A 144,179-nucleotide genomic window follows, 5' to 3' on the forward strand; every position below is an offset into this window, starting at 1 on the left:
GTATCTAATTCAAGGAGGACTTTCACTATTGGTTTTTACAACTCGCGGTGAGATAATCAACATACACCAATGAAATACGAAATGTGTTACCTAGCACACATCTAAAACGACAACTCCTCGAGCCTGCAGGCATTTTACAGCAGTACCGTCACATACATAGACAGTAATACACAACCAAGTCGGTACCATTGTAGATTGGCCTACAGCATATTTAGGAGCACAGATCAATGGCTTTCTCTTCACCGGAATCTAAATAGTCACACAGGCTCTGCAACTTATTCAAAAGTAGTAACAGGTGGCGCTGAAATGGCAGTGAATTTAACATCCCGTTCGACCATTAATAAAGGCAGCCAATCACGATGAGAAACAGCAGCAATGCATATGACAACAGGGACCACTAAACCACATTACAGCAGGTTAAAAAAAGGTACAGAAAAATGTAAAGTTTTAAGAACATATTCAAGTCTTATAGCACAAAGTGGTACATGTGTCGATGGAAACAATAAGCACAATTGTTCTAGTCTAGAAATATCATACACAATACAGAAAGTCGAACCATGGAAGGAGATGAAAACAAGGGGTGTCTCACGTGTCTTATTTTTCACATTATAAAAAAAAATTAGCGTTCGCTTTCCACTTTGTAAGGCTCCTCTCATCACACCCGCTGATCAAGCTCGCAAGCATCAGTCAATTTTAACATCAGAGACTATAGGGTGCCCTGAGTGACTCGCTCTCTGTAAGGATAGGCTCCTCTCCACACTAATATGGCGGAGTTGGAGAAGCAGTCACACAAAAATGACAAGCACAAACATGCATCCCACGCTGGATAACGTGCATTGCACCGTACTGTCCAGAGAACCACATTTTGAAGGCTCCTCTTTTGTAGTCCTGTCTGGAGTACATGAAAGCTTGAAGGAGAGCTGAAAGGACAATATTAGTGGTACATTTCTGGATTTGGGAGGGGGGTGCGTAGTCTCAGGCAGGCACCCCTGTAAAATGTAGAAGTTTTACATTGAGTGATGCATTCTGGTTAATTTTAAGCGGGTAATATCCCAATTTACAGACTTTTAAATCTTACAAAATACAAAAAAAAACAGGTGATATTTCCACTTTCAACACAGCAAACATATCATTTATCCCAAAGTTCTCAACAATTCTCCCACATACAACCTCCCCATCCCAATTCACAGGCATTTAGCCCCTCCAGCTCGACATTATACCCTATTTAGTTCCCCATCCTTTTGCAGATACACTTTGTCCTCCTCAAACCCTCTCCATGTTTGCTAGCATTCTATCTCAAGAGGCCTGGAAGTTATGTTAGTTATATAAAGCTCTGGTCAGACCCTATTTAGAGTACGGTATTCAGTTCTGGGCACCACACGTCTGGAGTTGCAAATCCTTATCCTATAAATATCGCATCTTTAGAAATGTAGTATTGGTGGGAAGCAGAAGATTGAATTCACTTCTGATAGGATCACACAATTGAGCAAGCAAACATTTGGTGAGCCAATAGACAGGATATGGAAGGCGGTCTGAATGGTTCCAGTATGGTTTGGTCTTGTATTCGGCTGCCCAGCAGATGGTTGCCATTCTAATTAATCTTTTGGAAAGGATCCACTAAGCTCCCCCAATAAAGTAAAAAGGTACTAAGTGTGTCGCACGAAGACATAAAAACAACAAGATCCCTTTACGATTCTTGGTGTGCTGAGGTAGCTCACCTCAGTGGGGGCAGCAGTAGTGCTGCTGGATTGAGCCCAGGCCCCCAGGTTAGGAAAGGTGAATTGGCCAAGGTTTATAATGCTCCTGATTGCTATTCAGTGACCCTTGGAAGGATGTGGATGGTTCAGGAGGACTGAATTTAGGTCGGGTGTAAAGCCTCCTGCTCTCATGGTCAAACAAGCTGCTGCCACTTGCCATCTAGGTTTCTGGATATTGGCCACCTGGATCAGACACCCTTGGAACCGGGAACTGTATCCCAGCAGGACGTTGGAGGGTGTGGGGGCGGTATAGGCAGAGGGTGGTAAAGATTAGTGCAGCACTTCTTTACCCAGAGTTGCGAGAATGTGGAACTTGTTACCGCATGTAGTAGTTGAGGCGAATAGCCTACATGCATTTAAGGGGAAGCTAAATAAACGCACGAGGGAGAAAGCAATATAAGGCTATGCTGATAGGGTTTGATAAAGGTTGGAGGTGGTTCACATGGAGTATTACCAGGCTAAATGGCTTGTTTCTGTGCCGTTAACTCTATGTACTAGATATATTGGCCTTGGAGGGGGTGCAGCGCAGATTCACCAATGATACCTGGGCTAGAAGGGTTAAATTATGATAGTTTGCACAGACTAGGTTTGTATTCCCTTGAATATAGAACATGATCAAAGGAGTCGATGGGTACCACTTTGTCACACAAAGGCAAATGGAAATCTGGAACTCCCTCCCCCAAAAACCTGTTGAGGCTGAGGGTCAATTGAAAATTTCAAAAGCAAGAGTTTTGTTAGGCCAGAGTATTAAGGGTTACAGAACCAAGGTGGGTAGATGGAGTTAAGATACAGAACAGCCATGATCTAACTTAATGGCAGAACAGGCTCAAAGGAGAGAATGGTCTACTCCTACAAGAACTTAAGAATTAGCAGGGAGTAAGCCATACGGCCCTTCGAGCCTGCTCTGCCATTCAATAAGATCATGGCTGATCTTTGACCTCAGCTCCACTTTCCTGCCTGCTCCTACATGAGCTGCAGCCTCAAGACTGGATGTGGCCGGGGAGGGGAGGGGGGGAAGTTTAACAGTAGGCGAGATTACAAAAATAATGCTTTCTGACCATCAATAATGTATTACATTTGTTACCTATGCCTATTTCCTACATATATACACTCCTTGTATTATCACCATTCTGAGAGTCATTTCTGTAGTTGTATTCTTCTACCACTAGATGGAGCTTCAGAAGCTCAAGATCCCCACACACTGATGTATTCAGAGGGAAATCTGCTTTGGCCGGACTTTGAGGTCCACTGGTATGAAGCTGCAGTGGGCTTCACAATAATGGTAAATGTACTGGTCTGCCGCTGAGACACTGTAGAGAAGTGAATATAGGCAGTGGGAGTATGATACAAATCTCCAAAAAAGTTTGCCTTTTCAAATAAACTGGAAGCATACTCTTCCAAAGGCTCAAGTTGGTCTACAGAGGAGCTGGTCTATAAGCTAGGAAGGAGCCAGGTTTGATCTTGGGTTTGTGCTGACTTAGCTAACGAGTCAGTGGGATACGATAACATAGTGGTTATGCTACTCGACTAGTAATCCGGAGGTCTGGACTAATTATGACCGGTTTTCAAATCCCACCACTGTAGCTGGGGAATTTAAATTGTTAATTAAATAAAAATCTGGAATAAAAAAAATAGTATCAGTAATGGCAAGCATAAAGCTTGTCGTAAAAACCCATCTGGTTCATTAATGTCCTTTAGAGAAAGGAAATCTGGCCTATATGTGACTCCAGACCCACAGCAATGTGGCTGGCTCTTAACTTTCCTCTGAAATGGTGGTTCACTGCTATCTTCTCATGGGCAATGAAAACTGGCATTACCAGTGACGCCCACATCCCAAAAATACATTTTTTTAAAACTGATCTTACTGTCTCTGGGTGAAGAAAATGGGAATTGGCTAGGCTTCCCAAACTTGGACAAGTTAGAGACCCCTGTTGGAAGTGCACATGTAGCCTGGGATTGGGATCATCTGCAATGGGCCACTAATATTGAATAGCCTGGCAATAAAGATTCTTGTGAATAGTTGCCCTGGTGAGATACCCAAGGGCTACAGATGCCAAATGGAACCATACTCCAGAAAAGGAATAAACGCCTTCAGGAAAAATGTTGGGGGGGAGGGGGGGTGGTAAATACACAACCTGGTCCAGAAATCTTCAGGCACACCTGTCATTAAGATTTCACAAACAATCCCAAAGCTCTGACCACAAGCTTGACTTAATCCTTTTTTGCAAATCTTGGTCAAGATCAGCCATGACCTTATTGAATGGTGGTGCAGGCACAAAGGGCCAAATGGCCTACTCCTGTTCCTATTTCTTACGTTTTGTCAGGTACACTGTAAACAAAGATTTTTTAGCCAAATGGTAGTAAAACTAAATGTAGTTAAGAGGTTTAAAAATGGTTATATTTCTTTAAAAAAACATACCCGTCTACCCATGAGACCAGATTTTAAAACCATTCCAGACAAAACGGGATTAAAGTATTATTGTAGGAAAATTAATTCAGGTGTCTCAATTCAATTGCCAGTGGACAGTCCACACACACAAAACTACACTCTGATTTGACATAAAAAGACAGGTTCTTTTATCATTTGTTTTTGCATTTTTGAAAATCAGCTAGGTTGTCTATTGTAAATGAATTCAATTAGTGCAACTCAAAAGCACAGCATGACATTCGATGCAACAGCAGACTGCTAAAATAAAATAACCTTTTGCAAATTTAAGCCGACATCAAACAAACAAAATCAAAATGTGCTGCTCGTGTTGGAGAAGAAACTGATCTTTATTTTGTGCAACTTTCATAATTTTGACCAGCATCCAAGTGCTTTACACAAAATACCCACTGACTATGTACACTGGGAAAAAAAAATAATGTGCAAAATTCCAGCTAACTGGAGTACAACAAAACAAATTTCATGGCCACTTTAAATAACATTGTTCAACTTAAAGAAATTCTCACCCACATGACCAAAAAATATTTTTAAAAACAAAAAAAAAATCACTTTTGGCACCTCAATATTTTACATGCATTGATACGATGTTTAATAATTATATACACGGTAAAAAGGGATGCACAATTCTTCAGGTGCTGCCAAAGAAAAAGCTATAATAGAAGTGTGTGCAAGAACACTCGTCAAGGTCGTGTGCAGCAGCCATTTATCAATGAAACTCATCTCAAGTCACGCAAACCCTTTTGTTTAGTTTCGGCAAACACAAATACAGGCGAGAGTCACGAACTCTGCAGTTTTTTTTGGTGCAAGTGTCAAATTAATGAAGCAGACACAAAACAAAATACAACACAACAGGAATTAGTAAAATTACGTCAGTAATCAAAAACAAAATGGTGACATTCCTCGGTGCCAATCTTGCCCCCTCCCTTTCAGCACGCACTAGGTTTGGCTCTCTGTTCCACAGATGCCAGCAGCTTATAACTTTGGCCAGGTGGCTGTTCCTTACATGCAATCCTAGATGTTTAATGCCTGAGGAGTCGCCACTAAGCCTGATCCCATCCTTAACCAACATCGCCACATGGGCCATTCCAAATAGAGTGCCTGCTCAGCAATCAGGAGTGTGAACAGTAGTTGATTTCCCCCCTCCCTAGCCCAACAACGCCAAAACTAATTGTGTCACCCCAACCGAGATTGGCTAATAAATTTCAGACGGCGAGCCAAACCTAGGATGGGTAAGTTTGACTTGGTGTTATGCCACATAGTACCTTTATCCACCAAGACATCAGGAGAACATCACAAGGAAGAGTTTGTGAATGGGAACGATACTGAAAGTGTAATGTCAAGAATATTCAAAGATAGGTAATCCACTGTAAGTTTTGTTGCCATTCATAAATTGAAGGCAAATTTATAAAGTAACATAAGTTACCTACCAACTAAAAATAAAAATCAGTGGCATTTAGCCCACTTCAGGAGGATAGCCTGCTTCAGCCACCAACAAATGGACATCCTCAAACAAGCAATCCTAATACATTCCAACTAAATATATGGGGGGAAAAAAGAGAGTGCACTTGATACATACTATATGTACATGAAGTACGAGAAAGTGAACTGTATTATTAAATTATTACCCACAAAAAAAAACTGCAATTTACTTTTTCAGTATAAAGTTTATTACTTCTGCAAGAGCAGAGAATGGTGCAAAATATGGAACATATGCCAGCATTTAAGAACAAGGGCTACAAGCTGTACAAGGCAAATTACCTCACCATTCATTAAACAATCACACAGAAGCAACCCATCTCAGAGATGAGTGCACATGAGGTGCATTAGTGAGGACAGAGCAGGTCAAGACGACAATGCTTAGTTAAAATGTGCAGGTTACACCTCAAGACAGTTACGCCAGGGTGCTGTAAGTCGACACTGCAGTGATTAATCCAATAGTCACTGTGTGCTGAAATGGCCGTTAATGTTGCCACGATTGCTGTAGCTGGAAACAAGAGCCAATACTTTGATCAATGTGAAAGCAGTTTCTTTCGACTGCCAAACTCTATTCCTAAACCTGGAAATAAAAGGGATTTAATTCAGGTGTTGATTATTTCAGTGAAGAAGGGGATTCAAAATGTTCACACTATATTTCTCCACTAGGATTTCAGTAAATCATGGGTGCAAGAGATTATGGTCACTTGAACTAAAAAAAAACTGAGCAGTTTGTCTGGTGACAGCATTTTAAACGTTATAATACAATGATGAAGTACTGGTGGTTACAGGTATTGGTAGTGATTAATATTTAAAATTAATTAATTAAGTGTCACACAGCAGTGTATTGGCATCAAACGTGTACTGACTGGAGTACTGTTTTACCGATAGTGTTTTGGTACCAATATGTGAAGTAGGACTAATGACAACAGTATAACCATATACTAAAGAGCAGCTGAAACAGTTAATTCCAGAGGCCACGTATGTCTGAGCTTGCTACGTACTTAGGAATCAAACTGATAAAAACATCAATTCAACACATGGAAGAATGAAAGAAGCATTACTGAAAATATTCTAGCACATCAAATGCAGGGTGATCCTTGAAACACAAATGCACACAAAAACTTACCAGGTGTGCAGGTATATTGGCCAATGCAGTGGAACAGCTATTTTTTTAAAAAAATAGACACAAACTTAGCTCCCTCATCACAGAGACACAAACCTACACTTAGCATTGAAAAGCAGCACAAATACAGGCAATGTCAGAGTGTGCAGTCTAGTTTTTGGTCTAAACAAGTAAACAACTTGAGAAAATGAATGAAATACACACCAACCAGACACAGCTCCAGGAAGCTAGCAAAATGTAGAAAACAAAAAGGAAAATTCAGAGATACAGAGTTACAGCCAGGACTTTGTGCAATACAGAGTTGCAGTCTCAGCACATTTCACCAATGAGACAAAAAGTTAAAGAAGCTTCAGAAGTTAAGCTAGCAATCCAGTTTGTGACATGCACTTGAAAGAGAGAAATCCAAGACACTGACCTGGGTGTTGTTTACCGGTTCCTCAACTGGGAAGACAGGTGCCCAAGACTACCAGAACCGGCAGCTTTGGAGTCATGAAAGGGCTTTTTACCTCCACCACCCAGTCTCTGCACCATTCCCACCCACAGATTTCACCAGGCAGGAGACATTTAAAGCTTGGTCTACTAAATCTGTCCTTGAAAAGGGACTCATTATACCCCTTAGGTGAGCACCTTAGGGTTTCTAAGCGGCTTTGAAGCCAGGAATCACATTTGTGGCTTGCAAGTTATTTTTGGACATTGTCTGCAAAATTCAGATAGGACAATCCAACACACACAACCAGATTTGTGCAGAGAACCTCCACAGATAGCACTTTACACTTACAAATGGGACCCAGACATCTCCAGTCACTTGGTAGAACCAACTCATCTATTCATGGCATGCACTTGTGTTCCTAGTTCATGACATACATTCAGTCCTGTGGACTATAAAAATGTAATGGTGATTTACTCATTTCCTAGAATCACCAATTCTGTAAGATTACTTGGAGCAGTTCATCGATCAATGCAGGGATTGAGGCCAGTTTCCAGAGAGGCTCCTGGTCACGTTCGAGCTCCATCAAATTTAACATGCAGGCCTAGAAAACCTCACTTTTCAAAAACGCAAGAGATTGTAAATAGAAATCAGAGTATCCACCTGGGAGCCAGAAATACACAAATGTAGAAACTGAGATACGGGAAGATTAAAATTAAACATTTTTCCTGGGATTCGGGCAGAAAGATTCAGTCAACAAAAAGGTCTCCCTTTCCCCTGGAGAATTAATTTAAGCTTGTGTTCCAAAAAGGTCTCAGAAATTACTCAGTGACATAGCAAGGGCACAGCGGCATATATTATTTGGTCTGGGTCTGGAAGGGACCCCATCACTTTCAAGGAGGTTCCAAGTACTCATGATGTAGGCTGGATTTATGAAGACTCAAGTTTCCAATACTACTTGATCTCCATTTCCCCCAAACAGGTGCCTTGGTACTTGGGTGAGAATAACTTTCATTAACCTTACTAGTTAATGTTGTAATGTGGTCAAGCTAAAATCACAGCCAATAGTTATAGAGCCCAATTTCAAGCCCTGGGCTGAAGCATCAGGGAAAAATAATACACTGCAAGAACGTGGCATTGTTGATCAGACTAACCAGGCGCAATCTTGTCCACATACTCGTGCTTTGCGGGTGGAGGGAAGTATTTCTTGACCAATTATAGCCCGCTTTAACTGATCGATAGCAGCATTAAAGGTTGGGCCCTCAGAGCTGAGAATTCTTTGCTCTAAACCCAGGAGGACCCCCACACATAGTTCAATAATGTTACTGATTGCTTCATGTCTACCTCCTAAATTTTAATGAGATAAAAATAAATGAAACTTTTTTTTTTGCTTTATCCAACTTGAAATAAAAAGGAGCAAATGTAATCATTGAGTGAGGGGTAATGCGCTTGGTCTCGTGAAATTGTGAAGCGATTTCCAACGATCCAGGGCATGAAACCCATCCAAAAAAAATTGTTTTACAAAACATTATTTGCAGGAATAATTCAAACCCAATTGACAGACAGACTTGCATTTATACAATATCTTTCACGACCTCAGGAAGTCCCAAAACACTTTACAACCAATGAAATACTTTTGAAGTGTAGTCACCGTTACAATGTAGGAAACTCAGCAGCCAATTGCACAGCAAGCTCCCACAAACAGCAATATGATAATGACCAGATCATCAGTTTTTTGTTATGCTGATTGAGGGATAAATATTGGCCAGGACACCAGGGATAACGACCTTGCTCTTCTTCAAAATAGTGCCATGGGATCTTTTACGTCCACTTGAGGGCAGACAGGGCCTCGGTTGAACGTTTCATCTGAGACGGCATCTCCGACAGTGCAGCGCTCCCTCAGTACTGCACTGGAGTATCAGCCTAGATTTGTGTGTTTAAGCCTCTGGAGTGGGACTTGAACCCACAACCTTCGGATTCGGGAGAGAACGAAAGGGCCAAAGTTGTTACAAACGCAAATTCAGCAGCTTCTGATAGCAAACTAACAAAGAATAACCACCCGTGGAGACTTCCACACTGCAGGACTGGGCAGTAGGAAGATCTTTAGTGTCTTGGAACGTCACATGTTCCAGTTTTGTTTTGCAAAATAAAAGTTTTTCACTAATTTGGTCATGTAAAATAACTATAATCCAAGTCATGCCACAAATAACAGGTAGCACAAAGTGCATTAAAACAATATTCCTGCTGGAAAGAAGTACAGGCAGTCACTTCTGTTCCAAGTTTTCTCTCAGCACGGTGTTAAAAATACTCAGCTCCTCAATAGCTCAACATGAAGCGAGTCGCTGAATCACACACACACACACACATACACACCAGCACAGTCCCAACTTCAGTCTGCGGCTTGTGCTCCCAGCAGGGGCAGTGGCACGACAACTAGCCTCAGTGCCACAAGATTAGGCAGGGGACAATCAGCAGGAGCTCCGGTTTTCAAGGGCTATCCAGCTAATCTTGCTCAAAGTGCATGTGTGGACATCAGCCAAGACCAGATTTGGGCTCGGCTGTGATGAGGTTTGCCAACCCTTCAGGATTGTCCTACATTCTCCAGGAATGAAAGAACAATCTCCTGGGCACAGATGCAAGCAACCCAGGCGAAAAAACATAGGCGCATTAAAAACATTTTTTTATTGATTATAATATTGGAGTTGGGATGCTGTTTGACTGAGTGCGATGGTTGGAAGCAGGTGGTCATGCGATGAAACCTCCAGGAATATGTCCAACCAGAGTTGACAACTCCAGCCACCATGTTCCTTCTGGCTGAAGAGCTCGTCTATACAAGCTCACAAAGGCCCCACGTGAATAAATAACACTTGGACAAAGTACCAGAGGATGCCTGGCATCCATAAAACTCCTAATGCAGAAAGTGGCCAATACCTTCAAGGCCAGGGGCAGGGGAGAAGAGAAAGAGAAAGAAGATTGCCAAACAAAACAAAAAATTGGTAATATTGTACAATGATGCATCAACATGCAAGGGTGACCGATCAAGGCAGACACTGCCTTACATTTGAACATGTGGCTCTGTAGTCATCCTATAGCGTTTGCAAATCTAGCAGTGTGTCCGAGGATGATGCCAAGAGGAAAGCAAAAATGTCAAACTGGATAGGGGAGGCGGGAGGCTACTCATACTAAAAAATGGTGAATCACAGTACAGCATCGGTCGAAGCCCAAAAATATCAAGCCTAGCTTTTTTTTTTCATCCAAAAATATATGAAACTAAAGGGGGAGGAAAATTTGCATTTATATAGCGCCTTTCATGACCACTGGACGTCTCAAAGCGCTTTACAGCCAATAAAGTATTTTTGAGTGCCGTCACTGTTGTGGTGTGGGAAATGCGGCAGCCTATTTGCGCACAAGCTCCCACAAAAAGCAATGTGATAATGACCAGATCATCTGTTTTAGTGATGTTGATTGAGGGATAAATATTGGTCCAGGACACCGGGGAGAATTCCCGAGGAAGACCCTGGTACCTAGATCAGTTTTAATATCTGGAATTTCTTTGCCATTCTCTTCCCACCAAAAATTAAATCCCCCGTACACTGCTACCAAAGGAGGTGCACGGCCTCTTAGCACTGCAACTTAACATGAAAGTTTGGCACTTCCCACACTATGTCAAAGCTGAAATTCATGTTCCTTTGTTGTCTTGTGCACTTCAGTCGCTGCTTTTATCGGTGTGTCGAAATAAGGAAAAGATTTCATCGCATGTTTGTGTCTCAACGGAGCTGAAGTGAGACTCCATGGTGTTCCATGCCATATCTGCCAAGAGGAAGTCATCCATTACAGTCTGTGTTTCATTGCTCGTGCAGAATAGACTGCCGAGGTTCTCAAAGGAGCTGCTGGTTGTCTGCGTTTCAGCGCAGTTTAACCGGACCTGGCTTTCAGTGGCACTACTGTAATTATTTCTGCTGCTCACGTCATCATTCTGGGTTTCTGTACCAGAAGCCTCTGTACTTAGAGAGAAACTGGACGGTTTCAAAATACTGTCTAGAGGTAGATGTGGACTACTATCCAATAAGAAATTGAAGTCCGTTTGAGTCTGTGTGTCAAACATTTCTAGTCCTAAATAATTGGACTGCCCCCTGCCGTTGTAGATTTGGGCAGGATGGTCTGAAAACAAGTCGTCTGTCTGAGTCTCAATATCTAGAAATTCCAAGGCAGACTCTGTCTGCAAAGCACCAAATTTATTCTCTTCTGTCTGAGTTTGTATGTTGCTAGCAGATAGAAACTCTTCAATGTCAAAGTCAATACCTGCATTGTGTGTCTGGCTGCTGGTCAAGCTCTCTCCAGAGACATTGCTGGCATCGGACAAGAGAACACGGTTTTCTAATGAATGACCAGCCATGCTTTCAGATAGGATATTTTCCAAGTCATTAAATAGGTTAATTGTCTGCGTTTGATTGTCGGTCATTGGGTTCTGTTGAAGTAAAGTGGATTGAATGTGAAAATCAACAGATGACTTATTAGAGTTGTGTAAAAGATCATCGTGGGTAGTTGTATGGGATAGTCTTTGGTCAATGTCCATTGCACCCAGAGGAAAAGTAGTTTGAGTCTGTCTACAAACGCTGTAAGAGGGAACTAAAGAATGGTCAAAAATGTCTTCATGATTATTTGCATTCATTAGTGCTTGAACTGTGGGGCATTTAGCATGAGCAGAAGTTACCAAACCAGTTTGTGTTTTCCTAGAAACACCGCCCAATGGAAAACAAGACTGGCCAAAGGAATCTGTCTGAGCACTTATCGATGTAGTGATTTTGGCGCCAGGTTCAAACGTTTGCGTCTGGACACTTACAGGTAGCAGCACTTGAGCACTGAAACTCAGGACAGTTTGCGCACAAGCTGACACAGTGCTCTCCGCAGAGCAGCACGAGGCCAGAGGTTCTGGCACAAGACAAGATATGTCTGTCTGAACATTCATGGAAATAGATTTGTTCTTCTGGCCCAGGTCTCCGAGTGATGGCAATCCTTGATGATTGGCAAAACCTGAATCCATGTCGACTTGCACTGCAGCGCTGACGGGTTCAACCATCATGACCTTGGAGACGGGCAGGCCGCATTTAAAATTCAACACTTTCGCCTCCAAAGTTGGTATCAGAGTTCCCACTGAGGTAGGCAAAATATGCATCGTGCTCATAACACATCCTTGATCGTCAACCGCAACAACAATGGATTTGACAGAACTATCCATGGACGTGCCTGAAGATAAGAGAACGGGCAAGTTTGTCAAGTGCATAATGGGGAGTTTGACAAGTGCAACCTTGGGCTTTGGCAACAACAATTTCTGGATTTGTTTTGCAGGAGCTGGAGTCTGATTATTGCCGTCACCTCCACAGGAGTTTTCGATGCAGACTCTTTTGTTCATCTCCACTGGCTCTTGGACCATCTGGATTTTCTGCTCCTCTTTTGCTACCTTGTTCAAGCGATTCTGATTTAACCACTCACTTTTCCTCTTCTTGCGTGGCGGATCCCTAGATGGTAGATTAGATAGGTTAGCTCATTAGAACCCCAGCAATAAAAACATAAAATAGCTCACTTCTGTTGCAAAAACCTGTAACCTTTTATTGTTTGAAAAAAAAAGTTGGTAAATCTTGTATCCATGGGAAACTGTATCAATTATTTGCCTGAAAATATACAATTTTTCCCATCTCGAGGGCATTCAAGTGGTTACTCCTATGAGTAAATGAGTACTGCATACTATTACAACGGGGGTTTTAAACCCGGCCCAGATACAGCATCCACACCTCCTGCAAACCTACTACCCGTAATGCAACCACGTCAGAACAATGGTTGATTTTCTAATCCAGAGGCATCGAGGTGAATTGTAGTGCTCCTATAATTCTGAAAAATTACTTTCTGCAATTTCTTTTCCTTCATTAATCGCTAGCCTTCCCAATATCTTTGGCATCACATCCTTTAGTAACAAATGGATACGAATTTAGGATTAGTACTAAACACATTAAAGAGAGTGGTTAGAATTGTTTTAATGCAGTTATTAGATAATGGAATGTGCTACAAGTGACGATTTAACAAAAGAAATGATCAAAAAAGAAAAGTTGAAGAATATAGGGAACGAGCAATGAAATGGGATCAGAATAAATATTTCTGAAAGGGAGCTAGAACATGCATTGGAAAGGGCACAGCTCAAATAGTTTCCTATCATTTTGTTGCTACTTGGTCGAGATTAGCAAACCTAACACACAATACAGCAGGGAATGAAACCAGGAATCAACTGGTCTCTACTGTCTTTACCAACTGAACAAAAATACCAATCTAAAGCTGCAATTAACAGAACAAATCTTTGCAATTTCTTTACCAATGGAAGAGGACGTGTTACTAGAGGTATGGGGGAGAAGGGAACATACAGGCATTAGCAAAATGTTTTTTTTCACTTTTAATTTGTTTGAGATAGACAATGGTAAGGTAGCTAGCAATCTTACTAATTATTTCCGCCCCCCCCCCCACATCAAGTTTAAGAAAATCTTCATGTTTTTCCCCCCCCCTATTTTTAAATAATTTAGTAGGATTTAATAATATGCAATATTGGATTACTTGCACAATTTAGTATTTTTCGGACTCAACTGCATCTTTGTATGTTAGCCGTACTGACAGCGTTTCTGCTCGGGCATTTCTTTGAACCAGTCTCCAGTTTAACCCAGGTACAATTGTTTGACTCTTAACCGGGATTTCACTCACATCACGGTCTCGTCTTGACAGCACAAACCAGCCCACTTCAGACATGTTTCTCATCCACATGTTGCAAGTGGAAATATTGTACTTTATGAACAGATAAACTAAGAAGATTGAAGCCAGGCAAACATCCAGGCCCAGATGGTTTCCACCCAAGAATATTAAAAAGGAATAGGTGAGGAAATTGGGAATGTGTTTGTTATCTCCCAAAGCTAGTTCGATTCAGGGATAGTAACAGAGGATTGGAAGATAGCAAACTTTCCACTATTATTGGAAAAAAAAAGGAAAATCAAACAACTACAGACAAACATGTTTAATAGAGTAGGAAAACTGCTAAAATCCATCACTGTGTACAGAGTGAGTACTTGGGAAAGTACAAACTGATTTGGTAGAGCTAGCATGGTTTTGTAAAATTGGCAATCCCTTCATCCATCTCATTTCTGGGCACCGTCTGCACGCTGCCCATTTAGATTACACTGCATGACTAGTTCATAATCAATCAAATGTTCAAAAATGCAAAAAAGGTCTCAAGCCCTTAAAATACAACATTTCCACCTCCAACATATGGATGAGAAACAGATGTCTGAAGTGGGTTGATTTGTGCTGTCAAGACCAGACCGCGATGTGACTGAAATCCCTGTTAGGAGTCAAACAATTGTACCTGGGTTAAACTGAAGACTGGCTTAAGGTCAAAACCCAACTTTGTTTCTTAAACTTGATGGGGTTGGGGGGGGGGGGGGGAAAAAAGAGGAAAGAGGGAGAAATAATTAAGATTGCTAGTTTGGTAGCTACCTTACCATTGCCTATCCCAAACAAATTAAAAATGTGAATAAAGCCAGTGAGTGCAGAAACCAGCGAACAATTGAAAACGGTGAATATCACACCAACATTGTTGCAGTTGGCCACTATTAGTTCTTTGGATTCTTGTCAAGTCGGTTTTTTTGGTGTTAAGTCATGTTCTCCCCATGATGTGATGGAAGGGGCAATTTGCTCCCAGGCCATCAAGCTAGGGTTGCTCGGAGTAAACTGCAAGAAACTTTGTGAGGAGTCGGCAGAGGGTGACTGCCCTCCCGCCCCTGATTTTTCTGCCTCCCAGTGAGGAAGTGGCTGGCTTTCACTCAGTGCCTGGCCACAACTGTTGCAGCTGAAACTATGGAGGGAAAATTGCGGTCGGAGGCTTCCTTTGGACGAACGCTTCTGACCCGAATGTTTTTTTTTTAAAAACGGAACTACCTGGTGGTCACGGATGCACCTTCGATTCCAGTTGGAGGCCTTCATTCGATGCGCAGCATACGGGGAGATGACTTCCCCATACGTACGGAAATGCTGGAGTCACATGGGCCTGGACCACCAATCACTAGGTAGTATTCTCCATGATAAAAATGGGATCTAAGTTTGTACGGACTCCCATTACCATCAATGCGAAAACCCTCTTAAGAAACACAGCATAATAAATTAAAAAAAACACCTCATTTAAAATTAAATGTAATTAAATGTTTTAGAAAAAATATGTATCTTTTGGAATTTTTTTTAAATAGGGTTAAAAATAAACTTCTTAATGGACAGGGTTTTAAAAAACATAAAAATGATTACATTTAATTTTTAGATGTTTTAAAATTCTTACGCTGACAAAAGTAAGCTATGCGCCTGCTTTTACCAGGCGTAAGAGTGTGAAGGACATTCGCTGGGCAAGAGTTGGGCAATCTCTCCGGCAATGTTCTTCCTACGGGGATGCAGAGAATCTGTCAAGAGAAATCCTGACAGATCAGAAAAGCCAGTTTTCGGCGCATGCGCATCTCGCCCCAAAAACCGGCTTTGGTGAGGCCTTGCCGGGTCTGTGCACACTTCGTACGGACCCAGCGAGGCCGGAATTCTCGGCACTATGTTTGCAACAGTTTCGGGGAAATCACAAGCATGAGTCTATGTCCTGTGCCTTGTGCTCCAACCTGCATTTGTCCACTCTGATTTGAAACAGTCAATGATAAAGTCTAACCTATCAATGCTTCCTAGCTCGTGCTATTTTTATGAACGCTGACAACATAGTCTAAAAATGTTGAACCTGGGGATGCATTGCCGCTGCCAGCACTTGCAACAGATGAAAGCAATCAGCACAGGACTAGTGTCTGCAGGACAGAAGGATTACATACATCACAAGACAAGTGATTTACAGACACCAACAGCTAAATGATTGAAATTTCAAAGCTGGGTGAAGTATACTGCAATACACTGGGGACTCGAGAGCTACATGCAGCTATTGGGATATCCAAGGGAGGGAGGAAAAATAAATTTCAGACTTCGATGGATTTCTTCTGCATATATTTTCCTGGGTTCTCAGTCAAATGCCAATAATGGCAGCCAAGTAGCTCTTTCAAATGTTTCACTTGTGCCTATTTAAACAGATTCCTCCAATTAAAAATTAGGCTGCTTATCAAATTAGGAGCAGCAGATTTCAGCAGTTGGCAGAACATCCCAAGATGTGTTTTACACTTTAGTAGTCTGGGCAAATGCCTGAGCTGAAACACTTACCAAATGTCTGTCAGTACAGCTAACATACAAAGATGCAGCTGAGGTCAGTAAAATACTAAATTGTGCAGGCAAGTAATCCAATATCGCATATTATTCAATCTAACTAAATTATTTTAAAATGGGGAAAAACCTGAAGATTTTCAACTACAGGTTGGATCTCCCTTATCCGGGACTCCATTATCCGGCACCACCCCTCGTCCGGCATGATTCTGGTGGCCGGGAGCGACTTTGGGCCGTGCCGACACTCGGGCCCGCCGACACTTTGGGCCCGCCCGGGGACTGACCTCCCCCCACACCCCCTTCCTAGGCTGCCTCCCCTCCCTCTCAGGCTGACCTTCCTTTATCCGGCAAAATCCCTTATTCGGCACAGGCCATGTCCCGAGGGTGCCAGATAAGGGAGGTTCAACCTGTATAAAGTTACAAACACATAATATTACGCAACAAAGGACAGACACTAAACCACAGTGCGTTATGCAAGTCTATTAAAAAAAAAGTGTTGAAATGTTACAAATATATTGCAGACAGGAGGTGCAGCAAATAGTTTCATTCTGTACAAAAGCAAAATACTGCGGATGCTAGAATATTGAAATAAATAAAAAAATGTTGGAAATACTCAGGAGGTCAGGCAGCATCTGTGGAGGGTTCTGACAAAGGGTCATCGACTTGAATCGTTAACTCTGTTCCTCTCACCACAGATGCTGCCTGACCTGCTGCGTGTTTCCAGCATTTTCTGTTTTTAGTTTCATTCTGTACATCGGGTCATGGGCTCATTCACATTTTGTACCCAAGGATGAAGTAATTCAACCCAGGAGAAGTAGAGATTATTATTTCATCGGTGAATACGAGAGGAGCATTGGGTCAGAAATCGGGACTCCTAAGCCTAGAAATCCTATAAAGCCCGTAAACCAGCGGCAGCACCGCGAGGCGAGGTTTGCTCACGCCCATAAAAAGACCACAGGCAGCACCGGAACTTGGTGCTGCCTGCTGATTATTTCTGGGACCTTCAGCCCAGCACTGAACATCCAGCAAGGACTCTGAGGTAGGTCAGGACTCGGGGTCAGGATCCCAGGAGGGTGGGGGCATCGGGAAGTTGGGTCAACACCCAGTTAGGCCCAGTAGTCAGTCAGGAGGGCGGAGAGGATAACGGTAAGTACTTTACCTTTCTCCCCCACCCCATTGGATGTTGTTTAACGTTTGTTTACCCTGGGAAAACAATCACTGGTGCCGACAGCCTCAGACACAAGCCAAATTTGCAAGAGGGAGCAGAAGCAGGAGTTAGGCCCCTTATTTAACACCTGCTTCAGATGAAGCTAAATAGCTCCTCCTTTTTCTTGTTGCCCTCATCAATATGGCAGTGGGCAGAAGTGAGGCGGACGCCATTTATTCTACAAAACTGGCCTTAACAGCCGGCGCCAAGGTACCAATTTCATGCCCCCAGCAGTTGTTTCACTCCCAGGTTGTACAATACTAAAATAAAGGTGTGTGTCTCAATCGCACACTTGCGATTGCCATGTTGCAAAACATGCACATTACAGAAGCAATTGTGGTGAGAGCATTCAGATTCATTGGTCGGTGACCAGGAGTACGTGTATTGCTGGAATTCAAGAAATTGCCTGGCCAGTATTCTGAACATCTGCAGATGGGGATGTCATGTAATAAGTATAGGAGGCATCTACCAAATCACACAGCAATTAGAGAAAGGTTGATTTTATGCAATCTATGAAGTGTATGGTTAAGCAGGGCCTGCATTCGACTGAAAACCTGAACGGGCCATTTGCGGCTAAAGAATAGGGCATGTGGAAAGGGTGTTTGAGACCAATTAGCACAGTGTTTGAAACATACACAGAACAAGTGGTGCTGAACTGAGAAGCATGGAAGCAAGCAGGCAAGGCGTCCCTACTGACAAAGACATCAGTATTAGATTTCTCAAAAGTAAAATTCTCCTGTTGTGTCAACATTCAAGGTCATATGTACTGTATTGAACTTGCATGACTGGCTTCTTCACAAACAACAGACAAAACAGAGGTCCAAGGCAATTAGGGTCAGCTTTCTCTAGCTTTAATTTAATTGTGAACACAAAAGGTGAGCGCCCATGCACAAAACAGACAACACCACTCGTATACACACACCCAGCAAGAGCCTGTGCATAAAATAAGCAAGACCACACGTAATAAGTTCCAAGCCCTCGTCCATAAACAAAACTTCAAACTCTCCTCGTCTCTTCCCTCATCCTTTTGTCCTGCATGATGTTTTCTCCCATCCTTCTGCCCCCATTCTTCCCTTCCCAGCAAATGTGAAGCAGCTTCAGCCTCTGCTCCTTAAACCCACCTGGGATGGTGGACTGATGTGCAAAAAAACTGCTGCCACCAATTGGGTATCAACCTTTTAAAGTCCTTCAGGCCTGTGGAAGTTTAAGGAGCTGCAGCTGAGCCATAGTGCAAATCACCATTTGCCATTAATTTTGAACCTCTCGAACATCTCATCCTTTCAGGACCTAGTTCTTCAATCTATGACTACGGCCCCTTCCTGGCAGAAGCTGTGTTACAGTCTCCATATAAAATCAGCCGACGGACACTAGTTCCAATGGAAAAAGGTCAGAAGTTTTCCCGCCTCTTTCTGAAATGCCTCAGTCTCCTGTTAAGTAAACAGCTCTTCAAGCTGTCCGAGGTGATTGAACAGGTTTCCAGATATGGCAATTTGTGCACTACAGGACCCTGCAGACAGCTGTCTGCTCAACAGAGCTCTATTTTCAAATGATATTTTCATGAACCATTTCTCCAAAAAGTACTTTCCAGAAAATGTAATTTAATAAGGGAATTTATCCCTTAATCCAAGAGTGCCCAACGTGTGTCCATAAAATGTAATTTAGTAAGGAAATTGAGCCTTAAGTGTCAACACACAGCACATGGGCCAAATCTGGCCCACAAGCTCCTTTAATTCGGCCTTCACTTCTTTTCATATTAAGCGACAAAGCTGATTTGCACTATGGCTCAGCTGCAGCTCCTTAAACTTCCACAGGCCTGAAGGACTTTAAAAGGTTGATACCCAATTGGTGGCAGCAGTTTTTTTTTTGCACATCAGTCCACCATCCCAGGTGGGTTTAAGGAGCAGAGGCTGAAGCTGCTTCACATTTGCTGGGAAGGGAAGAATGGGGGCAGAAGGATGGGAGAAAATATCATGCAGGACAAAAGGATGAGGGGTGAGGAAGGAGAGAGACAAGGAGAGTTTGAAGTTTTGTTTATGGACGAGGGCTTAGAACTTATTACGTGTGGTCTTGCTTATTTTATGCACAGGCTCTTGCTGGGTGTGTGTATACGAGTGGTGTTGCCTGTTTTGTGCATGGGCGCTCACCTTTTGTGTTCACAATGATCTGGCATTTTTGTGTGAATGCGAGTCTAGCTTTATGCATTGAGGGAATCACATTTGTGTGGGTGGGGCTGACTTGTGTATATGGGCCGTTTGTTTTTTTTGAAATGGGGTCTCTTGATTTTTGTGTACGGAGTCTCAGGTTTCTGCATAATCATGTTATTTACATAATCATATGTAAACTTGTATTTAGTCTGTACAGCTCACCCCCTGGAGTCCCAAGGGATCCCATAATCCCTTGGGAGCACAGGTATTTAAGGAGGCCTCACAGGTTGGCGAGGCACTCTGGAGACCTACAATAAAAGAGTACGGTCACATTACTTTGAGCTCACAGTAGTGTTCAGTCTGACTCTTTCTCCATACATAATACATGTAACCTCCCCTTGCTCAATTTAACAGAGGTATCAGACCCCCAGCTCAAAGGTTATAGACATCCCTGCCTTAATCCAATTTCCTCTTCCTCTCTCCAGCCTATGTCGGAGCTAGCTGGAGCACAAGACACAATACAGAGTTTGCCAAAATAATCTACATTTCTTGGAAAACCTACAATATGTTTGCATCAAGCTGAAGTTGATGTCAGAATCACATTAAACCCAACTTAGGATCCATGCAAATTTTAAAATGCTACATTAATAAAAGATCATATTTCAAGTGTCCGACTGTTATTGGGAGTGCTGGCGTTCTGCATCATGAAATTCCACGACATTTACATGCTTTACAAAAAAAATTTTTAAATTATTTTTTAAATGATTTACACGAAAGAGTTCCCCCAATATCCATGAGGTAGGAAGTATTGAAAAAGCATATTATTGGCAGGTACAGGCAGATTGCAGATACAGCCCACCTCTCGTCATTGTTGTCCATCAGACCCATTGCTTTGCCTCCAGAGGGTCCTCAAAGTCAACTCATTCTAGGAGTCTCAGTGCCTCCAAAAGGCAATGCAACAACACAAATGCCAGCCAAGGCTCAGTACCTTATTTATAGGCGACTGAAATTCTCGCCACGAGATCTTGATGGTTTTAATACAAGATATATTTTTCTTTAAAAAATGTTTAAAACAGGGGTGGGGGATCTGCTTGAATAGTTGGTTATGATGCATGATACAGCAGAACAGAGCAAATGTTGTGCCAATACTTCAGCTCGCCTGGAGATAATTTACTCACCGGTGTTCAGCAGGGATTTCATGTCCAGTTCTGTAGATGTGAGACAGCAGTGCTGGCCTGCTGGCATAAGGACAGCCACAAGTGCACTGAAAGATCCTCCCACAGTCCTCAGCATGTCGTTTCAAGTCCCATTCTGTGCCATACGAGTTATTACATTTCTCACACTTGTGTTTCTTTTCGGCATGAATTTTCATAAAGTGCTGGAGAAAAAGAAAATTGCAAACAGCAGCTTAAGTGGACAGATAGCCTCCACTGTGTACAACCCTCAACCCTAACCTAACCCTAACCCTAACCCATGCCTTGGTTACCTCTAGACTTGACAATTCTAATGCTCTCCTGGCCAGCCTCCATAAACTTGAGCTCATCCCAAACTCTGCTGCCTGTATCCTAATCTGCACCAAGTCCCATTCACCCAGCACCCCTGTGCTCACTGACCTACATTGGCTCTTGGTCCAGCGACGCCTCAATTTTAAAATTCTCATCCTTAATTTTAAATTCCTCCATGGTCTGGCCACTTCCCATCTCAGTCACCTCCTAGAGTCTTACAACTCTGCGTTCCAATTCTGGCCTCCTGCGCGTCCCCTTTTTTAAAAAAAATGCTCCACCATTGGTGGCCGTGCTTTCAGCTGCCTAAACTCTGGAATTCCCTCCCTAAACCTCTCTCTCCTTCTTTAAGAAGCTCCTTAAAACTTAACACTTTGACCAAACTTTGTCATTTGTCCCAGTAGCTCCTTATGTGACTCGGTGTCAAATTTTGTTTTATCAGGCTCCTCTGAAGTGCCTTGGGACAATTTGCTAAGGCACTATATATAAATGCAAGTTGTTCTTGTTGTAGTACAAGAACAGACTAGCAAACGTCACGTTCGTTCAAGAGACGAATGTTCAGTGCTGGTTCCAAGATTGCAGATAACGAGTACAAGATTTCCCCCCCCTCCCCCCTCCATAGAAGTTAAAATAGTCTATGAGCAAGCAAAAGATGGTCAAGGCTAAAAATATTAATAAGCTCAAAATGCTCTTAAAAAAGCTGGTCTGAATTTGACAACCTAACATTTTTAGATCCATAAGCATTAAATATTCTCCTAAAGTTCCACGAAACCAAAAAAAAAAGAGAATTACTCAACACAATATACTACCCTGCCTTATTTATTACACATTTGATATTTTAAATAATCTTCCATTTATTATATAATAAAAGCATTGAGTGGTCTCCGAATTGTGATGAAACTTGCACCGCCAGTTGGCGTGGTAAACCCAACGTTATTGGACATATTGAAACAGTGGGGTGTCATCTATAATTACAGAACAGCTTTCTACTGAGGGTGCTGAACCATTCCTCAAACTTTTTCCCCTCCGCCAAAAAATTGCAATACAAGGCTCCAAAATCACCAGCGGCCGAAGCGGTTACGCATGATGCAGAAAGTGTACCCGCACAGAGGAGGTGGAAAGATTCAGTGGCTGAAGGCATCTGATGGAATCCCATTCCCCGTTAGGTGCGGAAATGACCGTCAAACACAAAACGCTCAGTGGAAGAATAAAAAATCTTCTGATGGTCCCAAACACCTCTGGCACACTGAGGATAACCTGTTCTATGAGCCTACTCCAGAGTGAAAAAATGTTCTCTGAAACCACACCTACCTCCCCACTGAGCCCAAAATCAACCACTGGCAAATTCACAGCCAATGAAGCACTTTTTTGAAGTGTGGTCATTGTTGTAATGTAGGAAACGCAGCGGCCAATTTGTATGCAGCAAGCTTCCACAAACAACAAATTGATAATGACCAGATAATCTAGGTGTTGGTTGAGAAATAATTGTTGGCCAGAACGCCGGGGAGAAGGCCTCAGTTCACCAACTGATCAATGACCTAAAAATAGAAAGACTTGCATTTATCCTTTCACAACCTCAGCATGTCCCAAAGCACTTTACAGCCAATGAATACTTTTGAAGTGTAGTCACAGTTGTAATGTAGGAAAAACAACAGCCAAATGAGAAACATAGAAAATAGGTGCAGGAGTAGGCCATTCAGCCCTTCGAGTCTGCACCACCATTCAATAAGATCATGGCTGATCATCACCTCAGTACCCCTTTCCTGCTTCCTCTCCATACCCCTTGCACAGAACAGCAAACTCCCGCAAACAGCAATGTGATAATGACCAGATGATCTGTTTTAGTGATGTTGAGTAAGGGATAAATATTGGTCAGAACAATGGAGAAGAACTCCCTTGCTCTTCTTCGAAATAGTGCCGTGGGATCTTTTACGTGCATCTGGGAGAGCAGACGGGGCTTCAGTTTAATGTCTCATCCGAAAGACTAATCACAGTAACAGCAATTGCCCGTCTACAAATTCAACGCAGACACCCAGTGCAATTTCTGCAGGACTCAACATGCTACGTAAACAAGTTCAAATAAAAATAGGTCTGCAGATTAGCAGTGCTTACCTGCTTCACGAAGGCAAACTGAGAAAACGGTCTGTTCGGTCCTCTTGGACAACCTTCAATGGGGCAGCAATACAGTTTCTGAACAGAAGACTTCAAATTTTTCCTGACCGTGGGATTAATGCTGCAGTCCTGCAATTGGAAGCAAACACCAATAAATTAAATGCCCTTGGTCAGCGACCTCTTTCGCCACACCGTTTTATTCAGGGGCACACACCACTGGGGCACAACTGCAATATCCCTTTCAGCACCTGCAACAATTATTGTACCATCTGGAAGAGAAAGAGATCATTTAATGGTATCAGACACACAAAAAGGGTCATTTAGAGATGAACAAGTTCATGTATAATGAAGCTACTGACTGACCACGCTCTCCCTGGATCAGAATGGAGACCAAGTTTTAACACATGTATTTTACCAGTATGAATAAAAACAATTAAAACCGTAAATGCAAGAATATAAAGATTAGGTAAATATGGTTGCAGTAAGTGTTAAATCCTGCTTATCTCCCTTGATGTTGCTCATACCACAATGATAAAATTGTGATTCTACATTTTTAACCTTTTCCTGCACCTCCCCCCAAATTTTAATATCCAGCATCAGCAACCGCCTAGGATAGAGCTATCCACACCGGCGATTCCATACCGTCCCTTTGCATCAACTTGATTTCTCAAACATTCTCCTTGCCATGTCTCCAATTCCACCTCAAACTAGTTTGTTCAAATCTCAGCTGCCAATATCCTGTTGCACATTATGTTCTGCTGGCCAATCATTCCTTCATCGTCGCTGGGTCAAAATCATGGAACTACTTACCCAACAGCACTGTGGGAACACTTTCACCTCACGGACCAGCAGTTCAAGGTGGCGGCTCACCACCACCTTCTCAAGGGCAATTAAGGATAGGCAATAAATGCTACCCTTGCTCGCGATTCCCATATCCCGAGAATAAATGTTAAAAAATCTTTGCTGATCTTTATTGGCTCCTTGATCCTCAGTGCATTGAATTTAAAAATCTTCATTATCACCTTCAAATCCCACTATAAGGCTTTTGCTGCCTCTCACACCCTACGGTCCTCCAAGAGAGACTGGGGAGTACACCAAACACCAGAGTTAGAGGACCAGATGTTTTAACAGAGGGCATTACACACTACAAGATATTATTTCCAGTTTGCCCTCGTGAAGCAGGTAAGCACTGTGAACCTGCAGTCCCATTTATATAATAAACTCTCAGATCTTACAGTACAGAAATTCACAATAAAGGCAGACATAGATAAAGAATAATTTATTGGGAAGGAGCTATTGTTCCATATGAACAAGCGACAATTGTGGTTGCTGTTAGCTTTATAGTCAAAACTGTATCTTAATATTCATGTGCACAAAATGCCAGTTACAGGACCAAAGAGCATGGGAGGAGATATAAAGTTGGAGGAAGTTGCAAAAAAAGTAAGAGTGGGACATGGTCTTAGTGGGACTGGAAGATGAGAATTTTAAGTCCAACGCAGTAAGGATAGAAAGCCAACGCAAGGCACAAGAGTGATGGGTGAAAGGGACAAGATTTGGGCAGCTGATTTTTGGAATGATGGTTTATGGGGCTGGAGAGAGAGGCATTCAAGGAGGGTATTGGCATTTAGTTATAGGAAAAAGCTGCCTTGGGTTGTCCCGGAGGAACAGAAGATTTGGCTGAAGAGAACAAGGCACAGTAATGGTCAAGATGGCTGAATCAAGTTTCAGCCCAGGTATTGTTAATCACATCAGATGCAAGGGGAGAATCAGATCTCAAGTGCTCACCTGATACTATTCGCAGAAACAAATGACAGAAAGTGATATTGTTCAGGAAGATATAATCTGAGTGATCTTTCAACAAATATTAAAAAGTGAACATTCACCCAACATCATTAGGGAACGTGGGCAACACAAGCAAGGTCACATCAACTGCCAAAGGCTACTGGCCAAGAAGGGGGCGAAGCTGCCTTCTAGAGCAGTAATGGTTTTCACAACTGAGTGAGTCGCTAGGCTCTTTCAGAGGGCATTAAGAGCCAACCATGGGACTGGGCTCACACGTAGAGATGACTGGTTCCTTTCTCTGTGGGGCAATGGTGAACCAGTTGGGATTTTAACAACAACGTGGCAGCTTTCATAGCCATTTTTGCTGCTGGCAGCCCACAAATGATCAGACATACTGAATTCAATTTCACATCTTGCCGCGGAGGGATCTGAACGAGTGGAGTTTGAAGCTAGGCTCAGGGTCCAACAGGACGTGACGGCAGTGTACATTCAGCTTCAGTCTGCACGAGTGGCTGAGGGAGATGGAGTTAGTGACTGATATGTAAAGCTTCTGCCAGAAACTGAACACGACGTTTTCAGGCTTGCTTACGTTGAGCTTACGAGTGCGCCATCACATCCAGGATTTAATGTCAGACAGTGTGGCGACAGTTGTGGAGTCGAGGGTGAGGATACACAAGCAGACTTGTGTATCGACATTCATGTTTATAAAAGATATTGTTGAGCGAGTGCATATGGAGAAGGAATGGGAGTTAAATTTTAAATTAAAATTGTTTTGGATTATTGCATTCAATTGTTATTAAAAATATGATATGATTGGGAATTCCCAGAGGCACTTGCCACAAATGGATTCTGAGCCCAACGAGAGAAGGGATCTTGTCTTTCAGCAGCTAATAGACAAATTTAACCTCACCCAACAGGACATTAGCTATCCCCAAATCATGCATTTCCTTCAGAAGTCAAATATGCTCCACAACACTCGTGAAAACTGGCCACCGAGAGCTCCACATCCCAAAAAGCACTCAAATATGTATGTAATTCTAGATACTGCTCATCTCTACAGCAACAGATTCCACAGAAAGCTCGAAGAGAGCCTAGGATAGCAGCAAGATCGAGGCCAGCAAATAACAACAGAATAATGAAAAATTTGGGAACAAACCTGCACAGCTACCACTTGCAGCAAAATGCGCAATGACCCACTCAAACTGATACACTGAATGTACCACACCCTACATTAAATACATAGATTCCTCCACTCCCAGTCAGACTAATGTTGGGGGAAGATACGATCATCCTGGATAGCAACCCAATGATATCCCCTCAGACCAACTCCCATGTCCACTAGTTTTGAGTCATCCAAGATTCAGACTAGCACATCTCTCACTGCTAGCAGCAAGACAACCCCTTCACTGTGAAAAAATTATACACCCAATCCACCACCACAAATGTGTGAGGGATAACTTGTATTCATGTAGCCCCTCATTGGGTTCTCGTTTGTCCCAAAGCAATCCACATCATTTACTTACTTTTGAATTCTCATGTGGGTTAAAGCAGCAGCCAATGTGCACATTTTAACTAACCAAAACAAGCAGCTCAATGAACAGCCAATTTATTTATATTGTTGTTTAATTGAGGGAACACTGGGGTCAATTTCTTGTTCTCCAAATAGTCCCATGGGATATTTACACCTGAGCAAACAGATGGGGCTGCGTTTTTACATCTCAACTGAAAGATGGTACCTCCGACAATGCACCACTTCCTCAATCCACCACCGACATCTTAGCCTGTATCATGTGCTCAAGTCCCAGAGTGGAACTTGAACCCAATAACCTTCTGATTCAAAAAGATGAGAATGTTACCAATATATGTGGTGGTGGGTCAGAACCCCTTTCTTGGAGGTCTACATAACCCGCCCCCACTCCCCTCTCACAATGTTCCCCCTACATAGGGAGGAGCTGGCTGATCAGAGATGGAAAATGAAAGCACATCACCAACCTCTCCCGTGCACAACAGTAATGATCCACTCTAATAATGATTCCATACAAGATAGAATATCCCCTGTACACCTGGAACCCAAATGTTTGACTACTTCCTTTGATTTATAATGCTTGTTTTCATGAAATAAAAATTGAACTTAAAATTAAAAATTGATAGGATTTTTACAAAATACTATAATTGCTAAGCTTCAACTAAAATTACAAACAGATTGCAGCAATTTTAAAAGTTTTCCAATTTTCCAAAAATTGCTTCAAGGTTGCTAAATTGAGACACATACAATCCATGCATACACAGAGCTATGAACACTTGCTTAACTTCAGTTTTTAAACTCAGATTTTCCATCCTTTCCAGAAACTATTCATTTATCTGAAACCCATTCAACAATCCCACATTTAGCTCTTGGATCTAAAATAAGTTTCAGATTACCTTTCATAAAAGGAAACGTCCAAGAATAACTCGGAACAGTTAAATCTCTTTAGAATGCGGGAAATATGAGAAATGCCGGACTGTTGAACTACACATCAGAAGCCCTGAACAACCCCTGGAAATCCTCAGAAAATGAAAAAGCAGTATCCACTTTCTTGAATTAGTATACTCTCACTCTTAAAGAAGTTATTTTTTTTTTTAAAAAAAGGATGCATTTCCTAAAAATTAAGGAATCAACCTTCCAATCCAATCGGTACTGTCTCCTGTTTGAGTCAGTTAAAATGGCAACCTCACATCAGACAGGGTATGACATAGTGTAAAGTAATATTTCCCTTTGATCTTCTATCCTTAATTTGTGTTTTGCAGGAAAGAAGCCATTAACTATCGAACACAATTACAATAGTCGACTCCGTGAGGCCCTTGACAAGAATGGCTTCAAGGACAAGGTCTTTGTGGAAAGGCGCCTTGGGTTAGAATTTGCACTGCATCTCCACCCGGTTTCTCGGCGGTATTGGTCGTTTTGGGTGAAAACTGGGTCAGTGGAAATTTACATTAAAAAAAAGAAAGAGAGTTCCACCGGGGGTTTGGAAATACCACTGGGGAGCGGACCGCTGGCGTGTACCGTCCAAAAACCGCTATTGCCAGAGTTTTGACTCAGCAGTGACCCGTAGGCAAGTAGAAAAAAAAACGCCTACGAGAAGCAGCGGGAACTGGGCGGTAGCCAAGTAGCCCTGCAAAATAAGATCAGTTCTTGGGCTTTTAATTATTATTTTAAAGTTATTTTATAGTGTTCAAGTTGAAAAAAGGGTCCAGAGAATGTTTTCTGATTTTTTATTTTTTTGAAAAAATATTGTGTGTTTCCCCCCTCCGAGGCCCAACCCGCAGCCTCAGTCTAAATTTTAGTAATTACCGCTCATTTTGTATAAGAACCGCCCAATCGGCCCAAGATTGTGTTTTCCGCCGAGAATCGGGGTGTAAGGTCCATTTTTTTTCCCGCCGGGTGAAGTATTTTCCTTTTTTGTGGAATTTTTCGCCCGCGGTAATTTTTAAATCTTGGCGGTAATCCGGCACTGGTGGATTTTGGGGAAATTCTAGCCACTTGTCTTTAGAGTCAGATAGGTTAATGGACATATGGAGACAGCTATTATAATTATGCTTGCTAGTTAATGCTCCCTGTCTGGAAGACAGTCACAAAAGAGAGAAGATGGGAACAGATCATGAGATTGTAAAACGATAATTCAATCATCAGCAGAATGAGGCAAAGCTCAGACAGCCATCAACAAGGAATGTGACTAATGCATATTGAAGAAAGATATCAGAAAGTTAACTTCCAGACCCCCTCGCCACATGGAGGAGACGACTTCAAGGAAGGAAGAAGAGAGGATGTCCAGTGAAATAGCCCACGTCATCGTCTTCTCGTCCTTGGTAGAATGGTATTTTAACCAAGTCATTATTGTCCAAGTGTGTATAATACATGCTGTTTGTAATGCATGTGTAACAAACTCTTCTAGTTTACGAAAACGAGTACCCTTGACGTTGTCATTTATGCCAGTCGAATCTAAGCAAATAAGGGCATTTAAAATCCCCTGCAGAGGGACAACCAATTGCAATTACCTGCTTGTAATAGAGCTCCACCTCATGGACTACTGTGGTAATGCAACTGCTGCTGTAAATACAATAAAAGGCATGAAGCTATCTTGACTGTGCTTTAGTGATGTCACAAAAAAGATATCAGGGCCAAGATGTCAGGGCCAAGGAGAGGCGTGAGTTCGGGGCCCAGATGAAGCGAGGGCCCAGGAGCAGCACAGGCTAGCCCACACTGCGATATGTGCGCGCACTAGAGCTGGTCTCCAGTCGTCTTGGATAATCCTTGCCACTGGACCAAGACCTAGCTCTGTCAAGCCTGTGGGGTGGCTGGTGTGCAACGCCCACCACACATTAAACAAAATCCACGCGCAGGCATCTTCCATCCTTCAAGATTTAGTTCGGGACCTGAAATATTAGGTCCTTCACTGAAACACCTGTGAACTTTTTGGCGTGGAAGCAAGTCATTCTCGACTCGAGGGACTGCCTATGATGATGCTGCTCAATTTATGCTCTCTGGGTCACCAACTCAACAGACAGCAGTCGTAGTTTTTTCATCGATGAAAACCTCTTCTAATGTCAATACCCACCATAGATTTTAGATTAGAGAGAAAATGAATAAATTAGTCATATGGGGGGGTTGGTGAGGGGAAAAAATTAGCTTACACGCAAAATATCACAAAGACAATTTGTTGCATCTTTGTACTTTACAGCAGAGAGCACTGAATACCTTACGCAGGTTGGGAATCTTGACTGATCCACCCCAGGGACACTAACAAATTGCAGCATTCCTTACAGCTACCTCAGCACTGAACTTGGGAGTTTCATGGTCTGTTTGATTTAGGACCACAATATACAGTATTTTAATCGCTTCTCGGCCTTTTGGCTAAGATCATGCGTAACTGACCTGACAGGGGAGTAACCATGACCAGAAAGTGGTTCTCCCTGGATCAGGAAGGTGGTTCTCCTATGCTTTTTGGAAATAGGAGGTGGGTAGGGGGCACACATCCACCTCCATGGCACGAACCTGGTATTGCAGTACTTCCAGGAACAGTGCAGTGGCTCTAGGCCTTTTGGCTAAGAGCATTGGCGCAGAGTGATCCTTGAATGGGCCCAAGGTGACCTCTGGCGTTTGTAATCTGACAAAGAATTGGAAAGATTGGCAACGAATAAATTTTTTTTTTAAATAAAAAAAATATACAGTATTTTAATTAAAATGATGGCATTTTACACTGAAGGATGTTTTTCTGCTCATTTCATATGCACCAGCAATGCCCAAGTGCCATCGATTGCTTCATTTCCCTTCCCCCTTTCCCATATCCTTTTAACTTTAACATTCACAAATATTTACCCACTCCCTTTTAAAAAAAAAACCTATTATGAATTCCACTGTTTCTGAAAGGATATTTCATGTCCCAACAACTCTCTGCAAACTATTTTTTTAACTCCCAATGTCTCCCTTTGTTCTAGTATCCTGAATTTATGCTCTCTGGGCCACCAACTCAACAGGCAGCAGAAAAAGATTTTTCACCATTCACCTTATGAAAACCCCTTCTAATATCAATACTATTTTAAATGAGAGAGAAAATGAATAAATAAGCCACATGGGGGGGGGGGGGGGGGGAAACACACACAATGAGCCAAATTACATTTTCTAACTTAAGTCACATAGAATGTACAGCACAGAAACAGGCTATTCAGCCCAACTGGTCCATGCTGGTGTTCATGCTCCACAGGAAGCTCCTCCCATCTCACCTCATCCAACCATATCTACATATCCTTCTACAATAGCAAAATACTGCGGATGTTGGAACTCTGAAATAAAACCAGAAAATATTCAGCAGGGCAGTATCAGTTCTGACGAAAGGTCATCGACCTGAAACATTAACTCCAATGTTCCCTTTAAACTGTGTGGCCGTGCAGAGCTCTGCAGCTCCCGCACAGCTGGCTCTTAAATAGGAAAAACCGTGCATGCGTGTTATTTTGAATGAGTAGCGCAGCACACAAAAAAATTAAAGGGAACATTGGTTAACTCTATTTCTCTTTCTCTCTCCACAAGTGTTGCCTGACCTGCTGAATATTTTCAGTATGCTCTGTTTTTACCGCTTCTATTCCTCTCTCTCTCTCTCTTTCGTGCTTATCTAACTTCCCTTTAAATGCATCCAAGAATAATATTTAAATTGAGCCTATACTCTCTGGAGTTTAGAAGAAGAGAGGCGATCTTACTGAAACAAGATTCTGAAGGGGATTGACAGGGTAGATGCTGAGAGGTTGTTTTCCCTGGCTGGAGAGTCTAGAAATAGGGAGTATAGTCTCAGGACAAGGTCATTTAGGAGAGAGACGAGGAGAAATTTCTTCACTCACAGAGTTTGAATCTTTGGAATTCTCTATCCCAAAGGGCTGCGGATGCTGAGTCATTGAGTATATTCAGGGCTGAGATAGATTTTTGGACTTGAGGAATCAAGGGATATGGCAAAAAACTGAGTTAATGTAGATCAGCCATGATCTTACTGAATGGCAGAGCAGGCTCGAAGGGCCATATGGCCTACTCCTGCTCTGAATTCTTAAGTTATTACTTAAAATTAAAAATGTTAAAAAATAAGAGCTTGCACACAAATATGTCAATAAACCAGATAGATCCATTAAATGCATCTAATAAAATTAAAAATGTTTAAAAATTATAGTTTGCACACAGATGAACACAAGGAGACACTAGCTTTCTAAGAAAGGAATAGAGAAAAAAAACTTGCATTTATATAGTATCTTTCATGACCACTGTTGTAATGTAGGAAACACGGCAGCCAATGTGCGCACAGGAAGCTCCCACAAACAACAATGTAATAATGACCAGATGATCTGTTTTTAGTTGTGTTGGTTGAGAGATAAATATTGGCCAGTACAACGGGGATATCTCCCCTGCTAGTCTCCGAATAGTGCCATTGGATCTTTTACGTCCACCCGAGGGTAGATGGGGCCTCAGTTTAACATCTCATCCGAAAGACAGCATCTCTGACAGTGCAGCATTCCCTTACTACTGACTGGAAACACTCAGTTTTAAAAAAAAAGCAAGGCCGTCAGTCAGCGAGTGTGCAACGATTGGCTGGAGATGCTGTCAGTCAGCGAGTGCGCGCGCGGATGCACACACACACACACACACACACACACACACGACAGGCAAGACTAGGCGAGGCGTGAGCTCCTGTGGCCCAGAAAATTCTCTGTTTCGGCACCGGTCAGGTCCCGAGGGTGCAGGACCAGAGGTCCAGCCTGTAGTGCATTCCAGATCACAATGACTCACTGCGTAAAACAGGTTTTTCCCCCTCATAATCGCCCTTGGTTCATCTGCCAAATCACCTTAAATCTGTGCCCTCTGGGAACAGTTTCTCTGTCATCTAAAACAAAAGCAAAATACTGCGGAGGCTGGAAATCTGAAATGAAAGCAGAAAATGCTGGAAAGACCCAGCAGATTAGGCAGCTTCTGTGGAAAGAGAAAAACAGAGATACCATTTCGTCATCGACCTGAAACATCAACTTCGTTTTTCTCTCCCCAGATGCTGCAGTATTTCCAGCATTTTCTGTTTTTATTTCTCACTTATCTACCCTATCTGGACCCCCCTCATGATTTTGAGCACCTCTTATCAAATCTCCTCTGACAGAGTTTCCATACAAATGTGTGCACAGACCAAGAAAGAAAGACTTGCATTTATAGAGTACCTTTCATAGCCACGGCAAGTCTCAAAACACTTTACAGCCAATGAAATACTTTGAGCATAGTCACTGTTGTAATGTGGGAAACACGGCAGCAAGCTCCCACCAAACAGCAATGTGATAATGACCAGATAATCTGTTTTTGTTATAACACATGAAATAGGAACAGGATTCAGCCTCTCAAGCCTACTCCGCCATTCAATAAGATCATGGCTGATCTGATCATGGACTCAGCTCCACTTCCCGCCCGCTCCCCATAACCCCTTATCGTTTAAGAAACTGTCTATTTCTGTCTTAAATTTATTCAATGTCCCCCAACTTCCACAGCTCTCCACAGAATTCCACAGATTTACAACCCTCAGAGAAGAAATTTCTCCTCATCTCTGTTTTAAATGCGTGACCCCTTATTCTAAGATCATGCTCTCGCGTTCTAGTCTCCCCCGTTGATTGAGGGATAAATATTGGCCAGGACACCGGGTATAACACCCCTGCTCTTCATGACTTCATCTCTCTTCAAATAGGATCTTTTATGCCCACCAGAGAGGGCAGCCAGGGGCCTCGGTTTAACATCTCATCTGAAAGATGGCACCGCCGACAGTGCAGACCGGCCAGCCCACACTGCGATCTATGGATAGTAGGAGCAGGCGGCGCACCAGGTCGGAGCTTGGTCTCCAGTCCTCTTGGTTAACCCTTGCCACTGGATCAAGATCTAGCTCTGCCAAGCCCGTGTGGTGGCTGGTGCGCAACGGCCGCCCCACGTTAAAACAATCCACGCACAGGCATCTTCCACCCTTCAACATGTAGTTCGGGATCTAGAATGTCAGGTCCCTCAATTGAAACACCTGTGAACTCGTCCCTTTTTGGTGTGGAAGGGAGTCATCCTCGATGGGTACCCTGGGTACTGCACTGGAGTGTCAGCCTTATGTGCCCAAGTCTCTGGAGGTGGGACTTGAAGACAAGAGGGAGACACTGGTTTTCTAAGAAAGGGACAAGAGGGTGCGAGGGGCCAACCTGGGGATGGGTGGGCGAGTCAGCCGGCACCTACCTGCACCCTGTGCGATTTGACCAGGTGCATGCCGAGAGCCGGCGTGTTCGGCAGGATCTTGCCACAGCCCGTCACCGTGCACAGGATGTTGGTCCTCACCGCCCGGCTCAGCTCGCTGACGGACGGCCGAATGATCTGGCAGCTCGGGACCTGTGCTGCTGCTGCTGCTGCGGCTGCGGCTGTTGTTGTTGTTGTCGGAGGTCGCGGTTCCTCCGGCTGCGGGTGAGACGGCTTGTCGCCCGATCGGCATCCTCCCGCCGCCGCAGCCGCCATCTTGCCGCTCCTCACACGCACCCAACACGTCCTCCCCTGCCGGCCGTCAATCACATTTAACCCTCCTCCCCTTCCTTCCCATTGGCCGCCTTCCGCCGATCGCCCCGCCCCCGTACCGCGGTGAACTCGTTAATTGGCTGATCGTCACGTCAATTAACTCGCTCATTGACCCGCCCCACCCCGTCAGGTTGTCTTGACCTTATGGACTAACGTCCTTTAAAAATATACATTTTCAGATTGAGCCCACTTTAATTATTAAATCTGTTTTAATCTATATGGTCTTAAATATTGTCTATTCAAGCCATATTTATGAATTGAATTTGGAAGAATCTGGTTTTCCCTAAAGTTTTTTTTACTTTAACAAAGCCTTGTTTTGAATTCGTTGCTTTCACTACAAATCCCTTCCCTGCCCCGAGCAACACAACCACTCCAGCATAGTGATCATATATCACTGCGGGCATGCACAAAGGCAGAGAGATGTCAATCCTTGAAGAAAGAGAGAACTGGCATTTGTATCGCACCTTTCACAGCCTCATGATGTCCCAAAGTGCTTCAAATCGAAGTACTTTTGAAGTGTTGTAATGGAAGAAACGCAGTAGCTAATTTGCCATAGCAAGGTTCCACAAACAGCAAGGAGATGATCTGTTTTAGCCATGTTGGATGAGGGGAAAAAAATCAATTTATATAGCATCTTTCATGACCATCATCATAGGCAGTCCCTCGGAATCAAGGAAGCCTTGCTTCCACTCCCTAAGTGAGCTCTTTGATGGCTGAACAGTCCGATATGAGAGCCACAGACCATGTCACAGGTGGAACAGACATTCGTCGACAGAAGAGATCGGTGGGACTGGTTTGCCACGCGCTCCTTCCGCTGCCTGCGCTTGGCCTCTTCATGCGAGCTCAACGCCCTCCCGGATGCACTTTCTCCACCTCGGGTGGTCTTCGGCCAGGGTCTCCCAGGTGTCAGTGGTGATGTCGCACTTTACCAGGGAGGCTTTGAGGGTGTACTTATAACGTTTTCGCCTTTGGCTCGTTTACCACGAAGGAGCTCCGCATAAAGCATTTGCTTAGGGAGTCTCGTATCTGGCATGCGAACTGTGTGGCCTGCCCAGCGAAACTGATCGAGTGTGGTCAGTGCTGCAATACTGGGGATGTTAGCCTGGTCAAGGACACTGATGTTGGTCCGCCTGACCTCCCAGGGGATCCGCAGGATCTTGCGGAGACATCGTTGGTGATATATCTCCAGCAACTTGAGGTGCCTTCTATACATCGTCCATGCCTTAGATCCATACAGGAGGGTGGGTATTACTACAGCCCTGTAGACCATGAGCTTGGTGGTAGATTTGATGGCCTGGTCTTCAAACACTCTTTTCCTCAGACGGCCGAAGGCTGCACTGGAGGCGATGTTGAATCTCCGCATCAATGTCTGCCTTTGTTAATAAGAGGCTCCCGTGATATGGGAAATGGTCCACATTGTCGAGAGCCGTGAATCTTGATGACTGGGGGGGCAGTGCTGTGCGGCGGTGACAGGCTGGTGGAGGACCTATGTCTTACGGATGTTAAGCGTAAGGCCTATGCTTTCATATGCCTCAGTGAATACATTGACTATATGCTGGAGTTCAGCCTCTGAATGATCACCAGGCATCCCAAAGCACTTTACAGCCAATGAAATACTTTTTAAAGTGTAGTCACTGCTGTAATGTAGGAAATGCAGCCAATTCACATACAGCAAGCTCCCACAAACAGCAATGTGATAATGACCAGATAATCAGTTTAAATGATGTGGATTGAGGGATAAATATTGCCCAGGACACTGGAGAGAACTCCCTTGCTCTTCTTCGAAATAGTGCCAAGGGTTCTTTTACATCCACCTGAGGGCAGAAGGGGCATCAGTTTAATGTCTTATCTGAAAGACAGCACCTCCAACAGTGCAGAGCTCCCTCTGGACCAAGGCTGACACCTAGTACAGTTTATTAACTTTTGTTCCTAACTGTAATTGTACAACACATTCTGTTGCACTCACCTGTAGACAACTTTTAAATGTCAGTCTGGTCCATTTCCAAACAAACCTTATGATTTTTTGCCACTTACTTTTTTTTTTAAGTTGATGAAGCGGGACTGCCTGACCCTGACTCCAACTCTGCTCCAATTACAATGCTCTGCGCACCTGTTCCAAACAGTCCAATGGTCTCAACATAAGTACCTCAGCCGAACCTCCCTTTCTAAACCTATATGGACTCACGCTACAATTAAATTAGTTCATTTTCTGTTGGTTTAGTGGACATTTAAGTACAACTTTGAGATGGACATCAAATCTGTTAGGCTCATGGATTATCTGAGAGAATCGACATATCTGCACAAACAGGCAAACTTTAAAACCTCTATTCAGTTAGTGTCTCCTCCTTTTATTATATTAAACTTATAGTGATAATTAATCAAAATTCCCTGGATTCTGGGGAGGTCCCAGCAGATTGGAAAACTGAAAATGTAACACCCCTAATTAAAAAAGGAGGCAGACAAAAAGCAGGAAACTATAGACCAGTTAGCCTAACATATGTGGTTGGGAAAATGTTGGAGTCCATTATTAAAGAAGTAGTAGCAGGACATTTGGAAAAGCATAATTCAGTCAGGCAGAGTCAGCATGGATTTATGAAGGGAAAGTCATGTTTGACAAATTTGCTGGAATTCTTTCAGGATGCAACGAACAGGGTGGATAAAGGAGAACCAGTGGATGTGGTGTATTTGGACTTCCAGAAGGCATTTGACAAGGTGCCACATAAAAGGTTACTGCACAAGATCAAAGTTCACAAGGTTGGGGGTAATATATTAGCATGGATAGAGGATTGGCTAACTAACAGAAAATGGAGAGTTGGGATAAATGGTTCATTCTCGGGTTGGCAATCAGTAACTAGTGGTGTGCCGCAGGGATCAGTGCTGGGACCCCAACTATTTACAATCTATATTAACGACTTGGAAGAAGGGACCGAGTGTAACGTAGTCAAGTTTGCTGACGATACAAAGATGGGAGGAAAAGCAATGTGTGAGGACACAGAAAACCTGCAAAAGGACATAGACAGGCTAAGTGAGTGCGCAAAAAATTGGCAGATGGAGTATAATGTTGGAAAGTGTGAGGTTCTGCACTTTGGCAGAAAAAAATCGAAGCACAAGGTATTGTTTAAATGGAGAAAAATTGCAAAGTGCTGCAGTATAGCAGGGGTCCTGGTGCATGAAACACAAAAGATTAGTATACAGGTACAGCAAGTGATCAGGCAGGCCAATGGAATCTTGGCCTTTATTGCAAAGTGGATGGAGTATAAAAGCAGGGAAGTCTTGCTACAATTATATAGGGTATTGGTGAGGCCACATCTGGAATACTGCATACAATTTTGATTTCCATATTTAAGAAAGGATATACTTGCTTTGGAGGCAATTCAGAGAAGGTTCACTGGGTTGATTCTGGAGACGAGGGGGTTGACTTATGAAGAAAGATTGAGTAGGTTGGTCCTCTACTGATTGGAATTCAGAAGAATGAGAGGCGGTCGTATCGAAACGTATAAGATTATGAGGGGGTTTTACAAGGCGGCTGCAGAGAGGATGTTTCCACTGATAGGGGAGACTAGAACTATGGGGCATAACCTTAGAATAAGGGACCGCCCATTTAAAACTGAGATGAGGAAGAATTTCTTCTCAGAGGATTGTAAATCTGTGGAATTCGCTGCCTCAGAGAGCTGTGAAAGCTGGGTCATTGAATAAATTTAAGAAAGAGATAGACAGTTTCTTAACCGATAAGGGAATAAGGTGTTATGGGGAGTGGTTAGGGAAGTGGACGTGAGTCCATGATCGGATCAGCCACGATCGTATTAAATAGCGGAGCAGGTTCGAGGGCCGTATGGCCTACTGCTGCTTATGTTCTTTACCAATCCAGTTGTGAGACATATACTTTGTCTTATTTTTAGCTCTTATTTTAAACCATGTATTAGGCACCTACAACTGAATTCTCTCATTTTTGGTAAGCAAGAAAATATTAAAATAAATTGCTGCAGTTACAACAGAGCTGTCAACAAGCCCCTGAACCTGATGGCTGACATCCTAGGGTTTTGAAAGAGGTGGCTATTGTAATGTATTTGCTTCATGGGTTGTTTGCTTAAGAATTCATAGCAACACATTGCTATTAAGAACTAGTTGGTTTATTAACAAAGGTTTAACAATCATACTACACATTACCAGTTCACCCACTAGGCTCACTACTGCATACCTCATCGTGGATGATCGAGACCCAACTGACTGGGGTTTTATTGAGTCTGTGAACATCACATGACTGGCCAAGCCACCAACAATGCAACTCTTTTAAAGGAGACAAATAAACATTAGGTCAAGTGACCCCCGATCTGGGGGACACGGCAAACATTTTCGAGGCCCTTTTTTTGTTTTTTTGGGCACTAAAATCAAAATTTTTTTCCAAGTGCCCCCTATAAAAGGGGAGGGGGACACTAAAAACACCAGCAATTAAAACAAATTAAACTTTAAAACATAAAATCAAATTAAAATTTTGTTGCCGGGGGTGATGATGCACTCCAGTCCCTCCGGCGCCCACCTCTCACGGAAGGCCGCCCATCAACAATGCAACGCAACACCCGTGAGCATACTCACAGGTGCCGACATTACAGCTCGAGTACGCATTGGTAGTCCACTTCCAAAATTACATAGATTCGAGAAAGGTTCCCGCAGATTGCAAGTTAGCAAATGTAAAAAAAGACTTGGATTTATATAGCACCTTTCATGACCACCGGATGTCTCAAAGCGCTTTACAGCCAAAGGAGTATTTTTTTGGAGTGTAGACACTGTTGTATTGTAACCCCACTATTTAAGAAAGGAGGGAAGACTGAAAACAGGGAAGTACAGACCAGTTAGCCTAACATTAGTAGTAGGGAAATGCTAGAATCTATTATTAAGGACATGGTAACAGGGCACTTAGAAAATAATATGATTGGGCAGTCAACACAGATGTATGAAAGGGTAATCACATTTGACAAATCAGTTTTTTGAGGTTGTAATTAGCAGAAAGATGAGGGAGAGCCAGTGGATGTGGATTTTTGAAAGGCATTCAATAAGGTGCCACATAAGAGATTGAACAAAATTAGGACTCATGGGATTGGAGGTAATATACTAGCATGGATTAAGGATTGATTAATGGACAAAAAACAGTAGGAATAAACGGGTCATTTTGGGGTTGGCAGACTGTAACTAGTAGGGTACCACAAGTATCAGTGCTTGGGCCTCAGCTATTCACAATATATATCAATGATTTGGATGAGGGGACCAAATGTAATATATCCAGGTTTGCTAATGATGCAAAGCTAGGTGGGAATGTAAGTTGGGAGGAGAATGCAAAGAGACTTCAAGGGGATATAGACAGGTTAAGTGAGTGAACAAGAACATTGCAAATGGAATATAATGTAGAGAAATGCAAAGTTATCCACTTTGGTAGGAAAAATAGAAAAATCAGTATTTTGTAAACTGTGAGAGATTGGGAAATGTTGGTGTTCAGAAGGACCTGGGTGTTTTGTACACGAATCAAAGTTAACATGCAGGTACAGCAAGCAATTAAGAAAGAAAATGGTATGTTGGCCTTTATTACAAGAAATTTTGAATACAAGAATAAAGATATCTTACTGCAATTATATAGGCCCCTAGTGAGACCTGGAGTATTGTGTACAGTTTGGGTCTCCTTGCCATAGAGGGAGTGCAATGAAGGCTCACCAGACGGATTCCTGGGATGGGGGAATTGTCCCATGAGGAGAGATTGAATAGACTAGGCTGAAATTCTCTTGAGTTTAGAAAAATGAGGTGATCTCATTGAAACATACAAAATTCTTACAGGGCTTGACAGGGTAGATGCAGGGAGGATGTTTCCCCTGGCTGGGAGTCTGGAACCAGGGGTTACAGTCTCAGAATAAGAGGTCAGCCATTTAGGACTGAGATGAGGAGACATTTCTTCACTCAGAGGGTGATAAATCTTTGGAATTCTCTACCCCAGAGGGCTGTAGCAGCTTAGTCTTTGAGTATATTCAAGACAGAGATAGATTTTTGAATATGAAGGGAATCAAGGGATATGGGGATAGTGCAGGAAAATAGAATTGAGGTAGAAGATCAGCCACAATCTTACTGAATGGCAGAGCAGGCTCGAAGGGCTGAATGGCCTATTCCTGCTCCTAATTCTTATAACATTAAGGTGAATGTTAGGGTCAATAACAGTGAAAACTGCTGGCAGATGTATATAAACGTGGAACTGTGTTTATTTATTTTAAAAAGAGTGAGCTGCATCAAAATAAATCACTGGTAAACCAATACAAGTTAATTCAAATGAGTGAAACTTGCCCGTAGCGTCCCGACCTTTTGCCAAATTTTAAAATCAGTCAGGGTAAAGAGGTGAAAGAAATGCGGCATCAGGCAAACCCAATTGATGCCAACAATGTACATGTTTGACATAATTATATTTCATTTTTTTATCAAAAATAATTTCAGATGTGCATAAAGTAGAACTCTGAACAAAGATGTTTATTAAATGACAGAACACATCACAACCAAACTATTTACAAATATCTTTTTACAATTATTCCCCAATGTCATGTCTACCAACATTCTGCTGCTATTTGAAGTGATTCTGACCGCTGCATATTCTTATGAGAACAGACACCTGATTTAAAAAAAATTGACAACCTGTTGCCCATTTGGATTAAGATTTACTTATTTTGGTTTAAAATATATAACCTATTTTAATGCATCTCATTTTGAAATTAAATAAAGCTTAGTCTCTAGTTCTGATCACAAGTAAAACAGTTAAAGTAAAATTGTAAATGTGGACCATTGCCCAACGTGGATCTACCTTGAAGTGTCACAATAAAATGTGACCTGTGCATTCACAGCGCCCCTGCCCAGATGGTTCTGTTGGCAAAGATATTGCCCAGTCTAGAACTGACCAATGGAAACAGGTGCTAGGCACAATTTCTGGTCAGTCCTGTGTTAGCCAATCTCAAACAGATGGCAATAGGGAATTCCAACTGATCTCAGCATTCCAGGAGTTTAAAAAAATAAGACCCGCTAGATTGTGTATGTATATATATTATATACACACACACACACACGTGAACGTTGAATGATGCTTGGGTGTGAAGTCTCCCCCATTGAATAACCAGTCTACATAAAAAATAGGAGCAGGAGTAGGCCATTTGGCCCCTTGAGCCTGCTCCACCCTTCTATGAGATCATGGCTCATCTCCTACCTCAACTCCACTTTCCTGCACACATCCCTTGATTCTCTTAATATCCAATGATTCCCTCATTTGATGAATGACTGCTTGGATGAGGTATCAAAAGGTTGCTGGCAACTCTGGAAGCAAACCCCAGTATAAGTCACCAGCTTTTGCAGTGGGGCAGGAAAAAAAATAACTGTTCCTCTCTTTCCTCCTTTAAGACGCTTCTTAAAACCTACCTCTTTGGCCAAGCTTTTGGTAACCTGCCCTAATTTCTTCATGTGGCTTGGTGTCAAATTTTGCTTTATAATCACGCCTGTGAAACGCCTCGGGGCATTTTACTATATTAAATGCACTATACAAATTGTTGTTGAACTGTACAATATATGGGGTTTATAAACACAAACAAACCAAGTAGAGATCAGAAGTAACCACAAAAATTTATTACACACATGTAAACAAAACTTTTAAACAACTTTATATTGTGCAAATGCATGTCAAGCACATCCAGAGCAAGATTCCCAATTTCACAAGCAAGACTGGACTGCAATTCAGCCCCATCAAAATTGGAATGTCAGTCCTGCTCCAACAAATCTCCTTTGGACTGCATGTAGAAACCTTTAATGAGGTGATTATAATGAGGCTATATTATTCATCCAGTTAGATCTTCGTCATTAGTGACTTGGATAGCCCAATATCTAAACAGGTTTCCGCATCAAGTAATTGAGGCATGGAGACCAGCAAGGCTCGGGTTCAATTCCCCAGTCTGTGCCGAGTTAGTATTTTCAGTCCGGGTGATACAATTTATCTCCGCACCCCAAGGATTCGAAAGGAAAATTGGTTAAGAGTTTCCATTTCTGATTGCTATCCACTAAGTGAACATATGTGGATTGTATTGGGCTCACCGTCAAGTCTCGCATGAATTTACACTTGGGTGGAGCACTGGAGGGCACAGGGACACCCACAGGACAAAAGCTCAAACTCAAAAGTGTTTGCACGGTTTCAGTTTTAAACTGAGCTCAAGAAATGCAAGACAGTGCATTGAATTATTTCATACAGAAAACATCTCCTGGTGGAACAGGACTGGAAACAGCAGACTCGAGTACTGATTATTGGTTGTGGAGATCCAGTACCTTGAAGTAATTCAGATATTTGAAACTAGATCCAAAAATCAAGTAAAACGCAAGATTTCAGATAACGAAAGGGGAGCAGTGACCTATATGGGCTAAGAGCAAATGAATACGATGGAAAAATTTCACACATATGCAGTTTTCTTGCTAAGAAATTCTACCTTAAACCAGAGCTTACAGGTTAAAAACTGGTGGAGCTGGACCACTTTAGCACCCCAATCTCCCCTCACCCCAAAATGAAACTTAGCTACATGCTTCGCTTCGGCAGGCATGTAGGATGACCCTGCTTGCAGCAGAATGTTAATTATGCCCAATGATCTAATAGTCTGCTAAATTCTCATTACTTCCCTGCCTAAAATGGGAGCAATCATTGGCAAAAAAAAAAATACAACCTGGCAAGTGCAAGTCAAACTTGTTTACTAAGTGAAATAAAGTCCAAATGATAGTCAAAGCAGGGATTTAAACAAAAAGCCTCCCTAAACTTGACACACAGTCATTGTAGAGAGCCTGGCTTTTTTGGCAATTAAGGAATTAGTGGGCCTTGTTTCAAAAAGATCTGCAACTATAATATTGCAAGAGTAAGAGAAGATATACCCCCCCACCCTAAAAAACACAATGGCCTAGAAATTAGTCTCGACCCTGTATCGGATTGGCCCGGCCGCCGGTTATACACAGCACCTGATATTCAGGTCCACTGCAGTCAATGGAATTGAACATCAGTCACTGCATATCACAGCCGGCCGATGCAATACATCCAGAGACGAACTTCTAGGCCAATAGGTTTTCTTATGAAAATAAAAATACATACAATCTTCCAAAAAATATAAGAAAAGGTAGCTATTTTCTTGAACTTTACGGCTGACTTAATTCTTTCCAACCAAAGATTAGAAATAGACATTTATTATTTAACATTACATTACATCCCACTGGTTAAATACAGGAAGCTGACAGTATGCATGCTAACCCACTAACTTGGGCTTACATTAAAAGGTAAAGTTCACTGTAATGAAGCTTTGGTTGGATATCCCAAAATTATTTTATGTGCAACATTACCCGATTACGTTTCAATTTTTAAATATAAAACTGGACTGATTGTCAGAACTTAGAATTTCACAATATTGTAGTATACAAGGTGTGCCTGTTGGGGGAGAAATCAGATCTTAATGGGAAATTGATGGGAAAAGTAGACTTTTGGTATTCCTAAAGACCAACAGTAACAAAAGTAAAATCAGACAATTGCAGGAGGAGGAGCAAAGAAAGGGAAGTGAAGAATATTTTAAAAGCAAAAAGGGAGAAAAAGTACAACCTTCCTTTCTAGCCGTTTCTAAGAGGCAATTTGCTAAATGTCTAGAATAATTAGGAGTTTAAAATCCCTTGCATTTCTTTAAAAAAAAAATGTGTGGTTGGCAAAGCAGACTAGTGAAGCATAATTTTGATCAACTGGCGTCAGCAAGGGGTTGCCATGGGGTGAGACATTTGCTTTCTCAATGCTATTGCAAGAAAAAACTGCAATAGCACCATATTTCCATCTTTTGCAAGCCAAGATTGCAGGGATTGGGGGTGTTTCAGTATATGCAGGGAACCTCCCACACAGAAAAATGTTCGAAAACCAATGCTTTAAAGTTAATTTCAGAGCTGGATCAAGTATTCGGAGATATCACGACCTTTGTGGGGGTGGGGGAGGAAAGAGAGAGGGAGAGAAAATAACCAAATTTGTTAGTGAATTCTTTAACTCGTTGGTAGGTTATGGTTCCATGGATGCCACACTCTTTCGGCTGCATAGACCAATGGCTGTTATGTACCTTTAAGTCCAGACAAATAGTGTCAACAGGATATAACACCGCAAGGGGCAGCACAGCCGACCAAGCTCAATTCCCCCACTCCTGTAAAAGGAGAACCGAAAAATAGTAAGAAAAAAAATAAAATTATTCCTTTCCAATGTATAAACTCCCTATCCCCACAGGACATTATGCCAAAGGATATTTTTTTTTTTAAATTTAGAGGAATACGTGAACTGCTTCTCCTGAATAATTAAGATTGAAAGGTCAAGAAATAATGTCAACAATGCCACACCATTCACATTGTGCAAAATTTTGGTCAGCAGACATGGGGGAAATCTAAAGCTACATTACAGCACAGAAGAGGCAAGTTTTCCACAGGAAACATACAAGCATTTACAGAATGTCCTTGGACTATGGAGTCAAGGGACTGGCGTATCATGCCAGGCAGCCCTTTTGTCTGTTATTTTGAAATAGTTCTTCCCCTTTTCTGGAATACTGCTGAACATGGTTGAAATGGGAACGTCAGCAATCCCTAAAAAAAAACACAAAAATTGCCATGGTTATTATACCAGCAGAATTACTGCTACAAGTCTTCCATTACCAAACCTTCACTTTAGATATTCTACAAACTTTTGCCTTGTCACATTCAACCTGAACAAGCCAAACGTAGCAAATTAGAAGTGAGCTTTGCACCAATTTTAAAATCTAGAGAGACTCATTAACAAGTAGCAACTCAATAAAAGATCAGCAATAGAGCATCACTGATGCATAGCAGGTATTTTTTGTGAGAAATTCACAAATGAGGGTACTGGACATTTTCACGATAAAACTAGACTCTATATTTATGATTCTATACTAGTGATTATTGTAGGGATGACAGGAAAAATATAATAGGCAGACACAAGGCAATGAATAGGAGCACAGGATATACCTACCTAATGCTGGCAGTGCTCTCAACGATTCAAGAATATTTGGACTGGAAAATTTTGCAATACATCGGAACGGTTTTTTTCTGTCTGATAAAATCCCCATGTTGTGTTCATCCTTAAAGACCGTTTGTAACTGACCAGAAAAATACATTAGGTATTATAGTAAGTGATACAGTAACAATTGGCAAATGAACAGCAGTACTAAAATATCTTAAATCGATAAATCCTTTTCAGATTGAAACGGACTATTTCTGTTTTTTTTCATTTATAAAAGCTTTCCTCCAGACTGCACTAGAGGTGGAAATGAATCAGTCAGGGATTCCTACTCCTCATCACCCGTCAGTAATCCCTGCTGGAAACACATGTGGACAGAATTGACTGCGATGGTCCCCGTGGATGAATGGTTTGCCGCCAAGGATTACACCCAAATGCTCAACTGCACCCCAGCAAGAAATAAATGTCATCAGTGAAGTCGGGAAAAGAGAATAATAGAATGATTCTGTGTCGGTTGTTTGATCCAATTAGTCCCGCTCCCCTGCCCTTTCCAATAGCCATGCAAGTTTGCCGACCTTCCAGTATTTATCCAACTCCCTTTTGAAAGTTATTATTGAATCTGCTTCCACCACCCTTTCAGGCAGTGCATTCCAGATCACAACATCGCGCTGCATTAAAAAAAAATTCATCTCATCTCTGGTACTTTTGCCAATTACCTTAAAACCTTACCAGAAAGCGGACAAAAAAATAAAGTGGTGGTGGTGTTGGTCGAGGAATAAATGCTGGCCAAGACACTGGTAGACTCCCCTGGTCCTCTTCAAATTATGCCATGAGATCTTTTACCCTCCACCTGAACAGGTAGAGGAGACCTCAATTTAATGACTCATTTGAAAGACAGCATCTCAGGCTGTCAATACTGCCCTGCATTGAAGAGTCAGATTATTTGCTCAAGCCCTGTTGGGCCAAATGGCCTAATTCTGTGCTGTAAATGCTATGTAAAAAATGAGCGCCATCACTGACTGAGCCAAGCTGACAATCTCTAGAAATTATATTCTACAAAGTATATTATACAGCAGAAGGTTACATGGTTTTCCAATTGAGAAAGACTCACAGCCAAGCAATATATTGAAGGTCATAGTATATCAAATCAAAGCGAGACACTGCAGTGTCGTTCAATACACACCCTGTAGTGAACTTCCTCCAGTTTTGGTAATGACCCCTCTCCAAATGCTGCCAATGATAATCTTTTGACATCTTCTTTCTCTTTGAGATTTTCTACAGTGATTCTCTGATCTTGATTGGAGGGAAAAAGAGAAGGAAATGCTTAGATGAATATATAAACGTTAGTCAACATTCTGTCCAGATTAGAGACCAAGTGAATCATTTCTGCTATTCAGCAGAACACTATATACAAACCAGTTTTATCAGAGGAGCAACAAGCAGACTAGTTAAGAGCTGAAGTCCAATCTTGCTAAATGTTTGTTTTAAAAAGTCAATGGAAGCCCACTATGCTGGACAGCTGCAAGAAAGAAAAACTTGCTTTTATATAGCGCCTTTCACAACCATCGGACGGCTCAAAGCGCTTTACAGCCAATGAAGTACTTTTTGAAGTGTAGTCACAGTTGTAATGTGGGAAACGTGGCAGCCAATTTGCACACAGCAAATTGCACAATCCCACAAACAGCAATGTGATAATGACCAGATAATCTGTTTTTATGTTATGTTGATTGAGAGATAAATATTGGCCAGGACACCAGGGATAACTCCCCCACACTTCTTCGAAATAATGCCGTGGAATTTTTTAAGTCCAGCCGACATTTAAAGCCTCATCTGAAAGACAGCACCTCAGACAGTGCAGCGTTCCCTCAGTACTGCTTCTCCAACAATGCAGCATTCCCTCAGTACTGCACTGGAGTGTCAGCCTAAAGTTTTTGCTCAAGTCTCTGGAGTGGGACTTGAACCCACAACCTTCTGACTCAGAGGAGAGTGTAGTACACACAGAGCCACTAGCTGGCACTCAAATGTGGGGCCACTGCAAAAAAGAAAATCATCACACGCCTCCTACCCAATGTTCCCCATAATCTTTTTTTGGCTGTGCAATCCTGTGAACGGACTGTGTTGCCCACACAAAATTTTGCACATGTGCAAAATGTCCCATTGTGAAGCTGGCAAGCGACCCGTGTGGAACAGTAACATAGCTTCTAACCAATAACTTGTGTGGATGGATGTGCAGCATTCCACTGTTGCGTATACTTGATCTGTTTCGTCATAGATATATGGTATATAAAATTAACCCAAAGCTCAAGCTTGTCAGGAAGAGCATTTAATAAATTTACTGCCAGACTAAAAACTTCCATCCCCCAACGGCCAATAAACAGAGATTCTGCATAAAATAAATCTGTTGTTTACATGGCTAAAACTCTCCTCCACCACCTTCCCCAAAGAAAGCTTTTCCACAACAAAATCGCAGGACTTATTGCAATCAAGAATGAGGGTAAGGACACCTACAAATACAGAATTATAAACAAGCAACTCCTGCCCCAAAAAGTGTCAAACCTAAATACAACATTTTGAGCAATAGTAAAATGCTACCACTGCCTCCAGTGCAAAGCACTTCTCAAATGGCAAACCATCACATTCTACTTAAATCATTAGATTGCTGTCACAACATACGTGATTGTAACTGTGTTGAAATAATAAAATAAAACATTACCAGATTCCTGGCTGGTGTTTAGCGGTTGTAAAGATTTTCTGTGATGTGTAGAAAGTGCCTGAAATTAAAATAAATTAGAAGATAAAGCTCCAACATCCCAAATGCAACCACACCTTTATTTAAATAGCAACATTAACATAGAACAACTTCCCAAGATGCTTCACAGAGGAAGAAAGGTACAAATGCCAACTCCTTGTGGGAGAGATGACCAAAACATTGGTCGATGAGTTGGGTTTTGAAAAATCTTTTAAAGGCAGAAAGGGAGAGTTCTGGAGAATAGGGGCAAGACAGCTGAGAGTTTGCCAGTGGTGGTGGGAGGAAATGACGAGATATGGGAACTTGGCGGACAAATGTGATTAGGACTATTTTCTCACGCGGACAGTAAATACTGACAGACACTAAGGCAACAGGTCTGTTGGACTGTGGCTCTAACTGGAGGATGTAATAGCTGGCATCCTCCCTAATCTTGGACACTATGGTCACTGCTCCAGAGCAGAAATCAGTGCAATCCAAGACTACACGTGCAACGCTTGACTCACATCGGATAATTGGGTGGGAAAGGGAAAAAGGCACAACATTAACTTCCAAGTAATCAATCCAGCTCAAAGTCAAGGGACAGAGTCTGGTTTGCAATAAAAGTTTTACTGAGGGGAAAAGAATGCTTTGTGTTACCGGATTAAATCGTTTAAGAGCGATGTCTCGGAGGGAGTCCAAGCAACGGCCCCGAAGATCCATCTCTTTGAGCATGTTATGCTCAGTAGCAACAACCAGTGCCTGTAAAGCAAATGCAGCCAAATTAGAAACTTCCATTTTTAACACCGGTTCCTAGTAATAAGCACAAACCAAATTCTAAGCAAGGAGTGACACATAGAAACATAGAAAATAGGTGCAGGAGTAAGCCATTCGAACCTGCACCACCATTCAATATCGTGGCCGATCATTCCCTCAGTACCCCGTTCCTGCTTTCTCTCCATACCCCTTGATCCCTTTAGCCTTAAGGGCCATATCCAACTCCCTCTTGAATATATCCAATGAACTGGCATCAACAACTCTGCGGTAGGGAATTCCACAGGTTAACAACTCAGTGAATTAGTTTCTCCTCATCTCAGTCCTAAATGCCTTACCCCTTATCCTTAGATTATGTCCTCTGGTTCGGGAACATTCTTCCTGCATCTAACCTGTCCAGTCCCGTCAGAATTTTATATGTTTCTATGAGTTCCCATCTCATCCTTCTAAACTCCAGTGAATACAGGCCCAGTCGATCCAGTCTCTCCTCATACGTCAGTCCTGCCATCCCGGGAATCAGTCTGGTGAACCTTCCCTCAATAGCAAGAATGTCCTTCCTCAGATTAGGAGACCAAAACTGAACACAATCTTCCAGGTGAGGCCTCACTAAGGTCCTGTACAACTGCAGTAAGACCTCCCTGCTCCTATACTCAAATCCCCTAGCTATGAAGGCCAACATTTGCCTTCTTTACTGCCTGCTGTACCTGCATGCCAACTTTCAATGACTGATGTACCATGACACCCAGGTCTCGTTGCACCTCCCCTTTTCCTAATCTGCCGCCATTCAGATAATATACTCAAACTGTTTAATGCAGTCCAGCCAAACTCATGCCAAAGTTACATGGAAAGTAGAATACTGGAGTTTAGTTGTTTGAAAAGATTAACCTTTATTTTTTAAAAAAAAAAGCTGAGTTGGAGCTCCTTCAACTTAAAAAAAAAAATAATAAAAAATTCATACCCACAGGGAGAGCACACAAATCAGTTCAACAAATGGGTTAGGAACAAACAGTAAAAGTAGGAACCTTTTCAGCAAGTGCACTTGTAACCAATTCAAATCCAATTCTTGGATCATACACAAGCAATACAGGAAGAACCAAGGCAAACCTTTTCAGTCCAGGGCCCGTTGGAAGGCCACAAGAGGGTGCAATTCTTTTTCATCCATTGACTTATTTGCCCGATATTTCTATTGCAGTATACCAATTAACATTTTCTGCAATTTTCGCACTGCATTTCCAATACTACCTTTTAGAATATTAATCAGGGTCCCCAGGTGTGTCAGTATTTGCAGTAGGCTCCCCCCACATATCATCATAGGCAGAAGCGAGGATGTCTTGCTTCCACACCAAAAAGTTCACGGGTGCTTCAATGAAGGACCTAATATTCCAGATCCCGAACTACATCTTGATGTGTGGAAATACCTGTGCATGGATTTTTTGTGTGTGTGATGGCCGTTGCACACCAGCCACCACATGGGCTTGACAAAGCTAGGTCTTGGTCCAGTGGCAAGGATTACCCAAGATGACTGGAGACCGGCTCAGCTGCACGGACCTAATGCGCGCACATATCGCAGTGTGGGCTGGCCCATGCTGCCCCTGGGCCCTCGCCTCTCCTGGGCCCCGGTTACAGATGGTAGAGGAAACTAGGGGATCACACAACTCAAGTAGTTGGAGATAAGGAATAATAAGGGGAAAAAAGTCACTGGTGGGTGTAGTCTATAGGCCCTCTAACAGTAGCAACTCTATTGGTCGGAGCAGAAACCAGGAAATAGTGGAGGCTTGTAAAGGGAACAATAATCATGGGTGATTTTAACCTCCATATCGATTGGACAAATCAAATTGGTCAGGGGAGCCTTCATAGAGTGCATAATGGACGGGCTCCTTGAGCAGTATGTAACAGAGCCAACCAGGGGGCAGGCTATCTTAGATCTGGTCCTGTGTAATGAGACAGGATTAATAAGCAATCTCCGAGTAAAGGATCCCCTTGGTATGAGTGATCATAACATGGTTGAATTTCAAATTCAGATGGAGGGTGAGAAAGTTGGATCTCAAACTAGCGAACTAAGCTTAAATAAAAGGAGACTATGAAGGTATGAGGGCAGAGTTGGCTAAAGTGGACTGGGAAAATAGATTAAAGCGTAGGACGGTTGACGAACAGTGGCGTACATTTAAGGAGATATTTCACAACTCTCAAGAAAAATATATTCTAATGAGGAGGAAAGGGTGTAAGAGAAAAGATAGCCATCCGTGGCTAACTAAAGAAATAAAGGACAGTATCCAATTAAAAACAAGGGCATACAAAGTGGCCAAAACTAGTGGGAGGACAGAAGATTGGGAAGCTTGTAAAAGCCAGCAAAGAATGACTAAAAAAATGATTAAGAAAGGGAAGATAGACTATGAAAGTAAACTAGCACAAAATATAAAAACAGATAGCAAGAGTTTCTATATGAAAAGGAAGATTGGCGAAAGTAAATGTTGGTCCCTTAGAGAACGAGACTGGGGAATTTGTAATGGGGAACATGGAGATGGCAAAAACTCTGAACAAATATTTTGTATCAGTCTTTACGCTATCAGTCAGACACTAACAATATCCCAACAGTGGATAGTCAAGGGGCTCTTGGGGGGGGGGGGGGGGGGTAAAGAGGAACTTAACACAATCACTAATGAGGTGGTACTCAGTAAGATAATAGAACTAAAGGCGGATAAATCCCCTGGACCTGATCGCTTGCATCCTAGGGTCTTGAGAAGTAGCAGCAGGGATTGTGGATGAATTGGTTGTAATTTACCAAAATTCCCTGGATTCTCAGGAGGTCCCAGCAGATTGGAAACTGCAAATGTAATGCCCCTATTTAAAAAAAGGAGTCAGGCAAAAAGCAAGAAACTATAGACCAGTTAGCCTAACATCTGTGGTTGGGAAAATGTTGGAGTCCATTATTAAAGAAGCAGTAGCAGGACATTTGGAAAAGCATAATTCGGTCAGGCAGAGTCAGCATGGATTTATGAAGGGGAAGTCATGTTTGACAAATTTGCTGGAATTCTTTCAGGATGTAACGAACAGGGTGGATAAAGGGGAACCAGTGGTTGTGGTGTATTTGGACTTCCAGAAGGCATTTGACAAGGTGCCACATAAAAGGGTACTGCATAAGATAAAAGTTCATGGAGTTGGCAGCAATGTATTAGCATGGATAGAGGATTGGCTAACTAACAGAAAACAGTCGGGATAAATGGTTCATTCTCGGGTTGGCAATCAGTAACTAGTGGGGTGCCACAGGGATCAGTGCTGGGACCCCAACTATTTACAATCTATATTAACGACTTGGAAGAAAGGACAGAGTGTAACGTAGCCAAGTTTGCTGACGATACAAAGATGGGAGGAAAAGCAATGCATGAGGACACAAAAATCTGCAAAAGGACAGACAAGCTAAGTGAGTGGGCAAAAATTTGGCAGATGGAGTATAATGTTGGAAAGTGTGAGGTCATGCACTTTGGCAGAGAAAAAAAAATCAAAGAGCAAGTTATTATTTAAATGGAGAAAGATTGCAAAGTGCTGCAGTACAGCGGAACCTGGGGGTACTTGTGCATGAAACACAAAAGGTTAGTATGCAGGTACAGCAAGTCATCAGGAAGCCAGTGGAATCTTGGCCTTTATTGCAAAGGGGATGGAGTATAAAAGCAGGGAAGTCTTGCTACAGTTATACAGGGTATTGGTGAGGCCACACCTGGAATACTGCGTGCAGTTTTGGTTTCCATATTTACAAAAGGATATACTTGCTTTGGAGGCAGTTCAGTGAAGGTTCATTAGATTGATTCTGGAGATGAAGGGCTTGACTTATGAGGAAAGGTTGAGTAGGTTGGGCCTTGACTCATTGGAATTCAGAAGAATGAGAGGTGATCTTATCGAAACTTATAAGATTATGAGGGGGCTTGACAAGGTGGATGCAGAGAGGATGTTTCCACTGATAGGCGAGATTAGAACTAGGGGGCATAATAGAATAAGGGGCCACCCATTTAAAACTGAGATGAGGAGGAATATCTTCTCTGAGGGTTGTTAATCTGTGGAATTTGCTGCCTCAGAGAGCTGTGGAAGATGGGACATTGAATAAATTTAAGACAGAGATAGACAGTTTCTTAACCGATAAGGGAATAAGGGGTTATGGGGAGCAGACAGGGAAGTGGAGCTGAGTCCATGATCGGATCAGCCATGATCGTATTAAATGGCGGAGCAGGCTCGAGAGGCCGTATGGCCTACTCCTGCTCCTATTTCTTATGTTCTTATAAGTACCTACACTATACTTAGTTTTTAACCTTTTGAAATAAGAAACCAGCTAGTTCAGTGAAGGAACAAAGATCCATAATGACCTAACTTGAGCTCAATGGGCTGTTCCTATAGTTTAAGTTATATTCTTTGGGAGACGAGTTTAAAAATAAAACTTTAGAAAACTGCATGAACTGGCTTACTGGCAGAGATGGGTAGAGGCAAGGGCAGAAATGGTACAGTATAGGATTTGTTTTTTTTTAAAAAAGGGGCAGGGGAGGGGGTGGAAATGGAAAACACAACAGTCTACTGACCAACATAATGCAGATAAAATCAAAGCAGTGCCTTTTTACCTGAGAAATAAACACTCTGTACTGTGCAGCAAGATTAGACATGAAGACATAAGGAGTCTGCGGGTAGTACACTGCGTATGTTGCCCTTAGCTGGTTAGGTGGGGAGTGCCGTTTGCCCCAAGCGATTCGGATCCAAACTGCTTCCCCACGTTGTAAAATGTTGACTGTGACCTATGGGAGGAAAAATAAATTGTAATTCAAATTAAAATATAGTTAACAGCACTATTTAAAATCAATGGAGATGTTACAAAAATGACAGTCTGCAATACGCCAGTGAGCACAGCATAAACCTAAATGGATAGGGGCCAACAGCTTGCTGGAGTGAAACAAGATCGAAGTTCATAGGACATTGTAAGAGCTTGTGCTTTGTAAAAGGAAAGCGACAATTTAACCCATCTGTTATAGCTTCACCCAGTCATCCACTTGTTCCAGGATCTTGGGTTATTCAATGCATCTGCAAACAACCCAGAACATTGGACAGAAGTTTGATTTGACAATAATGCTAGTTAGGAAGTTTTATTTTTTTAAATGCTGGAATTACACATTGAACTGAAAGTTCTGATGAACCCCACAGGTTTTTAAAAATTACTGACAGACCTGCTGTGTACCGCCAGCATTTCCTCTTTATATTTTGAAGGTTTCTGGCAGTTACTTCTCCCCGACCATTGTCTCAGTTTTAATTTCATCATGCAAATGTGCATTGGGCTGGATTTTTGCGAAAATGGTAGTTTTACGGCAAAATTATCGTTTTCGCTGCACCACCATTCTTCGGCCTAACTTTTGGCATTTACTGAATCAGTAAAATAGGCGTTGCATGAGGATTCACGGCGCAAACCGCGAGTTTCGGCAACTTTAGTCCAGGGCCGGTAGCGTTGCAAGAGAGGTCTTTGGGTGGGGGGGGGGGGGTGGGGGAATTTCCCTCCCCAAAAAACATTCACAAGACTCTCAGAAAATACTTACCTATATCGCTGCAAAATAATTTAAAAATAAAAATGTTAACGTGCCTTTTTGTAGGCCTTCATACTTACCGCTGCTGGCAGGGCTGTACCGACAGGTTTGACCCGGTCGGTATTCTGGGTGCGGCAGAAGGGTTGGGAGTGTGCTGAAAGTAGGACGCAAACGCAATTTGCATCGTTGCACGTCGGCGCACCTCTCCCCGGCGGTACGTGGAAGCACCGCCACAAAGAGGTCGATGATCGGGTTTTCACCGCGGAGGGTCAAATCGCGGCAAAAACCCAGTCGCAAACACGGCAAAAATCCAGCCCCATCGGCTTGGTTCAGTTGGGAGCACTCAGATGGATCAAAAGATCATAGATGAAGTCCCACCCAGGATTTAACATAAAACCTAGAAACTTCCATGCAGCACTGTCCCTGGAGTTGAGGAGAATGCTTTTAAGATTCCATGCCACTATTTGAAGTGCAGGATGTAGTGTCTGCCCTCAACTAACAATCAAAAAATGATGTTGATTAGTCATTCACCTTTTTGCTCTTTCTGGGATGGTTACTGATGCATAATGGACACCGAGTTTGACTGCATAACAGTGACCACCAATGTTCCCTCCAAGTTGCGTGGCCGCGCAGCTATTTGCCGGTTCCGCACAGCCTGGGACCAGCTTTCTTAATGTTAAGTTGCGCAAACTGTGAATTGGCCATGCAGCCCCTTAAAAAGGGTGGCGCAACCAAAAACAAGACATTGGTCACATTTCCCAAATTACAACAGTGACTGCACCCGAAAAATACTTAATTGGCTGTAAAGCGCTTTGAGTCATCCGGTGGTCGTGAAAGGCGCTACATAAATGCAAGTCTTTTTTTATATATAACATTGTGGATATGTTACTGGACTAGTAATCCAGAGGTCTGGACTAATGATCCATAGGAGCTCAAATCTCACCACAGCAGCTGGGGAATTTAAATTTTCAATTAAATAAATCTGGAATAAAACATTAGTATCAGTAATTGTGACCATGAAACTACCAGATTGTCATAAAAATCCATCTGGTTCACTAATGCCCTTTAGGGAAAGAAGTCTGCCGTCCTTACCCAATTTGGCCTATACGTGACTCTAGAACCACAGCAATGTGGTGGACTCTTAACTGAAATGGCAGCTCACCACCACCGTCTCAAGGGCAATTAGGAATGGGCAATAAATGCTGGCCTTCACAGTGACACACACATCCAGTGAAAGAATTTTTAAAAACATCTCAAAAACAAGTGCTTTACAAAGAGAAAAGACTAAGTGTAGTCACTGTTGTAATGTAGGGAAACGCAGTAGTCAATTTACACACAGCAAGCTCCCACAAACCGTGGGATTATGTGATAATGACCAGATAACGATTGAGGGATAAATATTGACCAGGACACCGGGGACATACAAGATTCATAGAAACATATAAGATTCTGACGGGACTGGACAGGTTAGACGCGGTTAGAATGTTCCCGATGTTGGGGAAGTCCAGAACCAGGGGACACAGTCCAACGATAAGGGGTAGGCCATTTAGGACTGAGAGGAGGAGAAACTTCTTCATGCAGAGAGTTGTTAACCTGTGGAATTCCCTGCCGCAGAGAGTTATTGATGCCAGTTCATTGGATATATTCAAGAGAGATCCCCTTACGGCTAAGGGGATCAAGAGGTATGGAGAGAAAGCAGGAAAGGGGTACTGAGGGAATAATCAACCATGATCTTATTGAATGGTGGTGCAGCCTCGAAGGGGCGAATGGCCTACTCCTGCACCTATTTTCTATGTTTCTATGTAATTCCCCTGCTCTTTTTCGGAAAGTGCCATGGGATTTTTTACGTCCATCTGAGGGAGCAGACGAGGCCTCAATTTAACACCTCATCCGAAAGATGGCACCTCCAACACTGCACTGGAGGATCAGCCTAGATTTTTGCGCTCAAATCGCTGGAGTGGGACTTCATCCCACAACCTTCTGACTCAGGAGAGAGTGCTACCAACTGAGCCACAGCTGACACGCTTTGACAATGTAATAATATAAATTTATATAGTCTCTTAACATTGCACTTGCTAAAACATATCCAAAATTGTGTTCTGGCTGAGGGAGGTAAAGACAGTTATTCCTCAATTTTTGCAACTTACATTTCTGATGAGCATTTTAAGATTTCTTTCAAATGTTTTTCTGAAGTCTCCAAAATCAAATAAGTTTGCTTCCTTGCCACCTGAAAAGTAATTAAGCAATTTTGAATCAGCATACTGCAACAGAAAGGAAGCAGATACTAAATGCTGTGAATTGAAGTGGGCATAGCAAAGTGAAGGATGATTTACGTACCTTTTGAGCTAAACATTTGATAGGAATTCCATTTTCTCTTCTGAGGGTTCGCACTATTATCTGAAGACGGATACCGTTCAGAAAATAAAACACAACTTAAACATCTTGTGAACAGAATCGGAGAAAGTTGAAATTTTGGGTTGTAATGCTATCGTCTCGTCAGGTGCTCATGGCCTGTGTAATTCCTGCATTTTCTGTTTAGATTTTAGATTTCCAGCATCCAGTGTTCCTGGATTCTCTGGCCATATTGATTAAAGTTACTAGTTCTTTGCAGATGAATAGTCCCACTCTACCAACAAGTTTCTCATCAAATTTCACAAAGAGATGTAGCACCTTGACGATGAATGGTATTCAATCGTTCTGCTAAAATATAGCAATCATTGGCTTGTAGACATCCATTTTTGCATAACATACAAGCCATACAAAATGAAACAAGTTTAATGAATTAAGCTGGAAATATAATAAATCTTATGATCGCCAGCATGTCTGCCTGACCTCAGGTTTGGCCAACAACTATTCTGAATGTAAGTTAGCATCAAATTCTATACCAATTTCTATTACATTCTTACAAAACACATTATACAGAGCAAGCATATTAATCATTCTTTGTTACTTCCATTCGTATACAATTACAGGCAGATTAGGAAAAGGGGAGGTGCAACGAGATCTGGGTGTCATGGTTCATCAGTCATCGAAAGTTGGCATGCAGGTACAGCAGGCGGCGAAGAAGGCAAATTGTATGTTGGCCTTCATAGCTAGGGGATTTGAGTATAGGAGCAGGGAGGTCTTACTGCAGTTGTACAGGGCCTTGGTGAGGCCTCACCTGGAATATTGTGTTCAGTTTTGGTCTCCTAATCTGAGGAAAGACGTTCTTGCTATTGAGGGAGTGCAGCGAAGGTTCATCAGACTGATTCTCGGGATGGCTGGACTGACACATGAGGAGAGATTGGACCAACTGGGCCTTTATACATTGGAGTTTAGAAGGATGAGAGGGGATCTCAGAAACATACAACATTCTGATGGGGCAGGACATTTAGGACTGAGATGAGGAGAAACTTCTTCACAGAGTTGTTAACCTGTGGAATTCCCTGCCGCAGAGTTGTTGATACCAGTTCATTGGATATATTCAAGAGGGAGTTAGATATGGCCCTTGCGGCTAAAGGGATCAAGGGGTATGGAGAGAAAGCAGGAAAGGGGTACTGAGGTGAATGATCAGCCATGATCTTATTGAATGATGGTGCAGGCTCGAAGGGCCGAATGGCCTACTCCTGCACCTATTTTCTATGTTTCGATTAACAACGGTCACAAAAGCTAAAACCTCAAGATTGCAACCTTCATTTCACAAACCTTTCAACATGAACAACAAACAGATTCAATGTCTTTTTCTATTAATGTGAAGCTTTCTTAGATACTTCCCCCACTCATGTTTCTTTTTTACCTGCTAGTATTACCCCCGCCCGCCCAACCCACCCAAAAATGTGGACGCTTCTTGATGGAGTGATGCTCCATGGGCAATGCCAGTTATCCTGGAAGATATACTCTCAAGAGCTCATTTGTGAGGCTAAATAGTGAATGTTGACAGGCTATTTAACATCAACGCCACCTTCCTGAACCCAGCTCAGCGCTAAAGCCAATTGTGGTATCCAAATTACAAAAGGTGAAATCAGCCAGCTGCAAAAAGAGACTCAGGAGTGAATGTGAAGCCTACTGATCTAAATGGTTCTTCAACTCAAGTCTTAACCAGCCATTGGGTGATTTATTCGCGTTCTAACACGTCAAATGGTTTAAACATTTACATAAACTAACTAGTAATATCAAAACTATAAAAACAAAATTCAAAATTGGAACGCTGAATGTCAAGATCCTTTCGAAAACTACAATTGGATTCTTCACCTATTTGGATTCTGTGCTTATTCCTCCATTAAACAATTAACATTTCTTTTGATAACATTTCAAACAGAATGCAAAGCTAGCATCTTGCATGAGTGCGAAGCAGAAACAGATCCCCGTATGTTAATAAGTATAGAAAGGTCTGATCGCGACTGTTAAATTTAATCATTGAATAGAATCACAGAAATTTACGGCACAGGAGGTCATTCGGCCCATTATGTCTGTGCCGGCCGAAAAAGAGCTATCCTGCCTAATCCCACTTTCCAGCTCTTGGTCCATAGCAGATTATGGTTCTTCAAGTGCATATCCAAGTACTTTTTAAATGTGATGAGAGCTTCTACGTATACAACCCTTCCAGGCAGTGAGTTCCAGACTCCCAACACACTCGGTGAAAAAGGCTCTTCAACTCAATCCTTCTACCAATTACTTTAAATCTATGCCCCCTGGTTATCGAGCTCACTGCTAAAGGAAATAGGTCCTTCCTATCCATTCTATCTAGGCCCCTTAATAACAATAATCTAGAATTTAATAGTAAAAGTTCTGCTGCAAATTGGTTACAAAAAAAAAAGCCATTCCTAATGTGCAATGAAAAAGATAGCAATACTTACAAATAATCTCTAAATCTGCTACTTGTTTTAGGGTTACTCCATTGTCCTAGAATAAATTTTAACAAATGCATCAATAAACATTTTTTAAAAAGCTATAAAATGTTCAAAGCCATCGAAAAACAGCAGCAAACTATTCTGTTCTGTAAACCAAAGAAGTTAGCATGCAATATTGTGTCACCATAAAATGTACATGCGCTCGCTTAAAAAGAAACAGCACTTTTCAATATTTTATAAATGGGCAAATTCAAAATGCTGGTTCTAAAATATTCAAATGTATTCTCTGCCAAAAGTGCAGTCAAGGTTTCCTGAAGAGACTGCTAAGGGGTTCCTTCCACTGAGAAGAGGAGAAAATCAAAACACGAGTTAATGCCAGAGAAGCCATGTATTGATGAGGAGATTAACAAGGCACACAAATTAATTTGGTTAAATAGATCCTTTGCTCCAGACTCAGCGGTTCAATTTTTATTCTCTCTTGTACAAAAGTTATGCTTTTGCAACAAGCCTCAACAGTGGCAATTTCCATTCGTACTCATTCTTTGACCTGTTGTCTTGACTATGATCACAAGGAATCCTGGAGTGCAGAATGGATTTGAGAGGTGGGAACGCAAAAACTCCACATCATCACACTGGCCTGTACTCCCAGTTTAAAAGCAAGTCAAATTGAACATAAACAAAAGCACATTTCAGCTTCAACTCATCTTACTAATGGTTTTAGGTTATCTAGAATACATTTTTAATTGTCTTCTCTTCTCTGCTGAAGGTAGTGCCTCATAGTAGGGCACAAGTTAGCAGCCCGCTGTTAACTGCAACCAATGGCCATCCTCAATGTCTGGTAGGCCATTTTACCATGGGAGAATACAACAATTAAACCTGATCCTTGTCTCACCCAATACAATCAAGAACAGGACCCTTAATTAGTTTTTCTGTTCCTCACTCAGAGAGCAAGTTCAACTACAGTGTGTCCTTGCCACTGCTCTTGCAGGCAGCAACTATCTCATCACAGATAAGGGATTGTTCTTGTCTGGATAAGTCAACACCACACAGTACAACAAATTTGCATCCAGAACCACTAAAGAAATGCTTGCAAAACAATTTTCAATGTTTGATAATACAGCACTGCACATCAGAGTGGTAAATTCCCTATTATCCACAGCATGTTTCAAAACTCAAGCCATTCCATTAAGAGAGGGGCCATGCACACAAGCCATTCTTGGTCACTCTTGTGCATCTCCCAACAACTAATCCTGGGCAGCATTGCTGGAATCAATTTCTTGGGAAAGGCGTGAAGAATGAGATGTCAAAAAATAAAATACACAACTACTGTAATCGGCCCATGTTTGGTTAGGAAAGGCTAAAGGACAATTACAGAAATCCCTGCTATCTCTTACTTATAAAATCGGATGCTAATTTATCAGTCGCCCACGAGTCATTTTGTAAACATTGTACAATACCTTACAAAGTTCAACCAACTGCAAAATCAGTTCTTTGCGTGTATTTTTGTGGAAGCTCACTCTCTGTAGTTCTCTTTTGGATAGAAAATCCCAGGCCTTCAGCAACTTGGGGAAATCAACCATTCGAATCCACGAAAGCACCTTAATCAGGTATTCAATCCCATCCATCTCCAGGCACCTTTATAATAGTACATTAAAAAAACATTACTGAAATTGTATTGTGGAGGAGAAAACAAACAATAGGCCTTAAGGTGTCAGTCGTGGCTAAGTGGCAGCACTCTCACCTCGGAGTTAAGAGCTTGTGTGTCAAATGCTATTCTATTAGCTATTGAAAGTTAAAACCACACATTTAAATCATAAACTAGCGAGGGGGGTATGGATGACTGATAAACTGTGCAACTATTGATAACCTGCTACACCAGAATCGAGTGGTCCAACTATGACACAGCCTTTCCAAGGAGACAGTGGAAGCAGATAGTTCTGATTAATTCAAATTAGATAAGATTTCTTTCAGAAAATATATATTTTGGATACAGTACAAGTAATTTGAGACAGGAAGTACATCATGCTTGGGAGGAACAGGTGACTTTGGACCCCAATGCTCTCCATCACTGGAGTTTTCCTCACACCATGTCTGGGTTTGTTTTAGACTATGATAGAAATCGATTAGTATGATTTGTCAATAACTCCATTATCATTGTAGCATGTGACAACTAGAATAGTAAATGGGGGGGGGGGGGGGGGGGGTAAGAACATAAGAAATAGGAGAGAGTAGGCCATATGGCCCCTCGAGCCTGCTCCGCCATTTAATACGATCATGGCTGATCCGATCATGGCTGGGTGGAATTCCAGACAAGAGGGCTCAACATTAAAATTAGAGCTAGGCCAGGGGTGATGTCAAGAAACACTTCCTTCACACAAAGGGTACTGGAAATCTGGAACTCTCTCTCCCAACAAATTGAGTCTAGTGAATTGAGATTGATAGATTTTTGTTAGGTAAGGGTATTAAGAGATATAGGTATCCCACTGGGAACCTGCCTAAAGTATGCCCATATAACCCAACTGCAGAAAAATCAGCACAAGTCATGGGTCAGGTGCAAAGTCCATCTGATCAACTGCAGGTTGGGATTCCACCAGTGAAAACCACAGCCTATTTTAGCTACCTGGAGCTACATGTATACTCAAAAGGCACAGTTAAGAAGATATCCTTGTTATAATTACATTTCCTAAAGCATATATAATGGACTGACTATATCATTCAGTAACTTTCTCTTCTCTCAGGAGACAAATATGTTTAACATTAACATTTCTCAATGTCTCAAGTAGGCAGAGTCATGTGTGCCCCTGTACTTTTCTCTGCTTCAAATATTTATTAAATTTCTCCTTAAAAGATGCCATGCTCTCTGCTTCAAACACTCCTTGTGGCAAAGCATTCCATACTCCAACTCTTTGCATAAAGAAATTTCACCAACCTCACTCAATGATATGAATACCCCTCATCACTAACTCCCCAACCAGAGGAAATAGTATTTTCCTCTTAATTATCAAAACACTTCATAATTTTAAAACCCCTTAAATCTTCCTTTAGCCTTCTCTGCTCCAGTGGAAATAGTCTCAACAGCTCATGTTTCTCCTCATAACTATAGCTGGAAGTCATTCCAGCCATCATGTCTGCACTAGCCAAAGAGCTATCCAGTCTAATCCCATGTTCCAGTTCTTGGTTTGCAGCTTTGTAGATTACAGCACTTCAAGTGCATATCCAAGTACTTTTTAAATGTGCTGAACATTTCTTGCCTCTACCATCCTTTCAGGCACTGATTTACAGCCCCCCACCACCCTCTCAGTGAAAAAGGTTCTCCTCAACCCTGCTCTGAACCTTCCACCAATTACTTTGTTCCAAAGCACCACACAGCCACTGAAATGTTCTTGGTGCAGTACCTGCTCTAATGTAGAGAAACCTAACAGCATTTGCACACAGAAAGCTCCCACAAACAGAAATGTAATAATGACCAGATAAATCATTTTACCAATGTTAGTTTATAGATAAATATTGTCCCAAACATCAGAGAGTACACCCTGGATCTTCTTCACATGGGACCTTTCACCAGAGAGAGCAGACAAGACCTCGGTTTAACATTGAAGGTTGGCATGCAGGTGCAGCAGGCGGTTAAGAAAGCAAATGGCATGTTGGCCTTCATAGCAAGGGGATTTGAGTACAGGGGCAGGGAGGTGTTGCTACAGTTGTACAGGGCATTGGTGAGGCCACACCTGGAGTATTGTGTACAGTTTTGGTCTCCTAACCTGAGGAAGGACATTCTTGCTATTGGAGGGAGTGCAGCGAAGGTTCACCAGACTGATTCCCGGGATGGCGGGACTGACCTATCAAGAAAGACTGGATCAACTGGGCTTGTATTCACTGGAGTTCAGAAGAATGAGAGGGGACCTCATAGAAACATATAAAATTCTGACGGGGTTAGACAGGTTAGATGCAGTAAGAATGTTCCCAATGTTGGGGAAGTCCAGAACCAGGGGTCACAGTCTAAGGATAAGGGGTAAGCCATTTAGGACCGAGATGCGGAGGAACTTCTTCACCTAGAGAGTGGTGAACCTGTGGAATTCTCTACCACAGAAAGTTGTTGAGGCCAATTCACTAAATATATTCAAAAAGGAGTTAGATGAGGTCCTTACTGCTAGGGGGATCAAGGGGTATGGCGAGAAAGCAGGAATGGGGTACTGAAGTTGAATGTTCAGCCATGAACTCATTGAATGGCGGTGCAGGCTAGAAGGGCCGAATGGCCTACTCCTGCACCTATTTTCTATGTTTCTATGTAACATTTCTTTCAAAAGACAGCACCTCCGGCAGTGCAGCACTGTCAGCCTACATCAAGTGCTCAAATCTCTGGAGCAAGTCTTGAACCTTCTAACTCAGCGGCGAGGGTGCTGCCAACCGAGCACAGCTGACACCTTATAAAAGATATAAAATCAGTGATGCACTATATACAAAGATAACCAACACTATGAGACACCTTTATGTTACAAAATAAGCGGGCAGCACTCTCAGCTCAGTCAGGTGATGAGTGCAGAGACTCCACTCCAGCGACTGGTGCACAACTACCGAGACTGACACTCCCAGTGCAGTGCTGAGGGGGTGCCACACTGTCAGAGGTGCCGTCTTTCAGATGGGACGTTAAAACTATCCGTCTGCCCACTCAGATATAAAAAAAAAATCCTGAATAGTGGGAACTAGTCAAGAAAGGGAGGATGGGGGAACAGTGACCCTCGGAATTCTGGGACACAACATTTTATCCCTGAAATCAACATCACTAAAACAAAAAACAGATGATCTGGTCATTGTTGTGGGATCTTGCTGTGCGCATATTGGAAAGGGGCTTTGGGGACGTCCTGTGGTGGTGAAAGGCGCTATAGAAATGCAAGTCTCGACAGATGTCACAAATCTCCACAACAGGTCGGCCCTGGGGAGTTTTCCCGTGACAAGGACCAGGAGAGGCTGAGGATTTAAAAATATATTTTGACCTGCAATAAGTTTAAAGCGTGCCAAGGGAAAAACAAACAGTGCCGAAGACTGGAATTTATCGCCATCGCCGCCGCCCGCGGGCTGTATTGTCTGTCACGACAACCCGGGAGCACAGTGCCTTACCTCACAACGCGCGCCCCGAACCACCCGGCCCCGCCAAAAGCCTTTATTTAAAAACAGCCAATCAGCGGCGCGGCCGTTAGCCTGGCCCCTGCGCCCCTCCTCCCAGCACAGCGCCACCCGCCTTGGCGAGGCGGGAATGCAGCTGCCTGCTGCAAAACTTAACAATGAAACAGAAAATTGCAGCAGATACTCAGCATCTTGTTGGGGCAGCACCTATCTCTGAGTGGTGGTGAGGATCAAAGACTTGTCATTTTTTTCTGTGTGTGTGTGTGTGTATTTGTCCCTGGGATATCACCCATCCCTGATTGCCCTTGAGAAGGTGGCGGTGAGCCGCCTTCTTGAACCGCTGCAGTCCGTGTGGTGAAGGACCATGTACAGCAGACGCCTCAAGTCGCTGGGGAAACGACACCAACGATGTCTCCGCAAGATCCTGCAAATCCCCTGGGAGAACAGACGCACCAACGTTAGCGTCCTCGACCAGGCTAACATTCTCAGCATTGAAGCACTGACCACACTCGATCAGCTCCACTGGGCAGGCCACGTAGTCCGCATGCCAGACACGAGACTCCCAAAGCAAGCGTTATACTCGGAACTCCTTCACGGAAAATCAGCCAAAGGTCGGCGGCGGAAATGTTTTAAGGACACCCTCAAAGCCTCCTTGATAAAGTGCAACATCCCCACTGACACCTGGGAGTCCCTGGCCAAAGACTGCCCTAAGTGGAAGAAGTGCATCTGGGAGGGTGCTGAGCATCTCAAGTCTCGTCGCCGAGAGCATGCAGAAACCAAGCGCAGGCAGCGGAAAGAGCATGCAGCAAACCAGTCCCAACCAACCTTTCCCTCAATGACTGCCTGTCCCACCTGAGACAGGGACTATGGCTCTCGTATTGGACTGTACAGTCACCTAAGAACTCATTTTTAGAGGGAAAGCAAGTCTTGCTTCCGAGGGACTGCCTATGATGATATGATGATTAAGGTACTCCCACAGTGCTGTCAGGGAGGGAGTTCCAGGATTTTGACCCAGCAACGATGAAGGAACGGCCGATATATTTCCAAGTCGGGATGGTTTGTAACTTGGAGGGGAACTTGGAGGTGATGGTGTTCCCATGCACCTGCTGCTCTTGTCCTTCTGGGTAGTAAAGGTCGTGGGTTTTGGAGGTGCTGTCGAAGAAGCCTTGGCGAGTTGCTACAGTGCACCTTGTAGGCTTACATCAAGTGTCAAGGTCGCGATGTGTTTGATTCTTTTTTCCCCTCTCCGAGCAGCCATTTCTTCTTCCTTTTTGGCTCCTTCTCCTCCATCGTGTGACATTGGCACTGAAGGTGCCGTCGTTCATTTCCACTCGCTCGGCTGTCCTCTGCCATCTCACTCTGGCGAAGAAGCCTAAAAGTGCGCAGGTAGTGACATTGGCCAGTCGGTAGGTAACGTTGACGGCGGCCCAAAGACCCCACAGTTTACAGAAGACCTTTTTCGCAGGCTGCCATCGATGAAAGAAAAATGTTTTTTAATCAACAGAAAATAAAGCAATTAACTGAGACTGGTTACCTCATGCAAGTCTTTCTATTTGAATTTAAAACATTTTTAAAATCTCATAATACTCCTACGAAACGTCTTGGGATGTTAAAAGCCCTATAGAAATACAAGTTGTTGTTGTTGTTGAAAATCTAATAAGCTTGAAGTAAAGTCTCCATTGATTATTTGTTAAAGAGCAAATGTAATCCTATATATAAATAAATAGTAAAAATTCTATTTATATAGTGCTTTTAACGTAGTAAAACATCCCAAGGCGTTTTACAGGAGTGTTATCAAACAAAATTTGACATTGAGCCACATAAGGAGGGGTCTTAGTACCTCCCTCCTTCTGTGGCTCGGGGTCCTATTTTGTTTTGATTCGCTACTGTGAAGTATCTTCGAGCGTTTTACTACATTAAAGGCCGTTAAATGTTTTACCTCATTAAAGACGCTACAAAAAACTCTAAATGCTGGTAATGTACGACCAGTGGATCACTATCTGATAAGGAAGATAGGCTTAATATAGGATCACATAAAATTGTTTCTTTCGTAAAGAAAGACTTGCATTTACATAGTGCCTTTCACGACCACTGGACGTCTCAAAGTGTTTACAGCCAATGAAGTACTTTTGGAGTTTAGTCACTGTTGTAATGTGAGAAAAGCAGCAGCCAATTTGCACACAGCAAGCTCCCACAAACAACAATGTGATAATGACCAGATAATCTGTTTTTTTTTAGTGATGTTGATTGAGGGATAAATATTGACCAGGACACCGGGGATAACGCCCCTGCTCTTCTTCGAAATAGTGCCGTGGGATCTTTTATGTCCATCTAAGAGAGCAGATGGGGCCTTGGTTTAACATCTCATCCAAAAGATGGCACCTCCTACAGTGCAGCACTGGAGTGACAGCCTTGATTTTTGTGCTCAAGTTCCTGGAGTGGGACTTGAACCCACAACCTTCTGACTCAGAGGTGAGAGTGCTACCCACTGAGCCGCAGCTGACACTTAGATGCTGATTTTTAGTACGCTTTACTACGTTAAAGGCACTATATAAATGCAAGTTGCTGTTGATTGAACTACAGTGCATTTACAGCATTTACTTTTATATTTTTGGAGTTCCAGCGTTGACTGTTTTTCTTTTTATCTCTGGTGAAAAGAACCCTATTTTAATTGCAGTGACAAAGAGTTATGCTTACACAACATATCTTAAATTTCTAGCTGTAGGACTTAGTGGCAGAGAAAGCATTTTCAGGAAAAAAAAAGGAAACAAATTTGTACGGCCAATTTGTGCACAAGCAAGCTCGCAATATAACGACCAGATAAGCTGTTTTTTGTTATGCTGATAGAGGGATAAATATTGGCCAGGACACCAGGGATAACTCCCCTGTTCTTCTTCAAAATAGTGCCATGGGATCTTTTACATCCACTTCAGAGGGCCTCGGTTTAACGTCTCATCCAAAAGACAGCACCTCCGACAGTGCAGCGTTTCCTCGGAACTGTAGTATCAGCTAGATTTTTGTGTGCTCAAGTCCTTGGAGTGGGACCTGAACCCATAGCCTTCCCCCACGTCAGAGGTGAGAGTGCCACCCACTGAGCCACAGCTGATACTGTATGATAAAGCAGAATAATAACATTTAAATGTACCTGAGAAAAGGTCTTGCAAATGCAGAAAATCTAAAATAGAACTGGCAACACGTTGTAGGTCAGTCAGCATCTGAAAGATTGGTGCTACAGAAAGGTCTCACTCATCATCAGAAATCAGAGAAAGGCAGACCTGAAAAGTTTATTTTTCTATCATTTACAGATGCAAATTAACCTGTTAGACATTTTAATAACAACTTGTAATTATAAATTGCCTTTAATGCAGTAAATCGTCCCAACCCACTTCACAGGAGTGGTTATTAAACAAAATTTGGCACCCAGCCACATAAGGAGATATTTGGGCAGATGACCAAAAGCTTGGATAAAGAGGTAGATTTTAAGGGGCAACTTAAAGGAGCAAGGAGAGGTAGAGAGGCGGAGAGGTTTAGGCAGGAAATTCCAGAGTCGAAGGCTTTGGCAGCTGAAGGCACAGCCACCAATGGTGGAGCGATTATAATCAGGGATGCTCAGGAGGGCAGATTTAGAGGAGTGCAGATATCTCAGATGGTTGTGGAGCTGGAGGAGATTACAGAGTTAGGGAGGGGCAAGACCCATGGAGGGATTTGAAAACAAGGATGAGAATTTTTAAATCGAGGCGTTGCTTAACCGGAGCCAATATAGGTCAGCGGCATAGGGGTGATGGGTGAGCGGGACTTGGGGCGAGTTAGGACGTGGGCTGCCGAGTTTTGGATCACCTCTATTTTACGTAGGGTAGAATGTGGGAGGCCAGCCAGGGTGCATTGGAATAGTTAAGTCTAGAGGTAATCAAGGCATGGATGAGGGCTTCAGCAGCAGATGAGCTGAGGCAAGCGCGGAGACGGGCGATATAAAGGTGGAAATAGGCGGTCTTAGTTTTGCTGCGAATTTGTGGTCGAAAGCTCATCTCAAGGTCAAATATGACACCAAGATTGTGAACAGTCTGGTTCAGCCTCAGACAGAAGTTGGGGAGAGGGTTGGAGTCAGTGGCTAGGGAGCAGAGTTTGTGGCGGGGACCGAAAACAATGGCTTCGGTTTTCCCAATATTCAATTGGAGAAAATTTCTGCTCATCCAGAACTGGATGTCGGAGAAGCAGTCTGACAATTTAGAGACCGTGTTGAGAGAAGTGGTAGTGAGGTAGAGCTGGGTGTCATCAGTGTACATGTGGAAACTGACGCTGTGTTTCTGGATGATGTCGCCAAAGGTCAACATGTAGATGAGAAATAGAAGGGAGCCAAGGATAGATCCTTGGGGGACACCAGAGGTAACGATGCGGGGGCAGGAAGAGAAGCCGTTGCAGGTGATTCTCTGGCTACAATTAGATCGATAAGAATGGAACCAGGCGAATGCAGTCCCACCCAGCTGGACGACGGTGGAGAGGCGTGGGAGAAGGATAGAGTGGTCAACCCTGTCAAAGGTTGCAGACAAGTCAAGAAGGACAAAGAGGGATAGTTTGCCTTTTTCACAGTCACAAAGGATTTCATTTGTGACTTTGATGAGAGCCGTTTCGGTATTGTGGCGTGCACGGAAACCGGATTGGAGGGATTCAAACATGGAATTGCGGGAAAGATGGGCACGGATTTGGGAGGTGACAACACATTCAAGGACTTTGACGAGGAAAGGGAGGTTGGAGATGGGGCGGTAGTTTGCAAGGATGGAGGGATCACGGGTTGTTTTTTTGAGGAGAGGGATGATGACGGCAGATTTGAGGGAGAGAGGGACAGCACCTGAGGAGAGCAAACCGCTATCAATGTCAGCTAGCATGGGAGCCAGAAAAGGAAGTTTGGTGGTCAGCAGTTTGGTGAGAATAGGGAATAGGCAAAGGAGCGGCAAGAGACTGTAGAGGGACGTGATCGGGGCCCAGGAGAGGCGTGAGTTTGGGGGCAGCACGGGCCAGCCCACACTGCGATATGTGTGCACACTAGGTCTGTGCAGCAGAGCAGGTCTCCAGTTGTCTTGGGTAATCCTTGCCACTGGACCAAGACCTTGCTCTGTCAAGCCCGTGTGGTGGTTGGTGTGCAACGGCCATCACACATTAAAAAAGTCCACGCACAGGCATCTTCCACCCTTCAGGATGTAGTTCAGGACCTGGAATATTAGGTCCTTCATTGAAACACCTGTGAACTCATCCTTTTTTGGTGTGGAAGTAAGTAAGTCACCCGCATGTCGAGGGACTGCCTACGATGATGATGGGAATAGGGTCATGGGGGAAGCAGGAAGTCTCATGGACAGGATGAGCTCAGAAAGGTCATGAGGAGAGATTGGAGAGAAACTGGAGAAAGAAGATGTAAGGTCAGGGCTAGGGCAGGGAGCTTCCTTCGAGGAAGTTTGGCCCAGGAAGGGAAGAGGCAGAGGCGGCCAAACGGATGGTCTCAATCTTAGAGACAAAGAAGTCCATGAGCTCCTCACACTTTTTGTCGGAGGTGAGGGTGGAGGAGACTGGGGTGAGGGCTTTAAAAAGATGGTTAGCAGTGGAGAATAGAAGCCGGGCTTTATCTTTACATTCTAGAATGATTCTGGAAAAGTGAGCAATACAGGAAACAAAATGATCATTTGAGAAGTTTTTCAGTAGTTTTATTATAATTTGCAACTGATTGTTTGTGCCCCTTTGTGCTTCAAGTGATTAAGCTCTGGAATTCCTTCCCTCAATCTCTCCGCCTCGCTATCTCTCTTTCCTCCTTTAAGATGCTCCTCTTTGATCAAGCCTTTGGTCATCTGCCCTAATTATGTGGCTCGGTGTCAAATTTTGTTTGATAACACTCCTGGGACATTTTACTACGTTAAAGGTGCTATATAAACACAAGTTGTTGTTGTAAGTGTTTCTGATTGAGGATTTAATAAGAACGTAAGAAATAGGAGCAGGAGTAGGCCCCTCAAGCCTCCTGCGCCATTCAATAAGATCATGGCTGGTTGATCATCCTAAGTGAACGCTTTTTCATTGATGTGCCTGCCCCTTTAAATCCCCAATGCTTGCCCATTGAATGCTCTAGCAAGGCACATGACGTCATTCCCACCAGCTCCCGCCTCCCCTCTTGGCTGATTGGTGCTTTGAGGGTGCACCCGCCCCTTTCTTGCTCACCTATTGGAGGCTGTCATTTGACAGACAATGGAAAGCCATTACCTGAATGGCCCATCCGCTTGTCGATCATAAGCAAAATGTTACTTCCGGCCCTGAATTACACAAGGTTCTGAGAGCAGCTGGAGACAGAAGGTGAGTTATTGGAGAGGCAATGGACTAAACCCTGGGATTTAGAAGTAAATTTATCGTAAAATGCCAAGAGTTATTAATAAAATGCAAATGTTGAAGCAATACACCTGGAATTATAGGTGTAAATGTATAAATTAATGTCTTCCCCCTTGTGTGACCCTGAGCTCCTGTTCAGTGCCTCAGGAGACTTTATGCAGTTGTTAACTTTTTATTTATCTCCTTGCTACTCAAGGGTTATTGCTGGTGCATCATATCTGTCACATTTGCCTATGTAACAACAATCACTACCTTTACTCAGTGGTAGCACTCTTCACCTCTTGTCTCAGAAGGTTGTGTGTTTAAGTCTCAAACACATTCAAATTCGACACTGGAGTATGTATTGGGTAGAGTATCTGCTTTAGGCGCAGTCGTGAAACTGGGTGCAAATTGTACTGGTTTTACAAAGTGAAGTTATGGTTCAAGTTTCTGACCAAGCTCATCTTTGATTAATCACAAATGTAAAATCTTCTATGAACCGGCGCAATCGGTCAATATTTCCACCTCCGTAACATTGCCCGTCTCTGCCCCTGCCTCAGCTCATCTGCTGCTGAAACCCTCATTCATGCCTTTGTTACCTCCTAGACTTGACTATTCCAACACACGCCTGGTTGGCCTCCCACATTCTACCCTACATAAACTTGAGATCATCCAAAACTCTGCTGCCCATGTCCTAACTCCCACCAAGTCCTGCTCGCCCATCACCCCTGTGCTTGCAGTGGCCCCCAGTTAAGCAACGCCTCGATTTCAAAATTCTCATCCTTGTTTACAAATCTTTCCATGGCTTCACCCCTCCTTCTCTGTAATCTCCTCTAGTCCCACAACCCCCCCGCCCCCCCGAGATTTCTGCGCTCCTCTGATTCTGTCCTCCTTGAGCATCCCTGATTATAATCGCTCAACCATCAGTGGCCGTGCCTCCTGTTGCCTCAGCCCCAAGCTCTGAAATTCCCTGCTTAAACCTCTCCGCCTCTCTACCCCCCCCTTGCCTCCATTAAGACGCTGTTTAAAACCTACCTCTTTTCTGCCCTAATTATTTCTTATGTGGCTCGGTGTTAAATTTATTTGTTTTGTCTTAAAAAAACTCCTGCGACGCGCCTTGGGACGTTTTACTACGTTAAAGGTGCTACATAAATACAAGTTGTTGTTGTCAATGTAATTTTTTTTGTGCATTAAATAATATTCCTTGAGGTAATTGAGAGCGGTAACCTGGTGCAGTTTTATTAATCCAGCTGAAAATGGATTTATCAGAAAAATAAGTATTTTTAATAAGAGTGTCGAGTCCACCACTTAAAAATGATTTTTTTAAACCACCGTTAAAGATCACGGAAACTCGATTTACACCTGCGTTTAAAATTCCACGATCTTTTGCAATGGTTTGGCCGATTTCACGTATTTTGCGCTGATAATACTAGTGGAAACTCTACCTCGTAATCAAGGCCGAGGGAGTGCTGCACTGTCGGAGGTACCGTTTTTCAGATGCGAATGTGAAACGGAGGCCCCCCTCTGCTGTCTCGGGTGGATGCAAAAGATTCCACAATACTATTTCGAAGCAGAGCAGGGGAGTTACCCTCGGTGTCCTGGCCAATATTTATCCCTCAACCAGCACCTAAATCAGATTATCTGGCCTTTATCACATTGCTGTTTGTGGGAGCTTGCAGTGCGCAAATTGGTTGCCGCATTTCCCACTTTACAACAGTGACTACACTTCAGAAGCACTTTCTAGGCTGTAAAGTGTTTTGGGATGTCCAGAGGTTGCTATATAAATGCAAGTTGTTCAGAAGTAATGAATCCTGTGAAACTTTGAGCTGTATAAATGATCGTATTACTGGCAGATCTCCGGTGGCATTGCCCATGGTGAGTTGGAGGAATGTTCGATGCATGACGGGAAGAAAGCATGCACTGCATGTAAGAATTCTAATGTATTATGTTATAATAAATATCCCAAATTGACCATCAAGAAAAGAGAAAGCGCTGTGAGTGGGATGATTTATTTTCTTTTAAAGGAGCAACTGAAGTTGAAGCAAAAGTCTGTTTGTCATTCTGTCATCTGTCATCAATCTGTCTTGTCTTAGTTGTGAGTGGAATTTGCTCATTGTGGTGTAAACTTGAGCAATTCTGCTGATATTCTGCTGATATGTAGCATGTGCTGATCTGTATCTAATAAACCTGACTTTCAGAGGCAAGTTTTTACCCCTGACATCAGCATTGAGGATCTGCTTGCAGATTAGCAAAGAATAAACGACAAGCGGACATGCACCCAGATCTGTCTCCACACTTGCATACAGAGGAGTGCAACATTGTCATTGAACGTCTCAAACAGTGCCATAGAGAAGTGAGTATGAATTAAAATGGTGCACTTACTTTCAGTTCTGATATGCTGTGTAGTATATTCTAATGAATTTCTGGGCACTGTTGCTGATCCAATTTTGGGAAGGTTAATTCCAAATTTTGTACTGTTGTCTTTTTTCCTACTGGCGCACTGAGCCTTTCTCGTGATCACACAGATGCCCTGTGCTGTTGTCGTCATCATCATCATAGGCAGTCCCTTGGAATCAAGGAAGACTTGCTTCCACTCTTAATATGAGTCCTTAGGTGGCTGAACAGTCCAATGCGGGAATTAGTCTGTCACAGGTGGGACAGACAGTCGTTGAGAGAAAGAGAGGGTGGGACTGGTTTGCCACGTGCTCTTCCCGCTGCCTGTGCTTGGTATCTGCATGCTCTCGGCGATGAGACTTGAGGTGCTCAGCGCCCTCCCGGATGCTCTTCCTCCACTTTGGCCAGTGCTGTTATATTCACAGTGTAACACTGGGATAATCTGGGGAAAGGCAACAGACATCTTTTGCTTTGCCGAATGTAGCACAGGTGACGATTCACGAAGTTGGTTCCTAGGGCAGGACTGTGTAACCGTGCGTAGAATCATTAGAATGGTTACAGCATAGTAGGAGGCCATTTGGCCGATCGAGCCCGTGCAGCTCTCTGCAAGAGCACTTCAGCTGTTTTCCCCCCCTCACCCCCCTCTGCCTCTCCCCTGGCCCTTTCCTTGTAGCCCTGCAAATGATTTTCCTTCAGGTACTTATCCAGTTCCCTTTTTGAAAGTCACGATTGAATCCGTCTCTACCACCCTTTCAGGCAGTGCATTCCAGATCCAAACATTCGCTGCGTTTATATTTAAAAAAAAAAAGTTTTTCCTCATGTCGCCTTTGGTTCTTCTGCCAATCTGTGTCCTCTGGTTCTCGACTCTTCCGCCAATGGGAGCAGTTTCTCCCTCCTCTCTCTGTGGACCCCTCACGATTTTGAACACTCTATCAAATCTCCTCTCAACCTTTTCTGCTTCAAGGAGAACAACCCCAGCTTTTCCTGTCTATCCATGTAACCGACGTGTCTCATTCCTGGAACCAATTTTGTAAATCTTTTCTGCACTCTAGGAAGGCTGTGAAGGCCTTCAGTGCGTTGGCTAGATTTGGACACAATACTCCAGTTGAGGTCGGACCAGTGTTTTATAAAGGCTAGTTGTGCCAAACCCTGGAACGGTCTGATTTTGGTTGATGTCCATATTTTCTCTCGTACTCCATTTCTAATTGTGGGTGTGACATCAACAAACTGCAGTTTATCAAGGTGAATAGAGCAATGAGGATCAGAAGCGACAATGTGACGGCAATCTGATTCTAACACACTGCTGCTAATGCAACGTCCATTAGAGCCAATACTTGGACCTTGATTGTTAAGACCGGGGATTCTTTATATTTTGAGTTTTACCCCCTTAATATTAATCATAAAATCATAGAAATTTACAGCACGGAAGGAGGCCATTTCAGCCCATCGTGTCTGTGCTGGCCGACCGACTAAGAGCTATCCAGCCTAATCCCCACTTTCCAACTCTTGATCCGTAGCCCTGTAGGTTGCGGCACTTCAAGTGCACATCCAGGTACGTTTTAAATGTGGTGAAGGTTTCTGCCTCTACCACCCTTTTCAGGCAGTGAGTTCCAGACCCCCACCACCCTGTGGGTGAAAACAACTTCCCCTCAAATCCACTCTAAACCTCGTACCAATTACTTTAAATCTATGCCCCTGGTTATTGACCCCTCTACTAAGGGAAATGAGTCCTCAATTCTATGCACCTCAATAAGATGTCTGCGCTCCTCAAATTCTGGCCTCTTGAACATCCGTCTTATAACCGCTCAACCATTGATGGCTGTACCTTTAGTTGTTTGGGCCCTAAGCTCTGGAACTCCCTCCCTAAACCTCTGCGCCTCTCTACCTCTTTCCTCCTTAAAACCTACCTCTTTAAACAAGCTTTTGGTCAGCTACCTTAATTATTTCTTTTGTGGCTCAGTGTCAAATTTATCTGCTTTGTCTTGTAACACTGTTGTGAAGTGTCTTGGGACGTTTTACTACGTTAAAGGTGCTATATAAATAAAAGTTATTATAATAAGGTCTCCCCTCAGTGACCTCTGTTCCAAAGAAAACAACCCCAGCCTATCCAATCTTTCCTCCATAGCTAAAATTCTTCAGTCCAGGCAACATCCTCTTAAATCTCCTCTGTACCCTCTCTAGTGCATCCTTCCTGTAATGTGATGACCAGAACTGCACACACTACTCTAGCTGTGCCCTAACTAGTGTTGTTTACAGTTCAAGCATAACCTCCCTGGTCTTGTATTCTATACCTTGGCTAATAAAGGCAAGTATTCCATATGCCTTCTTAACCACTTTATCTACCTGGCCTGGAGTTTCAGTCTAGATTTTTGTGCTCCAGTCTCTAGAGTGGAACTTGAACCCACAACCTTCTGACCCAGAGACGAGAATGTTGCCTCCTGAGCCACAGCTGACTGAGCATGAGTAGGCCAATCAGCCCCTTTGTTTATTTGAAATTCTCAAATGCATGAAACAAACCATATTGCTCCAGGCTGGTATGTTTTTTTTTGTTAAATTCACTCCCAGCTGACTGCCTTTGCTGCTTCTCATTATGAATTAATCTATTCTGTATCTTTCCTGAAAATGTAATGTTTAACAGCAAGGCTCTCAGTTATACAACTAAACAATGTAGGAACAAAAATAGAATAGGGTTTATACTGAAGCTTGAAATGCATGGGAACAAGAATTCAGGCCCTCGAGCCTGCTCCACTATTCTATTACATGATCTGCAGCTTGACTCCATTCACCTGCCTTGGCTCCATATCCCTCGATACCATTGGCTAACAAAAATCTATTGATCTCTGTCTTGAAAGCTCCAATTGACTTCCAGCACCCACAGCTTTTCGGAGGAGAGAGTCGCAGATTTTTCCTTGTTACGTATGTAAACATTGTAACTGTGTAAAATTTGCCACCAGAGGGTGCAACTGTTGGAGGCCCAAGAGTCACCTGCACACCTCGTGCAAGTGAGTAAAAAAGGTTGTCTGCCATGCTGTTTAGGCACTCTGGAGTTGTATTAAAGAGACTAAGGTCACATCAGTTTTAACTCACAGTATTCAGCCTTGTGGAGTTCTTCCATACTTAGCACTTCTATTCTACTATGTGTGGAAAAAGTGCTTCCTCATTTCATTCATAACTGGCCGAGCTCAAGTTTAAAAGTTATGTCCTCTTGTTCTTGATTCCCACAGCAGAGGAAATAGTTTCTCTCTATCTACCCTAGTGAATCCTTAAACACTTGGATCAGATCCCCCCCACCCCGCCTCCCCCAACATTCTGAACTTATTGGAAAATTCCCCCCCTAACCCCCAGCCCATCTTGCCAACCAACCATCTCTTGAAGTTGCCGTCCGTTCCCAGCTGATCTTTTTCTCCCTAACATCTATCCATCATAGGCAGTCTCTCGAAGTGAGGATGACTTGCTTCCACGCCAAAAAAGGATGAGTTCACAGGTGTTTCAATGAAGGACCTAATATTCCAGATCCCGAACTACATCATGAAGGGTGGAAGATGCCTGTGCGTGGATTTTTTTTAATGTGGAGTGGCCGTTGTTCACCAGCCACCACACGGGCTTGACAGAGCTAGATCTTGGTCCAGTGGCGAGGGTTAACCAAGACGACTTGGGAGCAGCGTGGAGGCCCGACCTGCGTGAGAACACCAGCGACAGGTCGGGGTCATAAAAGGAGCGGTGTGGGGGCATACTACTTCAGGGAGCAGGAGGGCGACGGCAGCGAAGAGTGATGTCATCAAGGTCCAGGTCAGTGATTGACGTGTGGGCAGATACAGCAGGAGGGGCGAAGGAGCGGCGAGAGACTGCAGCGAGGCGTGAGTTCGGGGCCAGCCCACACTGCGATATGTGTGCACACTAGGTCCGTGCAGCAGAGCAAGTCTCCTAATATCTACACTTTGAGTGATGGAATGACCTAGGAACCACCAGGAGAGCTCGGATATCCACATCTAACCTTTGACTGCTGAGCTGCTTCCTCGCGACCAAATACATATCTTCAGCCTGACACAAGGCATTAATATCTTGCACCAAGACTACCAATGTAAGCATGGCATTAAATCGGTATAATTTTTAGTACCTGGACCAGAACGTAGACACACAATATAATTGATTTAATTGCTAATCCATTCGCAACTCCTTGGATAGTGAAGCAGTCCGTGCCCGCATGCAGCAAGACCTGGACAACATTCAGGCTTGGGCTGGTAAGTGGCAAGTAACATTTGTGCCACACAAGTGGCAGGCAATGACCATCTCCAACAAGAGAGTCTAATCCCTGCTCCTTCACATTCAACTGCATTACCATCACCAAATCCCCCACCATCAGCATCCTGGGGGTCTCCGTTGACCAGAAACTTAACTGGACCAGCCAGATAAATACTGTGGCTATAAGAGCCGGTCAGAGGCTGGGTATTCTGCAGTGAGTGACTCACCTCTTGACTCTCCCAAGCCTTTCCATCATCTACAAGGCACAAGTCAAGCGTGCGAATGAATACTCTACTTGCCTGGATGAGTGCAGCTCCAACAACACTCGAGTAGTTCGACACCTTCCAGGACAAAGCAACCCGCTTGATTGGCTCCCCATCCACCACCTAAGAAAGCAAATGGCATGTTGGCCTTCATAGCGAGGGGATTTGAGTCCAGGGGCAGGGAGGTGTTGCTATAGTTGTACAGGGCCTTGGTGAGGCCACACCTGGAGTATTGTGTACAGTTTTGGTCTCCTAAGCTGAGGAAGGATATTCTTGCTATTGAGGGAGTGCAGCGAAGGTTCACCAGACTGATTCCTGGGATGGTGGGACTGACCTATCAAGAAAGACTGGATCAACTGGGCTTGTATTCACTGGAGTTCAGAAGAATGAGAGGGGACCTCATAGAAACGTTTAAAATTCTGACGGGTTTAGACAGGTTAGATGCAGGAAGAATGTTCTCAATGTTGGGGAAGTCCAGAACCAGGGGGTCATAGTCTAAGGATAAGGGGTAAGCCATTTAGGACCGAGATGAGAAGAAACTTCTTCACCCAGAGAGTGGTGAACCTGTGGAATTCTCTACCACAGAAAGTTGTTGAGGCCAATTCACTAAATATATTCAAAAAGGAGTTAGATGAGGTCCTTACTGCTAGGGGGATCAAGGGGTATGGCGAGAAAGCAGGAATGGGGTATTAAAGTTGCATGTTCAGCCATGAACTCATTGAATGGCGGTGCAGGCTAGAAGGGCCGAATGGCCTACTCCTGCACCTATTATCTATGTTTCTATGTTATTACTGCCTCCACCACCGACGCACCGTGGCTGCAGTATGTACCATCTACAAGATGCTTTGCAGCAACTTGCCAAGGCTTCTTCTACAGCACCTCTTAAACTCATGACCCTACCTTCTAGAAGGACAAGGGCAGCAGGCGCATGGGAACACCACCACCTCCATGTTCCCCTCCAAATTACACACCACCCTGACTTGGAAATATATCGCCGTTCCTTCATTGTCACTGGGTCAAAATCCTGGAACTCCCTAACAGCACTGTGGGAGTACCTTCACCACACGGACTGCAGCGGTTCAAGAAGGTGGCTCACCACCACCTTAAGGGTAATTGGGGATGGGCAATAAATACTGGTCTTGCCAGCGATGCCCACATCCAGGAACCAATTAAAAAAAAATATATATATATTTTCATTAAAAAAAGTATTTCAATGCAATGTAGGAGGACTTTAATGTGCCATGACAAGTAATACAGTCTCATCAGCTAGTTACAACAGTCTTGTCAAAGTGAGGTTACTCCCTCGTGCTAGTGCAGTGTGACCAATGTTGTAACTTACTGGGTATCTTTTCACTTCCAACAGCACAGCTTCATGAAGTTTATGGGGAAATGTAATGACTTTGACCGAGAGATGAGGCACTGTTTGAAAGCGGAGGTAAGCTGGTCTTAAAGCTGGTAAATCTTGCTGTTTGCTTGTTGTTGGTACAGTACCATTTTTTAATGTTTTTTTTCACTCTTTGTTTTTCATTGTTTACGCAAACGCAGATGTCCTCTTGTAGGCTTGTGCCCGTGAGGGTTGTTTAATCCCTGTCACTGGGCAACTTGTGCCTTGCCCCGCTGCCTGTCTGAAGATTGCCAACTCCCCTCCGTCATCTCTAAGCTGTGACCGGCAGGCCGATTATTTACAACAACAACTTGTATTTATATAGCGCCTTTGATGTAGTAAAACGTCCCAAGGCACGTCACAGGTGTGTCATAAAACAAAATTTGACGCAGAGTCACATAAGAAGGAATTAGGGCAGGTGACCAAAAAGGAGGCTGGGGCGTGTGTGTGTGTTTGTGTGTGTGTGTGTTTCCACGTTCTACCGTACGATCAGAGCAATCAATCTGTATCAATAAGTCTACAGCAAACCTAGACATGATGCACGCTAAACCCTGGTGGTGGAGAGCCTTTGGGATCTTAAACAAAATTAACCAATTAACGCAAGGGTTTCCTTTTTTAAAGATTCTATTTTTAGTATAGTTTAGATTCCCGTGCTAATTTTGCTCCCCTCCCTTCTCTGCTGCGGGAGTTGACACCTCGTTGGGGCGTGGTTTATCGGCTACCTTCGGGTAGTCGGCTCACCGGGAAAACCCAGGCAGGTGAAAATAAGTGAACGGGAATGTTGGTAGTTCACCTCGAGTGCCTGTTGTGCAACCCTGGAATGTGATGTGCACCAGGCCTTTTGGCATCACCGCCCTCGCCTGACATTTGCACATTTCCAGCAGGGGGTGGGGGGGGTCACAGGATCGGGAACCTTTGCACAATTTTTACCCCCCCCCCCCCCCCCCCACCACACTATTTGAGGTCACTCAACAAAAAAAAAAGGGGATCAAACCTAGAACCTTCCCATTCTGTACGTCTGAGCTACTCGCTGGATAAGAATGAAATCATCATCATAGACAGTCCCCTGGAATCGAGGAAGACTTGCTTCCACTCTAAAAATGAGTTCTTGGGTGGCTGAACAGTCCAATACGAGAATCACAGGTGGGACACAAGACTTGCATTTATATAGCACCTTTCACGACCACCAGACATCTCGACGTGCTTTACAGCCAATTAAGTACCTTTGGAGTGTAGTCACTGTTGTAATGTGGGAAACGCAGCAGTCAATTTGCGCACAAGCAAGCTGATGAGGACTGGTATGTATGTATGTATGTATGTATGTATGTATAATGTATGTACTGTAACACTAGACCACTGAATGTACCTTCACCCTGTGTACACCAGAGGGTGCTGCTGCTGGAGACCTAAGGGTCACCTGTACACTGTAGGTAACCCAGTATAAAAGGGAGCTCACCTCTTGGTGTCCTCACTCTAAGGTCACTACAGTTCAAGTACTATACCTTTACCTTTTTATGGAGTCGTTATTAGAGTGCTTGCATATACTACAAGGACCATTTTTCCTGCTTTCTCATCAGAGTTTGCTCTCGGAGCAGCCCCGACTCGCTCAGTAACTGTTTCTAAAGCTGCTTCTTTTCCTCCCCACCCTTCAGCGGAAAGCCAAGCGAGACAAAAGCCGAGAACACGCAGCCAAGATGCAACACCGAATTAACGAGTCGTCCGAGTAACCTTCCTTTCAGTGGCCGGGGGGCGGGGGGGCGGTGGGGAAACCATGAACTGCTCTCTCAAACCCGGGTGTGGCAGCCTGGAGCTTTACAGAACCCCACACCAGCTGTGTTAATTTTTTTTTTTGCCCTTTTCGTTTCCGTGCTGGTGAAATTATTCTAATTTTTGATATTTATACGCGACAATCGGGTTTGTCGTCCGTTAATGGATCATTACAAGACCTACGAACTACTGATCTTTTAAACTCTGCAAACTTTGCAATGAAATGTAAGATCTTGTGTTGTGTGTTTTTTTTTCACCCTTAAGCCAGAAATGAGTTCTGGTCTTCCATGGAGCAGCAGCTTGGTGGCAGAGCATTCCTACGGTGACACCTGCTGGACACTGGGTGTATTGCAGTGCAAGTGAGATGACAATTTGTTTAAAACTTTAGCAACTCTTTCGAGATGAAAACCATCAGCAGCGTATCGCTATTGTTTGAAGTTTTGACAGGTAATAAGTTTGGGGGGTTTCCGCAAAATAAAATTAACGCTTTACTGCCGCCCTTTAACCTATCTTAAATAAAAGCAAAACACTGCGGATGCTGGAAATCAGGAATAAAAACAGAAAATCCTGAAAATATTACCCAGCAACGTTTGCCAGTTTTCCCTGCCAGTCCCGCACAGCCCCGTTCCAGTTTTTCCAAGGTTAAATTTTGTGCAAATAAGGCCCTTAAAGGGGCCACGCACCCAACCAAAAAAATTAGGGGGGAAGCATTGCTCAGCGGGTCAGACAGCATCTGTGAGTAAGAAACAGAGTTAACGTTTCAGGTCTGATCTTTTGTATGAAATTTAAAAAAAATCCATTTTGCACAAGAACAACCTAAATCAGTACATGAACTGTGCCATGGAATGGAACAAGAGGAGGCTATTCAGTCCCTCGAGCCTGTTCCACCATTCAATTAGGTATTGGCTGATCTGTATCCTAACTCCATTTACGCGCCTTGGCTCTATAACCCTTGCCTCACAAAACTCTTATATCGGTTTTGAAATTTTCAATGAACCTTGGCCTCAACAGCCTTTTGGGGGGAAAGGAAGTCCCAGATATACATTACCCTTTGTATGAAGAAGTGCTTCCTAACATCACCCCTGAAGAGTGGAGCTCTAATTTTAATGATTAATTATGCCCCCTTGTTCTGGACTTTTTTTGTTTGTATTATGGGATGTGGACAGCGCTGGCCAGGCCTGCATTTGCTAGTCCACCAGAGGAAATTGTTTCTATCTACCCTATCAAATCCTTTACTCATCTTAAACACCTCCACTAGATTACCCCTTAATCTTCTACTTTCAACAACAAAAACTTGTATTTATATAGTGCCTTCAACGTAGTAAAATATCCCAAGGTGCTTCACAGGAGTATTATAAAACAAAATATTTTACACTCAGCCACACAAGGAGAAATTGGGACAGGTGACCAAAAGCTTGGTCAAAGAGGTAGGTTTTAAGGCGCGTCTTAAAAGGAGGAAAGAGAGGTAGAGAGGTTCAGGCAGGGAGTTCCAGAGCTTGGGGCCTAGGCAACAGAAGATACGGCCACCGATGGTTGAGCGATTATAATAAGGAATGTTTAAAAGGGCGGAATTAGAGGAGCACAGACATCTCGGGCGGGGGGGGGTGGTTGTGGGGCTGGAGGAGATTACAGAGATAGGGAGGGGCGAGGCGTTTGAAAATAAGGATGAGAATTTTGAAATCGAGGCGTTGCTTAACCGTAACCCAATGTAGACCAGCGAGCACAGGGGTGATGGGTGAGCGGGAGCGAGTTAGGACACGGGTAGCCGAGTTTAAGGGTGACAAGTTTCATAGGGTAGAATGTGGGAGGCCAGCCAGGAGTGCTTTGGAATAGTCAAGTCTAAAGGTAACAAAGGCATGGATGAGGGCTTCAGCAGCAGGTGAGCTGAGGCAGGGGCGGAGACAGGTGATGTTGCGGAGGTGGAAATATGCGGTCTTAATTATTCTGTGGAAATGTGATCGGTTTAGATCACATCATTCAGATCACCCGTTAACCTGCTCTCACAGAATCTACGGGTCTATTCAACCTGTCTGCATAATTTAACCCTTTTAACCCCGGCACCTAAAGTGGCAGCTTTAATTTGTGGGAAGCACTTACTGTGCAGGCTGAGTTCTTGATCACGATTGTGCCACCTGGTGGAGGATATATGTGATGAGCCTCTTAACATCGTAGTATTAGTATTAGGCAGTCCGTCGTATTGAGGATGATCCGCTTCCACACCAAAAAGGGATGAGTTCACAGGTGTTTCGATGAGGACCTGGTATTCCAGGTCCTGAACTACATGATGAAGGGTGGAAGATGCCTGTGCGTGGATTTTTTTTTAACGTGGGGTGGCCGTTGCACACCAGCCACCACACGGGCTTGACAGAGCTAGGTCTTGGTCCAGTGGCAAGGGTTAACCAGGACGACTGGAGACCAAGCTCTCCTGCACGGACCTATTGTGCACACACAATCCTACTGTCCATAGATCGCAGTGTGGGCTGGCCCGTGCTTCCCCTGGGCCCTTGCCTCTTCTGGGCCTCGGGCCCTCGCCTCTTCTGGGCCCTGATCTCTCCCCGCTCCTCCGCCACAATCATTCACCGCATCTCCGCGACAGTACAGTGACTGCATCGTACCCAGTTATAGCATGAAGGCAGACAGCACTGGGACTGGCTTTACATCGAGTCTAGTTATGTACTGTGGTAATGGTCTGAAGTGCAGCAAGCAGTGGAACAGGCTACTGTTAAAGGAGAGTAAAAGAACTTGCATTTGTATCACACCTTCACAATCATGAAGGGTTTTTTGATAGATCAAATAAGGAGAAACTGTTTCCAGAGGTTTGAGGTAATGGGCAAAAGTACCAGAGGCGACATGAGGCAAACACTTTTTATGCAGCGAGTGGCTAGGAAGGATTGGAAGTTTTACGATCTGGAGCGCACTGCCTGAAAGGGTGATGGAAGCAGATTCAATAGTAACTTTCAAAAGGAAATTCAATAAATACCTAAAGGGGGACAAAGTGCCGGGCTGTGGGGAAAGAGCGGGTGATTAGGACTAATTGGATAGCTCTTTCAAATGGGCCAAATGGCCTCCCTCTGGGCTGTACGATTCTGTGTCTGTGTCAAAGCACTTCATAGCTAACAAATGATTTGTGAAGTGTAGTCTCTGTATTTAGGAAAATGTAGCAACCAATTTGAGCGCAGCAAAGTTTCTCAAACAGCAGCGAGATAAATGACCAGTTAATCTGTGTTGATTGAGGGATGAATGGTGGTCAGGGCGCTGGGAGAACTCCTCGCTGCTGACATGGGATCTTTCACATCCACCTGAGCAGGCAGACGGGATTTTGGCTCAACATCTCATCCAGAAGGCGGCACCTCCAATGCAGTGCTCCCTCAGCACAGTACTGAAGTGACCGCATACATCCTGACCGCGCAGTCTAGGACCGCGAGGATGGGAGCAGCAAAGGAGACCGGTGAAAGTAGAATAAAATAGACCTGAAATCTCGGCACGTTCATAAATAAAGTACCAATGACATCCTTTTAAAATGCTCAACTAAATTAATTTCAATAACGACCACAATGTTTGAATTTTAAAAAACACTAAACATTGTGTGATGTATAGGATAAGGAGTCAGACTAGATACTGCAAGCACAAAGTAAATGTGACTAGTCCTTTATTACAGGTCTCAGAGTGCCTCCCCAGCCTGTGAGGCCTCCTTATGTACAGGTGCTCCCAAGGGATTGTGGGATCTCTTGGGACTCCAGGGGATAAACCCTCTGGTGGTTAGACATGGTAATTACAGGTTTACATAGCGTCGTGGGTAAGGCCAGCATCTATTGGCCCAATCCAGATTGCCCTTAACTAAGTGGCTCGCTAGGCCATTTCAGAGAGCTGTTAAGAGTCAATTACTGTGGGTCTGGAGTCACTTGTAGCCCAGATTTCCTGTGCCGAAGGACATTAGTGAACCAGATGGGTTTTTAATGACAATCTGATAGTTTCATGGTCACCATTACGGATGAAGATGTTGCGTTTTCAACAACAACTTGCATTTATATAGTGCCTTTAACATAGTAAAACATCCCAAGGCGCTTCACACGAGTGTTAGCAAACAAAATTTGACACGAATCACGTAAGGAGATATTGGGACACGTGGCCAAGAGGTTGGTCAAAGAGGTGTTAAAAAGCGTCTTGAAGGAGGAGAGCGAGGCGGAGAGCTTCGGGGAGGAAATTCCAGAGCTTGGGGCCGGGGCAGCTGAAAGCATAGTCGGCAATGGTGGAGCGATTAAAATTGAGTTGGTGCAAGAAGCTGGGCATTGGAGGAGCGCAGATATCTGGAAGGATAGTAGGTTTTGGAGGAGGTTACAGAGATAGGGAGGGGCGAGGCCAGATGTTAGTCTTTAATGCCTCCAGTTGATGTAGAAATGCAGGTGGGTTTACTCGATTACGATGACAATATTAACTTTGGGTGACGTGATTAAGGTTGCTGCTTGGTGATCAGAGTGGGACTGGCTGTTTTCCCTCCCTCACCCGGGGCCATGATGCTAATTGCAATGCCTTCACTGTTGCTCCGACTGAGACCCGATTACCTAGCAAAGACCATGAACCGGATCGAGAACCTGCTTAGTAGAGCTCAGCTATGCACTTGTGCAAATGTGAGATGTATTAATAATAATTAAACAAAATTTAAAATGGAAAAATGTCCCGACATAGAATCATAGAAATTTACAGCACGGCAGGAGATAATTTCGGCCCACTGTGTCTGCGCCGGCCGACCAAGAGCTATCCAGCCTAATCCCACTTTCTAGCTTTTGGTCCATAGCCCTGTAGTCCACGGCACTTCCAGTATTTTTTAAATGTGGTGAGGCTTTCTGCCTCTACCACCCTTTCAGGCAGTGAGTTCCAGACCCCCACCACCCTCTGGGTGAAGACATTTCCCCTCATATCTCCTCCAAACTTCCGCCCCCCCCCCCCCAATCTATGTCCCCTGGTTGTTGACCCCTCTGCCAAGGGAAACACGTCCTTCCAATCCACTGCGTCCAGGCCCCGCATAATTTTATACACTTCAATCAGGTCTCTCCTCAGCCTCCTCTGTTCAGAAGAAAACAGACCCAGCATCTCCAATCTTTTCTCTCAGCCAAAATTCTCCAGTCCAGGCAACATTCTTGTACATCTCCTCTGCACCCTTTCCAGTGCAAGTACATCTTTCCTGTAATGTGACCAGAACTGCACACAGTACTCCAGCTGCAGCCTAACCAGTGTTTTATACAATTGAAGCATAACCTCCTTGCTCTTGTATTCCATGCCTCGACGAATAAAGGCAAGTATTCCATATACCTTTGTAACCACCTAATCTACTTGGCCTGCTACCTTCAGGGATCTGTGGACTTGCACTCCAAGATCCCTTTGTTCCTTTATATTTTTCAGTGTCGTACCATTTAATGGCTTGGAGTTCAGCCTCTGAATGTGCGCAGATGCAAGCGTCGTCCACGTACTGTAGTTCGATGACAGAGGATGGGGCAACCTTAGAGGTGACGAAGGTTGAACAGATTCCCATTGGTTCATTCTATACTTTAGTTCCACTCCAGTGGGGAGCTTGTTGAGCGTGAGATGGAGCATTGCAACAAGGAAGATCAAGAAGAGTGTTGGCGCGATGATGCAGCCCTGCTTGACCCCAGTCCGCACGTGGATTGGGTCTCTGGTGGATCTGTTGGTCAGGATCAAGGCTTGCATGTCATCGTGGAGCAGGCGGAAGATGGTGAATGTTAGATATGCAGACTATAGATATACTCTCTGTGTAGTCATTGTATAGTTGCATAAGATGGAGACTTGTTTACCTGATGTACTATCAATAAGGTTTACACTGTGTATATACAGGCTGGCATGACTAGAGGGTGCAACTGGTGGAGACCGGCGTTTTCTTCCCTGGTGGCAGAGGCTGTATAAAAGGGGAGCCACCATGCGGATGTCTCACTCTGGAGTTACGAATAAAGGACCAAGGTCACTACAGCTTGACTACAACTCATTGCCTTGTGGAATCATTCATAGGTACATTACAGACATAATAACTGGCGACGCGAATATGGACTTTCACCCTATTATGGCTGCCTTTGGCACACTAAAAGACTTTGCAGAGGGTGATGATTGGGATGCTTTCATGGAAAGGCTCAAGCTATATTATGTGGCAAACAACTTGGCAGGGGAGACGGATACATTGGCGGAGAAGTGCAAGGCTATACTGCTGACCAGTTGTGGTCCCGAGGTCCACCACCTCGTCAGGGACTTGCTAGCACCCACGAAGGCCAAGGATAAGACATACAATGAGCTGACTGAACTAATTTGCGACCAACTAAAACCAAAAGAGAGCATCTTCACGGCCAGGCACAGATTCTACACTCACCGCAGACCTGAGGGCCAGGAGATTTCAAAATATGCTGCCGACCTCAGGAGACTTGTGGCACCGTGTGATTTTGGCACGCACCTCAACGAAGCATTGCGAGACATCTTTGTTATGGGAATTGGCCACGAGGGCCTCCTTCACAAGCTATTACCTGCTGACACCACAGTCAACCTGCAGAAAGCCATCAGCATCAGTCAGGCGTTCATGATCTCGACCTGCAGCACCAAGCAATTTATTTATCCTGTGGACTCAAACCCAGCAAGTACTGTACACAGAATGGTGTCTTTCTTTCACAGGCAAGACTGTAGAATGTGGCTCTGCCCAGGGCAGAGAGCAAAACCTCAGGGTTCTAGAACTCAGAGTCCGCCGAGGGGTGCTAATCAAGTAGCATCATGCTGGCGTTGTGGAGGAAACCATAGGGCTCACCTGTGTCGGTTTACTGAGTATATATGCAAAGCCTGTAACACGAAGGGCCACTTCCAGCATATGTGTAAAAAAAAATACGAATCACCATCTAGCAGAGGAACCGGTAGATGACTTTGAATCCAGCGGGGAGTATGATGATTTGGCCAGAGAAGCAGCTCAGCCCCAAGAAGAAGTGCATGGATTGTATACCTGCACCACCAATTGTCCTCTAGGGAAAATGGAAGTCGAAATAAACAGAATTCCAGTCTTCATGGAAGTGAACATGGGGGCGAGCCAGTCAGTGATGAGCCAGGATGTCTTTGAGAGGCTATGGAATGAAAAACGACCTGAGCTGGTTCCAGTACAGGAAAATTTGCGCACCTACACCAAGGAGCTGATCCCAGTCCTTGGTAGTGCGGATGTAAGTGTAATCCATAATGGCGTGGTGCACAAGTTACCTCTGTGGATTGTTGCAGGTGATGGTCCAACGCTACTCGGAAGAAGGTGGATGGGGAAGATCCACTGGAAATGGGAAGACCTCTTCACTCCAGCAATTGATCTCCCCCGTGCTCAGAGGCAGAGCAAAACCTCACCTTCGCTTGGGCTAGGCACCAGAGAACAGACCAGTGCAACACCTGAGGCACAGACCGTCCATCACGACTACGTGGCAATAATCCGACCGAAACGACCTAAAAGTACCTTCCCGGCTCCAGTGGCAGGACTCCTGGGGAGGAAGATCAAATTCACAGGCACTCTTCCAGCTTTTGTGGCAGAATCGCGGGAGAGAAGAACGAAGGCAGTCAACCTCGAGGACAGAGGCAAGGTGGCATCACTGCTGCAGCGAGGTGCAGCGTGGCTGGAAAAAAAGATGGCCGCGGCCATATCATGAGGTGCAACGCTGAGGGACCAACACGTGGTGACTAACAAAGGATTTCATTGGGGTAAAGCCAGCAGGATTCTCTTGAAGGAGACCTGCAACCAACTGAACTTAAAGAGACATTGTATGCATGGCAATCAATGTAACGAATCGATTAAGAATGTAAAGAACAAAATGTCGGGAATAGAGTGTCCCTAAAAGTAGCAAGCGAGTGAATTCGGGAGGGTACAGGCGCTGATCCTGATACCCTGCCCCAGGTCTATACCACACTGCAGGCACCCGATGGCACTATTCGCCACGGACCTGGAAATGAAACCGCCGCCAATACGCGCAGTCGGCCGCCGTTGCCCACCACTCGGTTGGAGATGGCGCAGCCCCCAGACCCAGTCCCTACCTCGGCCATGTCCAGGAGCGAAAGGTCAGAACCAACGAGTTCCCCAAACGGGACCTGGAACAGCCAGGTTCCCAGCACCGTTAGAGAGCAGGCAGAAGATTCTGCAGCCCTCAAAGGAGGACAGGGAGGCTTCACACATCTGTGGCTCTGCCCACCACTAGGCAACGGCAAAGGCCCTGAGTCCTGGCTAGGTGAGTGAACCAAGCCCACCCCACTAGCAGGGGGCTCAGCGCCGCCATCAGACGACTAGGACCCTGTCCGGTTGCTCTGGAACTAATGTCCTCGCATACCTGTACTGCTACCTCAGTACTGACCATGACTGAATCATGAATGCAGTCTACCCAATCCTGGTGCACGACCGTAAAACGTAACGAATGTAAGTCACTGAACCAAGGTGTCACTATACTAATTGTAAAAAAAAATTTTTTTTCTTCCTTTTACTTGCATTGTGTCTGATCCTGTATGTTAATGTAACAGGCCAGCTGCATGATCTCGCTGTAGGGGTTGGGGGGGAAATGGATGTATGTAGCCATGGACACACACATGGTTCACACCCAGAATTCACTGGAACCTCCACTGCATCATCGAACCATCCAAACTGTTAACCATTACCCAACGTTGTGGCAAAAGGACTTGGGGGTTAACAGGGAGAGAGCCAAGCCAAAGCACAGCCAAGGTGCAAGGGCTATTGGCATTTAAGACTGGGGAGAGCTAAGCCAGAGCACATAGTGCAAAGGTAATTGGCACAAAGGACTTGGGGAGAGTGATGATATATATGCAGATTATAGATGTACTCTTTGTGTAGTCACTGTATAGTTGCATAAGATAGAGACTTGTTTACCTGATGTACTATCAATAAGGTTTACACTGTGTAGATACATGCTGGCACCACTAGAGGGTGCAACTGATGGAGACCAAGGTTTCCTGCCCTGGTGGCAGGGGCTGTATAAAAGGGTAGCCACCATGAAGCTGCCTCACTCTGGAATGACGAATAATGGACCAAGGTCACTACAGCTTGAGTACAACACATTGCCTCATGGAGTCATTCATAGGTACATTACAGACATAATAGTGACAAACTTTTGGAGGCAGCCGAAACGGAGGACACTTCACAGTCCCTCATGCTCTACTCTGAACTCCTACATGGAGTTCTACATCACAGCAATGGGAGGTCGAGGCCCATCAAAAGGCCGCGTAGTTCGGGAGGAGCCAGCTGGTACAGGGTCAAAAAATAAAAAAAAAATCGAAATCAAAGTGTGAAGTCACAGCCAAGCAGATACGTGATTGGCTGGCAGATTGGTGAGTATTTTTCTTTTTCTTTTCTGTAGGAAACCTTTGGCATTGTTGTGAGTAGGATCTGCCAGTAAATATATGTGATCTTTATTATCTAAGGAGCGGCAGTTAATTAAATCGGCTGTTTGCTGAGTAGCGGCTGGGTGTGTTGTGCTAAGGTTTAGAGTTTAATTCTGCATGATAGTTCTGAGTGTAACTAGAGGGATGGCAGGGCAGCTCAGTCCTGTGGATTGCACATCCTGTGGCATGTGGGAAGTCCCAGTTGCTTCGCGCAGCTGGGGTGACCATGTGTGCAGGAGGTGTCTCCAGCTGCACCAACTCGAGCTCCGTGTTTTGGAGCTTGAGCTGCAGCTAGGGTCACTGCGGTGCATCCGTGAGACTGGGAGCTACGTGGATAGCACGTCTCTCGAGGTGGTCACCCCATAGCTTAAGAGTGTGCAGGCAGGTAGGGTTTGGGTGACCCCTAGACAGAAGAGGAGGACTAGGCAGGTAGCGCAGGAGTCCACTGAGCCCATCTTGCTCTACAACCGGTATTCTGTTCTGAGTACCGGTGAGGGCGATGGTGGCTCTGGGGAGTGTAGCCAGAGCCAAGTCCACGGCACCAACGGGTGGCTTAGCTGCACAGGGGTGGAGGAAAAAGAATGGAAGAGCTATAGTGGTAGGGGATTCAATAGTCAGGGGAGCAGACAGGCATTTCTGCGGCCGCAGACGTGACTCCAGGATGGTATGTTGCCTTCCTGGGCCAGGGTCAAGGATGTCACTGAGCGGCTGCAGGGCATTCTGGGGGGAGAGGTTGAACAGCCAGAGGTCGTGGTCCATATCGGTACCAACGACATAGGTAGGAAGAGGGATGAGGTCCTGCAGGCAGAGTTTAGGGAGCAAGGAGAGAGATTAAAAAGCAGGACCTCAAAGGTAGTAATCTCCGGATTACTCTCAGTGCCACGAGCTAGTGAGTACAGAAATAGGAGGATAGAGCAGATGAATACATGGCTGGAGAGATGGTGCAGGCGGGAGGGCTTTGGTATCCTGAGGCATTGGGACTGCTTCTGGGGGAGGTGGGACCTGTACAGGCCGGACGGGTTGCACCTCAACAGAGCCGGGACCAATATCCTCACGGGGGGGGGGGGGGGGGGGGGGGTGGGAGGGTGGGATTTGCTAGTGTTGTTGGGGAGGGTTTAAACTTGATTGGCAGGGGGATGGGAACCTGAAAAAAGATTCAGTAGGGAGGGGAGAAAAGTTGGAATTGGAAAGCAAAAATAAAGAAATTGAGTTTGAAGGAGAGAGGAAACAAGCAGGAAAAAAGGGTAAAAAAAAAATTAAAGGCACTTTGTCTAAATGTAGCATTTGTAACAAAATAGATGAGTTAACTGCACAAATTGAGACAAATGGGTATGATCTGATAGCCATTACATAGATGTGGTTGCAAGGTGACCAGGACTGGGAATTAAATATTCAGGGGTATTTGACAATCCGGCAGGACAGACAGAAAGGAAAATAAGGTGGGGTAGCTCTATTGATAAAGGATGGAATCACTGCAATAGTGAGAAATGATATTGGCTCAAATGATAAGGATGTTGGAACAGTTTGGGTGGAGATAAGGAATGTACAGTGCCTTGATGAGGCTACACCTGGAATATTGTGTTCAGTTTTGGTCCCCGAATCTGAGGAAGGACGTTCTTGCTATTGAGGGAGTACAGCGAAGGTTCAGCAGATTGATTCCCGGGATGGCAGGACTGACATATGAGGAGAGTTCGGATCAACTGGGCTTGTATCCACTGGAGTTTAGAAGAATGAGAGGGTATCTCATAGAAACATATAAAATTCTGATGGGATTGGACAGGTTAGAGCCAGGAAGAATGTTCCCGTTGCTGGGGAGTTCCAGAACCAGGGGTCACAGTCTAAGAATAAGGGGTAAGCCATTTAGGACCGAGATGAGGAGAAACGTCTTCACTCAGAGAGTGGTTAACCTGTGGAATTCTCTACCGCAGAAAGTTGTTGAGGCCAGTTCATTAGATATATTCAAAAGGGAGTTAGATATGGCCCTTATGGCCAAAGGATCAAAGGGTATGGAGAGAAAGCAGGAAAGGGGTACTGAGGTTGAATGATCAGCCACTTATTGAATGGTGGTGCAGGCTCGAAGGGCCGAATGGCCTGCTCCTGCACCTAATTTCTATGTTTCTATAAGGGGGAAAAGTCACTGGTGGGCGTAGTCTCCCCTAATAGTAGCAACTCTGTTGGTCGGAGCATAAACCAGGAAATAGTGGGAGCGTGTAAAAAGGGAACAGCAATAATCATGGGTGATTTTAACCTCCATATTGATTGGACAAATCAAATTGGTCAGGGTAGCCTTGAGGAGGAGTTCATAGAGTACAAAAGGGACGGGTTCCTTGAGCAGTATGTAACGGAATCAACTAGGGGGCAGGCTATCTTAGATCTGGTCCTGTGTAATGAGACAGGATTAATAAACAATCTCCTAGCAAAGGATCTCCTCGGAATAAGTGATCATAACATGATTGAGTTTCAAATTCAGATGGAGGGTGAGAAAGTTGGATTTCTAACCAGCGTACTAAGCTTAAATAAAGAGACTGTGAAGGTATGAGGGCAGAGTTGGCTAAAGTGGCCTGGGAAAATAGATTAAAGTGTAGGATGGTTGATGAACAGTGGTGTACATTTAAGGAGATATTTCACAACTCTCAAGAAAAATATATTCCAGTGAGGAGGAAAGGGTGTAAGAGAAAAGATAGCCATCCGTGGCTAACTAAAGAAATAAAGGACGATATCCAATTAAAAACAAGGGCATACAAAGTGGCCAAAACTAGTGGGAAGCCAGCAAAGAACGACTAAAAAAATGACTAAGAAAGGGAAGATAGACTATGAAAGTAAATTAGCGCAAAATATAAAAACAGATACCAAGAGTTTCTATAGGTATATAAAAAGGAAAAGGGTGGCTAAAGTAAATGTTGGTCACTTAGAGGACGAGACCGGGGAATTAGTAATGTGGAACATGGAGATGGCAGAAACTCTGAACAAGTATTTTGTATCAATCTTTACGATAGAGGACACTAACAATATTCCAACAGTGGATAGTCAAGGGGCTATAGAGGGGGAGGAACTTAACACAATTAAAATCACTAAGGAGGTGGTACTCAGTAAGATAATGGGACTAAAGGCAGATAAATCCCCTGGACCTGATGGTTTGCATCCTAAGGTCTTAAGAGAAGTAGCGGCAGGGATAGTGGATGCATTGGTTGTAATTTACCAAAATTCCCTGGATTCTGGGGAGGTCCCAGCAGATTGGAAAACTGCAAATGTGATGCCTCGATTTCAAAAAGGAGGCAGACAAAAAACAGGAAACTATCGACCAGTTAGCCTGACATCTGTGGTTGGGAAAATGTTGGAGTCCATTATTAAAGAAGCAGTAGCAGGACGTTTGGAAAAGCAAAATTCAGTCAGGCAGAGTCAGCATGGATTTATGAAGGGGAAATCATGTTTGACAAATTTGCTGGAGTTCTTTGAGGATGTAACAAACAGGGTGGATAAAGGAGAACCAGTGGATGTGGTGTATTTGGATTTCCAGAAGGCATTTGACAAGGTGCCACATAAAAGGTTACTGCACAAGATAAAAGTTCACGGGGTTGCGGGTAATATATTAGCATGGATAGAGGATTGGTTAACTAACAGAAAACAGAGAGTCGGGATAAATGGTTTATTCTCTGGTTGGCAACCAGTAACTAGTGGGGTGCCGCAGGGATCAGTGCTGGGACCCCAACTATTTACAATCTATATTAACGAATTGGAAAAGGGACTGAGTGTAACGTAGCCAAGTATGCTGATGATACAAAGCTGGGAGGAAAAGCAATGTATGAGGAGGACACAAAAAATCTGCAAAAGGACATAGACAGGCTAAGTGAGTGGGCAAAAATTTGGCAGATGGAATATAATATTGGAAAGTGCAAAGTCATGTACTTTGGCAGAAAATATCAAAGAGCAAGTTATTATATAAATGAAGAAAGATTGCCAAGTGCTGCAGTATAGCGGGACTTTGGGGTACTTGTGCATAAAACACAAAAGGATAGTATGGAAGGCTAATGGAATCCTGGCCTTTACTGCAAAGGGGATCGACTATAAAAGCAGGGAAGTCTTACTACAACTATACAGGGTATTGGTGAAGTCATACTTGGAATACTGCGTGTAGTTTTGGTTTCCATATTTACGAAAGGATATACTTGCTTTGGAGGCAGTTCAGAGAAGATTCACTGTTGATTCCGGAGATAAGGGGGTTGACTTATGAGGAAAGGTTGAGTAGGTTGGGCCTCTACTCATTGGAATTCAGAAGAATGAAAGGTGATCTTATGGAAACTTATAAGATTATGAGGGGGCTTGACAAGGTGGATGCAGAGAGGATGTTTCCACTGATGGGAGAGACTAGAACTAGAGGGCATGATCTTAGAATAAGGGGCTGCCCATTTAAAACTGAGATGAGGAGAAATTTCTTCTCTCATAGAGTTGTAAATCTGTGGAATTCGCTGCCTCAGAGAGCTGTGGAAACTGGGACATTGATTAAACTTAAGACAGAAATAGACAGTTTCTTAAATGATAAAAGGTTAAAGGGTTATGGGGAGCGGGCAGGGAAGTGGAGCTGAGTCCATGATCAGATCAGCCATGATCTTATTGAATGGCGGAGCAGGCTCGAGGGGCCGTATGGCCTACTCCTGTTCCTATTTCTTATGTTCTTATGGCAAGCAAGCCCCAGGTGGGCAGAGGAAATGTTTCAAGGACACCCTCAAAGCCTCCTTGATAAAGTGCAACATCCCCACCGGCACCTGGGAATCCCTGGCCAAAGACCGCCCTAAGCGGAGGAAGAGCATCCAGGAGGGCACTGAGCACTTCGAGGCTCATCTCCGAGAGCATACAGAAACCAAGCGCAGGCAGCGGAAGGAGTGTGCGGAAAACCAGACTCCCCACCCACCTCTTTCCTTCATACACTGTCCCACCTGTGACAGAAACTGTAATTCTCGTATTGGACTGTACAGTCACCTGAGAACTCACTTTTAGAGTGGAAGCAAGATTTCGAGGGACTGTCTATGATGATGCCTAATTAATGTGTATTCCCTTGCCTTGTTAGACCTCCCCAAATACATTATCTCACAATTATCCGAATTGAATTCCATTTGCCACCTGACCAATACATGGATATCTTCCTGCAATCCGCAGCTTTCTTCTTCATTATCAACCACACAGCCTATTTTAGTGTCATCAGCAAACTTCATACCCCCAACATTCAAGTCCAAGTCATTGATGTATACCTGGGACCCAGGGACCCAGCACTGAGCCCTGCGGAACCCCACTGATAACAGCCTTCCAGTCACAAAAACATCCATCAACCCTTTGCTTCCTGCCTCTGAGCCAATTTTGGATCCAACTTGCCACTTTGCCCTGGATCCCATGGGCTATTACTTTCATGACCCATCTGCCATGTGAGACCTTATCAAAAGCTTTGCTAAAAATCCATTTACATTACATCATTCGCACTGCCCTCATCGAACCTCCTGGTTACCTCCTCGAAAAATTCAATCAAGTTATTCAGACACAATCTTCCCTTAACAAATCCGTGCTGACTGTCATTGATTAATCCATGTCTTTCCAAATGAAGATTTATCCGGTCCCTCAGGATTTTTTCCAATAATTTTCCCACCACTGAGGTTAGGCTGACTGGCCTGTAATTACTCAGTCTATCCCTTTCTCCCATTTTAAAGGTACAACATTAGCAGTCCTCGGGCACCACACCTGTGGTTTTAAAAAGATAATAAATCTGAAAATGAAAAGTTTACATACCTTTTAAGATGGCATTTTGCAGGTTGTTTAACGCAATTTGTTGGGTTTTTTATTTGTTCATGGGATGTGGGCATCGCTGGCATTTATTGCCCATCCCTAATCGCCCTCGAGGAGGTGGTGATGAGCCGCCTTCTTGAATCGCTGCAGTCCGTGTGGTGAAGGCACTCCCACAGTGACTTTGTCGTAGTGGTTTGGTACAACTGAGTGGCTTGCTAGACCATTTCAACAGGCAGTTAAGAGTCAACTACAATACTGTGTGTCTGGAGTCACATATAGACCAGACCGGGTAAGGACGGCAGATTTCTTTCTTTAAAAAAGACATTAGTGAACCAATTGGGTATTCATGACAATCCAGTAGTTTTATGGTCACCATTACTGATACTAGCTTTTTAATTACAGAGTTATGTAATTGAATTTAAATTCCCCCCAGTAGCCATGGTGGGATTTGAACTCATCGGTTTATTAGTCCAGGCCTCTGGATTACTAGTCCAGTAGCATAACCACTATGCTACCGTACCCCTTTGGGGAGTTCGGGGGTCGCGGTTAATTTCTCTTGTGCCGCTGTAGGGAACCTGTATTTCCAGCGGCCTTTGGCGGAGGCTCGGCAGTCGGCTGCCTCTCCCGCAGCTGAAGTTGTGCGATTGTCCAGCAGGAAAAAGGCGAAAGTGAGGTGGGCGAGAAAACCTTTGATCAAAAAGCTGGAGCTCCTTCAATGGTTGATGGGTAAGGCAGGCCTGCATGGCACTCGGGCAGCGTTCCAGCGAGTCTGCCCTACGTCAGTGGATCACCCACGAGCCGGTGTTTGGGCGGGATCAGAGCTTGCCTGTGACGTCCCCACAGTTGAAGAGCCTGCTAGTGCTCGCTGTGTTAGTCGGGTGAAGCAGTTGGGTATTGCGGGGGGCGGGGGGGGTGGGGGCAAGAGAACAAATGGAAAACCCCGGCCTTGGCATCAGCGGGTGACCGTAGAGGGGCTTCATGGATAATCTGGGTGGGGTGGAGCAGTGGATTCACCTCTCCCCCTCCTCCCTCTGGAAACATCCATGAACTCTTTCTCTTCTAGGAAGGGCCTCGGCATCAATGGATCCCCAGGTAGGCTGTTGGTCTCAGCAGGCGTTCTACCTCTGCCAATCACACACCTGGTCCCTCTCATGGCCATGACAGCTGGAACTCCTGACAGGGCCCTGCCTCTCCCCCCATCCCAATGGTCTTGTTGGGATTGGCTGTCCCAGAGGCACTACCTGGGAATTAAACCTGCGGCTTTCCTTGGCTCGTGTGGCTCAGGGGGCAGCTGACTGGCCATCCCAGACAGTACAGTGCAAGACCAGGTCTCCAATAGTCCGGATCCCGGCTTAAATTGCGGCCCTCCTGGTGTGCGGATGCACACTGCCACTACAGAGGAGACAGGTGGTCATTTTCAGTGGACTTGTTTTCTCAATTGCTGAAAATTATCCAATTTTTTTTCTCAATGTTTTCAAATGCAGCCTTACGAACATAAGAATTAGGAGTAGGAATAGTCCATTCGATCCCTCGACCCTGCTCCGTCATTCAATGAGATCATGGCCAATCTTCTACCTCAACTGCATTTTCCTGCACTGTCTCCATATTCCTTGATTTCCTTAATATCAAAAAATCTATCGATCTCTGTCTTGAATATACTCAATGACTGACCCTCTGGGGTAGAGAATTTTTGTTGTTTACTTCCGAAATTTAAACAAGATTTGTATAAAATTCAAGGATTTAATTAATGGACTACCTGGTAATAAAGCATTTTAGTAACTAACTATATCTGAAAAGATTAGGCAGAGTTATGGTATTGTCCAACTTGACCTATGCAGTAATCCCACAGAAAATCCTTTGGGCTTCAGATAATAAAGATAGTTAAAAGGAAAAAGACTTGCATTTATATAGCGCCTTTCACGACCACCGGACATCTTACACCGCCTTGCAGCCAATGAAGTACTTTTGAAGTGTAGTCACTGTTGTAATGTGGGATATGCGGCAACCAATTTGCCCACAGCAAGCTCCCACAAACAGCAATGTGATAATGAGCAGATAATTTGTTTTTTTGTTATGTTGATTGCGGGATAAATATTGGCCCTAGGACACCGGGGAGAACTCCCCTGCACTTCTTCGAAATAGTGACATGGGATCTTTTACATCCACCTGAGAGCGCAGACGGGGCCTCTGTTTAATGTCTCGTCTGAAAGACGGCACCTCCGACAGTGCAGCACTCCCTTAGCACTAAACTGGAGCATCAGCCTAGATTTAGTTGGTTCAAGTCTCTGGAGTGGGACTTGAACCAACAACCTTCTGACTCAGGCGAGAGTGCCACAGCTGGCACCTTTCTGATCCTTTTTTAAATGGCTCCATTCTGTTTTCCACCAGTTTCCCAAGACTTGGCTCAGCTTCTGCATATAAAGTAGTTCAGGACAATGTCCCCATTGCTGTTGGGTCCAGATGTCCGTTAATGAACTCTACAGTGTGCTCACTGAACTTGTTTTTCTGCGGGCTAGGCGAGGATACAAAAATGTGTGTTGTCATGATCTCCAGATTCCTTTCGTATTTTGGGCAATTTTTTTTTTGCACACTCATACTTCTGGGCTTGGCTTTATTTCCTCTTGCCTTTTAACAGCAATGACAACTTGTATTTTCAACGTAATAAAATGTCGTAAGGTGCTTCACAGGAGTATTATAAAACAAAATTTGACACATGAGATATTAGGACAGGTGACCAAAAAGGTTGGTCAAAGAGGTCGATTGTAAGTCGGATCTTACAGGATGAAAGAGAGGTAGAGAGGTAGAGAGGCAGAGAGGTTTAGGCAGGGAATTCCAGAGCTTAGGGCCGAGGCAGCTGAAGGCACAGCCACCGATGGTGGAGCGATTAAAATCGGGGTTGCTCAAGAGGCCAGAATTAGAGGAGCGCAGACATCTCGAAGGGTTTGTGGGGCTGGAGGAGGTTACAGAGATAGGCAGGGTCGAGGCTGAGTTATATATTTTTTTCAGAATACCCAAGTATTTTCTTCCAGGTATTTAAAAAAATCTAATTTTCATTGCTCCGTTCCTGAGGGTGGTGACTAGGGGCTGGGGACACTTGTGTGGGTGTTGGATGGTACATCATCCGAATGGTGGTTCTTCGTGTCTGAATCATAGCAGTGAGCATTAGCAAAAAGGCACATGGTCTTTGCAATAAGAGGTCAATGGATACCAATTAGGAGCAGGAACTCTGTCTGATTTTTTTCCACTTTCCCCGCCAGCAAAGGGCATTGAATTCAGTTGTAATGCCTCCTGATTGCCACACTCTGAGATCAGCTAACTTATTACCGCTGTCAGCTGTGGCTCAGTGGGTAGCACTCTCTGCTCCGAGTCAGAAGCTTGTGGAGTCAAGTCGCACTCCAGGGACTTCAGCACAAAAATCTAGGCTGACCCTCCAGTGCAGTGCTGCGGGAGTGCTGCACTGTCGGAGGTGCCGTCTTTCGGATGAGACATTAAACTGAAGCCCCGTCTGCCCTCTCTCTCTTATCACATTGCTGTTTGTGGGAGCTTGCTGTGCGCATATTGGCTGCCGCATTCCCCACATTACAACAGTGACTACACGCCAAAAGGACTTCATGGGCTGTAAAGCACTTTGAGACATCCGGTAGTCGTGAAAGGCGCTATATAAATCCAGGTCTTTCATTCTTTCAAGAAAAATAGCATTTTATCATGTCCTTGGGATGTCCCAAAGTACTGTCTGACCGATGGATTGCTTCTGGTGCATGGTAGGTAGGCACAAACAGCAAATGAATGACCGTGAGCAAATACTCTGTTTGATGCCGAAGGCAGAATGTTGGCCAAGGGTTTGGGAGAACTCTTTGCTCTTCAAGTGGGATCTTATACACCCAACGGTAGAGGCAGATAGGGTCTCACTTTAACATCTCATCTGAAAGGCCGCAGCTCGAACAGTACAGCTGTCCTTCACTACAGAGTAGAACTGACAGAGTTATGTGAAGAACCATCAAAGACTGTATTGGGCCACTGAAGGGAGTTCAAGAACAGGTTACAAATGACTCACTGAGTATGGCGCAAATATTAAATGAGTACTTTGCATCAGTATTCACCCTTGAAGATGATGCTCAAATACTAGAATTTAATAATACTCGTTTTACTACTAGTAACATTAACATAGATAAGCATATTGTTTTAGAAAGAATTAAGAACTTAAAAATAGATAAGAGCAGCAGGGCAGATGATATCCACCTGAGGGTCCTCCGGGAGATGGGATATGTGGTGTGCAAGTCCCTGGCCTGTATTTTACTGCACTCCGGAATGGTTCCTACAGATTGGAAGGAGGCTAATGTAGGCCCCATTTTTTAAAAAGGTGCCAAGGCAGACTCTGGTAACTATAGGCCCATCAGTTTAACATCAGTAATAGGGAAGATGCTTGAAAGAATCATCAGGGATGCAATATGTGAATACTTGGATAGGGAGGGACATATTAGGAACATCCAACATGGCTTCATAAAAAATAAGTCTTGTCTCACAAATCTAATTGTATTTTTTGAAGAAATTACAAAGTTTGTGGAGGGAGGAAGCCCAGTAGACATTGTTTACTTACATTTCCAAAATGCTTTTGACAAGATACTGCACAAGAGGCTTCTCTACAAGATCGGAGCCTCTGGTATTAGTGGAAATATATTGAGTTTGATACGGAACTGGCTGGAAGGAGACAGGCAAAGAGTAGTTCTAGATGGATTTGGATCTGTTTGGAGGTCGGTCACCAGTGGTGTCCCGCAGGGATCAGTGTTGGGACAGTTGCTTTTCACTATTTTTATTAATGATCTGGATTCAGGGGTTGGCGGCACAATTTGCAAATTTGCCGATGATACCAAGATCTGTACGAGTGCTAGAACTGTATAAGAGGCTCGTCTGATTGAGGCAGGTCTTAATGTGTTGGGAGACTAGGCTCATGACTGGAAAATGATGTATAACTTAGATAAGTGCAGTGTTATGCATGTGGGCAGGGCAATTGCTCAACATTCATACACCCTCCAGGGAAAGGCATTAAAGATGATGGAGATAGAAAGAGATTTGGGCATTCTAGTGCGTACATCCTTAAAGATACACGAGCAATGCCGTGCAGCGATAGCTAGAGCAAACAGGTTGTTGGGGTGTATCCATAGAACAATTGAGTACAAGATGAGGCGTACTGTTGTGTCCTTGTACAAGACCTTAGTCAGGCCGCACTTGGAATACTGTGTCCAGTTTTGGTCTCCTCACATGTTGGGTGATATTGATGCTCTGGAAAGGGTGCAAAAGAGGGCCACTGGACTAATTCCAAGTTTAAAGCATTTTAGTTATCTAGATAGGTTAAAAGAGTTGGGACTCTTTACCTTAGAGCAGCATAGACTTAGGGGGGATATGATTGAGATTTATGATAATGAAGGGAATAAACAGTATTCCAGTTGACTGCTTATTTCAATTAAATAGGTTAGGCAGGACCAGGGACATGAATTTAAGTTGTATAAGGCTAGATCTAGGTTAGATGTCAGGAGGTGGTTCTTTTCACAGAGAATAGCGGACCTCTGGAACAAGCTGCCCTTTCATGTGCTGGTTGCAGACTCACTGAATTCCTTCAAGCAAAAGCTGGATTTGTTTCGGGCTGCGGTGGAGATTAACTCTTACAGAAGGTAGCTACTGTTATGTATGCAACCCTATGAAACCAGTATTATACTGCCACCAGCGGGTGTAACTGTTGGAATTCCAAGGGATCCCAGCATCCCTTGGGAGCATTGTATATAAGCAGGTCTCCCATGCTGTACCAGCACTCTAGAGTTAGAATAAAGGAAGTAAGGTCACACTTACGTCCACAGTATTCAGTTACATTACTTTTTTAAGAACATAACAACTGGCGACGAGATAACGAACCATCACGTGAAAATAGAGAGAACTGTTGACATCCTGGAGAAATTCTCAGAAGGGGACAATTGGGAGGGCTTCGTGGAGCGACTTGACCAATACTTCATGGCCAATGAGCTGGAAGGGGACGAGAATGCTGCCAAACGAAGGGCGATCCTTCGGTGCAACAACCTATGGCCTCATGAAGAATCTTCTTGCTCCAGTGAAACCAACAACCAAATCATATGAAGATCTGTGTACGCTGGTCCGGGAGCACCTAAATCCGAAGGAGAGTGTTCTGATGGCAAGATATCGATTTTACACGTCAATGGTCTGAAGGCCAGGAAGTGGCGAGCTACGTCGCTGAACGAAGGCACCTTGCAGGACATTGTGAATTCGATGGATTCCTGGAGCCAAGAGACTTTTTTGGACATGAGGTTATCCTTCGCAAACTATTGACTGTTGAAACACTGAATCTGAACAAAGCCCTAACGATAGCCCAGGCATTTATGTCCATCAGCGATAACACCAAACAAATTTCACAGTATAAAGAGGTTTCGACAAGTACTGTACACAAAGTAACGTCGTTTTCAGGCAGGAATGCATAGGGCAGAACGTACACGCCCGCAGCTGCACGACCTCAGATGACCCAGAGTCCGCCATCAAACGTTAATGCGAGGCAGTTAACACCTTGTTGGCGCTGCGGAGGTGATCATCGAGCCCATCAATACCACTTCAAACACTATGTGTGCAAAGGCTGTGGAACAATGGGACACCTCCAGTGAATCTGCAAACCCTGCAAACCACCACGTTGCAGAGGAGGATCGATCCATGGCGGATCAAACTGAACTAGAGACTCGAACTGAGGAGGCAGAAATTTATGGGGTACACACCTTCACCACGAAATGTTCACCGATCATGTTAACAGTTGAACTGGACGGAATTCCAGTATCCGTGGAACTGAACATGGGTGCGAGTCAGTCTATCATGAGCAAAAAGGCCTTCGGCAGGCTCTGGCGCAACAAGGCACACAGGCCCAAGTTTAGCCCCATTCATACCAAGCTGAGAACTTACACTAAAGAGCTGATTCATGTAATTGGTAGTGCAGCAGTAGAAATCTCCTATGATGGAGCAGTGCACGAACTCCCACTATGGATTGTACCAGGAGATGGCCCCACAATGTTCGGCAGAAGCTGGCTGGTGAAAATCCGCTGGAACTGGGATGACATCCGAGCGCTCCCGTCCGTCGACGACGTCTCATGTGCCCAGGTTCTGAGCAAGTTTCCGTCGTTGTTTGAGCCAGGCATCAGAGGTTTCTCGGGGGCGAAGGTGCAGATCCACTTAGTTCCTGGTACACGACCCATCACTACAAGGCACGGGCGGTGCCATATATGATGCGTGAGAAAGTGGAAATTGAGCTGGACAGGCTGCAGCGAGAAGGCATCATCGCGCCGGTGGAGTTCAACAAGTGGGCCAGTCCGATTGTTCCGGTTCTCACGGGCGATAGCATTTGTGGGGACTATAAAGTAACGATTAACCATTTTTCGCTGCAGGACCAGTACCCGCTACCCAAGGCAGACGACCTATTTGTGACGCTGGCAAGGGAGAAGACGTTCACCAAGTTAGGCCTGACCTCGGCCTACATGACGCAGGAGCTGGCGGAATCTTCGAAAGGCCTCACCTGCATTAACACGCACAAAGGTCTGTTCATCTACAATAGATGCCCCTTTGGGATTCGATTGGCCGCGGCTATTTTTCAAAGGAACATGGAGAGCCTGCTAAAGTCGGTTCCGTGCACTATGGTTTTCCAGGACGACATACTGGTCACAGGTCGGGACACATCGAACACTTGCAGAACCTGCAAGAGGTTCTAAGTCGGCTAGATCGTGTGGGACTCCGGTTGAAACGCTCGAAGTGTGTTTTCCTGGCACCAGAGGTCGAGTTCTTAGGGAGAAGAATCGCGGAAGACGGCATCAGACCCACCAACGTCAAGATGGAGGCCATCAAGAAAAGCAAGAGTGGCGAGCAGTAAAATCAAAAAGGGCCAGATTATAACATAATTCTAAAAGGACAAAGAGTGTTAAAAAAAACAAGCCTGAAGGCTCTAAGTCTCAATGTGAGGAGCATTCATAATAAGGTGGACGAATTAACTGCGCAGATAGCTGTTAACGGATATGATGTAATTGGGATTACGGAGACATGGCTCCAGGGAGACCAAGGCTGGGAACTCAACATCCAGGGGTATTCAGTATTCAGGAAGGATAGACAGGAAGGAAAAGAAGGTGGGGTAGAGTTAATGGTTAACGAGGAGCTTAACGCAATAGTAAGGAAGGACATTAGCTTGGATGATGTGGAATCTATATGGGTAGAGCTGCAAAATACCATAGGGCAGAAAACGTTAGTTGGGGTTGTGTACAGACCACCAAACAGTAGTAGGGAGGTTGGGGATGGCACCAAACAGGAAATTAGGGACGCGTGCAATAAGGGTACAGCAATTATCATGGGTGACTTTAACCTACATACTGATTGGGCTAACCACACTGGTAGCATGGGATGGTTTTCTAGACCAATACGTCGAGGAGCCAACTAGAGAGCAGGCCATCCTAGACTGGGTCTTGTGTAACGAGAGAGGATTAATTAGCAATCTGGTCATGCGTGGCCCCTTGGGGAAGAGTGACCATAATATGGTAAAATTCTTCATTAAGCTGGAGAACAACACATTCAACTCAGAGACTAGCATCCTGAACTTAAAGAAAGAAAACTTCAATGGTATGAGACGTGAATTGGCTAGGATAGACTGGTGAATGATACTTAAAGGGTTGACGGTGGATAGGCAATGGAAAACATTTAAAGATCACATGGATGAACTATTGTACATCCCTGTCTGGCGTAAAAATAAAACGGGAAAGGTGGCTCAACCGTGACTAACAAGGGAAATTAAGGATGGTGTTAAATCCAAGGAAGAGGCATATAAATTGGCCAGAAAAAGCAGCAAACCTGAGGGCTGGGAGAAATTTAGAATTCAGCAGAGGAGGACTAAGGGTCTAATTAGGAGGGGGGAAATAGAATATGAGAGTAAGCTTGCATAAAAACTGATTGCAAAAGCTTCTATAGATATGTGAAGAGAAAAAGATTAGTGAAGACAAACGTAGGTCCCTTGCAGTCAAAATCAGGTGAATTCATAATGGGAACAAAGAAATGGCAGACCAATTGAACAAATACGTTGGTTCTGTCTTCAGTAAGGAAGACACGAAAAACCTCCCAAAAATACTAGGGGACCGAGGATCTAGCGGAAAGGACGAACTGGGGGAAATCCTTATTAGTCGGGAAACTTGTCATGTATGTAACCTTCATGTAACAACACTGCAATACTGTAAATGCTTGAGAAATGCATACATTGACCACAGGGGGTGAACTTGTGGGAGACATTCCTCACCTGGTCATCCAGGTATATAAAGGGAGGTCCCACGCAGGGTCATCACTTCTTGGTCCTGTAAATAAAAATGCAGGTCACCGAGTGACCTTGTCCATAGAATGTTCCTCGTGTGGATTTGTGGTATTGTGTAAGGACTTTACAGTGGTGACGAGAAACAGGAATCAACGACCCATGAGAATGGCCACCGGTAGCACAGAGGAACGGTACTGTGTTGGTGAGGACTGGGGCGATTTCATTGAGAGGCTTCAGCAAAGCTTTGTCATGAAGGACTGCGATTCACCGGCAACTGTCAAAAGGGATTGGTGAGCATAGCCCCTGAACCCCCAGTGCTATAACTTAGTTAGTTAGGGTAATTGGGAGGGGGAGGCTGGGATAACTTGTGTAAATGTATCTGCATTCTCCTCTTTACCCCATTTAGAGTTTAAGCTGTATTCTTTTCCTCACAGGCTGTATTTTGACATTTTATTCAATGTGTTGTACCCCTCAGTGTGTATTGGTATCACTATTCTGTGTGTATTATTAAAGGTGTGCCTTTTACTTCTTTTAAACACAATAAAGCCATACCTGCTTCCTACCTTGAAACCAATTGTCTGACCAAGTCTGTCATAGTCCCTTCATAATTCCAGAGTCTAGAACCAAGGATGTGGGAGCGATTCTAAACCGCTCATATAAGGTCGGAAGGGAAAGCTGACCCCCTGAAAACCATCCCTTACAGAACAAAATGGTGTTGCAAGATGTCAGGAATAGAGTGTCCCCAAAAGTAGCAAGCGAGTGAATTCGGGAGGGTAAAGGCTCTGATCCTGATGCCCTGCCCCAGGTGACCGCACAAGTTATAGTCCAGCGACCTCAGGAGGATGAAGGCACTGATCCTGATACCCTGCCCCAGGTCTATACCATGCTGCAGGCACCCGATGGCACTATTCGCCATGGACTTGGAAACTAAAACGGCGCCAATACGCGCAGCTGGCCGCTGTTGCCCACCACCTGGGTGGAGACGGCGCAGCCCACAGACCCAGTCACTACCTCGGCCATGTCCGGGAGCGAAAGGTCAGAACTAATGAGTCCCCCAAATGGGACCTGGAACAGCCAGGTTCCCAACACCGTTAGAGAGCAGGCAGAAGATTCTGCAGCCCTCAAAGGAGGACAGGGAGGCCACACACATCTGTGGCTCTGCCCACCACTAGGCAATGGCAAAGGCCCTGAGTCTTGGCTAGGTGAGTGAACCAAGCTTACCCCGCTAGCAGGGGGCGCAGCGCCGCCTTCAGACGACTAGGACCCCGTCTGGTTGCTCTGGAACCTGCGTCCTTGCATACCTGTACTGCGACCAGTACTTACCATGAATGAACCATGAATGCAATCTACCCAATCCTGGCGCACGACCGCAAAACGTAATGAATATAAGTCACTGAACCAAGGTGTCATGATACAAAGTATAACTTCCTTTCTTTGTACTTGCACTGTGTCTGATCCTGTATGTTAATGTAACTGGCCTGCTGGATAATCTCTCTGTGGAGGGGGGTGGCGGGGAAATGGATGTATGTAGCCATGGACACACACATGGATCACACCCAGAACCCATTGGAACCCCCACTGCATCATCGAACCATCCAAACTGGTAACCACTACCCAATGTTGTGGCAAAAGGACTTGGGGGTTAACAGGGAGAGAGCCAAGCCAAAGCACAGCCAAGATGCAAGGGCTATTGGCACTTAAGTCTGGGGAGAGCTAAGCCAGAGCACATAGTGGAAAGATAATTGGCGTAAAGGACTTGGGGGAGAGTGATGTTATACTCTCTGTGTAGCCACTGTATAGTTGCATAAGATGGAGACTTTTTACCTGATGTACTATCAATAAGGTTTACACTGTGTATATATTTGCTGGCACCACTAGAGGGTGCAAGTGGTAGAGACCAGGGTTTCCTGCCCCTGTGGCAGAGGCTGTCCACCAGAGGCCACTGCGGTGGGAGACCTGAGGGTTACCTGCATAGATGTGCAGGGCCCAGTATAAAAGGCTGTCCACCATGCTTGTGCCTCCCTCCGGAGTTAGGAATAAAGGACGAAGGTCACTACAGTTTGAGTACAATATATTGCCTCATGGAGTCATTCATAAGTGCATTACAGACATAACACATGTGGTGAGTCACAGCTCTTTTACACATTCGCTGGAGATGGCCCTTTGTGCCGTAGCCTTCGCACACATAGTCTCTGAACCAACACTGATGAGCCCTGTGATTACCTCCGCAACGCCAGCATGGTGCTACTCGACTTACGTTTGCACCCCTCGGTGGACTCTGGGTTAAAGGACTCGGGTGCCTGTACGCTCTGCCCTGGGCAGATTCACGTTCAACAGTTCTGTCTGTGAAAGGCGCCATTCTATTTACAGTACTTGCCAGGTTTGAGTCCTGAGAGTGAGTCATCATCTGCTTGGAGCTGCAGTTTGAGGTCATGAACACCTGGCTGATGCCGATGGCCTTCTGCAGGGTGACAGTGGTTTCGGCAGACAGTAGCCTGTGAAGAAGGGCCTCATGACCGATGCCAATTACGAAGACGTCCCACAACGCATCGGCGAAGGATGCGCCGAATTCACACGGTGCTGCCAGCCTCCTGAGGTCGGCAGCGTACTTGATGATTTCCTGAGCCTCGGGGCGGCGGTGTGTATAAAATCGATGCTTGGCCGTGAGGATGCTCTCCTTCGATTTGAGTTGGTCCCGAATTAGCACTTTCAGCTCCTCGTATGACTTGGTCATTGTTTTCTCTGGTGCAAGCAAGTCCCTGACGAGGCCGTAGGCCGCGGGCCCACAACTAGTCAACAGGATAGCTCTGCACTTATCTGCCATCGTGGCTGGATCATCGCCTACCAGGTCGTTTGCTACGAAATATTGGTAGAGCCGCTCTGAAAAGGCTTCCCAATCTTCACCCTCTGAAAACTTTTCTAATGCACCAACATTAGTCATTCTTGTGTGAAAGTTCGTAATCTGGTCGCCAGTTGTTATGTCTTTAATACTCTTATGAATGACTCCACGAGGTCTAGTATTGTACTTGAGCTGTTGTGACCTTAATCCCATTTATTCTAACTCCAGAGTGAGGCACAAGCATGGTGGGCAGCCTTTTATACTGGGCCCTGCGCACTTTTGCAGGTGACCCTCAGGTCTCCCACCACAGTGCCCTCTGGTGACACACCTTATGTAACTATACAGTTAGTATACATGGCCGACATACCTGACATATATTAAAACCCAGAACTAGCGATCTGGCAAGAGTTCTCTTGATAGATTGTACACATTCCTGGGAAAAAGGCATCTGTGGGCGGAGAGTTGGGCTACTCTGCCCAGTGAATGCCCGTGAAATTCTTACGCCTGGTAAAAGCAGGCGTAGGGCCAGCTTTTACCAGCGTAAGAGTTTTAAAAAAGCACAAATAATTTTTTTCATTCATTTAAACATTAAAACACATACAAAATAAGGTAAGGTTATTTTTTTGGTCCTTTAAAACCTTCACATTTTTTTTTCCAAAAATTACATTTTTATTTTAAATGTTTAATTATATTGTATTTTAATAACTTTTAAATATGTAATTTAAAAAAATTTCTTATGTTAATTGTATTTTTTTTATGTGCTCGCCATTTCGAACATACAAAATCCTCATACGTATGAATTGGGATCCCCTTTCATTGGTTGGGCAGGCCCACATGATCCCAGGGCCGCTTGCGAATGGCCTGCACCCCTGGTGTAATGTGTGTATATAAGGTCTGCCCACCAACAGGGAGCACTACCGTTGGAGGTCTTGGATCACAGGTACACTCATGATGGGCCCGGTATATAACCTGAACTTCACCTTTGTATCTTCACTTCTGGAAGCCATTAAAGACTGACCAGGTTATACCTAGTCACTGGCTCACAGTACGTTGTATCATTTCATACACCTCAACTGGCGACGAGGAAAATACGAACCCATGCAAAAGTATGGCGATCACAGCACGATCGAGTACTGTTGGAATTCTCGAGAGATTCAATGAGGGAAAGGATTGGGGAGATTTCATGGATCGTCTTGACCAGTATTTTGTGGCAAACGACCTAAACAAAGACAAGGATGCAGAGGAGCGCAGGGCAGTTCTTCTCACCGTCTGTGGCCCCACGATCTATGCACTCATCAAGAATCTGCTCTCACCCACTCTTCCTACAGAAAAAGATTACAAAGAACTGTGTGCTCTAATTCGGGAACACCTTAAACCCACAGAAGGAATCCTCATATCCAGATATCGCTTTTATATGCACATTCATCCAGAAGGCCAGGACGTAGCGGTATTTGTTGCCGACCTGAGACATCTTGCAGGGCCTTGCAAATTTGGGCCTGCATTGGAAGACATCCTGCATGACTTTTTCGTGATCGGAGTCAACCATGAGGCGATCTTAAGTAAGCTGCTGGCTGCGGAGATGCTAGATCTCAGCAAGGTCATCACCATCGCCCAGGCTTGCACATCCACGCAGAAAAGCACGAAGCAGATATCGCGACAAAACAGGAACTCCATGGCAAGTACTGTGTACAAAATTGTATCGACAGCTGGCAGAGCTGCACATGGCAGGGCCTACTCGACTGCATCTGCGAGAACGGGAGCCGCTCAAAGTTCGCCATCAAGGGCCTACTCGCCTGCGTATGCGAGAACGGAAGCCGCTCAAAGCCCGCCATTGGGCGCAAATCTGAGCTCAACGTATCGGCATTACAGGGGCAATCACCGACCTCATCAGTGCCACTTCAGGCAGTATATATGTAGAGGGTGTGCGAAGACGGGGCATCTTCAGCGAACGTGTCCACAGCAGAGCAAGCGAGCTGCAACACACCACGTGGATGATGATCAATTCAGCGTGGATCTGGCGATGCAGCCCGAGGCATTTGAGAGCTCCAAGGAGGAACTGTATAACGTGCATTCCTAACAAAGAGCCAACCGATAATGATGGAGGTAAAATTAAACAGCATGCCGGTATCCATGGAATTAGACACGGATACGAGTCAATCAATAATGAGCCAGAGGACTTTCGAAAAGCTGTGGGAGACCAAGGCAGAGAGACCCAAACTGAGTCCTGTACTATGTGGGAAATCAGGGACGCTTCCAGTGTCCCTGACATAGAAACATAGAAACATAGAAAATAGGTGCAGGAGTAGGCCATTCGGCCCTTCGAGCCTGCACCACCATTCAATAAGATCATGACTGATCATTCCCTCAGCACCCCTTTCCTGCTTTCTCTCCATACCCCTTGATCCCCTTAGATGGAAGGGCCATATCTAACTCCCTCTTGAATATATCCAATGACTACATATGCGGGAAGTGTATCCGGCCGCAGCTCCTGACAGACCGCATTGTGACACTGAAGCTGAGGGTGGATTCACTCTGGAGCATCCACGATGCTGAGAATGATGTGAATAGCACATTTAGTGAGTTGGTCTTATCGCAGGTAAAGGTTACACAGCCATCTAGGGGATGGGTGACCAACAGGAAGAGCAGTGAAAGGAAGGTAGTGCAGAGGTCTCCTGCGGTCATCCCCCTGCAAAACAGATACACCGCTTTGGGTACTGTTGAGGGGGATGACTCATCAGGGGAGGGAGCAGCAGCCAAGTCCATGGCACCGTGGGTGGCATTGCTGAACAGGAGGGCTGGTAAAAGAGTGGGAGAGCGATAGTGATAGGGGATTCGATTGTAAGGGGAATAGATAGACGTTTCTGCGGCCGCAACCGAGACTCTAGGATGGTATGTTGCCTACCTGATGCAAGAGTCAAGGATGTCTTGGAGCGGGTGCAAGACATTTTGAAGGGGGAGGGTAAACAGCCAGTTGTCGTGGTGCATATAGGTACCAATGATATAGGTAAAAAACGGGATGAGGTCCTACAAGATGAATTTAGGGAGCTAGGAGCTAGATTAAAAAGTAGGACCTCAAAAGTAGTAATCTCAGGATTGCTACCAGTGCCACATGCTAGTCAAAGTAGGAATCGCAGGATAGCTCAAATGAATAAGTGGTTTGAGGAGTGGTGCAGAAGGGAGGGATTCAAATTCCTGGGGCATTGGAACCGGTTCTGGGGGAGGTGGGACCAGTACAAACCGGACGGTCTGGACCTGGGCAGGACCGGAACCAATGTCCTAGGGGGTGTGTTTGCTAGTGTTGTTGGGGAGGGGTTAAACTAATATGGCAGAGGGACGGGAACCTATGCAGGGAGACAGAGGGAAGTAGAATGGGGGCAGAAGCAAAAGATAGAAAGAAGAAAAGTAAAAGTGGAGGGCAGACAAACCCAAGGCAAAAAGAAAAAAGTGCCACATTACAGCTAAATTCTAAAGGGGCAAAGTATGTTAAAAAGACAAGCCTGAAGGCTCTGTGCCTCAATGTGAGGCGTATTTGGAATAAGGTGGATGAATTAACTGCACAGATAGCAGTTAAAGGATATAATGTAATTGGCATCACGGAAACATGGCTCCAGGGTGACCAAGGCTGGGAACTCAACATCCAGGGGTATTCAACATTTAGGAAGGATAGGCAGAAAGGGAAAGAAGGTGGGATGGTGTTGCTGGTTAAAGAGGAAATTAATGCAATAGTAAGGAAGGACATTAGCTTGGATGGCGTGGAATCTGTATGGGTGGAGCTGCGGAATACCAAAGGGTAGAAAACGCTAGTGGGAGTTGTGCACAGACCACCAAACCGTAGTAATGAGGATGGGGACAGCATCAAACAAGAAATTAGGGATGCGTGTAATAAAGGTACAGCAGTTATCATGGGCGACTTTAATCTACATATTGACTTGGCTAACCAAGCTGGCTGCAATGCAGTGGAGGAGGATTTCCTGGAGTGTATTAGGGATGGTTTTCTAGACCAATATGGCGAGGAGCCAACTAGAGGGCTGGCCATCCTAGTCTGGCTGATATGTAATGAGAAAGGACTAATTAACAATCTTGTTGTTGGGGAACAGTGACCATAATATGGTAGAATTCTTTATTGAGATGGAGTGTGACACAGTTAATTCATAGACTAGGGTCCTGAACTTGGGGAAAGGTAACTTCGATGGTTTGAGGCGTGAATTGGCTAGAATACACTGGCGAGTGATACTTAAAGGGTTGACGGTGGATAGGCAATGGCAAACATTTAAAGATCACATGGATGAACTTCAACAATTGTACATCCCTGTCTGGAGTAAAAAATAAAATGGGGAAGGTGGCTCAACCGTGACTAACAAGGGAAATTAAGGATAGTGTTAAATCCAAGGAAGAGGCATATAAATTGGGCAGAAAAAGCAGCAAAGCTGAGGACTGGGACTGGGAGAATTTTCTAATTCAGCAGAGGAGGACAAAGGGTTTAATTAGGAGGGGGAAAATAGAGTATGAGAGGAAGCTTGTTGGGAATATAAAAACTGACTGCAAAAGCTTCTATAGATATGTGAAGAGAAAAAGATTAGTGAAAACAAACGTAGGTTCCTTGCAGTCAGATTCAGGTGAATTTCTAATGGGGATCAAAGAAATGGTGGACCAGTTAAACAGATATTTTGGTTCTATTTTCACGAAGGAAGACACAAATAACCTTCTGGAAATACTAAGGGACCGAGGGTCTAGTGAGAAGGAGGAACTGAAGGATATTCTTATAAAGCGGGAAATTGTGTTCGGGAAATTGATGGGATTGAAGGCGGATAAATCCCCGGGGCTTGATAGTCTGCATCCCAGAGTACTTAAGGAAGTGGCCATAGAAATAGTGAATGTATTGGTGAGCATTTTCCAACAGTCTATCGACTCTGGATCAGTTCCTATGGACTGGAGGGTAGCAAATGTAACACCACTGTTTAAAAAAGGAAGGAGAGAGAAAACGGGTAATTATAGACCAGTTAGCCTGACATCAGTAGTGGGGAAAATGTTGGAATCAATTAGTAAAGATGAAGTAGCAGCACATTTGGAAAGCAGTGACAGGATCAGTCCAAGTCAGCATGGATTTATGAAAGGGAAATCATGCTTGACAAATTTTCTGGAATTTTTGAGGATGTAACTAATCGAGTGGACAAGGGAGAACCAGTGGATGTGGTGTATTTGGACTTTCAAAGGCTTTTGACAAGATCCCAAACAAGAGATTGGAGTACAAAATCAAAGCACATGGTATTGGGGGTAATGTACTGACGTGGATAGAGAACTAGTTGGCAGACAGGAAGCAGAGAGTCGGGATAAACGGGTCCTTTTCAGAATGGCAGTCAGTGACTAGTGGAGTGTCGCAGGGCTCAGTGCTGGGACCCCAGCTCTTTACAATATACATTAATGATTTAGATTAAGGAATTGAGTGTAATATCTCTAAGTTTGCAGATGACACTAAACTGGGTGGTGGTGTGAGCTGTGAGGAGGACGCTAAAAGACTGCGGGGTGACTTGGACAGGTTAGGTGAGTGGGCAGATGCAGTTTAATGTGGATAAATGTGAGGTTATCCACTTTGGGGGCAAAAACACGAAGGCAGAATATTATCTGAATGGTGGCAGATTAGGAAAGGGGGGAGGTGCAACGAGACCTGGGTGTCATGGTTCATCAGTCACTGAAAGTTGGCTTGCAGGTGTAGCAGGCGGTGAAGAAGGCAAATGATATGTTGGCCTTCAGAGCTAGGGGATTTGAGTATAGGAGCAGTGAGGTCTTACTGCAGTTGTACAGGGCCTTGGTGAGGCCTCACCTGGAATATTGTATTCAGTTTTGGTCTCCTAATCTGTGGAAGGATGTTCTTGCTATTGAGGGAGTGCAGCGAAGGTTCACCAGGCTGATTCCCGGGATGGCGGGACTGACATATGAGGAGAGACTGGATCAACTGGGCCTTTATACACTGGAGTTTAGAAGGATGGGAGGGGATCTCAAAGAAACATTTAAAATTCTGACGGGACTGGACAGGTTAGATGCAGGAAGAATGTTCTCGATGATGGGGAAGTCCAGAACCAGGGGACACAGTCTTAGGATAAGGGGTAGGCCATTTAGGACTGAGATGAGGAGAAACTTCTTCACTCAGAGAGTTGTTAACCAGTGGAATTCCCTACCGCAGAGAGTTGTTGATGCCAGTTCATTGGATATATTCAAGAGGGAGTTAGATATGGCCCTTACGGCTAAAGGGATCAAGGGGTATGGAGAGAAAGCAGGAAAGGGGTGCTCAGGGAATGATCAGCCATGATCTTATTGAATGGTGGTGCAGGCTCGAAGGGCCGAAAGGCCTACTCCTGCACCTATTTTCTATGTTTCTATGTTTCTTAGTAAATGCGAAGTTGAGTACACCAAAGAGCTCATACCAGTGATCGGTAGTGCAGCAGTAAGAGTGTAGTACGAGGGAGCGGTTCATGATCTACCGTTATGGATTATCCTGGGCAATGGCACATCGTTATTCGGCAGGTGTTGGCCCGAGAAAATAAAATGGAAATGGTACGATATCAAAGCTTTGTCATCAGCGGATGATGATTTGTGTGCTCAAGTGCTGAGCAAATTTCCCTCACTATTTGATCCGGGAATTGGCAGCTTCAAGGGAGCCAAGGTGCAGATTCACCTGGACTCAGACGCAAGGTCCATCCATCACAAAGCGAAGGCAGTCCTGCACATGATGAGAGAAAAGATCGAGCTCAAATTGGACAGGCTACAACGCGAGGGGGTCATCTCACCGGTCAAATTTAATGAATTGACCAGCCCCATTGTTCCGCTGTTAAAGAGCGACGACACGGTCAGGATTTGTGGAGACTACCAGGTCACGATCGACCGAGTTTCAAAACAAGATCAGTATCCGCTACCGAAAGCTGATGACCTGTTTGCAATGCTAGCCGGAGGAAAATCGTTCATCAAATTGGATCTAACATCAGCCTACATGAGACAGGAACTGGTTGAATTATCAAAGAAACTTACGTGCATCAGCACGCACAAAGGCCTGTTTATTTACAACAGGTGCCCTTTTGACATTCGTTTGGCGGCAGCCATATTTCAAAGAAAGATGGAGAGCCTATTGAAATCCATTCCCAGGACTGTGGTATTCCAAGGTGACATCCTAGTCACAGGTCGTGACACCTCTGGAAGAGGTTCTGCGTCGTCTGGACAAAGTGGTACTCAGGCTGAAACGTTCGAAGTGCGTTTTCATGGCACCAGAGGTCGAATTCCTTGGATGAAAGATTGCTGCAGAAGGAATCAGGCCCAACAGATGCGAAAACAGAGGCCACCAAAATTGCGCCCAGGCCCCCGAATGTGACGGAGCTGCATTCGTTTCTGGGTCTTCTCAACTACTTCGGTAACTTCTTACCCAAATTGAGCACAGTATTAGAGCCTTTGCACAAGCTGCTCAGGAAAGGAGATGACTGGGTGTGGGGTGAGCTTCAAGACAGAACCTTTGAGAAGGCTAGAAATCTGTTGTGTTCCCACAAGCTACTGGTACTGTATGATCCATGCAAGCATCTAGTTTTGACCTGTGATGCGTCATCCTGCGTGGTCGGCTGCGTACTTCAGCAAGCCAATGAGTCAGACAAACTACAACCAGTTGCATACGCGCCTCGAAGCCTGTCCAAGGCGGATAGAGCCTACGGCATGGTAGAGAAAGAGGCTTTAGCATGTGTTTATGGGGTAAAAAAAATGCACCAGTACTTGTTTGGGCTTCGCTTCGAGCTGGAAACCGATCACAAGCCGCTTATATCGTTGTTCTCGGAACATAAAGGTATCAATACCAACGCGTCGTCCCGCATCCAGAGTTGGGCACTGACATTATCTGCCTATGATTATGTCATTCACCATAGACCAGGCACCGACAACTGTGCTGATGCATTGAGCCGGTTACCGTTGCCCACACCAGGGATGGAAACGCCAATGCCTGCAGAGCTACTCATGGTCATGGATGCCTTTGAGAGTGAAGGGTCGCCTGTCACTGCTCAACAAGTTAAGACCTGGACCAGCCAGGATCCGACCTTATCGGTTGTAAAATGTTCTGTTCTTAACGGGGACTGGTCGACCATCCCCAAGGAAATGGGTGATGAAACCAAACCGTACAGCCGTCGCAAAGATGAGCTTTCCATCCAGTCCAACTGTTTACTGTGGGGTAATCGTGTTGTAATGCCCAAGAAAGGCAGTGTGAGATTTGTACGGGAGTTACATAGTACGTATCCCGGTAAGGTCATGATGAAGGCCATCGCCAGGTCCCATGTTTGGTGGCCTGGCATTGATTCGGACTTAGCGTCATGCGTGCATCAGTGCAGCACTTGCATGCAGTTAAGCAATGCCCCAAAGGAAGCTCCGCTCAGTCTGTGGTCATAGCCATCCAAACCGTGGTCTAGAATCCACATTGTCTTTACGGGCCCTTTCGTCGATAAAATATTTTTTGTGGTGCTGGATGCATACTCCAAATGGATAGAATGTGTGATCATATCATCCAGCACTTTCACTGCCACCATTGAGAACCTGAGAGCTATGTTTGCCACACATGGTCTGCCAAACATCGTTGTCAATGACAACGGACCGTGTTTCACAAGCGTGGAGTTTCAAGAGTTCATGAAATGCAACGGCATAAAACACATGAGGTCAGCCCCGTTCGAACCTGTGTCCAGTGGTCTAGCGGAGCAGGCAGTTCAAGCCATCAAGTAGAGCCTGAAACGCATAACTCACGGTTCCTTGAAGACACGCCTGTCACACATACTGCTCAGTTACAGGACAAGGCCACACATGCTCACCAGGGTCACGCCTGAGGAACTATTGATGAATAGAGGCTTCAAAACCAGGCTCTCTCTAGTCCATCCTGACTTAACGATCATGTCGAAACCCGACGTCAATGCCAGCAGTGGTATCAGGACCGCGCCGCAGTGTCATATCTGTAAATGACCCAGTGTATGTACTTAACCATGGTCAAGGGCTCAAGTGGCTCCCGGGCAATGTGAGTACAGGGGCAGGGTACCGGGGATTTGAGTACAGGAGCAGAGAGGTGTTGCTACAGTTGTCCAGGGTCTTGGTGAGGCCACACCTGGAGTATTGTGTATAGTTTTGGTCTCCTAACTTGAGGAAGGTCATTCTTGCTATTGAGGGAGTGCAGCGAATGTTCAACAGACTGATTCCCGGGATGGCGGGACTGACATATCAAGAAAGACTGGATCAACTGGGCTTGTATTCACTGGAGTTCAGAAGAATGAGAGGGGACCTCATAGAAACGTTTAAAATTCTGACAGGTTTAGACAGGTTAGATACAGGAAGAATGTTCCCAATGTTGGGGAAGTTCAGAACCAGGGGTCACAGTTTAAGGATAAGGGGTAAGCCATTTAGGACCGAGATGAGGAGAAACTTCTTCACCCAGAGAGTGGTGAACCTGTGGAATTCTCTACCACAGAAAGTTGTTGAGGCCAATTCACTAAATATATTCAAAAAGGAGTTAGATGTAGTCCTTACTACTAGGGGATCAAGGGGTATGGCGAGAAAGCAGGAATGGGTTACTGAAGTTGCATGTTCAGCCATGAACTCATTGAATGGCGGTGCAGGCTAGAAGGGCCGAATGGCCTACTCCTGCACCTATTTTCTATGTTTCTATGTTTCTATGTTTCTACGGATAAGGAGGGTAGCCGGGTGTATATGCTTAAGCTCAAGAATGGGCAGATGTGCAGGAAACACATTGATCTAAGACACACTGACGAACCGGAACGGTTGGAAGAAGACACCGCGAGTGTCATGTATTTAACTGTCATTGTAACCCATGTATAAACTGACCTAAGTTGTACACCGTGAGAACACTGACCACTAGGCGGTGAACTTGTGGAGACAGTCCTAATCTGGACTTTCAGGTATAAAAGGGGAAGCTCCACCCACCTTCTGCACTTCAGTGCTGGCTAATAAAGGTTACTGGTCACAGAGTGACCTTCTCTCAAGTATGGGCCTCGTGTGCATTTGTACTGTATAGTAAGGACATAGCAGCGAGCTTAGACGACCAACGAACTCATGTCCAGCCATCAGAAGAACACACTGTGGTTATCGCCCATCCCTAAGTCGTGAGAGACTCGGAAAGCACTGGGATTGTACTGAGACGGCCAACCAGGGAGCGAAGGGCTCCGGACCATCTAAACTTGTAATATAGACTTGTGCCAAGAACTGGGGGGGTGGGGGGAATGATGTAATGTATCATAGGGGGCACTACCGTCGGAGGTCCTCGGGTCATAGGTACACTCGTGCTCGGCCCGGTATATAACCTGAACTTCACCTTTGTATCTTCATTTCTGGAAGCCATTAAAGACTGACCAGGTTACACCTAGTCACTGGCTCACAGTACGGAGTTCATTGTATCATTTCATACACACCTGGGATACATGGGCCTATATGCAAGCATACGCAGAGACGTCCAGGAGCGTGACTCTCCGTGGATCCCGAGGCAGAAGGTAAGTTCGTAGATTTTATGCTGGTCGGAGGCATCCGCCCGCGGGATTCAGACCTGTTGAATTGCAGGGAAAACTGAAGGAGTCCTTGATGAAAAAGGAACTCAAATCAACAAAATGTTCAGATTCTAGTATTGTTCTTTAAACTCTCAGTGCTGTTGATGGCACTAAAGTCCCATATCTCAGTTTCATAGAAGCATAGAAATTTACAGCACGGAAGGAGGCCATTTCGGACCACTGTGTCTGCGCCGGCCGAAAAAGAGCTATCCAGCCTCACCCCACTTTCCAGCTCTTGGTCCATAGCCCTGTAGGTTATGGCACTTCAACTGCATAGCCAAGTAATTTTAAATGTGTTGCGGGTTTCTTGCCTCCACTACCCTTTCACGCAGTGAGTTCCAGACCCCACCACCCTCTAATCCTTCTACCGATTACTTTGTTCCAAAGCGCCTCCCAGCCAATGAAATGTTTTTGGTGTAGTCACTGCTGTGATGTAGGGAAACCAGACAGCAATTTGTGCACAGCAAGCTCTCATAAACAGCAATGTGATAATGACCAGATAAACCATTTTAGCGATGTTAGTTAACGGATACATTTTGGTTCGAACATCGGAGAGAACTCCCTGGATCTTCTTCGCAAGGGACCTTTTACCAGAGAGAGCAAACAGGACCTCGGTTTCTGCCCCTACCACTCTTTCAGGCAGTGAGTTCCGGACCCCCATCACGTTCTAATCTTTCTACCGATTACTATGGCCCCCTGTGTATTCCTGTGAAATATGTCACTTTGATATCTTGTTCCATAGAACTATAGAAGCAAACTGTGCAGAAGGAGACCATTTGGCCCATCATGTCTGTGCCATCTCTTTGCTGGAACTACTTGGCTTGTTTTATGGGCTTCGTTTGCTTTGGTTATTGAAACTGCACGTGCACCACATGACCTCATCCCTGTGATGAGGTGCAACTTAACTTGCAGTGGCTTTGAAAAAAGTGGTCTTTCAAAAAACGTTTCCGTAATTAAACAGCCTGATTTTACTTTGATGACTCCTGGTTCTGTGTTTGGTCTCGCATAATTGTAAAAAACAGGTGCTTGGGATGGCAGGGTGTATATTCAAAGCTGAGATCGATAGACCTTTGGACTCTCGGGGAACTGAGGTGATATGGGGATCGGTCGGGAAAGTAGAGTTGAGGTCGATGATCAGCCATGATCTTATTGAATGGCGGAGCAGGCTCGAGGGGCCGTAGAGCCTACTCCTGCTCCTAATTCTTAAGTTCTTACTAAACATTGTGGAGATGTCAACAGTTTAAAGGCTAAAATAATTTATATTTTACCTCATTCAGCACGTACAGATATCACACGAAAGCAAAATACTGCGGATACTGGAAATCTGAAATGGTGGAAATACCCTGCAGGTCAGTCAGCATCCATGGGGAGAGAAACAGAGTTAATGTTTTCGGTCAATGGCCTTTCGTCAGAACTGGAAAAGGTTAGAGATTCTAAGCAAGTGTAGGGGCAGGGAAAGGGGGAGGGAAGTGTAATGTAGGCACCTGTGAGTACAGGTTTGTTGAGTTGGGATTGTCTTATCCAGTCACGTGATGTTCACAAGACTCAATAAAACCCCAGCCAGTTGGATTCGGGGGATCCACGATGAGGCAGATGGTTGTGAGCCTGGTGGATGAACTGGTATTGTGTAGTGCGATTGTTAAACCTTTTGCTAATAAACTAACTAGTTCTTAATAGCAATGGGGATCGGTCAGGAAAGTAGAGTTACGGATGCATGTGTTGCTATGAATTCTTAAGCAAAAAACACAAGAAGCAAATAATATACAGGAAGCAAAGAACACAAGGGAAGGTCTGTGATAGGGTGGAAGCTAGGAGTGATTCAATTACAAAAGGGATGATGGAGCAAAGCAAAAGAGGGCGGCAATAAGACAAGTTAAAGGATGGGCCTAGAAGAGCTGTAAATGGCAACAGCAGAACCATTACCAGTATCTGCTGTCTGAAAAACAGGAGCAGTGGTTATGATCTGAAGTTATTGAAATCAACAAAATCAATATTGAAGTCAGCTGTGGCTCAGTGGGTAGCACTCTCACCTCTGAGTCAGAAGGTCGTGGGTTCAAAGTCCCGCTCCAGGGACTTGAGCACAAAAATTTGGGCTGACGCTTCAGTGCAGTGCTGAGGGAATGTTGCACTGTCAGAGGTGCCATCTTTCAGATGAGACGATAAACCGAGGCCCAATCTGCTCTCTCAAGTGGATGTAAAAGATCCCCGTGGCACTATTTCCAGGAAGAGCAAAGGAGTTGTTCCAAGTGTCCTGGCCAATATTTATCCCTCAATCAACATAACAAAAACAGATTATCTGGTCATTAACACATTGCTGTTTGTGGGAGTTTGCTGCCGCGTTTCCCACAATACAACCGTGACTACACTTCAAAAGCACTTCATTAGCTGTAAAACGCTTTGAGATGACCGGTGGTCATGAAAGACGCTATATAAATGCAAGTCTTTCTTTGTAAAGTGTACAGATATCAAACACGTGATGTAAGCAAACCTGATCTGAATTCCAATGTTGTTTGGTGCAGTACATTATAACATATTTGGTGATATGTCCTTGCTATACAGTATAAATGCACAGGAGGCCCATACTTGAAAGAAGGTCACTCTGTGACCAGTTACCTTTATTACCAAGATGCCAAGTGATGAAGGTGGGTGGAGCTTCCCCTTTTATACCTGAAAGTCCAGGTTAGGAGTGTCTCCCACAAGTTCACCCCCTTGTGGTCAATGTTCTCAAGGTGTACAACTTGGGTCACAATGATAGTTGAATACATGACATCTGGAATGATTATTGTCCTCGGGTTTGCATTTCATAAAAGTAAATAGAATTCAAAGTCCAGCCCAAACCATTTTGGAAATTATGCTCTTCAGATGAAAAGCAATAAATCTACATTCATATACTCACATAATTGTACATCACAGCCACAGGAGTAACCCCTTCCGACCTCTAACTCTTTGTTGTCTTGGTGAAGGAGGGTGACTCAGCCCAATTTAGAGAATGACGAGTGAGTGGAATCTGCCAGCACTGGGTGGCTAACATGTGATGGGCAAAACACAATCGGTGGGATTGCAGAGTGGATGGAATCCTTGTCCCAGATGCTTCACAGGCCTGAATCACAAAAGGTCAGGGGTCGGTTAGCTGTAGAGCCATTTGAAACAAACAAAAGCAACTGGACTCCAAAGGTTAAATTACGAGGAGAGATTACACAGACCAGGGTTGTATTCCCTGGAATTTAGAAGCTTAAGGGGTGAGTTGCTGCAAGTTTTCAAGATATTAAGTGAAACTGATACAGGATAGATGGAGAGAAACTAGTTCCGCTGGTTGGGGATTCCAGGACTTCGGGGGCACAGTCTAAAAATTAGAGCCAGGCCTTTCAGGAGTGAAATTAGGAAACACTTCTACACACAGAAGGTGGTAGAAGTTTGGAACTCTCTTCCACAAACCGCAATTGATGCTGGATTGATTGTTAATTTTAAATCAGACATTGCTAGATTTTTGTTAACCAAAGGTGTTAAGGGATATGGCCAAAGGCGGGTATATAAAACAACGTTTCCGCTCAGCCTTGTGGCCGCAAGGCTCTCTGCCAGTACCGCTCAGCCCGGATTGGCCTGTCCAATGTTAAGTTTCGCTCTTGTGCAAAACTGTGAACGGACCGTGCTACCACTTAAAGGGGCCGCGCACCCTCCCAAAAAATTAGGGGGAACATTGATTATGGAGTTGGCTCACAGATCAGCCATGATCTCATTGAATGGCAGTACAGGCGGTATGGGGAGCGGGCAGGGAAGTGGAGTTGAGGCCAAGATCGGATCAGCCATGATTTTATTGAATGGTGGAGCAGGCTCAAGGGGCCAAATGGCCTACTCTTATTTCTTATGTTCTTATGTACAGGCTTGGGGGTCGAGGCCTGTTCCTATGTTTGCTAAACCAGCCACAACAGTTAGGAGTTCTCCCATCAACTTGCACATACTAAGACCTTCCAGGTCACACAAAAGATAGGAGAGCCCCAAAGACTCGCTTTCCATTTCCTGTGTTTTCTGGCACATTTTGTATCTGACATAAAATAAAACCATAAGCTGCTCATGGGATCCGCGAAGAATGCTTTATGGGCATCAAGTGCTGATGACCATGTGGCTTGGCTGAAGTGACACACCAGCTGCATGTACGCAATGTACACCTCGATGAAGATGGCTTGGAGTTTGGCCTCTGAATGTGCGCAGACGCCAGCGTCGTCCGCGTACTGTAGTTCGATGACAGAGGATGGGATAACCTTAGACCTAGCCTGCAGGCGACGTAGGTTGAACAGGTTCCCATTGGTTCTATAGTTTAGTTCCACTCCAGCGGGGAGCTTGTTGAGCGTGAGATGGACCATTGCAGCGAGGAAGATCGAGAAGAGCATTGGCACGATGACGCAGCCCTGCTTGACCCCAGTCTGGACGTGGATTGGGTCTGTGGTGGATCACGGCCTGCATGTCGTCATTGAGCAAGCGGAGGATGGTGACAAACTATTGGGGGTAACTGAAACGGAGGAGGACACTTCTTAGTCCCTCGTGGTTGACAGTATCAAAGGCCTTTGTGAGATCAAAGAAGGCCATGTACAAGGGTTTTCCAAGCCATCGTCAACATCTTCACTGAGGCATACGAAAGCATGGGCCTTACACTAAACATCCGTAAAACAAAGGTCCTCCACCAACCTGACCTCGCCACACAGCACTGCCCCCCGGTCATCAAAATCCACGGCGCGGCCTTGGACAATGCGGACTATTTTCCATATCTCGGGAGCCTACTATCAGCAAAGGCAGACATTGACGACGAGGTCCAACACCGCCTCCAGTGTGCCAGCGCAGCCTTTGGTTGCCTGAGGAAGAGAGTGTTTGAAGACCAGGACCTTAAATCTGGCACCAAGCTTATGGTCTACAGGGGAGTAGTGATTCCCGCCCTCCTATATGGCTCAGAGATGTGGACTTTGTACAGAAGACACCTCAAAGCACTGGAGAAGTACCACCAGCGCTGCCTCCGCAAGATCCCTCAAATCCATTGGGAGGATAGACGCACCAACGTCAGTGTTTTTGCTCAGTCCAACATCCCCAGCATCGAAGCACTGACCACACGCGACCAGCTCTGTTGGGAGGGCCACATTGTCCGCATGCCCGACATGAGACACCCTAAGCAAGTGCTCTACTTGGAACACCTACACGGCAAGCGAGGCCCAGGTGGGCAGAGGAAACGTTTCAAGGACACCCTCAAAGTCTCCTTAATAAAGTCCAACATCCCCACTGGCACCTGGTAATCCCTGGCCCAAGACCACCCGAAGTGGAGGAAGAGCATCCGGGAAGGCGTTGGGCACCTCAAGTTTCGTCGCCAAGAGCATGCAGAAACTAAGCGCAGACAGTGGAAGGAGCATGCGGTAAACCAAACTCCCCACCCACCCTTTCCTTCAACGACTGTATGTCTCACCTGTGACAGAGACTGTAATTCCTGTATTGGACTGTACAGTCACCTGAGAACTCACTTTTAGAGTGGAAACAAGTCTTCCTCGATTTTGAGGGACTGCCTATGATGATGATGTACGCAATGTAATATATTCTTACGACATCACTAACAAACACACTATACAAGATGGCTCTTAAAACAGAAACTGTCATCATGTGACATTGCCACATGACCCTTTTATTATTTACATTAGTAGTTGCATTATATCGGCAGTCCACTAGGTGGAGCTCTCTATTACACGCAGCCCAACACAATGGTTTTGCACCACCGCAGTTTATTATGGAGCCTGGGACAACTCTAGTGCCACCTGCCATGGAGCCCCCATGCTTCTCCTATTGGATGCTCGGATAGCTACCGCAGAGGCCAGAGGCTGCCTTTTCTGTCTTAGACAGGATTGGGGATTGGTTAGTGAGAACCATCGGCATGGGCTGCTTTCAAATTCCCTCCATGGCCTCACCCCTGCCTACCTCTGCAACCTCCTCCAACCCCACAACCCTCCGGGTTCTCAGCACTTCTCCAATTCTGCCCCCTTGCACATCCCTGATTTTCCTTTCTCCACCATTGATGGCCATGCCTGCAGCTGCCTAGACAATAAGCTCTGGAATTCCCTCTCTACTGCTCTTTTTTCCTCTAAGATGCTCCTTAAAATCTACCTCATTGATCTGTCCGAATATCTCCTCGTGTGGCTCAGTGTAAAATCTTGTTTGATAATCGCTCCTGTGACGCGCCTTTGTAAGTTTTGCTAAGTTAAAGGCGCTATAGAAATGCAAGTTGTTATTGATGTTCCAGTAGCACTGGTGTCAACAGTGGCTCCATTGGTGGCACTCTCGCCTCTAAGTCGGAAGGTTGTGGGTTCTGTTGTGTTCCTAACACAGATGAGACTGCACACAGGGAGGTTAAAGTCACAGTGACCTCAGTCTTTATTAAGACACTCCAGAGTGAGGAACAGGCCTCAGGAGCCGGCTTATATACAGTGCTCCCAAGGGATGCTGGGATCCCTTGGGACTTCAGGGGATCCCTGGTGGCGGAACATGGGAGTGCATGCTTTACAGATACACAACATCACTCCCCCTCAAAGTCAAAATGAAAACTATTTACAAGGTGAGGCGGTCAGGAGCCTTTAGTTCCCTGGTGGACCGCCTCGGTACAAATGTCTGTTCTGGTTAGTTGGCTGTGCTCTCACTGGGCTGGCGTGTTGTTGGCCCTGCAGGGCTGCTGGGAGAGCCTGGCCTTGCTGGGCTGTTGGGCATGATGGGTTCGATTTCCTGGACCGGGGTGGTGTCGTTGATCCTTTGGGTGTGTGTTGTGGGTTCGAAAAAGGTGGTGTCTGCTGTGGGTTGTTCAGGGCAGTCTGTGAACTGCAGCCTCGTTTGGTCCAGGTGCTTTCTACAAATTTGTCCATTGTCTAGTTTGACTAAAAACACCCTACTCCCTTCTTTAGCTATCACCGTGCCCGCGATCCACTTGGGACCATGTCCATAGTTTAGCACATACACAGGGTTATTCAGATCAATTTCCCGTGACACAGTGGCGCGACTATTGTTTACAGTTTGTTGCTGCCACCTGCTCTCTGCCTGGTCATGCAGGTTGGGGTGAACCAGCGAGAGTCTGGTTTTAAGTGTCCTTTTCATGAGTAGCTCAGCCGGAGGCACCCCTGTGAGTGAGGGGATCATGCGGTAGCTGAGCAGTACTCGGGACAGGCGGGTTTGGAGTGAGCCTTCTGTGACTCGTTTAAGGCTCTGTTTGATTGTTTGTGATATGTCCTTACTATAGAGTATAGATGCACACGAGGTCCATACTTGAGAGAAGGTCACTCTGTGCACAGTTACCTTTATCATCAAGACCTCAAGTGATGAAGGTGGGTGGAGCTTCCCCTTTTATACCTGAAAGTCCAGGTTAGGAGTGTCTCCCACAAGTTCACCCCCTTGTGGTCAATGTTCTCAAAGTTTACAACTTAGGTCAGCTTACACATGGGTTACAATGATAGTTGAATACATGACATCACTTCCCCACCGAAGTCTTATTGTGATCACAGATTAAGTCTCTCTTGTGGTTTACGCTCCCTTGTAGAGCGCCTGAGTTGGGGTTCCGGTTGTTGGGCGCTGGCCTGAGTGTCTGCTGTTTGTGGTGCCTCAGGCCTGTCTGGACTGCCCACAGTGACTGGGCTCTCCTTCACTTGGTTCCGGTGTTTGGTCACCTGTGGTGGAGTAAACTCTACGTCGTATTCTTCCTCTGCTTCTTCTATGGGATTGCTGAACCTCCTTTTAGTTTGATCCACGTGTTTGCGGCAGATTTGTCCATTGTTAAGTTCACCAACCAAAACCCTGTTCCCCTCTTTGGCAATCACAGTGCCTGCAAGCCATTTGGGCCCTGCAGCATAATTAAGGACAAAAACAGGGTCATTGACATCACTACATCGCGCCCTCGCATTCCTGTCATGGTAGTCACATTGTGACTGTCGCCTGCTCTCAACAATTTCTTTCATAGTGGGGTGTATAAGAGATAACCTGGTTTTGAGTGTCCTTTTCATTAGCAGCTCTGCGAGTGGAACCCCTGTGAGCGAGTGTGGTCGGGATCTATTGGCCAACAGGAGGCGTGATAAGCGGCTTTGTAGGGAACCCCTTTGGATTCTGAGCATGCCCTGTTTGATTATCTGCACTGCTCGTTCCGCCTGGCCGTTTGAGGCCGGCTTGAACGGTGCCTTTCTGACATGGTTGATTCCATTGCCTGCCATGAAGTCCTGGAATTCAGTGCTTGTGAAGCAGGGGCCATTGTTGCTGACCAAGACATCCGGTAGACCATGGGCGGCGAACATTGCCCGTAGACTTTCTACCATGTCAGAAGATGTGCTTGAATTTAAAATGGCACACTGAATGCATTTGGAGTAGGCGTCTACTACAACTAAAAACATTTTTCCCATGAAAGGACCTGCGTAGTTCACATGGATGCGTGACCATGGCTTGGAAAGCCAGTACCAGGGGCTAAGGGGGGCTTCCCTGGGTGCGTTGCCCAGCTGAACACACGTGTTGCACCTGCGAACACAAAGTTCCAGATCTGCATCTATCCCTGGCCACCAAACGTGTGACCTGGCAATTGTCTTCATCATGACAATGCCCGGGTGCTCATTGTGAAGTTCTCTGATAAACACCTCTCTGCCCATCTGGGGCATGACTACTTGGCTTCCCCACAGTAGGCAATCAGCCTGAATCGAGAGTTCATCCTTGCGCCTATGAAACGGTTTAAATTCCTCAGGGCATGCCCCGTACGTGGCTGCCCAGTCCCCATTCAGGACACATTTCTTAACTAAAGACAGTAGCGGGTCTTTATTTGTCCAAACTTTAATCTGACGGGCTGTCACAGGTGAGCCTTCGCTTTCGAAAGCTTCAATAACCATGCCCATCTCAGCATTATGCTCAGTTGCCCCCTCAGTGGTGGCTTGTGGGAGCCTGCTGAGAGCATCGGCGCAGTTTTCAGTGCCCGGTCTGTGCCGAATTGTGTAGTCATAGGCGGCTAACGTGTGCGGGCCGATGCATTCGCATTTATGGCCTTGTTGTCGGCCAAAAGGGATGTTAGGGGTTTGTGATCTGTCTCCAGCTCAAATTTCCTGCCAAACAGGTACTGGTGCATTTTTTTTTACTGCATATACACATGCTAGCACTTCCTTTTCTACCATCCTGTAGCTCCTTTCTGCCTGGGACAGACTTCTGTAGGCATAAGTTGCCGGCTGTAACTGACCATTGGCATTCACATGCTGCAACACACACCCGACCCCATAGGACGACGCATCGCACGTTAAAACAAGTTTCTTACACGGGTCATATAACGTTAACAATTTGTTGGAGCATAACAAATTGCGTGCTCTATCAAAAACCCTTTCCTGTCTGTCCCCCCAGACCCAATCGCGACCTTTGCGTAGGAGCATGTGTAGTGGCTCTAGCAGCGCGCTCAATTTGGGAAGAAAGTTACCAAAATAGTTCAGGAGCCCCAGGAACGAACGCAGCTCCGTCATGTTACGGGGTCTGGGAGCTCTCTGGATCGCTTCCGTTTTGGATGCAGTAGGTCTGATCCCGTCTGCTGCCACCCTCATCCCCAGGAATTCTACCTCCTGGAGCTAAGAAGACGCACTTCACCTTTTTCAGTCACAGCCCTACCCAGTCCAGTCTGCGTAGCACCTCCTCCAGGTTGTGGAGGTGTTCTTCAGTATCGCGACCCGTAATGAGGATGTCGTCTTGAAAAACGACCGTCCTTGGAATCGACTTGAGGAGGCTTTCCATATTTCGCTGAAAGATCGCGGCGGCCGAGCGAATCCCGAACGGACATCTGTTATACTCAAACAACCCCTTGTGTGTCGTGATGGTGGTCAGCTTCTTCGACTCACTCGCCAGCTCCTGGGACGTGTAAGCTGAGGTCAGGTCCAATTTTGAAAAAAGTTTGCCACCGAATAGCGTCGCATAGAGGTCCTCCGCTCTCGGTAGCGGGTACTGGTCTTGGAGTGACACCCGATTGATGGTGGCCTTGTAATCGCCACATTTCCTGACCGACCCATCCGCCTTGAGCACCGGCACGATCGGGCTCGCCCAGTCACTGAATTCGACTGGCGAGATGATGCCTTCCCTCAGCAGGAGGTCCAATTCGCATTCTATCTTTTCCTGCATCACGTACGGCACCGCTCTGGCCTTGTGGTGTACTGGCCTGGTGTCCGGGTTTATGTGAATCACTACCTTGGCCCCCATGAAAGTGCCGGTGCCGGGTTGAAATAATGAGTCAAATTTGTCCAGAACCTGTGAGCATGATAATCACTCCACAGAAGAAATTGCATTGACATTGGCCCATTTCCAGTTCATGACAGCAAGCCAACTCCTCCCCAGTAGTGCGGGACCGTCCCACGGGACAATCCAGAGCGGCAACCTGTTCTCCAAATCTTTGTGGGTCACGACTACCGTGGCGCTGTCTAGCACCGGAATGATCTCCTTTGTATATGTTCGTAGCTGTGCGTCAATCGGCAATAATTTTGGCCTCTTGGCCTTGGACACCCACAACCTTTCGAACTGTTTGATACTCATCAGGGACTGGCTGGCCCCCATGTCTAGCTCCGTTAATACCGGGATGCCATTGAGGAGCACTTCCATCATTATCAGTGGCGTCCTGGTGTATGAACTGTATATGTGCTCCACATGAACTCGCTGAACTTCAGCTTCCAGCGATTTCCCCCAGTATTCATTTGGCCTCGTAGGGCTTACATTGGGCCCGTCCTCCTCATACATCAACCTGGCTACAGGCTTCCTGCACATACGCGCCAAGTGACCGCTGACGTTGCAGTTTCTGCAGGTATATTGCTGATACCTGTAAGCTCTGGCTGGGTGTTTGCATGCACACCTCCAGCATGAGCTGCAGGCCCCGTTATTGGAAACAAAAGGTCCATTACCAGTCGATCGTCTCTGACTGTCTCTGTAACTGTCCTTAAGCGCACCATTGACAGGTGTTGATGGCACCATTACTGGCCGCATTGTCCACTGCGATGGCATGCATCGCCGTTCAGCTAGCCATTGTATCTGTTGAAGTCCCCCTTTGGGTTCGACTACATGCTGGGGCATGTCCGATTGCCCTTGTCTGCCTAGAGAACTATGTGCCACATCAACAATGTTGACTCCCTGGTCGTTTGCCGCATTTGAGCCAAGATTTTTGTCATACATCATTCTGGTCTCTTCCTCCCCTGAGATAAATGTCTGGGCTATCAGAGCCGCCGCTTCCAAGGTCAAGTCTTCGGTCTCAATCAGTTTCCTGAAAACCCCAGCGTGCCCGATGCCCTCAATAAAAAAGTCTCGCAGCATCTCTGCTCTGCATGCATCTGGGAACTTACATCGGCTCGCCAGTCGCCGGAGATCTGCCACGAAGTCTGGAACGCTTTACCCTTCTCGCCATCGGTGCGTGTAAAACCGGTGTCTCACCATGTGCATGCTGCTCGCCGGTTTAAAGTGTTCCCCAATCAACTTACTGAGCTCTTCGAATGTCTTGTCCGCCGGCTTCTCTGGCGCTAGAAGTTCCTTCATCAGGGAGCACGTTCTGGATCCACAAACCGTCAGGAGTTGAGCCCTGCGTTTGTTGGCCGAATCTTGTCCCAACCATTCCTTAGTGACAAAACTTTGCTGTAGTCTCTCAATAAAGTCGTCCCAATCATCAACAACACAGTACCTCTCTTCTGTGCTGCTAGTTGCCATGCTCGCATGGTTTAAATCCCAGTTTCTCGTCGCCAATGATATGTCCTTACTGTACAGTATAGATGCACACGAGGCCCATACTTGAGAGAAGGTCACTCTGTGCACAGTTACCTTTATTACCAAGACCTCAAGTGATAAAGGTGGGTAGAGCTTCCCCTTTTAAACCTGAAAGTCCAGGTTAGCAGTGTCTCCCACAAGTTCACCCCCTTGTGGTCAATATTCTCAAGGTGTACAACTTAGGTCAGCTGATACATTGGTTACAATAATAGTTGAATACATGACAGTTTGTACTGCCCGCTCTGCCTGCCCATTGGAGGCTGGTTTAAACGGGGCTGAGGTGACATATTTGATCCCATTGCGGGTCATGAATTCTTTAAATTCGGCACTGGTGAAACATGGCCCGTTGTCACTGACCAGTATGTCAGCCAGGCCGTGGGTGGCAAACATGGCCCTCAGGCTTTCAATGGTGGCGGTGGCGGTGCTTCCCGACATTATTTCACATTCAATGCATTTTAAAAAGCATCCACCAGGAACATTTTACCGAGAAACGAGCCCGCATAGTCGACATGGATCCTCGACCATGGTCTGGAGGGCCAGGACCACAAACTTAGTGGTGCCTCTCTGGGCGCGTTGCTCAACTGAGCACACACGCTGCATTGCCATACACAGGATTCTAAGTCAGAGTCGATACCGGGCCACCACACGTGGGATCTGGCTATCGCTTTCATCATTATTATACCCGGGTGTGTGCTGTGGAGATCTGAGATGAATGTCTCCCTGCCCTTTTTGGGTAGCACTACGCAGTTACCCCACAACAGGCAGCCTGCCTGAATGGACAGCTCATCCTTTCGCCGCTGGAATGGCTTGATTAGCTCTTGCATTTCAACGGGGATGCTGGCCCAGCTCCCATGCAGTACACAGTTTTTTACGAGGGACAGCAGAAGATCTTGGCTGGTCCAAGTCCTAATCTGGCAGGCCGTGACAGGTGATTTATCATTTTCAAACGCTTCCATGACCATCAACTAGTCTGCGGGCTGCGCCACCATCAACAAGTCTGCAGGCTGTGCCATTTTCAACCCGTGGTGGCAATGGTAGCCGACTGAGAGCATCCGCACAGTTCTCGGTGCCTGACCTGTGGTGGATGGTATAATTACACACTGATAGCGCGAGTGAACACCTTTGTATGTGGGCTGAGGCATTAGTATTTAACCCCTTGTTTTCAGCGAACAATGGATATGAGCGGCTTGTGATCGGTTTTCACCTCAAATTTGAGGCCAAACAGGTACTAATGCATTTTCTTTACCCCGAAAACACAAGCTAATGCCTCTTTCTCAATCAGGCTGCAGGTCCTCTCGGCCTTAGACAAACTCCTGGAGGCATCGGCGACAGGTTGCAACTTCCCCGCAATGTTAGCTTGTTTTAATACACACCCGACTCCGTACGACGACGCATCACATGCTAGCACAAGTCTTTTACACGGGTTATACAATACAAGCAGCTTGTTGGAGCATAAGATGTTTCTGGCTTTCTCAAAAGCAATTACTTGTTTTTTTCCCCATACCCAGTTCTCACCTTTACGCAATTACACATGTAGGGGTTCTAAGAGGGTGCTTAACCCCGGTAGGACGTTACCAAAATAGTTGAGGAGTCCCAGGAACGACTGCAGCTCCGTGACGTTCTGTGGCCTGGGCGCGTTCCTGATAGACTCTGTCTTGGCGTCTGTGGGCCGGATGCCGTCCGCCGCGATCTTTCTCCCCAAAAACTCCACTTCTGTTGCCGTGAAGACACATTTCGGCCACTTCAGCCGCAGCCCTACGTGATCCAGTCGCTGGAGGACCTCCTCCAGGTTTTGTAGGTGCTCGATGGCATCCCGACCCGTGACCAATATGTCGTCCTGAAAAACCATCGTGCGTGGTACCGACTTGAATAGGCTCTCCATGTTTCACTGGAAGATCGCTGCAGCCGACCGAATTCCAAATGGGCATCTGTTGTAGATGAACAGTCCCTTGTGCATGTTGATGCAGGTAAGGCCCTTCGAAGACTCCTCCAGCTCCTGCGTCATGTAGGCCGAAGTCAGGTCGAGCTTGGTGAACGTCTTGCCTCCTGCCAGCGTCGCAAATAGGTCGTCTGCCTTAGGTAGTGGGTATTGGTCCTGTAGCGAGAAACGATTAATAATTACTTTATAATCGCCCTAAATCCTGACTGTGCCATCACGGAACAATCGGGCTGGCCCACTTGCTGAATTCCACTGTGGAGATGATGCCCTCGCATTGTAGCCTGTCCAGCTCAATTTCCACTCTCTCCCTCATCATGTGAGGTACCGCTCGCGCCGTGGTGAATAGGTCGTGCCTCTGGGACCAAGTGGATCCGCACCTTCGCCCCGGAAAAGTTTCCAATGCCTGGCTCAAAAAGGGAAGGAAATTTGTTGAGAACCTGGGTACATGAGGCCCCATCGACATGTGATTGCACTTGGATGTCATTCCAGTTCCAGTGGATTTTGCCCAGCCAGCTCCTTCCAAGCAGTGTGGGGCCATCGCCCGGGACAATCCAGAGTGGCAGTTCGTGCACCGTGCCCTCGTAGCTGACCTTGACCATGGCGCTGCCCAAGACAGTGATAAGCTCTTTGGTGTAAGTTCTCAGTTTCGTGTAGATGGGGCTCAGGGCTGGTCTGAGTGCCTTGTTGCACCACAGTCTCTCAAACATCTTTTTACTCATGATGGATTGGCTAGTGCCAGTGTCCAGTTCCATGGCATTCAATTTTACATTTAGCATTATAGGTGGACATTTTGTCAAAAATGTCTGCACCCCATGTACTTCAGCATCTGCCTCCTCTCTCTGAGGCTCAAAATTGCTTTGATCCACCATGGACCGAACTTCCTCTGCCACGTGGTGGTTAGCAGGTTTTGCAGAGCTTGCAGCTCATCTGCAAGCTCGTTGGAGGTGCCCCATTGTTCCACAGCTCTTGCAAACATACCCTTTGAAGCGGCATGAATAGGCTGAATGGAAGCGTGCACAACACCAAAAGGTGTGAATTGCATTGCATTCATCCTTTGTTGTGGACTCTGAGTCATCTGGGTCACCTGAGGCCTGCTGGCAGTTGCAGACTCGTGGTTTCTGCCCTGTACATTTCTGCTCGCAAACACAGTTCCAGTTAATTCATGAACATTGCTAGCACTTGTGTGCTGAGAGATTTGTTTGGTGTTGTCACTGGTGGACAAAAACGTCTGTGCTATCGCAATAACTTTACTGATGGTCGGTGTCTCTACAGTCAAATGTTTTCGTAGGATGGTCTCTTGGCCAATGCCCAGTACAAAATAGTCTCTGAGCATCTGCTCCAGGTAGCCATCAAACTCACTTTGTCCTGCATGTCGCCTTAGCTCGGCGACGTAGCTCGCCACTTCCTGACCTTCAGATCGCTGGCACGTGTACAACCGATACCTTGCCATCAGCACGCTCTCCCTTGGGTTAAGATGCTCCCAAACCAGTGCACACAGCTCCTCATACGACTTATCTGTGGGTTTCAACGGAGCCAGAAGATTCTTCATGAAGCTGTAGGTCGGTGCCCCGCAGACCGTGAGGAGGACCGCCCTCCTTTTTGCAGCGCTTCCTTCTCCGTTCAGCTCGTTGGCTACAAAGTACTGGTCTAGCCATTCGACATAGGCTTCCCAGTCCTCACCCTTCGAGAACTTCTCCAGGATGCCCACAGTTTGCTGCATCTTTGCGTTGGATTCGTATACTCATCGCCAGTTGTTGTGTTTCTAACACAGATGAGACTGCACACAGGGAGGTTAAAGTAACAGTGACCTCAGTCTTTATTAAGACACTCCAGAGTGAGGAACAGGCCTTAGGGGCCGGCTTATATCGAGTGCTCCCAAGGGATGCTGGGATCCTTTGGGACTTCAGGGGATGTGCTCCCTGGTGGCGGAACATGGGAGTGCATGCCTTACAGATACACAACAGATTCAAGTCCCGCTCCAGAGACTTTAGCACATAATCTGGCCTGACACTCCAGTGCAGTGCTGAGGGAGTGCTGCACTGTCGTCAGTGCCGTCTTTCGGATGGGATGATAAACCCAGGCCCTGTCTGCCCTCTCAGGTGAACATAAAAGATCCTGTGGCATTAGTTCAAAAAAGAGCAGGGAAGTTATCGCCAGTGTCCTGGCCAATATTTATCCCTCAATCAACATAACAAAAAACGAGATTATCTGGTCGTTATCACATTGATGTTTGTGGGAGTTTGTGAGTTTCCTACGTTACAACTTCAACAGCTGTACTTCATGTCCTGAGGTTGTGAAAGGTGCTATAGAAATGCAAGTCTTTCTCTCTTGGTATCGCACTGTTCAGTAACCAATGGCCTGATGGAGCACAGCAGCAGGGGCATCGTTGGAATGAGACAGATGGTCCCTACTCTCATCATCATAGGCAGTCCCTCGAAATGAGGATGACTTGCTTCCACGCCAAGAAAGGATGAGTTCACAGGTGTTTCAATGAAGGACCTAATATTCCAGGTCCCGAACTACACCCTGAAGGGTGGAAGATGTCTCTGCATGGATTTTTTTAATGTGTGGTGGCCGTTGCACACCAGCCACCACACGGCCTTGACAGAGCTAGGTCTTGGTCCAGTGACAAGGGTTAACCAGGACGACTGGAGACCTGCTCTGCTGCACAGACCTAGCGTGCACACATATCGCAGTGTGGGCTAGCCCGTGCTGCCCCTGAGCCCCTGGCCCCGAACTCACGTCTCTCCTGGGCCCTATCACATCCCTCCACAGTCTCTCGCCGCTCCTGCTGTACCTGTCCACGCTCCAATCACCGACCTGGACCTAGATGATGTCACTCTTCACTGCCGTCGCCCTCCTGCAGCAGCTCGCCCTGCTCCCTGAAGTAGTACGCCTCCACACTGCTCCCGGACCACCGCACCTCCGCTCCTTTTATGGCCCCGACTTGCCGCTGGTGTTCTCATATAGGTCGGGGCCTCCTAGTACCTTTGATACCTGTGCACGTAAGAGAAAATGCCGACAGCAAGGCTGCCTCCACAGTAATGAAAGTGGTGCACGTTGCAGCAGTTCAATTTCAGGAATTAGCTGCTGGGAGGTGAGGCCCACCCTCACACCCAAGAGACTCGTATCTTCAAACAGCAGCCAAGTATCGCCCTCATACATCTGGGTCAGTGCCAAGAAGAAGCTCAAGGTTGAAGAGCTTATTCATCATGTCCAGTTACTAAGGCGAAGCACCGTGGCAACAAACACAACGGAGTCTCATATGTACAGATTGATTTCACATTGAAGCTGTGTGTAGAGAACGTTCTTGCAAAGGTGTAGGTGTAAATTTTATAGATGGCAGTAAGATTGCTCATTCGGGAGCACTCTCGCCTCTGAGTCAGAAGGTTGTGGGTTCAAGTCCCACTCCAGGAACTTGAGCACGTAATCTAAACTGACACTGCAGTGCAGTCCTGAGAGAGTGCTGCACTGTCGGAGGTGCCGTCTTTCCGATGAGACGTTAAACCGAGGTCCCATCTGCCATCTCAGCTGGACGTAAAAGATCCCATGGCACTATTTTGAAGAAGAGCAGGGGAGTTATCCCTGGTGTCCTGGACAATATTTATCCCTCAATCAACATCACTAAAAAAAACAGATTATCTGGTCATTATCACATTGCTGTTTGTGGGAGCTTGCTGTGCGTAAATTGGCTGCCGCGTTTCCTACATTGCAACAGTGACTAGACTTCAAAAAGCGCTTCATTGAATATAAAGTGCTTGGAGACCACCTGATGGCATGAAAGGCATTATATAAATGCAAATTCTTTCTTCTTTCTTCTCACAACCCAGGTGACCTGATATAGTAGGAAAGTAGGCCGAGAATGCTTTGATCACAGGCACTAGACGTAGATGAGAAACATCCAAAATAATTAAAATGGTGTGGAGACCAAGTAATTGAATTAAATGAGTGGGTTTTAGCTCCTTGTTGATATTGTTGGTTGAAGGGTGTTACCAACTGTCATGTATTTCACCATCTTGCAATGACTATAAGTATGTAACTGTAACTCATGCATACTGTACCTGTACCCTTGTAATGCACACCCTGACCACAGGGAGTGAGCTCCTCACCTGGGCTTCCAGGTATATAAGGGAAGGTCCCACCCAGGATCAGCACTCTTCAGTCCTGGAAATAAAGTGAAGGTCACAGAGTGACCGTGGCTGGTATATCCATGCCTCGTGTGAGTTTGTAACAAGGTGCAGAGACACTACATCTGGCGACGAGAATCGGGAATCACTGAACCACGAGGATGGCCACCGGTGGCACAGAGGAACGCTACTGTGTGGGTGAGGACTGGGACGACTTTGTGGAAATACTCCAGCAGAGCTTCGTCACAAAGGACTAGCTGGAAGAGGCAGCGGCTGACAAGCGGAGGGCTCATCTACTGACCAGCTGTGGTCCACAGACATATGCGTTGATGAAAGACCTCGCACCCCAAAAGCCAGCGGACAAGTCCTTCGAAGAGCTCAGCCAGCTGATCAATGAGCATGTCAAGCTGGCAAGTAGCGTACACATGGCCTGGCACCGGTTCTACTCTCACCGGCGTCGGGAGGGTCAAAAGATCTCGGACTTTGTGGCGGAACTGCGGCGTTTGGCCAGTCTCTCTAAGTTCTCCGATGCCTGCAGGGGGGAGATGTTAAGGGACTTTTTCATTGAGGGCATTAATAATGCCAGCATTTTCGGGAAGCTCATAAAGACTAAGGATTTGACTTTAGAAGGGGCAGCGTTGATAGCTCAGACCTTTATGGCAGGGGAAGAGGAGACCAAGCTAATTTACGCACACAGCCCTGGTTTCAATGTTGCGATGAACCAGGGAGTTAATGTTGTAAAAAGGACACAGAACCCCACAGGCAGGCAAGGGCAATTCGACACCTTCCAGGCAGGCAGGCAAGGGCAATTCGACACCGTCCAGGCAGCAACTAGCTCCAGGGTGGGCCTGCAACAGGGACAATGGAAAGAGGATCGGCAATTCACGCCATCACAAGGAACAATGCATCCTGTGATGGGACAATTAACACCCTCCATCAGAGTGCTTAGAAACAGCCAAATGGGCCATCAGAGAGGAATGCCTAGGAATAGCCCTTTTGTTAACAGCAATCTCAGCTCATGTTGGAGGTGTGGGGGCAGACACACTGCCAAAAGCTGCAGGTTCCAACTTTACACCTGTAGGATTTGTAATGTCAAGTGACACCTGGCCAGGATGTGCAAAAAGGCAGTAGCGAGGCTAGTCTGCGAGACAGACGAACCAGACGAGGAGTCTGCAATGCAGGATGAGGCCTGGGGAACAACCATGGATGCTGAAGTTCAGAGAGTTCATGTGACTGACGTCCACAGCTCATACACTAAAACGCCACCCATGATGATGAAAGTCTTACTGAATGGCATCCCGGTGCACATGGAGCTGGATACCGGAGCTAGCCAGTCTCTCATGAGCGCCCAACAACTTGAGAGACTATGGCCACACAGAGCTAGCAGGCCCGCATTGAGACGCAGCTACGTACGTACACCAAAGAGATCATTCCAGTGCTGGGCAGTGCAAACTTGGTGGTAACGCATAATGGATTACAGAACCGGCTGCCACTCTGGATTGTTCCAGAAAATGGCTCCGCGCTTTTGGGAAGGAGTTGGCTAGCTGAGATGAATTGGAAATGGGGGGATGTGCACCCATTTCATCCGTGGAGCGAAGTTCATGCGCACAGGTATTGCAAAAATTCGAGTCACTCTTTCAATCCGGTGTCGGAACGTTTCAGGGCACCAAAGTAGTGATACACATCACTCCAGACGCCAGACCAGTGCACCACAAAGCCAGAGCGGTGCCGTATGTGATGCGTGAAAATATTGAAAGTGAACTGGACAGGCTGCTCAGAGAGGGCATAATTTTGCCCGTTGAATTCAGCGACTGGGCAAGTCCCATTGTTCCCATCCTCAAAGCAGATGGCTCGGTTAGGATTTGTGGCGACTACAAAGCCATCATCAACCGAGTGTCGCTGCAAGACCAATATCCGCTCCCGAATGCGGAGGACCTTTTTGCCACGCTGGCAGGTGGTAAGCTGTTCACGAAACTGGACCTCACTTCGGCTTACATGACTCAGGAACTGGCTGAAGAATCCAAGTTTCTGACCACCATCACGACACACAAAGGATTATTTGTTTACAATAGGTGCCCATTTGGCATTCGTTCGGCAGCGGCTATCTTTCAACAAAACATGGAGAGCTTGCTCAAGTCCATCCCTGGAATGATCGTGTTCCAAGACGACTTCCTTATAACGGGTCGAGACACTGAGGAACACCTCCTCAACCTGGAGGAGGTGCTACGCCGATTGGATTGTGTAGGCCTGCGGCTGAAAAAGGCCAAGTGCGTGCTTTTGGCCCCAGAGGTCGAGTTCCTGGGCAGGAGGGTTGCCGCAGATGGGATCTGGCCCACTGAATCAAAAACTGAGGCGATTCGCCGGGCACCCAGGCCCGGCAACACGTTGGAGTTGCGATCAATCCTGGGACTCTTGAACTATTTTGTGAACTTCCTGCCGAACTTAAGCACATTGTTGGAGCCATTACACATGCTCCTCCGTAAAGGTTGTGAATAGTCTTGGGGGGATTGTCAAGAACGGGCTTTCAATAAGGCGAGGAACCTGCTGTGTTCCAACAAACTGTTGACTTTGTATGACCCCTGTAAAAAACTGGTTTTAACATGCGATGCATCATCCTACGGGGTTGGGTGTGTGTTGCAGCAGGGTAACGATGACGGCCGGCTCCAACCGGTGGCTTACGCCTCCAGGTCGCTCTCCCAGGCAGAGCGTGGACACGGCATGGCCGAGAAGGAGGCACTCGCTTGTGTGTACGGTGTGAAAAAGATGCACCAGTACCTTTTCGGTAGACGGTTTGAGCTAGAGACGGACCACAAGCCGTTAACATCCCTGTTGTCCGACAGCAAGGCTGTTAACGCTAATGCGTCAGCTCACATACAGTGATGGGCCCTCACGCTGGCTGCGTATGACTACGCCATACGGCACCGGCCAGGCACCGAAATTTGGGCTGATGCGCTCAGCAGGCTCCCACTGGCCACCACCGAGGGGGCGTCAGAGCAGAGCGCTGAGATGGTCATGGCCATTGAGGCTTTTGACACTGCGGGCTCCCCCATCACAGCCCGCCAGATCAAACTCTGGACCAACAGGGACCCCCTCCTATCCATGATAAAGAAATGTGATCTGACTGGGGACTGGGCGCCCGCACACAGGGCGTGCCAAGAGGAAGTCAGGCCGTTTCAGAGACAGATGGATGAACTCTCCGATAGCCAGGTAGTCATGCCCCAGAAAGGAAGGGAAGCATTCATCAGTGAACTCCACAGCGAGCACCCTGGCATCGCATTAATGAAGGCCATTGCCTGGTCACACGTGTGGTGTCCGGGGATTGACTCAAACCTGGAACACTGGGTTCACAGGTGCACGACGTGTGTCTAGCTGGGCAATGTCCCCAGGGAGGCCCCACTCAGCCCGTGGCCCTGGCCCACCAGGCCATGGTCACATATTCACGTGGACTATGCGGGCCCGTTCATGGGAAAAATGTTCCTGATCGTTGTCAATGCATACTTGAAATGGATCGAGTGTATCATATTGAACTTGTGCACGACATCCATCACTGTGGAGAGTCTGCGTACGGTTTTCGCGACCCACGGCATGCCAGATATTCTGATCAGCGATAATGGCCCGTGTTTTATCAGCCATGAATTCCAGGAGTTTATGTCGGGCAATGGGATCAAGCACGTCCGGACACCGCCGTTCTGCCTCCTGCCTCCAATGGCTTGGCGGAACGGGCGGTCCAAGTCATAAAGCAGGGCATGATATGCCCTCCCTTCAGTACCGCCTATCGCGCCTCCTGCTGGCCTACAGGTCCCGGCCGCACTCGCTCACGGGAGTCCCGCCAATGGAACTCTTCATGAAACGCACGCTCAAGACGCGGCTGTCCCTCATTCACTCAGCCCTGGCAGACATTGTTGAGGGCAAGCGCCAGTCCCAAACCGAGCTCCATGATCGAGGCTCAAGGGGACCTGTATAGAAATAGATGACCCGGTATTTTAACCATGCTTTGGGACCCAAATGGCTTGAGGGCACCGTAATTGGCAAAGAAGGAAACAGGGTCATGATGGTCAGACTAAACAATGGGCAGATATGCCGCAAACACTTGGACCAAGTAAAGACACGGAGGAACCGGAAGAAGAGCATGATGAGATAGCACCCACACCACTGCCAGCGTACGAGCAACAAAGACAGCCCTCAGCATGCACAGTCCCTGCGGCCAGCCCGGACAGGCCGGAATCACCTCAAGTGACAGAGACGCGTGCTGAGGCTCAGCCACCAGAGCCACAACGAGAGAGCGCCGATCACCCGATAGACTTAACCTCTGAAACTAAAAGACCTAAGGGGGAAGGTGATGTCATGTATTTCACCATCTTGCAATGAATATAAGTATGTAAATGTAACTCATGCATACTGTACCTGTACCCTTGCAATGCACACCCTGACCACAGGGAGCAAGCTCCTCACCTGGGCTTCCAGGTATAAAAGGGGAGGTCCCACCCAGGATCAGCACTCTTCAGTCCTGGAAATAAAGTGAAGGTCACAGAGTGACCGTGTCTGATATATCCATGCCTCGTGTGAGTTTGTAACAAGGTGCAGAGACATACACCAACCATCTCCTTAAATCCCGCTCCCCTGCTCCCTCCACCATTGAACAAATGCGAGGAGCTCATGGACTTCTTTGTCACTAAGATTGAGACTAGCTGTTCAGTTGCCTCTGCCACATCCATCCCTTCCCTTTGCCCATCATGCAAAGTTTCCGCATTGCCCCCCCTCCCTCACCCCACCTCTGCCCTAGCCCTGAACTCACATCTTTCTCTACTTTCTCTCCTCATGCCCTTTGCAAGCACAATTTGTTCTTAGAATCATAGAAACATAGAAAATAGGTGCAGGAGTAGGCCATTCGGCCCTTCGAGCCTGCACCACCATTCAATTTGATCATGGCTGATCATTCACCTCAGTACCCCTTTCCTGCTTTCTCTCCATACCCCTTGATCCCTTTAGCCGTAAGGGCCATATCTAACTCCCTCTTGAATATATCCAATGAACTGGGATCAACAACTCTCTGCGGTAGGGAATTCCACCGGTTAACAACTCTCTAAATGAAGAAATTTCTCCCCATCTCAGGCCTAAATGGCCTGCCCCTTATCCTTAGATTGTGTCCCCTGGTTCTGGACTTCCCCAACATCGGGAACATTCTTCCAGCATCTAACCTGTCCAGTCCCGTCAGAATTTTATATGTTTCTATGAGATCCCCTCTCATCCTTCTAAACTCCAGTGAATACAGGCCCAGTTGATCCAGCCTCTCCTCATATGTCAGTCCTGCCATCCCGGGAATCAGTCTGGTGAACCTTTGCTGCACTCCCTCAATAGCAAGAACATCCTTCCTCAGATTAGGAGACCAAAACTGCACACAATATTCCAGGTGAGGCCTCACCAAGGCCCTATACAACTGCAGTAAGACCTCCCTGCTCCTATACTCAAATCCCCTAGCTATGAAGGCCAACATACCATTTGCCTTCTTCACCGCTTGCTGTACCTGCATGCCCACTTTCAGTGGCTGATGAACCATGACACCCAGGTCTCATTGCATCTCCCCTTTTCCTAATCTGCCACCATCCAGATAATATTCTGCCTTCGTGTTTTTGCCCCCAAAATGGATAATCTCACATTTATCCACATTATACTGCATCTGCCATGCATTTGTCCACTCACCTAACCTGTCCAAGTTACCCTGCAGCCTCTTAGCGTCCTCCTCACAGCTCATACCGCCACCCAGCTTGGTGTCATCCGCAAACTTGGAGATATTACACTCAATTCCTTCATCTAAATCATTAATGTATATTGTAAAGAGCTGGGGTCCCAGCACTGAGCCCTGCGGCACCCCACTAGTCACTGCCTGCCATTCTGAAAAGGACCCGTTTCTCCCGACTCTCTGCTTCCTGTCTGCCAACCAGTTCTCTATCCACGTCAGTCCATTACCCCCAATACCATGTGCTTTGATTTTGCACACCAATCTCTTGTTCGGGACCTTGTCAAAAGCCTTTTGAAAGTCCAAATACACCACATCCACTGGTGCTCCCTTGTCCACACTGCTAGTTACATCCTCAAAAAATTCCAGAAGATTCGTCAAGCATGATTTCCCTTTCATAAATTCATGCTGACTTGGACCGATCCTGTCACTGCTTTCCAAATACGCTGCTATTTCATTTTTAATAATTGATTCCAACATTTTCGCCACTACTAATGTCAGGCTAACCGATCTATAATTACCCATTTTCTCTCTCCCTCCTTTTTTAAAAAGTGGGGTTACATTAGCCACCCTCCAGTCCATAGGAACTGATCCAGAGTTGATAGACTGTTGTAAAATGATCACCAATGCATCCACTATTTCTAGGGCCTCTTCCTTAAGTACTCTGGGATGCAGACTATCAAGCCCCAGGGATTTATCGGCCTTCAATTCCATCAATTTCTCTAACACAATTTCCTGACGAATAAGGATTTCCTTCAGTTCCTCCTTCTCACTAGACCCTCAGTCCCCTAGTATTTCCGGAAGGTTATTTGTTTCTTCCTTCATGAAGACAGAACCAAAGTATTTGTTCAACTGGTCTGTCATTTCTTTGTTCCCCATTATAAATTCACCTGAATCTGACTGTAATGGACCTACGAATCTTTTTCTCTTCACATATTTATAGAAGCTTTTGCAGTCAGTTTTTATGTTCCCAGCAAGCTTCCTCTCATACTCTATTTCCCCCCTCCTAATTAAACCCTTTGTCCTCCTCTGCTAAATTCTAAATTTCTCCTAGTCCTCAGGTTTGCTGCTTTTTCTGGCCAACTTATATGCCTCTTCCTTGGGTCTAACACTATCTTTAATTTCCCTCGTTAGCCACGTTTGAGCCACCTTCCCCGTTTTATTTTTACTCCAGACAGGGATATACAATTGTTGAAGTTCATCCGTGATCGTTAAATGTTTGCCATTGCCTATCCGCCGTCAACCCTTTAAGTATCATTTGGCAGTCTATTCTAGGCACTTCACATCTCATACCATTGAAGTTACCTTTCCTTAAGTTCAGGACCCTAGTCTCTGAATTAACTGTGTCACTCTCCATCTTAATAAAGAATTCTACCATATTACGTTCACTCTTCCCCAAGGGGCCTCGCTCAACAAGATTGCTAATTAGACCTTTCTCATTACACATCAGCCAGTCTAGGATGGCCAGCCTTCTAGTTGGTTACTCGACATATTGGTCTAGAAAACCATCCCTAATACACTCCAGGAAATCCTCCTCCACTGTATTGCTACCAGTTTGGTTAGCCCAATCTATATGTAGATTAAAGTCGCCCATGACAACTGCTGTACCTTTATTGCACGCATCCCTAATTTCTTGTTTGATGCTGTCCCCAACCTCACTACTACTGTTTGGTGGTCTGTACACAACTCCCACTCGCGTTTTCTGCCCTTTGGTATTCCACAGCTCCACCCATACAGATTCCACATCATCCAAGCTAATGTCCTTCCTTACTATTGCGTTAATTTCCTTTTTAACCAGCAACGCGACCCCACCTCCTTTTCCTTTCTGTCTATCCTTCCTGAATGTTGAATACCCCTGGATGTTGAGTTCCCAGCCTTGGTCACCCTGGAGCCATGTCTCCGTGATGCCAATTATATCATGATCATTAATTGCTGTCTGTGCAGTTAATTCATCCACCTTATTATGAGT

The 144,179-nt window shown here is 45.2% G+C and overlaps 3 protein-coding genes and 1 non-coding gene across 6 annotated transcripts; 2 read left to right on the top strand and 2 right to left on the bottom strand.

Moving 5' to 3' along the window:
- Positions 1-4,508: 4,508 nt before the first annotated feature.
- atmin (ATM interactor) lies at positions 4,509-34,276 on the bottom strand. Its single transcript, XM_070898269.1, has 4 exons — positions 33,999-34,276; positions 23,459-23,587; positions 21,023-21,222; positions 4,509-12,748 (listed from the first exon to the last, which is right to left on the bottom strand). Exons 1-4 carry the CDS (start codon positions 34,269-34,271, stop codon positions 10,936-10,938), a joined length of 2,415 nt encoding a protein of 804 aa, XP_070754370.1. The 5' UTR covers positions 34,272-34,276; the 3' UTR covers positions 4,509-10,935.
- Positions 30,112-30,309, top strand: LOC139279110 (U2 spliceosomal RNA). Its single transcript, XR_011596405.1, has one exon. It is a non-coding gene; the product is annotated as a U2 spliceosomal RNA (small nuclear RNA).
- Positions 34,277-40,849: 6,573 nt separating the features above from the next.
- On the bottom strand, positions 40,850-64,379 carry cenpn (centromere protein N). Of its 3 annotated transcripts, none has more exons than XM_070898276.1 (11): positions 64,353-64,379; positions 60,695-60,872; positions 59,244-59,289; positions 56,746-56,805; positions 56,556-56,635; positions 53,461-53,631; positions 48,743-48,844; positions 48,071-48,128; positions 46,541-46,650; positions 45,370-45,496; positions 40,850-44,966 (listed from the first exon to the last, which is right to left on the bottom strand). In XM_070898276.1, the coding sequence occupies exons 2-11, from the start codon at positions 60,860-60,862 to the stop codon at positions 44,854-44,856; spliced, it is 1,035 nt and encodes a 344-aa protein (XP_070754377.1). In that variant the 5' UTR covers positions 60,863-60,872; positions 64,353-64,379; the 3' UTR covers positions 40,850-44,853. The 3 variants fall into 3 exon arrangements, with proteins under 3 accessions (XP_070754377.1, XP_070754378.1, XP_070754379.1); XM_070898277.1 differs by lacking the exon at positions 64,353-64,379 and adding an exon at positions 64,229-64,327; XM_070898278.1 differs by lacking the exon at positions 64,353-64,379 and adding an exon at positions 62,722-62,817.
- A 6,268-nt stretch (positions 64,380-70,647) lies between these two features.
- cmc2 (C-x(9)-C motif containing 2) lies at positions 70,648-80,979 on the top strand. Its single transcript, XM_070897029.1, has 4 exons — positions 70,648-70,688; positions 72,899-73,053; positions 78,963-79,034; positions 80,636-80,979. The coding sequence occupies exons 2-4, from the start codon at positions 72,973-72,975 to the stop codon at positions 80,708-80,710; spliced, it is 228 nt and encodes a 75-aa protein (XP_070753130.1). The 5' UTR covers positions 70,648-70,688; positions 72,899-72,972; the 3' UTR covers positions 80,711-80,979.
- The last annotated feature ends 63,200 nt before the right edge of the window (positions 80,980-144,179 follow it).

The sequence above is a fragment of the Pristiophorus japonicus genome, chromosome 13, assembly GCF_044704955.1.
Source record: "Pristiophorus japonicus isolate sPriJap1 chromosome 13, sPriJap1.hap1, whole genome shotgun sequence".
Lineage (NCBI taxonomy): Eukaryota > Metazoa > Chordata > Chondrichthyes > Pristiophoridae > Pristiophorus > Pristiophorus japonicus.

Excerpts from the sequence above, each read along its gene's own strand:
- cenpn (XM_070898276.1), bottom strand. The coding sequence starts at position 60,862 with ATGGATGGGATTGAATACCTGATTAAGGTGCTTTCGTGGATTCGAATG. Across the intron at positions 59,290-60,694 it reads AGTTGGTTGAACTTTGTAAG|GACAATGGAGTAACCCTAAA; the intron begins GTATTGTACAAT and ends AATTTATTCTAG. Across the intron at positions 46,651-48,070 it reads AAACACCAGCCAGGAATCTG|ATCAGAGAATCACTGTAGAA; the intron begins GTAATGTTTTAT and ends CCTCCAATCAAG.
- cmc2 (XM_070897029.1), top strand. The coding sequence starts at position 72,973 with ATGCACCCAGATCTGTCTCCACACTTGCATACAGAGGAGTGCAACATT. Across the intron at positions 73,054-78,962 it reads TCAAACAGTGCCATAGAGAA|CACAGCTTCATGAAGTTTAT; the intron begins GTGAGTATGAAT and ends CACTTCCAACAG. Across the intron at positions 79,035-80,635 it reads GGCACTGTTTGAAAGCGGAG|CGGAAAGCCAAGCGAGACAA; the intron begins GTAAGCTGGTCT and ends CCCACCCTTCAG.
- atmin (XM_070898269.1), bottom strand. The coding sequence starts at position 34,271 with ATGGCGGCTGCGGCGGCGGGAGGATGCCGATCGGGCGACAAGCCGTCT. Across the intron at positions 21,223-23,458 it reads AGTTTGCCTTCGTGAAGCAG|CACTTTATGAAAATTCATGC; the intron begins GTAAGCACTGCT and ends CTTTTTCTCCAG. Across the intron at positions 12,749-21,022 it reads GAAATCCCTGCTGAACACCG|GGATCCGCCACGCAAGAAGA; the intron begins GTGAGTAAATTA and ends TCTACCATCTAG.